The 144,179-nt window shown below is 38.6% G+C and overlaps 4 protein-coding genes and 2 long non-coding RNA genes across 6 annotated transcripts; 3 read left to right on the forward strand and 3 right to left on the reverse strand.

Moving 5' to 3' along the window:
* Window positions 1-28,509: 28,509 nt before the first annotated feature.
* pou4f3 (POU class 4 homeobox 3) lies at window positions 28,510-31,049 on the reverse strand. The gene is made up of 2 exons (XM_026183251.1): window positions 30,804-31,049; window positions 28,510-30,452 (listed from the first exon to the last, which is right to left on the reverse strand). The coding sequence occupies exons 1-2, from the start codon at window positions 30,924-30,926 to the stop codon at window positions 29,520-29,522; spliced, it is 1,056 nt and encodes a 351-aa protein (XP_026039036.1). The 5' UTR covers window positions 30,927-31,049; the 3' UTR covers window positions 28,510-29,519.
* A 4,068-nt stretch (window positions 31,050-35,117) lies between these two features.
* rbm27 (RNA binding motif protein 27) lies at window positions 35,118-58,148 on the reverse strand. The gene is made up of 21 exons (XM_026181419.1): window positions 57,942-58,148; window positions 53,837-53,955; window positions 52,551-52,678; window positions 51,963-52,036; window positions 51,066-51,259; window positions 50,295-50,606; window positions 49,335-49,562; window positions 46,096-46,272; window positions 45,051-45,197; window positions 44,791-44,944; window positions 44,194-44,347; window positions 43,822-44,055; window positions 43,591-43,722; window positions 43,265-43,390; window positions 43,021-43,095; window positions 42,741-42,917; window positions 41,423-41,527; window positions 39,238-39,465; window positions 38,951-39,034; window positions 38,667-38,786; window positions 35,118-37,736 (listed from the first exon to the last, which is right to left on the reverse strand). Exons 1-21 carry the CDS (start codon window positions 57,998-58,000, stop codon window positions 37,632-37,634), a joined length of 3,132 nt encoding a protein of 1,043 aa, XP_026037204.1. The 5' UTR covers window positions 58,001-58,148; the 3' UTR covers window positions 35,118-37,631.
* Window positions 58,149-58,325: 177 nt separating this feature from the next.
* On the forward strand, window positions 58,326-79,936 carry lars1b (leucyl-tRNA synthetase 1b). The gene is made up of 32 exons (XM_026181418.1): window positions 58,326-58,475; window positions 58,711-58,832; window positions 59,175-59,262; window positions 59,375-59,455; window positions 59,701-59,838; window positions 60,098-60,259; window positions 60,496-60,608; window positions 60,794-60,857; window positions 61,417-61,505; window positions 61,660-61,885; window positions 62,053-62,140; window positions 63,607-63,683; window positions 65,098-65,151; window positions 65,253-65,393; window positions 65,738-65,815; window positions 65,903-65,988; window positions 66,201-66,266; window positions 66,470-66,552; window positions 67,378-67,516; window positions 67,777-67,989; window positions 68,926-68,983; window positions 69,773-69,836; window positions 70,978-71,161; window positions 71,351-71,441; window positions 71,654-71,794; window positions 73,054-73,194; window positions 74,179-74,289; window positions 74,542-74,652; window positions 75,835-75,939; window positions 76,691-76,786; window positions 77,034-77,166; window positions 78,976-79,936. The coding sequence occupies exons 1-32, from the start codon at window positions 58,470-58,472 to the stop codon at window positions 79,179-79,181; spliced, it is 3,555 nt and encodes a 1,184-aa protein (XP_026037203.1). The 5' UTR covers window positions 58,326-58,469; the 3' UTR covers window positions 79,182-79,936.
* Window positions 79,937-82,318: 2,382 nt separating this feature from the next.
* On the forward strand, window positions 82,319-87,600 carry plac8l1 (PLAC8 like 1). The gene is made up of 4 exons (XM_026183085.1): window positions 82,319-82,410; window positions 82,784-83,187; window positions 84,706-84,842; window positions 85,251-87,600. The coding sequence occupies exons 1-4, from the start codon at window positions 82,385-82,387 to the stop codon at window positions 85,380-85,382; spliced, it is 699 nt and encodes a 232-aa protein (XP_026038870.1). The 5' UTR covers window positions 82,319-82,384; the 3' UTR covers window positions 85,383-87,600.
* A 5,884-nt stretch (window positions 87,601-93,484) lies between these two features.
* LOC113030964 (uncharacterized) lies at window positions 93,485-96,060 on the forward strand. Its single transcript, XR_003273667.1, has 3 exons — window positions 93,485-93,632; window positions 93,745-93,805; window positions 95,287-96,060. It is a non-coding gene; the product is annotated as an uncharacterized LOC113030964 (long non-coding RNA).
* A 34,871-nt stretch (window positions 96,061-130,931) lies between these two features.
* On the reverse strand, window positions 130,932-131,938 carry LOC113030927 (uncharacterized). The gene is made up of 2 exons (XR_003273666.1): window positions 131,731-131,938; window positions 130,932-131,316 (listed from the first exon to the last, which is right to left on the reverse strand). It is a non-coding gene; the product is annotated as an uncharacterized LOC113030927 (long non-coding RNA).
* Between the last annotated feature and the right edge of the window lie 12,241 nt (window positions 131,939-144,179).

The raw sequence follows: 144,179 nt of genomic DNA on the forward strand, positions 1-144,179 counted from the left end.
TATAAAATAAAATATACAATATACAAAGGTTAGCAGTGGATGCACTGCATTCAGCATGATATGGTGCATTTCCATCAGGATAATGCACCATATTACCTATAAATCTCTCCTTGGGCTGGTTCCCTCTTATTTATGTGTTTATATGTGTAAAAACCACAACCAGTACAGCCTTAATTTTCACAATATCTGTCCCAAAAATCAGAACAGAATTGGGGGAAAGGGCATTTAAATACGCTGCCCCTGCTTCCTGGAATAATCTGCAGAAGGAACTAAAATTATTAGAATTGGTTACCTTGGGGGAGTTTAAGTCCATCTTAAAGGAACGAGGGAATAACTCTTTTACTCAGTGTGATTGTTTTTAATATCGCTCTTAATTTGATCTGTTATTGTATATTTTTCACATGTTCGTACGGGGATATTGTATTTGTTTTAAATGTTATATACTTATGAGGTACATGCATTTTTGACTTTTGTTGCCATGATGCCAGGTCTCTCTTTTTTTTAATCTCAATGAGATTTTTACGTGGATAGATAAAGGACTAATAAAAAAAAAATAGTGATCATAAATCACGAAGCTCAAATCATCTCAGACTTGTTTCTTGGTAAGAAAATTAGGGCAAAACTGCAGATTACAGTTACTGTTTGACCAAACGATTGAGGAAACGGCTAAAACATCAGATGTTCATGAATTAAATAATCAAGTCGAAAAATGTTTACTGCCAAACTCTGTGTAATCTGTACAGTAGAAACGGATGAAATAGTAATCAGTCTAAACAAAAACCAGCACCTGTATGAGGGCGGGATTGAAAACCACATTAGAAATCAAACTTCAGACTAGTCAAGTCTTCTCAACTTTATGAGAATATTTTCAAGTAACCATTGTAAATAGATGTCTGTTGTTGTTTTCTTCTTCTCCTTTTTTGTAATGCAGCCCACCGTATAGACTCATTTCAGAGAAACTGTTCTCCTTTCTCAAGCTGCGTATTGACCACAACTTAATCATGAGTCTTATCTCTCCATCGCTGCAGACTGCATTTGGGGTTTTTTTTGTAATTGACAATTGTGGTGAAGGCGTGGGCAAAGCAAGTATAAATAATCTGTTCATCAGCCAAGACCTCACAGCAACCTGCAAGCTGACAATTGAGCAGAAATACTTTAAAGGCTTTTCAGCTTTTCAGCCAACTAATAACAAGTATGGAGATGATGACGTTTGTGCTGGTGTCTACTGTGGCCCTGCTTATCAGTCCATGTGCTGCAAATCCCATCTACAATATGAACTTAAACAATATCATTGACCTTGTTCAAGAATACAGTAAAACTTTGAATGAGGTAAGACCGTATCTTATACATTTAACTGCCTCTTAGCATTCATAGAGCTTTTTGTTGTTCTTGTTGTTAGTTTACTTTTATTTTTTCTGCTTTGTTCAAGTTTTTAAAACTTGATTGTGACAATTTGTCTCTCCAACGTTGCAGAGTATCTATGTGGAGGATGTGACACACTTGGTTGAATCTGGATGTGGGGTGAGAAGACTACTTTTCATGTCTTTGAAACAGTTTGCAAGCTTTCCATTCAGGTTTCTTTTTTGAGAGACTGCAATAAGAACAGTGATCTCTTTTTAACATTTTAATTGTGTTTATTTGTAACGCTAATACTTGTTTATGTTTCATACAGAATAATTTCATCTGCAAAGTGCACGAGATCCTGGAAAACCATGCCACAAAGCAGCAGAAATATAAAGAGAAGGAGATCGTGAGAAACTTGGAAGTGTTTATTAACGGCACAAATGTAAGATATCTTCTCTGACATATTTCCTATATAAGAATATAAGCACCTTTAGAGACAATGTACTAAATCTACCGGTTGTGTCTTTGGTGAGACAAAGAATCTGCAAAACAATAAAACATATTGTACTGAGCTCAGCTGATTTCTTGTCATTCAGGTGAACTGCACTGAAGTACTGAAGACTGTGCCGAAGGCAAGAACTGAAAAGCCAATACCGGCTTTGCTGGAAAACCTCAAGATATGCATTCAGAAGAGAAACTTCAGTGGAAAATAAAAACACGCCTGGATACCTTCCAGATCTGTGGACTGTCTGCCATAATGCTTCCAAGTCATTTTCTTTGTTCTTTTTTTTTTTTCTTTTTGTAATTTATCACAATTCAAGCATTGGATATTTATTTCATTCTATAGTTTAAGACAGTATTTTTCTTCCTTTTTATGCAGTTGATGTTATTTAATAGTAGCTATATTCGGTACATTAGCAAAGACATATCTGACTGAGCTGTGTTTAATTGCATTTTTAAAAATGTATGTGTAGCTGTCGTCAAACAGCACAACAGATCAACTTGACATGTTATTGTACAACTGCGTATTTATTTTTTATTTAAGTTAAGGATTTTTAATATATTTGTATTACATATTTATTGCAATTGTCTCACATTGCATTGAACCAAGTGTTTACAGAACAATAATAAATCACTTTTATCCACAAGTCCCAGTTTGTATGGAAATGCTTTGGGCTTTATAGCAAGACAATTAACTTTTACACACATTTGGCTGTTAAGATCACATTTTGATGATGGCGTCATTTGTGGCTCAGTATTTTAGTTCTTGGCTTCTGTTAGCATAACTTTGCATGATTCATTTATACTGACCGAGCTGCAGACTCTCAGTCCATCCACTGTCTGAAATTAGCCTTTTGCTTGAAAACTACACTCCCTAAGCTACTTTTCTCATTGGTTGCTCATCCCTAACGGAAGGTTTAACCTGCAGGTGGGTGGAGCTGCTGTACTGACTGACAGAGCTGTGTACCTGAGATAACAATATTAAGGATACCACCACCTCTCAGTCTAACATTGTGTGTATGCATATACACTTACTGGCCACTTTTGTATGTATATCTCTTCTACTGCTCATTAACAAAAATATCTAAGCAGTTAATCACATGGCGGAAAGCAAATATTTATACATGGTAATGATGCCCTGCTAAAGTTTAAACACAGCATCAGAATCAGGACCACAAGTGATTTAAGTGACTTTGAGCGTGACGAGTTTCTTGGTTCCAGATGAGTATTTCATTAACTGCTGATCTACTGGGATTTACCCACACAACAATCTAAGGTTTACAGAGAATGAACCGAAAAAGTAAAACCGAATTATCTGTGTGAAAATACTTTCATGATAGCAGAGATCAGGGGAGAATGGCCAGACTGCTTTAAGCCAGGGGTGGGCAACTCCATGCCTCGAGGGCAGGTGTCCTGCAGGTTTTAGATCTCACCCTGGGTCAACACACCTGAATCAAATGATTAGATCATTACCAGGCCTCTGGAGAACTAAAGGACATGTTGAGGAGGTAATCTAGCCATTTGAATCAGCTATGTTGGATCAAGAACACTTCTAAAATCTGCAGGACACCAGCCCTCGAGGCATGGAGTTGCCCACCCCTGCTTTAAGCTAATAGGAAGAACACTCTAAGTCAAATAGCCAATTGTTAGATTGATCGTATGCAGAAGAGCATCTCTGAATGCACAACACATCTTATACTGTAGCCCAATTGCACTGAACTTCGACGCAGAAAGGGTACATCCTCAGAAGACACATAAGGTGCCACTCCTGTTTGCTAAGAATAACATAGTGAGGCTACAGTTTACAATTCTACAATAGAAACATTTAAATCATCGCCAAGTATGTTGAGTCTCGATTTCTGCTGCAATATTTAGATGGTAGAACCAGAATTTAGTATAACAACATTGAAGTAAGAATCCATCCAAGGGATTAAGGAAACATTTAATTAACGTATCAGATTGTGAATGAAATACTCAAGTCAAAAATCTTCACTACCATTCACTGTAATTTGTACAGTAGGAAATGATGTAACAATTTTCAGTGGAAACCAAAATCATCGGCCCTTTGGCCAGATTTAAAATCGCACCGCAAATCGAAGTTAAGATTGGTTGAGTCTTCCCCCATTTTTTTCAGCAGTATACTTCCAAGAAATCACTTTGCGTGGATCACAGTCTGTAATGAAGTTTCTTTTGAAAGTACCATTTTTTTTTTTATCTTTTCTGTAATGCAACCAAGTCTGGTTATTCTGAGAAAATCGTTTCTTTTCTGCTCATTGACCACAAACTAATCATGGATCTTATCGCCAAGGCGCTGCAGACTGCTTTTTGGTTTTTTTGTAATTGGCAAACGTAATGAAGGCGTAGACAGAGCAGGTATAAATAATCTGCTCTCAGCCAGCACTTCACAACAACTTCAAGGACTTCTGGTTTTCAACAAACGAACAACAAGTATGGAGATGATGATGTTTGTGCTGGTGTCTGCTGTGGCCATGCTGATCAATCCATATGCTGCAAATCCCGTCAGTAACGACAACCTAAACCGTATCATTGACCTGACTGAGAAATACAACAGAGATCTGAATGAGGTAAGGGTTCATCGTATAAGCAAAATTGTTTGAGTGACACTTAGCTTGAAATTGTTGTAACATTTTTTTGGTGCCCTAACTTGTTAAAACCTTTAAAAAGTGTTTGCAATGTTCAGTTACAAATATTTTTTCTATTAAATTTTTTGGTGCCTTATCTGATTCAATATGTTAAAAGTGTTAACTGACAAAGTAATTTTTTCTTGGATCTTACAGAGGTTCTTTGTGGAGGATGTGTCTGACCTGGCTGACAATGGATGTGGGGTGAGGAGACATTTTTTCATGTCTTTGAAACAATGTTCCTTTTAATTCATTCAGTTTTCTTGAATTGTTCTGCTGATTGGAAGTTTGAGTTGTCTTTTTTTTTTTTTTTTTTTACAAACTGCAGAAAAAACACTAGCCAACTTATATAATTGTAAATGCATGTGTTTTTAAAAGCTTATAAATCCGTCCTTGTGTTCCGTACAGAATAACTTCTTCTGCAAAGTGAATGACATCCTACAAAAGCATGCCAAAAATGACAACGAGAAAGAAATTGTGAGAAACCTGGAAATATTCATTAAGAAATCAGATGTAAGTTATCTATTTTGACACATCTCTAACTTAAGAACAACAAATCTGTGTAGTCTGTGAAGGTTCTCAGTCATCCAGGTCATCATAGTCTAAGGAGTTTGGAAAGAAAAGCGTCAGTCTGTGTTGTAAATATTTAGAGACAATGTGCTAATCTCACTTTAGGTAGACAAATACATCTGCAAAACTGAGCATATATACTGAACACAGATTCCTGTCTTTCAGATGGACTGCAAAGAAGTACTAAAGAAAGTACGGCCGTCAGAAAAAGAACAGCCACTACCTGATTTGCTGGGAAACCTCACCAAATGTATTCAGAGAAGAAATTTCATGGGAAACGTAACACAAGCTGCCTGAATACCTTCAAGATCGTTGAACTGGTTAACATGATAATTCTTTTAAGTGTATTTCAAAAGTCATGGGTTTTCATAATTCAAGCATTTTTTTCATATTTTAGTTTTTTTTATATAGTTTGGTAAGTTATTACTGATTTTTCTCTGTCTTTTTTAATGCAGTTTTTATTATTTATTAATACTAAATTCAGTACAGCTCAAAGATTTTGTTTGGTTGAACTATGTTTAAACTGCAAAAGCAGAAATATATCTGTAGCTGTCTTTGATCATTACAAAGTTTAAGAAAGCAACTTAATGTGTTTTTGTACAACTGCAAATTAGCTTCTTTTTTTAAGTAAAAGTAATTCTGGTTGTTGTAATATATTTGTGTGATATTTTTATTGTAACTCTCTAACACCGCATTGTAACAAGTGTTTACAGAACAATAAATCACACTTGCCCAGAAGTGGAATTTGTGTGGAAATGCTTTGTGTCAATCTACTGTAAGAAACATTTCATTTTCTTTATTTTAAACCTGAATTTTTATAAAACTGAACCTTTCGCAGACCATTTCATGTCATTCTGCCCTTTCAACATCTTAATAGGGAGATATTATATTCATTTGCAGCAGTTCTTGGTCTCTGTCAGAGTTCCCCATGCCATCCATGCTCTGGAGTGAACCTTTGGCTTTGATACTGCATGCATTTCAAGTCAGCTTCCTTGTGATTGGCAGTCCAATCAAAACAACCACAAGCTCCACCCAAAGCAGGTGGGTGGAGCTGCTAACTCACAGCCACAGCTGTGACATCCCACAGCTCTGTAAATAGAAAAGAACTCGCAAACTGAGCATTCATAGTGGTTTGAAGCTTTCAGTATCACGTATATATAAACTTTCCTCATAATTTGAAAATATGGCTAGGTTTAATATGTAACAGTATTAATATTAATCAGTATCCATGATACACAACGTTCGATAATGTGTCATGCGCAAAAGCATCAGCTCTAAAAGCCGTGCTTAGAGAGTGCTTTGTAGTGAATCAGAAGAGTCGATTCCCATTGAGTGAGAGCCACCTCCTCACTTAATTTCCTTTCACTGCTCAGCTCTCACACAGTGGCTCAGCTATGCTCCAGTTCCTCCATATTGTGGCCAATCACATGCGAGGATATAGGATAATATCATTATGTGAAAAACAGAGAGGGTGAGATACGCGACAGTCAAGTGGAGCGTGCGTCTGTCCTCTCAGTAAGTGAGTGAGACAGTAGACAGCGGTGAGAAGGGCTGTGCAGGTGCATCGCAAAAACACATAAATATGCCTGACACCCATAAACGAAGCAGCATCTGGCTGCAGTATAAAGACTTTTTTTTTTGTCTCGGTCTCTGTCTTGTCTCGACTTTATCTTTGTCTTGACTCGGTCTGTCTTGGTCTTGTCTTGGTCTCGATGCCCTCTGGTCTTGGTATTGCCCTGGTCTTGGTTTAGGCGGTCTTGACTATAAGTCTAACAAACACACACAAAGAACAAAACAAAAACTCAGTCACAATTAAAAGCTAGTGATTAAAAATGTGTTTTCAGACGGATCAGATCCTAATTTGAAGAGACACTATTACAAAGTTTGGGAGCAGAAATTGCAAAGGCCTGGTCTCCACTGTTTTTTTAGCCTGCTTCAAGGGACAACTAGAAGCAACTTATCAGCTGACCTATTTGGAATAGTTTTAGTTAAAAGAGCAGAGAGGTCTGATGGAGCTAATCCATTTAGAGACTTAAAAACAAACAGTAAAATCTTAAAATCATTTCTACTGTACTGTAAAGTACTGGAAGCCACTGTAAATGAGCCAAGACTGGGGAAATGTGGTCATGTTTACGAGTGCCTGTCAAGTGTCGGGCTGTAGCATTCTGAACAAGCTGAAGACGAGAGAGCAGAGCCTGGCTGATACCAAAATAAAGACTTTTACAGGAGTCAAGCCTGGATGAAATGAATGCATGAATTACTTTCTCGAAGTGGGCAGATGACAAAATGTTCTTAATTTTTGCAAAGGCCCTGAGCTGGAAGAAGCTGGCTTTTACAACAGAATTTATTTGTTTCTCAAATCAAAAATTGCTATTAAAGAACACTACCAGATTTTTTGCAATGGGAGTTCTAGACTTTTCCAGAGGCCCAAGGTCACCCTTATATGGTGGCCCTGAGAACCCAAAACATGGGAGGTGTGTTTTATCATGATTCATATAAAACTGATGACGGATTTTTAGGCTAATAGTTAGGCTAACAAACTTACCTCTCACCTTTTCTTTCCTCACAAAACTGATAGATCCTCCACTTCTTTTAAGAGTCTCCCAACGCAATTCTTAGCATATTTTGGTTCCTGCAACTGGTCCGACGGGTTGTCTCCACAGAAACACTTTCCTTGTGCTTTTGGAAATATGTTTTTTCCTATTTCTGTTTTCGTTTTTCCTAGTTCCGTAGTCATTTTTCCTATTTCTGTTTAGTTTTTTCCTTTTTCCGTTGTCGTTTTTCCTATTTCTGTTGCATTTTGTGTGCTTTTGCAGCGTTTTTCTTATTGCTGGTGTTTTCTTAAATTGCAGTTCGTTTGGTCTTTCAGGGCCACCGTACCCTTAAAAGAAAAACAAGGGTTAGAAAGTCCAAATAGTACAATCTCAGTTTTTTGATCGTTTATATTCAAAAAATTGAAAGCAAACCATGAATTAATGTCATCAAAGAAGTCTAGCAAAACTTTTAGAGAGTCTGTAGAATTCTTTTAAGAGGAAAGTAGATTTGAGGATTATCGGCAGTGAAATGAGATTCCATCTTTCCTGAAAATAGAGCCCAATGGGAGCATGTAAAGAGAAAAGAGGACTAGGCCAAGGATAGATCCTTGAGGGACCCCACATGTAAGGGGTGTAGATGTGGATGAAAAGCCACCGAACCTGACAGAAAAACGTCTATCAGTTATATATATATATATAATCACCAGCATTTTGTCAGGTACACAACTGCAACAAGATGTTGAACCTTGAATCAAATTGAGTACAGTAGCAGAAGACTGCACCAGGTCACACTCCTGACATCTCGGAACACGAAACTGAGGCTGCAGATCATGCAGGCTCACCAAAGTTGGGAAATAGAGGATGTGAACAATGTGGTTTGGTCTGATGATTTAGTTTCTGCTGTGACATTCAGACAGTAGCTTCAGAATTTGGTGTAAATGACATTAAAGCATGGATCCATGCTGCCGTGTATGAACGCTCTAGGCTGCTGGCGGTGGTGATGCAATGTGAGTGATATTTTCTTGGCACACTTTGTACTAGTGGTGGGCGGTTCGATCCAAATATCGATTGTATCGATACCAAGTCGGCATCGATATCGGATCAATACTAGCCTGGTGAGATTGATTCTTTACTTTAAGTTCCGCTCTTGTTAGCAGTGCTGTGGTTTCGGAAAAGACGAAACAGCCAGGTCGCCGGACTCGCCGCTCCTGTGTCAGCACAGAGCAGGCACACTTTACTCCCCCTCCTCCTCTTGTGTTTAGATGTTGCGCCATCATGTGACGTGACTCAGATGCTTTGGGGGTTGTTAAATTGTTTACATATTATTTATATTTTCACCAGTTGTTTTTTTGTTGAGAATTTTAGATGTCATTTTTGTGTTACAGTTTCTCAACAGTACTTGTTTGTTTTAATTTGTTTACTGGTTTGCGTGCACTTTTCATTTTAGGTTTTGTCAAAAAAAATTGATAATATTGGTTTTCTATAAGTATTTTCTATTTAATTATAAATTTTGTCCTAATTATGTCCTAGGTTTTAACTATTTCATACTAAAAAAGGAAACATCATAAAAAAAACTTAAGTTCATGAAAATTAATTGAGATTTAGCAATTCAATGGTGCATCCACCTTATTTATTGAAAAGTATCAGTATCGGCGATACTGGCCTGTATTTACTTGGTATTGAATCGATACCAAAATATGCAATGTCGCACACCACTACTTTGTACTAACTGAGCATCATTAAATCATAAAAGCCTGATTGAGTATTGTTGCTGTTCATGTCCATTTCTCCCTGTAGGATCACAGTGTACCCATCTTCTGATGTCTGCCTCCAGCAGGACAAGGGAACATGTCTCACAGCTCAAATCATCTCAGACTGGTTTCTTGAACATGAAAGTGAGGCAAAATTGCCAGTTACACTCAATATATGCTCACAAAGTTAACAACAAACAAACACTTCAAACATCTGATTTTGCTGAATGAAATATTCTTGTTGGAAATCTTTAGTGCCATATTCTGCGTAATTTGTTGAGTAAAAAATGACGTGACAACAGTCAGTGGAAACCAAAAAAAATCAGCCCATTAATTCAAACATAAGATTGTTCAAGTCTTCCCTTAATTTCTTTGAACAGTACATTTCCAGGTAACCACTTCGAGCGGATGACAATCTGTTAATAAGTTGCTTTTTCATTTTTTTAAATTCAGAGAAACGCTTGCTTTTCTGCTTACTGGCCATAACATCCTCATGTCCCTTATCTGACATTCACCTCAGATTGTATCTAGGCTGTTTTTTGTAACCAACAATTAGGGCGAAGGCATGGGCAAAGCAAGTATAAATAATCTGTTCTCATCTAAGACCTCACAACAACCTGCCAGTTGACATCTGAGCAACAGAAACACTTTAAGGGCTTCTGCTTGAAGACACGTCTTCTAGAGGTTTTCAGCCAACAATCAACAAGTGTGGAGATGACGATGCTCATGCTGGTGTCTGCTGTGGCCATGCTGATCAGTCCATGTGCTGCAAATCCTGTCCGTAATCTTACTCTCAGCGATAGTCTTAACAGTATCATTGACCTTGTTGAACAATACAGTGAAAATCTCACTAAGGTAGGAGCTCATCTTATAAGCACAACTGTTTTCTGGACTCCTAACACTCATAGAGCTTTTTGTTGTTGTTGTTGTTAGTTAACTTGTGTTTTTTCTGCTTTGTTCACGTTTTTGGTGCGTAAAACTTGTTTGTGACAATTTGTCTCACCAATGTTGCAGAGTTTCTATGTGGAGGATGTGACACATTTGGTTGAATCTGGATGTGGGGTGAGAAAACTTCTTGTCTTTGAAACAGTTTGCAAGTTTTCCATTCAGGTTTTTTTTTTTGAGAGACTACAACAAGAACAGTGGTCTCTTTTTTACATTTTATTTATGTTTATTTGTAAAGCTTAGTTTACTTATTTATGCTTCATACAGAATAACTTCTTCTGCAAAGTGCATGACATCCTACAAAAGCATCCCAAAAATGACGAAGAGAAAGATATTTTGAGAAACCTGGAAATATTCATTAAGAAATCACATGTAAGTTTTTTTTGGGTTTTCTCAGATGTAAGTTATCTTTTTTGACACATCTCCAACTTAAGAACAACAAATCTGTGTAGTCTGTGAAGGTTCTCAGTCAACCATGATCATAGTTTAAGGAGCTTGGAAAGAAATGCGTCAATCTGTGTTGTAAATATTTAGAGACAATGTGCTAACCTCACTTTAGGTATACAAATACATCTGCAAAACTGAGCATATATACTGAACACAGATTCTTGTCTTTCAGATAAACTGCAAAGAAGTACTAAAGAAAGTAGGGCCGTCAGAAAAAGAACAGCCACTACCTGATTTGCTGGGAAACCTCACCAAATGTATTCAGAGAAGAAATTTCATGGGAAACGTAACACAAGCTGCCTGAATACCTTCAAGATCATTGAACTGGCTAACGTGATAACTCTTTTAAGTGTATTTCAAAAGTCATGGGTTTTTATAATTTAAGATTTTTTTCATATTCTAGTTGTTTTTTTTATTAGTTTGGTAAGTTATCACTGATTTTTCTCTTTTTTTTATGCAGTTTTTATTATTTATTAATACTAAATTCAGTACAAGACAAAGATTTATTTTGGTTGAACTATGTTTTAACTGCAAAAGCAGAAATATATCTGTAGCTGTCTTTGATCATTACAAAGTTTAAGAAACCAACTTGATGTGTTATTGTACAACTGCAAATTTGCTTCTTTTTTAAGTGAAAGTCATAAATTCTGGTTGTTGTAATATATTTGTGTGATATTTTTATTGTAATTATCTCACGCCGCATTGTAACAAGTGTTTACAGAACAATAAATCACATTTGCTAATTTCTTTGAACAGTATATTTCCAGGTAACCACTTTGAGTGGATGGCAGTCTGTTAATAACTTGCTTTTTTTTTTTTTCATTTTTTGAAATGTGAACGGTCATGTAGACCCTTTCAGAGTCAAAGTCTCAAGTCAAAAATCTTTACTACCATTCACTGTAATTTGTAGAGTAGGAAGTGATGTAACAATTTTCCGTGGAAACCAAAATCATTGGCCCTTTGGCCAGATTTTTTTGTGATTAATATTCTATTGTATTTTTAGAACACTACGGTCCACTGTAGATACAGATTACGTCACATGAAAAAAGCATCAGCAGAACAGTAGAGAATACAAACCCAAAATGAAGGGGGACAAACAAAACAAGAGATAAACAAACAAGCAAAAAAACAAACAAAAACACAGCCATCCTTTGACTACGTGGGTCTTGCTGCATGCCACACTCTGTCATCCCTGAGAGTGCTTCGTCAGAATCCCAATGTCTGTGCCACTCTAAGTTCTAGTCTGATCCTTTTACTCTGAACAGATATGGATCCCACTTCAGGTGGAAGCTTTCCACTTTATTCAGAAGCCTGTATGAGAGTTGTTCTAGTGCAGCAAGTCTCCCTAGTTGAACATGCCATACAGAGACAGGTGGGGTGGAAGGGGCCTTCCACTGGGAGATAATGAGTTTACGCCCCAGCATCAATGCAGTCTGTACCCACTCAGCAGCCTTAGGCAGAGCATGTTTAAGGAGTGATGGGTCCCCCAAAACGAGTAGTCTTGGTGAAAAAGGAATATCCCATCGTATGGTTGATTTGATAAAGTCATGTATCTCAGTCCAAAAGATTTGGGTTTTAGGACAGCTTCAAATCATATGGGTCAATGTGCCCACCCCAGTCTGACATCCCCAGCATTCAGGGGACTGTATGAGGTTTTCCCTGTACAGTCTGTGTGGCGACCAGTAAATCTGGTGTAGTAATTTGAATTGGATTAGTCTCGTTCTAAGTTCCCTGGACACCTTTTTACTATTCTGCAAAATTGTAGTCCATTCCTGATCTGTAAAAACCACACCAAGGTCAGCTTCCCAAGCTAATCGGAGGCCAGGTAGCCCTTTACTCGTGCCCTTAACAAGCATTGAGTAATATTTAGAGACTTCATGACTTCCCCCAAAGATTTTTTTGATGTAGCTGAGATATTCAATAATTGGAGGTGGTGAGGAGGAAGAACCAAAGGTTTTGAGCAATAAGTGCCGGAGCTGCAAGTATCTCCAAAACTGACTCTGTGGCACCTGAAACTGTGCTTTAAGGTCGTTGAAGGACTTGAGAATTCTCCCCTGATACAGGTCTCCAAGAACAAGTATCCCTCTCTGGACCCACAGTCTCCAGAAGAACGGAGACTTATTAATGCAGAGTTTGGGATTGAGCCATATGGAGGCCTTAGTATGAAGGTAGGAGTTAAAATTTAATAGCAAGGCCACCTTCTTCCAGACTGTCTACAGGAACGAAAGAATGGGGTGGGTTTGTATATCTGGTGAGAGCTTGGTGGTTAAAATGTGCATCGGAGGGAGTGGTGACCACAAAGTACTCTCAAGACTAAACCATGGGATTTTTAGCGGGAGTGTTTGTAGTAGGTAATTAGATTTTGGAGCACAATTCATTTTGATGATGTTAACTTTGCCCCAAAGGGTGAGAAACAAAGGGGACCATCTAATTATGTTGGTTCTGAACGTGTTCAATAGAGGTTCAAAATTAACCTGAACTATGTTAGATAACAAAGGGGGGAACGTAATGCCCAAGTATTTAATACCAGTCTGAGGCCAGCTGAAATCCCCTGGCTGGAACAGGGTTTTGGGGCAGAAGGCTGTCACAGGGGGCGCTTCAGACTTTGACCAATTTACTCTATATCCTGATATATTAGAGAACCGGTTAATAATTCTTTAGAGAGCAGGTAGAGAGTGTTCTGGCTACAATATCAGGACCAGAGCATTGTCAGCATAGAGCATCAATTTGTGATTATTATTGTGGACCTGGATACCTGGAAAATTAGGGTCTCTACGTATTGTCGCTGCCAGAGGCTCTAAAGCTAGAACAAAAAGCAGAGGACTCTGTGGGCAGCCCTGTCTTGTACCTCTGTGGAGGTCGAAGGACTGTGATATAATACGGTTCATTAGTAGTAATGCTCTTAGATTGTTGTAGAGAAGTTTGATCCACCTTGTGAATTTTGAGCCATTACACAAAATAGGAAACACCACTCTACCCTGTCAAATGCTTTCTCTGCATCTAGGGAGAGGGCTATAGCTGGAGAAGAGTCCCCCGTAGGGGATTTATTCTGGGTTGCCCACATAATATCAATTAGGCATCTAATGTTATCGGCAGAGCTGCGAGTCCAAATAAAACCGACTTGGTCGGGGTGTATTAGGTAAGTCTTGACCTTATCTAATCTGGTTGCTAGTACCTTGGCCAGAATTTTGCAATCGCAATTGATCAAGCTGATGATCAAGCTGATTGATCAAGAAATCAAACCACGAAGCCCTATAATATTGAAACTAAACAGTTTGTACAAAGTATATCGTGTATAGCGTGTTAATTAACACTAGGGCAAAAAAAAAAAGGTTGTGTTTAAATCCAAGCCCATGACTGTAAATAACTCCCTTAAGGTAAAGACAGAATGTAGTCCTGGGCTTTTTTTGGGTTGGTAAACTCACGTCTGCCCGCCGTCATTTTCAGCACCAGCACTGCTGGGAAAAGTGGGGAGAACTTCATTTTCCTTTCGTGCAGCAACTGTTTACAGGGATTAAATGCTGCTCGTTTGTCCATGACAAGTTTGGAGTAGTCGGGGAAGATCATGATGTGGTGGTTATTCCAGCTCAGCTGCCCCAGCCTCGGCGCAGCTTCCACGATCCGTTCCCTGTCCTGGAACCGTAGAAATCAGGCGATGATGATCTTTGGGGGATGACTGTCAGTTTTGCGTCTCACTAGGCTGCGGTGTGCGCAGTCAATCTCCAGCCCGCCCAGGAAGTTGTAAAGAGTTGTGGAATTGTGTTGTGCACGAGTGTCAGAGCGTCCGAACCCTCACAGCCCTCGGGAAAGCCAGCAAAGTGCAGCATTTTTCTCTATCCTCTGTTTTCAAGATCATCTAATTTCTGTCGTAGAGCGTTTACCTCGTCACTAGTAGCAGGAGGATTTTCCTTTAGCACTCTGCTAGCATCCTCAAGGAAATCCAGGTGAGACTCAGCGTTGCTTATTCGAGTAGCCATATCCTCTAGCTTAGCCTCCACTGCCCTCGTAGCAATTTGGATAGAATTGAGTTTGCTCTCTTGTGTCTCGGTTGCAATGGACTTGCAATGTCCTTGGCCATTTGTTCAGTTGTAGCAGCCTGGATAGTATCCGACATTGAAGGTGAGGGCGGGCGCACATCATTAGCTTTCGCCGAGGTTTCCTTGCTAGCGCCTTCTTGCCGTTGAAGCGTAAGTTTTTGTTAGTGACTCTGCATTATGAGCTTTCACAAAGAGTCTTCAAGCTTCCCACAGCCCTGGGGTGATATTTTGTAAGTGTTGTGTAGCGCAATGTTCTAAGTCTAACGCAAATTAGCTGCCACTGCGACGGAGCTTCCCCATTCAAGCTGCCATCTTGACAGCCTACGTCACCGGACTCCCCCCTTTGGCCAGATTTAAAATCACACCTCAAATCAAAGTTAAGATTGTTTGAGTCTTCCCCCATTTTTCTCAGCAGTATCACTTTGCGTGGATCACAGTCTGTAATGAAGTTTCTTTTGAAAGTACCATTTTTTTTTTTCATCTTTTCTGTAATGCAACCAAGTCTATTGGTTATTCTGAGAAAAATAGTTTCGTTTCTGCTCATTGACCACAAACTAATCATGGATCTTATCGCCAAGGAGCTGCAGACTGTTTTTTGGTTTTTTGTAACTGGCAAATGTGATGAAGGCGTAGACAGACCAGGTATAAATAACCTGCTCTCAGCCAGCACTTCACAACAACTTCAAGGACTTCTGCTTTTCAGCCAACGAACAACAAGTATGGAGATGATGATGTTTATGCTGGTGTCTGCTGTGGCCATGCTGATCAATCCATATGCTGCAAATCCTGTCAGTAACGACAACCTAAACCATATCATTGACCTGACTGAGAAATACAACAGAGATCTGAATGAGGTAAGGGTTCATCGCATAAGCACAATTGTTTGAGTGACACTTAGCTTGAAATTGTTGTAACATTTTTTTGGTGCCCTAACTTGTTAAAACCTTTAAAAAGTGTTTGCAATGTTCAGTTACAAATATTTTTTCTATTAAATTTTTTGGTGCCTTATCTGATTCAATATGTTAAAAGTGTTACCTGACAAAGTAATTTTTTCTTGGATCTTACAGAGGTTCTTTGTGGAGGATGTGTCTGACCTGGCTGACAATGGATGTGGGGTGAGGAGACATTTTTTCATGTCTTTGAAACAATGTTCCTTTTAATTCATTCAGTTTTCTTGAATTGTTCTGCTGATTGGAAGTTTGAGTTGTCTTTTTTTTTTTTTTTTTTACAAACTGCAGAAAAAACACTAGCCAACTTATATAATTGTAAATGCATGTGTTTTTAAAAGCTTATAAATCCGTCCTTGTGTTCCGTACAGAATAACTTCTTCTGCAAAGTGAATGACATCCTACAAAAGCATGCCAAAAATGACAACGAGAAAGAAATTGTGAGAAACCTGGAAATATTCATTAAGAAATCAGATGTAAGTTATCTATTTTGACACATCTCTAACTTAAGAACAACAAATCTGTGTAGTCTGTGAAGGTTCTCAGTCATCCAGGTCATCATAGTCTAAGGAGTTTGGAAAGAAAAGCGTCAGTCTGTGTTGTAAATATTTAGAGACAATGTGCTAATCTCACTTTAGGTAGACAAATACATCTGCAAAACTGAGCATATATACTGAACACAGATTCCTGTCTTTCAGATGGACTGCAAAGATGTACTAAAGAAAGTACGGCCGTCAGAAAAAGAACAGCCACTACCTGATTTGCTGGGAAACCTCAACAAATGTATTATAAGGAGGTATAATCCATTTGAAATGGATTCCACAGACAAGTCTTTTTCAGACTTTTACTTTTGTTTCAAGAAAATACCATGTTAGAGAGATATTTGAACTGTCTGATATGTGATCACTTGAATGTTTTTCATAATTCATAAAGTGTACGGGTTAGCCCATTTGTTTGCCAAGCATAAGTTTCCGATTCAATTCTGGCCAGAAATACAAATTCCTTTTTGGAATACAACAAAAAGAACAATGGTTGTGAAACTGGACATTTGTTTTAGCTTATAGTATAGTTTAGTAAGCTATTAGTATTTTCTTTTCTTTTTTATGCCTTTATCATCCTTTTAGACAAATGACCTGTCCAAGATGTACCCTGCCTCTTGCCCTATGGCAGCTGGGATAGGCTCCAGCCCCCCATGACCCTTAAGCTAAAGAGATGAATGGATATATTGTCATTAAAACGTTGAGCAGTTTAATCATCTATTCAAATTGTTTATTACCCACATACTTAGGTCAATTCTAATACCTATTAAAGTGAAACTTATTTAGAGATCTAATAATGGGTAACTTTGACAGTTTTGTGTTCTATTTTGACAGGTTTGTGACATATGGTGGGTAGAAAATTGGTTATTTTTGAAGTATGGGTCGCTTTGATAGCACAAACAGTCCAAAGTTGTAGAATTCCATAATTGGTGAAATTTATAGCCTATATTTGCCAGTACAAACTGGTTTACAGTTGTAGAAATGCTAACCTGAGCCATATACCTCTCAAACTAACTGTAAAAATGTCTGGGAAGAATTGCCCAGAAGGTAATGCAATACAAGTTTTGAATATCATAGAGAGGTCACAATTGTGTAAACTGACACATTGATTCAAGTAAGACATGAATAAATTAGGGCTGTCAATGTTAACGCATATCAATCCATCATCACAATTAACACGATTAAAGCAATTAACCCATCTGGAGCGCAGAATGACTCAAGTAAAGCTCAAGTAATCTCAAAGTGGTTTATTCAACATGATAATGAGGGGGGAAATGTAATGCAAACAAACATATACGTTCATTTTAGAGAAACAGTTCCTTATTGACCGCAACTTCATCTAAGCCTTATCTCACAGTCACCTCAGATTGCATTTGTAACCGACAAACATGCCAAAGACGTAGGCAAAGCAAGTATAAGTAATCTGATCTGAACCAACATCTCACAACAACCTGCCAACTGAGCAAAACAACCACTTTAAGGGCTTCTGCTTGAAGACATGGTCTGCGTAGTATATTACTACTTTGTGGATTACGTGTCTGTTATCAACTTTCTTCTGAAAGTACCACTTTTTTTCTCTACTGTCTATAGGTTGTTCTTTGGAGAAACATTGATTCTATTCATTGATCACAAATTAATTACACATTTCATCTTACTGTCTGCATTTGGATTTTTTTGTAACTGGTGAATGTGATGAAGGTATGGGCAAAGCAAATACAAATAATCTGCTCTCAGCCAAGACATCGCAACAGCTTACAAGCTGAGCAACACAACAGAAACAAGGTCTTCAAGGCCAGTTTCTTGAAATTGTTTATGAGATGATGATGTTTATGCTGGTGTCTGCTGTGGTCATGGCAATCCATCCTTGTACTGGAAATCCTGTCTATCATGACATTCTAAACATATCTTTGAACAATACAATGAAACTCTCACTAAAGTAAGGGCTCATCTTATAAGCACAAATGTTTTCTTGACTGTTAACTATTAACATTCATACACACAGTTTTTGGGGGGTTTTATATACTTTGTTCAAGCCTTCATTTTCAGTTCATATCTGTACTCCCTTTAAGCCAACATTCTTCTGATTGGCTGCCCATCCCTAAAAGAAGGTTTGAACTGCAGGTGGGTGGAAGTGCAATACTGGCAGTCAGAGCTGTGTACTTGAGATAACCATGACATCACACAGCAGCAAAAGTAAACATAAATAAATAAATAAAAATGGCAAACTGAGCATAATTTATATGTGATTTTTGCTGATAGTAAATGATGCTTAATACTTACCAGAATATAATCAAATATTTTAAAAAATAAGTACATTTAAGTTTAACCAATATAACAAATATGGAAGAAATGCAATGACGTGAGTTTGCAATTTAAGCTTAAATCCTATATTAAATCATGTATGTGGAAAGGTCAGATGGATAGAGAGAGGATGTTGAGGTGTGGCTGGATATTTGGTGATTAGATATTAATAATGTGATTGGATGTCTCTATGGGTGAGAAGAGATATAATTTCAGAAGATGTGTGAAAAGAGAGTATGTTGAGAAGATCTAGTTGCCATTTAAGCACGCTGTGATTATACTGCCTTTAAGCAGAGATTCAAGTAATGGTTAAGAGGACAGCAAGCATATCAGTGAGTTGAAGGACAGGCTGAAAGCGTGATAGTGTCACTGGTTTTTTTCTTTCCTCTTGTCATTTTTTTTCTTCCCTGGTTGATTTTACATTAAAGGCCGTATTTTAAACAGCATTCTGTTCTTTTACTGGGTTTGTCTTTATGTCAACTGGGACAGGTGCAATATTATAGTCTGGCAATGTGCAGTCCCCAAGGCTTAAAATAGGTGACAGGAAGGGAGTTCAGACAAGAAGTTCACTTAAATATAAACTAATTTATTAAACATGATCTAACCAAGACATTATCAGTGGAGGCAGTGAAGACGTCTAGCCTTTGAGGTAGTTACAGCTGGGCATGCCCCCTCACTTCTCAGGCTTCATCAGCTTTGCACTGCCTACTGGGTAAGATCAATAGGATCAGATGTTAACAATTTTTTTAGCAGAAGGCCAATCCAGGCTTCCTGTGTTGGGGTGCTGTTCCCTGCCGATCGACAAGCAGCAGACCACACCAGGTCGCACTGCTGGCACCTAAGGAAAGGAAACTGAGGCTACAAGTCACACAGTGCCACCAAAGTTAGAGACTGGAAAGTTTCAAAAATGTTGTGTGGTCTGATGACTTTATTTCTGCTACAACATTCACACAGGCAGGTTCGGAATTTGACATAAATAACATAAAAGCATGGACCCATCCTACATTGTATCAGCAGTCTAAGCTAGTGGTGGTGGTGGTGATGGCACAATGATAATTGATATCTTCTTGGCACACTTTGGGTTCCTTTGTACCTACTGAGCATCATTAAACTGTAAAAGCCTTAGTACTGTTGCTGATCATGTCTATCCTTCTGATGACCACAGTGTACCCATTTTCTGATGGCTTCTGGTTGTATTTTCATAATGCTGAACTTTTGGCATGCCATCGTTTCTCATTCTGTCCTTTTAAGGGAACATATTAATTTCATTTTCAGCAGTTCTTGGTTATGGTCTAATTCTTGTTCTCTATCAGAGTAACTTTGCAGGATTCCCTCACACCAGAACATGGTGCAGACCCTGAGGTCATCCACTGTCTGAAATGGCTCCCTTTAAGCAGACTTTCTTCTGATTGGCTGCCCCTCCCAAAGCAGCTGGTTGAAGCTGCCGAACTCACAGTCACAGCAGTGTACCTAAAAAGTCTAGAGGTGTTAATTCAAAATAAGACCAAGACAACTTTCAACTGCACTTTAAAATGTGAAACTACATTTTTTAATTATTTACTTTTTTAATAGGAGGAACTATAATGAGTCTACATGTCATTTATTTGTGTGCACTAGCCGTGATGGGTCTTGAAGAAGCGTTGCAGAAGCGTTTAGAAGTTCAAATGATTGCTCAAATATTAATGATTCTGTAAATCATTCAGCCCACAGAACTTCTAAAGAACCCTCTTTTTTTAGTAGAATGCACTCAACTAATCGGGGCACCCCAGAAATACATTTGTGCAAATGCTGGTACCCTCTCTGAAAGAAACACGTTTCACCACTCTTTTCCCTCTTGCCTTACACAATTACCCATCACTCAGTGACTTGATGCAATGTGAGAGCTATGGGGAGGCTTGCCGTTGGTGGTGGTTGGGTCTCTTTGTGGCTTTCAGCTGTGTGTATGTGCGCTACTGAACCATGGCTCCCTCATTACTTAATTATAAAGAGACTCTTCTTTTCCAGTTCTTTTTATAGAACTGTTGAAATATTCCCAAAACTATGTGTAACCCATTTTTTCTTGAAGGACAGATCAGCTCTAATATTCATTTAACATTGTGTAAAGAGAATAAACAGAGGCAATACACTGCGTGATAACTTTCTTATAAGATATAAACTAACCCAACTAACCTTTAGTGGAATAAATACCATTTTTGATTAAGTACAAGACGCATAAGCACAAGTCCAGCAATCGCAGTGTTACATAAATAACAAAAAATGTTTGACAAAGTGCTGTGAGAAACCAGTTAAATTACTGCTTTCCATTATAAAGCAAAAAACAAGAAAAAAAACATTATGGGTGTATTTTAGTATTTTACTAGAAACAGAAAATGCTGCCAAGAATGCAATCCTTTCTACAGTATTTTACCATTTTAATGCGACACAGTATGTTGGGGTCAGAAGTTGACTTTTTTTTTTATCTCTTTCTATTATATACTTAAAATTACTAAATTTTGAAAGCATTATATTATTTAAATATTATTTCATGTTTTTGCAGGTCAAGAGGAGCCCAGTTTAAGTATTTATGTAAAGTAAGAAAAGGCTAAATTCACTCCACTGCATTCTGGACAATTCTGTTGGTGATTTATTCTCTTTTATGTTAAATGTTTTTGTAAAGTAGTGGATTTTTTTATATGGAGACTGCCCCTGGACCAAAAGGTAAAGTTTCAAATCCATGTGAGATGCAGAACTTGAGTAGGAAATTAGTATATTTTATCCACTGTAAACAACAGATCCACATTCAAGAGGTGTTGATTCGTAAGTATTAAATAACCAGGATTTGCTTTATGAGGTATATAATTGTCTTTAAAAATCCATGTATACATTGTTTAATATTAGGGCTATTTTTTGTAAACATGTGTGTATATATGTTAGAGCAAGCTTTAAAAATATTTTTGAATGTGTTTGATTTCATTTGCATTAATTCCCTTCAACAATCATTGTGTAATGTGTTCTATATTTTATGTTAGATTTGGATACTACAAACAAACTAACCAAATAAACTTAAAACATATGTAGCCACAGAGCTGAGGCTTGTATGTGGCCATTAGTTGTATGGTTTGTTTTTTAAGTTTATTTTTTATTTCATATTATCTCATGAAAAATGCCTTAAATTGGAAAAATGAATTAAATGTCTAGATATTTCTCTCTTTTTTTCCAATATATTGCCTTTTTCTAACCAACTCTGGTTATTAGTCTTAAGACTATTCATCTTTATTAATGGCTTATCTATTTACTTACTCTCTCTCCAGATTTATCATGTTTCTGTAGAAGCTTTACATAAATCTTTATTACAATATTTCATACTGTAAAAAAATCACAATAAAAAAGGTTCGGAAATATTGGAAAATCCATATTTTTAAGCAATCTGTGATACTGCTATTATATCGTCATCAAAGAATAAAATACGATTTTTAAGCCTATTGACTATTATTAGTTTGGGTTAAAGAAAACATTATCAGGACTACAAATTAAAAACTCCATGTGGGAATCATTGCAGGCATGCAAATAAGCTTGATTTAGCCTAAGGCAACATAACCTGTTATTCTGCTACGATACAAACCGGCTTTTTTCCTGGCAGATCTGATGGGATGTAGGAGATACCGTGCTGTCATTCAAAGAATCCTCTCTGCTTCATAGCGAACAATAGGACTTCTTTGTTCATTGACCAGGCTCGTGTAAACATAAAACTCTTTAAGTGTGCGACAACCATGCTGATTCTGGATCATTACTTGTCTTTAGAGGGGCTTGATGGATGTCGTTTTATGTTCTTCCCCTTCATCTGTACACACACAGACATACATGCTCAGCACTGCCTGCCTCTGCTGCTTCTTTATTGTGTTCCTGGTCGATTAGCCTCGGGGCTGTCTTCAGGGCCTGGGGCCGGTGGGAGCAGACAGGGGGAGGGCGGGTGGCTGCATCTGCTAGGGGACCTCCTTCAGGGGCCCCGCAGTGGCCTGGCTCAGTTTTCATGTCTGTCTTCAAAGGCACAGCCCTGTGGTGAGAAACAGAGAGAAGACAGTACATCGGCAGTGGCACTGCCATTGTTAGTTTCCCATGTGCCCTCTGTTAATACACAATATGTGGATGATGGAGCATGTCAACTCTGAGCTGCTTTTCACTTCTCTATCTATCTATGGCATGTATACTTTAATTGTGGCATGATTATCATTCATACACTGCAAATGATTCATTTTGGTTTCACAGTTATCAACTTTAAAATACACTTTTGCAGCATTTGAGAGGTTGTACATCTGAGGAATATTAATTAGCTGCATCATTAATCAAATAAATAGATAATGTAGTGCATGCTTCTACTCATTTCTTCTTTTTTATAGCTCTAGGTCAGTCACATACTATAGCTTCCCCCTAGCTTTATTTTTGCATTTACAGTACTCTGCTGGCTGGTATACGCTCCTCATGCCCCGCCTCCCGTCCTCCTGTTCATAGTGGACCCTCTTGGTGCTCCTGCTGTCACAGGTGTTTAGTGTCAAACTGTCCGTGGCCAGCAGGGACGCGCTTACCTTGACGTGATCAACCTTGAAATGAAAAGAACTAAATCCAGACAGTCAGGGTAACAGACATGTCAGCCATTAGGGATTTTTTCCTTCCTTCTCTCATATTTTTGCTCGTTCCTGACTTTTCACTCTTGCTCTTCCTCACTTTCGCTTTACATTATTTCTCTTTACATTCCTTTTTCATTTGCACATTGCCAACCTTCCTTTACTCTCTCTGCTGATTCCATTTTTTTCTTTTTACCTTATTTTCCTCTTACCGTTCATTTTATCCTAATTTCATTTTCTCTGAGTATGTTCTGTCTTTTGTTCCTCCATCTTCTCTTTCCTTAGTCTGTTTCTTAACTTATGCCTCCCACAAGTCCTTTTCTCCCGTTTCCTTTCCTTTGTCTTGCCACACTACAGCCACATGTGAGTGGAGTTATGGAGTTTGATTATGTTCAGAAGACCTTATTGTGATTATGCGTTCTTACACTCTAATCTGGGTTTGTGTGTAGCTCATCTTCTGACCAGCTAAGTGCTTTGTAGAGGAAAAAAAAATCACGCCACAGTGAATTATTTCTGGCTGGGTTAGTTTTATTTCTCTGGGCACTTTGATAATGGAGAGGATTTGAATAATGAATGGGGTATATAATACTGTTCTTCAGACCCGCTGAATGAATTTAGCAAGTGCATATAAGTGAGTTTCTGTGAGTGCCTCTAATATACACCCCTACATTTCTATTTCTATTTTTGGAGCTGGAACATGAATGTGCTCTTCTGTGAAAGAAATGAAATTGCTAGAAATGTTTTTTAATTTTTGCTATTTCTTTTTTTTTTTTTAATTGCTTCTCATCTGTCATCAGGCAGGAAGGATCTCTCGCCTGCAGCCTCCAGTGTTGCCATTTCTACACAGACTATTCAGACATGTTTCCACAACTGAATCGTATCTGCATACGATTGGCCTCAAGCACAGGGTGTTAGAGTCTAAATTTCTTTCTATCCTACATTTCTAATTTTCTCTGTGGAAGCAATGACAGTTTGCTGGTGCTTCAGAATATTTGTATTTTAAAGTCAAATTACTGATTTGAGTTCCTTTGGAACAAGAGACTACTATAATTACAGGAAGTGCTATAAGCAAGTTCATTTTAGTTTCAGCCTACCCTCTATAACTTTGTCTCCATTAATATTATTATTCCGTTATTTTGGAAACCTGTCAGCCATTCTCACAAACTGCCTGACCAGCAGTACAAAACATTCTCAAAAAAGAGAAAATAAAGGCAGCACTCTCACATCAGGCAGTGGAATTAAAAGATTATCCCCATTATTAATGATTTATTTTCTGTTTATTTATCTATTACTTTTATATGAAGTACAGTAAACACACACACACAACATGACTGCCATGTGTCTGTGGATTTACATCACTTCAGTGTCTTGTCTCTTTATGTGATTTCAGACTGACTCCATAATGTTGAGATAAGGTCTCTGTGGAGGACATTACATCTGTTGCAGGACTCTTATTGTTGTTGCTAAAAATACTGCAATGATACATGACTGTCAGTTGTGTCCCTAATGGAATGAATAAGAATCTAAATCTGAAGTGCCAAAAAACCTTTGCACAGTACTGCAGAAATGCAAATACTTTAATTTGCTTTATAACAAAAAATGGACTTTAGTATATTATACTATAAAATCTGTAGATTTTTCTTACCCTGTAAATAAACAATTAATTACAAAAGGACTTCAGAACTGCACTAATGCAATGAGTTATTTGAAAGAATGTAGCATTAGCGAAACAGAAAGAATGTGGATCCAACCATGGAAAAAGCGACAGAAACTGCAGAGAGCATCACCTGCTGTACCTTTAAAAGACATTCATCCATCATCTTGGCTTCAAGTTTCTAGAGAGTAACACAATCTCATTGTGTGCCTGTGAGCATGTGTATCCAGGTCTGTGCTGCACACAGGTGTGTGTATATTTCTGTGTGTGTGTGTGTGTGTGTGTAGCAGCGGTTTGGCTTCTGATGATAATAGAAGGTGACTAATAGAGAGCCCAGAGGTAGCTGTCTTCCCTCGCTCTGGTCACATTCTCATTTGTTGCTACTGGCATGGGATGAATTATTGAGTTTGGGGTGTCTTGGCTTTACCCTCCCTTCACATTCCCTTAGTGTGCTCCCACGGATGACAGCCACCCTGTGAGAGTGCGTATTTTAAAGCAAACTGAGAGACAAAGAGAGAGGGGGTACATATATGTGCACCTATTCTTGAGCAATTAAACAGAGCTTTCATCTTCATTCTGTCAAAAATAGTCAGACAGTTTGTACTTAAGTAGAAGTACATATACTAATGTTAGAAAAGTACTCAGGTAAAAGTTGAAGTTTCTACCACCTGTTTTTGTGCAAAGCTAACTGAACCTATTTATATTATATTAATGTAATAATTAATTTATATTAGTAGATGGAATTACAAACTTTATATGAGTCTAAATTTGGATTCTCGTAAATATATTCACTTAAACAATACAAACAAACAATCCATCCATCCTCATCCGCTTTATCCGAGGCCGGGTCGCCAGGGCAGCAGCCTAGGCTTAGGCAAACAAACAATAAAAACAATTTTTAATATATATATATATATATATATATATATATATATATATATATATATATATATATATATATATATATATATATATATATATATATTCAACCAGATGTCATACAGATGTTTCATGAATTGCCCTGGCTGAGTTCCATCCTCTACACTGACAGTAAACTGTACTATATGCTGTCTTTATATTAGACAGTATACAGTTGGTATGAAGGTGGAATTCAGTCAATGAATCTAATCATCAACTTCAAACTCATCTCTGAGGCACTTAGAGTAACGTTTCTCTGAGCATTAACCCACAGCAGCTGTGCACCAGTCTCACGCTGTTCTTTACTTTAAATTCATCACAGTACAGCAAACTAACCTGTTTACCCTGCACTAACCTGCAGCGGATTTCCATCCAGTCTGCCTCAATTTGTTTTACAGCACGTTTCACAATATGAAAAAACATAACATAAAAACATACATCGGATTTAAAATCATGAGGACTTAATGTACGCTTTAAATGTGCAGCCTTACCTTTGAACCTAACCTCTCTTCCTCTCCTGTCCTGTCTTTCTTATCTTTCTCCATCTCTGAGTGAAGTTAGCTCTTTTTCTTTTCCCTCCCTGTAAAATACAGCAGCTGGACTTTTAGCTAGCAACACACTGTGAGACAAACTACTAATGTTTGTTAAGCTGATGGAAACGTTGGATTTGAAATGACCTGCCGCTTAAAAAATGTTTGTATGTTTATGCTGGCTCCTCTTCCTAGGGCTGAAGTGCTGAAGATGCTGAAGTATCACGATAATGCAACTTATGTACACTTGCAGTTCTTCCGGTGCCAAAAAACAAAACGAAAACAACCTTTAACCCCTTTAACTATGGCACACGCACACGGCCTTGCACCTTTCATTCCGTGGTAACTAACACACAAACGGGACTGCCTGTCATGTGTTACTGTTTAGACTCAGATCAGTTTGATGTTTGAAGACCCACAGTGACGTGAACTAATAACTCCACTCAAATGTGTTAAACCAAAGTAACGAGCCTGTTTTGAATATGTAAGCAGTAGAAAGGACATATATTTGTTTAGAAATGTAGTGAGTAAAAGTAAAGAGCTGTCACAAAAATAAATACACAGGTAAAGTACAAAAACCTGAAAATTTTACTTAAGTACAGCCACCTCTGAAAATAGTCATCCCAGCATGAAAACATCTTCACTATATCTTCACAGAGCTCTGCTCCCTTTATCGCAGTGTTAGCCCTGTTTCTTTTTACCACTGTTATCATCATCATCATCATCATCATTATTATTACTAGTCTCAAGTCCTTCACCCGTCACTATTTTAGCTGTGAGTTTACACACACACACACACACACACACACACGCACACACACACATATATATAGCCTTGCAGATGACGCATGAATTTGCCCCTGATCACGTCTCTGTTATTGCACGAGAAAACGCAATATACCTTTCAGCTGCTGCTGAATAATTGAGGTGCCCTCAGTCGCCACATGTCGCTAACGCACAAGCCTTCAGCTCAACTTACCGCATAGGGACAACGTTATGATATCAATGCAGGTATTCCAAAAATGAATTATTCACACCGCCAAGCTCTTGTTTTATCTTCATTTTTATGCCACAAACGTGCCGGCCGTTAGAGAGAAATTTGGCTCTGGTCTTGAAAAGAGTTTCACGCTAATGGAGTATTTTTAATAACAATTAAAGTGAAATGTTTTCTTACAGGCCAATAAAATAACACTTAATTAAATGAAATTAACGTTTACAGGTCAAAAATCAACTGGGCGAGAATTTGCATTTTATTTTACCGTCTTCTCTCAAGTTCTTTTTGTTCCCCGTAAATTACACTGTGAGTATTCACTTCTCATCAACAAACCCCAAAACGTTTCCGTGTATTTGTAAATTGATCCGAAACTATTAACAAATGTATTTTATTTTAATTTAATTTAATAATACTATTGTTAAAACTAAAACAAACTGGTTGGGCCTATTTTTAAAAGCACTGGGATATTTTCCATATAGAAATATGACAACAACAACAACAACAACAACAACAATAATAATAATAATAATAATAATAATATTAATAATAATAATAATAATAATAATAATAATAATAATAATCGCTGGGTGCGATAGGCTATTCCGCGCTTCCCCCAAATAATTATATCAAAATATTAAAATATTTGTTTTAAACTACACAAAATATGTAAATAGCAAAAAATAAAATTAAATACTTACTTAGATAAACAGAAAAGAAAATCATAAAAACCATTCCCATCTTTCCTGCGTTAAACTGTGGTACAGCCAATGTCTCCCTAGAGTTCCCAGAGTTCCCAGTCAGGCTTCTACTTCCAACTCTTCCACATTACTTCGTTTTATACCAATATATAATTAATATTGCATCGTCATTACTTAATAATTTCAAAGCCCATGCACGGTGACATGAGGGCATCCATAATTAAAACCGTGCTAATTAGAGAAAGGGGCCATAAGTAGCGTGTACACAGTCAGCGCTCTGCGGTGTGAACATCGCTGTAGAAACGGAGGCCCGTCTCTTTCTTTGGTCCTTGTCGGCTATCATATACAACGATACATATTTAATTCCAGCAGAGGTCTGGGGATTTATAAATAACACAGTCTCGCGAGGTCCCATAAAAACAAACTGTTTACAATGAAGTTATGGCCCATTGGTTCGGCCTGCGATTTGTTCGTCACGGTAACGGCTCTCGCGCTGTAACTTCAAGAGTAAATGAATGCAGCTTCATAAGTCACAGAAATAAAGTCGCCCCAGTGGGATTTTAAAAAATAACTGATAATTTATTAAGTTTAAAATTCACACATGTTTTTTCCAAATGAAATCAAGAGTGAGAAAAAATAAATAGTTAGATCAGGTGATGGAGGCCTGTATACTGGATATATCTCACCAATATGATAAATATACAGCTCACCTGTAATGGTCCAAAACACGTTCACATCAAAATATTAAAATATAGCAGCAGCCAAAGCCACACGTCTGTGCCTCATATATATATAAGACGGTGTCATTTTCATTTCTAAATAATTAAAGATAGCCAGACTCACAGTGTCATATACCTTGTGAAAGAGTCACTGTTGCTTGTGCGTAAATTACCTTCACACAGTTCACGAAGAGAGCTGATTAGTTCGCAAAAAAGAAAAATACCGAGAAAAAATAGTGATTTAAAAAGGTGAACACACTGAGGACACATTCCACTGAAGTTTTCAAAAAGAAAAGAGGTGAAAAAGAAAGCGGTGAAAACGACATATAGTTCAGTGTATATGAGCCAGTGATGTGGAGGACAAACTCAGGTCTCAACCAATTATCTTACAAAATCGTATTTTTTCTTTTCTTCTCGAATTCCTGAAGACTCTGTCTGTCTCTTCAGATAACATCAGTTTAACATTTAAACAGCCCATAAATTCAGCCTCCATGAACTCCAAGTAATGGTTTATAAAAAGTGAGTTAATAATCCCTGAATGTGACAAATTGTCAGGGTGAATTTCCTAAAAATCCACATTTAGAGTGTGCAAGATACAAGACAAACAACATCAAAGTCATCCTCCTTACAGATCTATAACACATTTATCAGTCCCGTATTAATAACAAAATCGAAAAAGTGCAACAATGAAGAGTGCGTGACACGAAATGGGGATGAAGTAAAAGTCTTTCTGGGAGCAATCCAAAATGAGACACGTTGCAAAATCCCTGTTAGTTAGGTTACTTAGGCTATTATTAATCACTCGATCAAAAATGTAGTAGGCTATTTTATTCATGATCTGTGTAACTCAGTGCACCGCAGAGTATTTCATTCGTTTCTGTTTTTGCCGCTGGTTGCAAAACCACACTCGAACCACGTTCTTTTTCAGGTCCAGTTTTTCGGCGATCGCCGCAATTTTTTCCGAGGAGGGTCGGGGCTGAATGGCAAAGTACGCTTCCAAAGAGCGCTTCTCCGGCGCGGCGATGGACGTGCGCTTTCTTTTCCTCTCGTTCCCGTTGAAAAGGTCCGGCTTGCTGCTTTTCTCCCGGTAGGCAGCCTCGGCTTCCTCCAGCCAGGCCTGGAGAACCGGCTTGAGCGCGATCATGTTGTTGTGGGACAAGGTGAGGGACTCGAACCTGCAGATGGTGCTCTGGCTCAAAGACCCCACTCCTGGGATCTTGAGGTTGGCCAGAGCTGACCCGACGTCCGCCTGGGTCACCCCGAGTTTGATCCTCCTCTGTTTGAACCGCTCGGCGAAGGCTTCCAGCTCCCTGGGATCCGACTCTACGTCGTTGACACAAGCCATACCGCCGTGAACGGACAGGGAGTGAGGGTGGGCCATAGTGGCCATCGCCTGGTGCAGCTGCCCCATAGTCTGCAGGTGGTGATGAGGGTGCTGGTGGTGGTGCGCCGGCGTGGTCATCCCTGGAGGCTCTGGGGCACCCATCCCGGTCACAGCCAGGCTGGTGGAGAGGTGGTCCAGGAGGTCTCCGGCCTCCAGGGTCTGTCCGAGGTGGTGGTGGTGATGAGAGGCGATGGTGGAAGGAACGTGGGAGATGGGCACGGTAGTAGAGGAAGAAGATGAAGCTGAGGTGCAGGGGACACTGTTCATGGTATGGTAAGTCACGTCTGGTTTGAACGGGTGACTTTTGCCGTGAGAGACAATGCTGTCAGCAGCCGCCAGAGCCTCTGCCCGTGCCAGCAGGCTCTCATCAAAGCCTCCGAATATATTGCCCTGCAGCTGCAAGCAAGAGTGCGCATACTGGAGTCAGTGGGGAATTCTGTCAGGCAGCTCTCAGGATCTAAAAAACATTTTCCAAAGGCAAGCAGCGCCGAGGAGAGAAGAGAACCCTCCTCAAAGCGCAGGTCATAAAAATTAATATGAAAGCAAGAGCATTGCTTGAATAGACATGTGGATGAGATGGGGAGGATGGGGTTGGGAGGGGGAGGGGGGTACAGACAGAAGAGAGAGGGAGAGATAGCGGATAGAACAAAGTCCTGTCAAATCAACTTTACAGACATTTCCAGTGTGATATTTTCCCCTTTCTCTCACCCAGTATACTCCAGTCATTCTCCCCTGACCTGAACGTACCTGTGGGGCGGGCAGACAGACTCTGCGCATGCCCTCCGAGCCTGAGTGCAGGCCGGGATACTTGGGCTCGTGCAGAGCCGGGTGCATGGAGAAGTGCTGCTTGCCGTTCATGGTCATCATCATCCTCCCTGCAAGCACCTCGCTAGCAGTGTGGCCCCTGACATAAAAGTTGGGGCACGGACAGCTACACGGCTCCTTTGCTCTCCTTCACCAGACTGAACAGTTAACATCAGCAGCGCCTCCCGGCATTCCCCTCTCCCGCTTCCTCCCTCTCCCCTCCTCCTCTTTCAGTCTCCCTCCTCCCACCCACCCTCTCTTCTGCTCAACTTACAGGTTGCAGAATCGTGGACTCTGTGCGCAAGCGTCTAAGAATAAGCAAAACCAAAAAGCCCCACAATTCTTTAATTAAAAGGCTATTTATCGACGGCATCCTTGATATTTGGAGTCGTGTAATTTCCTTTCCCCTGAGATATAGATGTGTATTATCACACCGACATTTACAGCCTATGTTATTTCTATAAATCCAGTGTTAAGTTCATGCAGGATACCTCCGAGCTCCCCACCATTGCCAACGATGAGGTCATAGGTGACAAGCAGAGTGAAAGGCTTACAGCAGGCTGCAATGTAGCAATTATTATGCAGCACAAAGACCGTTTCAATCATTTCAGCACCGAGGACAGCGCAGCATTTTGAGTGGTAGTACTGAGTGTGTATTAAACCGTGGATGGATATGTTTGGATGACTTTATGGATGGATTTGGTCCTGCGTGCTCCAAACTGTATCTAAGGCCTGCTGGTTGACCGGTCGACCCAACGGCCTTGGCTTTGTCCCATCCACTGTGAACGCCAGTCCTCGGGCTGTTTCACGGTCTTCTCATGTGGCTGCCTGGATAAAACTCACGAAGCCGGCCTGGACGGTCCGAAAGAGGAGCCAGGTTGGCAGAGGCTCCCGATGACACAGCCTAGTCTATCCGATCCTGCTGCCTCTCTGGTTCCCCAGACTGTGAATAATTTAGCACCACCGTGGCAGGCATCCATTACCACACTGGCAGGTTCTTATACATTACACAGATTAAAACAGCCAAGGACTTCTCGACCCGGGCAAACTTTGACTTTCAGACTTGGTTGCGAAGAGCATGTGGCCTTAACTCATATTTGCGAGTGTTGCGTTCAAATAACTCAACACAGACTCATAGAGATACCTTTAATGATCTTCTCCTGGCGTAATTCAAACGCAGATATACGTCCTTTGAACGATAATTTGTTGTATATTCTAAAATATTAAACTAAATATTTTTTAGTTTCGAAAATTTAACTATAATCTTCTGCATCATTGACAGACTATCCGCACTGTATGTGAATACAGGCTTTCCACATAGCCTCTGGCTGAAGCGTGATGTCACAAAGCACGCCTCTCAGACTTTGAGAAACTTTTCACTTTCAGCAGAAGGAAACGCCCTCAAAGTTTCCTCCTTTTAAATGCATTAAAGAGATTGACCCCTGATTGGCTTTTTTGAGTCTGATCGCTCGTGCGATACTTTTAGTTACCCAACGTGTTATTTAAACTGAGTTGTGAACACGTGAGATCTCACCAGAAGATATCATTTTTCATCAGCGTGAGAATAAAAATCAGATACAAGAACCTGAATCTCCGCATTAGTCTGTAGAAAGCATGAAACCCCTGCTTGCTGTTACACTGCTGGGGTTATTCATAATTTAGTGGTCATTGTACTATGTCATCTTTGCACTCTTCATAGTTTGAAGATGCCCTGGCGTGTTTTATAAAGAGCTTTGTCATATTTGCAGCACCACCTCTCCAACGTGTCCCCACACCACGCCATCAGCACCGCCCATCCATCTGGCCAGGCTACATCTGGAGCTCAGTTCCACCAGACGATCTAAATACTGTCACAGCCTTCATTACACACCGTGATGAATAATTTCAGGAAAGAAACAATAAATAAATAAGCGCGCTACCAATCAGCAGCTTACTTTTGATGATATAATTAAATACACAAGCACAGTCAATTCTCCCAGTGCTTGTTCCTTCACCTCCCAGTAACCAGGTCAGAATGAAATCTGGAATGTTGAACTGTCAAGCCCTTCAAGTCCTTTCCCCTGGGACGAGCTGGAAGTTCTTGCATTAAGCTAAACAGATTCTGAGTGTTTTCACTTGACTTCCTAAAGTAAGAAATGGTCATGCATTATTCAGTGATATTTTAATATGTCGCAGCTGCTCTGTGGTGTCTTCACTCAGATGCGTTGGGATTTGCTTGGGAACGTATCAAAGTGGACGCCCATGACCATAACGGCTTGTCTTATTGGCTAATTATTAAGCCATAAATCAGCTTTGACCCTACTTTTATGTAACTCGATCTCCTTTACAAATGTTCTTTTTAATATTATCCTTCATTGTGTAATATTACAAAAATAAAAATGCAAAAAGTTGTTTTCATGTGTTCTGGAAATTTATGAAAAAAAATCCCATTTACTTATTCACATTATCATTATCACATAGCGACGCTGGGGCGCTGACCCATCTTACTTTAATTAATGTTCTTTAGGATGCTTCTCAAACTTGACTGTTCCTTAAATGAATCACTTTACTCTGAGGTCGCACAGTTAATTATCTGTTAGAATCAAACTACTTTTGCAATTAATAACTTGAAGTAATCGTTTTCCGTATGATTTCAGTTTTTCATGTTATTTTGGAGGAATTTTTTGGCCCGCTCGATTTTACAGTGCTGCTTCAGTTCATTGAGGGTTGTCGTTTGTTTATGCATGACTGTACAATTGAGCTGACATCTGGACTTTGACTGGGCCGTTGCAGAATCTCACTTCTTTTTTTCCTCAGCTGTTGTGCAAAGCTTTATCTGTTGGGCAGATGGCTTCACATTTTACTCTAGAATACTTTGGGATACAGAGAAGTGACTGCAAAGTGCACAGACAGTTGGTATGCTGTTAATATGTTGTGCTTAATTTTTTGCATTATGGGCACACACTCCACTTTTGTTTCCCCTGGTCAGAGGACTTTTTCCCCCCAGAAATCTTGTGGTTCGTTCAGATCCAATTTCTTGCAAACCTAAGCCATGCTGCCATCTTCTTTTCAGAGAGAAGAGGCTTTCCCCTGGCAACCCTTCCAAACAAGCCACACTTGTTCAGTATTATTATTTAACATGCTGACTGAGGCCAGTAGAGTCGGAGATGTAGCTCGTGTTTTTTGCAGCTTCTCTGTGTATTTCAGTCTGACCTTGGGATAAACTTGCTGGGACCTCCACTCCTGAGATTAGCAGCTATCTTGAATATTTTCCACTTGTGAATAATCATGTTGATGGCATGATGGACTTCAAAATACTTGGAAATAACCCCATAACACTTCCCAGACTAGCATGGTGGCACGCACTGTTGCATTACAGGAAGAAGGTCGGGAGTTCGACCCCACAATCTGCCTGGGGCCTCCCTGTTTGTTTGGGTTCTCTTCTGGCTTCCTCCCACAGTCCAAAGACATGCAGTGGAGATAGGTTAACTGATGATTCTAAATAGCTCATCGGTGTGAATTATTGTCCATGTTTCTGTTAGCCCTGTGTCAGGCTGATGACCTGTCCAGGTTGCAGCCTGCCTCTCACCCTATGATAGCCGGGATAGGCTCGAGCTCTCCCACCCCCAATAAAAAAAGCTAAAATTTTGACCCAATAACACTTGGATAAATGTGAATACACACGTAGAGTAGAATTTCAAAGTAGGTTCTACCATAAGTAAATTCAGTGTTATAAGGGGTTTAAGTGTCATTTGTGATATGCTTTTCTGACACTTGTACGTCATCAGTGCCTTCACCCCGAACTTTAAGCATAAATTGCAAAAAATGCCAGATGTAGCAAAACAAAATTGTCAGAAGGTTTGATAAACACACCATTTAAAAAAAGGTTAATGCACTCATGCATCAAAGTACTTAAAGTATAAGGAAAAAATCTAATGGCTTTCAGTAATTCCACTGTTTAGTCATAACATTTGATGTGTTTTAAGCACAGGTATAATCTTTAATGCTATAGCCTAATTATAAGTACTAATACTGCAGTGTGAATTATTTAATTACCGAGCACATGCAAGAAGAATGAGACCACACAAGAGAATAGGTTCATATTTTCTGGAATGCTTTTGCCTGGAAATCCCCCCCCTTGCCAATGCTGACATGTTTTCATTTTCTTTACCTTTTCTTTTCCCTCCCAGATCCAATTTATATTTATGTATGTTTTCTGTTTTCCCCCCCCCCCCCCTCTTTTTTTTCTTTTTTTTTTCTTTTTTTTTTATGGCCTTATAAGCACCCAATTCCTCCATCTTTATTGGCAAAAGCAAACATGCTAGTAAATTAGAAATCCATTTTTACAAACAAAATACATGAAGAAAATACATCCACATCCTGCAAATATAAACAGTAACAAATCCAAAACTATTATCCAATAAACACTTTACATTTTTTACACCATTGTGTGATAGTACAAAAAGTGGGAGACCTTCTCTGAATCCTCACTCACACAAAGCAAGAACCTCGCCAGTATAGGTTTATCCCTTCAACCTGCCAGTGACCTCATTAAATTTAAAAAACAAAACAAAAACATCACATGAGAAAATCATAATGAAGTACAAAGGGAAAAGCAACAGCCTCTCCTCTCACACACACATCATTCTGACGCTAATGCTGGAAGTAAAAACATCAGCTTTGGGACAATGAGGTCGCTGGCAGGAGGCGTCTGAGTATCAGTCAACAGTCAGATATGCAATCCACACAAGAGCACTACCAACATTGTAGGTGGGAGGAAGATCTGCACCCTTTTAGATGTGGTGCCAGCGTGCATTAGGGAGCAAAGAAAACCAATTGTAATCACTGACTGAGAATATGAGAATATATATATATATATATATATATATATATGCGCGCACATTTCTACACGCATGTCTTGTGTAAAGTCTGCACAGTAATAAGTTAAAGTCTTTCTTCTCCTATGGTGCTTCATTCAAACTGGATATGATCAGTTTAGCTGAGTTACAAAAAGCATAAATCAAACAAAACGTCATTAAGCTGCATGTAAATGCATCTGGTGGAAGGGACAGGACTAATTCTTTAACCAAATACATTTGTATGTGAGTTTTAATGGTTTTTGATTCCTCCCACCTTGAGGATTCTAAAATACAGTATATGGGGGGGAAAAAAAAAAAGGCAAAGCAGAAAATAAAAATATTTATCATGAACTCACACACTGTGGTTTTACTCACAGAGTGGCTTCGGAGCACAGTTTGACAATATTCAGATAGAGGCAAAGCTGCACTTAAGCTAAATCAATGTTGTTACGGGCATGACTCAGTGTCTTTCAGAGTGTTTTCCACAGCTCGGAGCAGCTCTTATATTTCGTAAACAGACAAACAAACAAAAACCTACTTAAATGACAAGTTTAGTCAAATAATATGAACTGGTTGAAAACTGAAAATACAAAATTCTTGCAACTAAAGCAGAGATACTAAGCTCTCCTGCTCAACATTTTCTACCTGACACAACCTCATCAGTCGTTAACCCCCCCCCCCAAAAAAGGGGGGGAAAAAACAAAACAAAAAAAAATATTAAACTTAGAAAGAAAAAAAAAAAAAAAAGATCAGTAATTTCTCTTTCAAGCATTTACAAAATTTACAAAAGTAAATCACGTCCTGTAAAAACTCAGCAATCCGCTGACTGTGTAAGGCAAAGAAATTATTTATATATTCTTTTTTTTTTTCTTTTTAAGCATTACATTCAAACACCTGTCTATGGATCTCACATTTTTGAAATGGGTGATCTGATCTTTGTCCCGTCAGGGCCTCTGAATGACCAAGTGACAGAAGAAAACAAGTGAAAATGTTACGCACTCTTAGCAGATGAACATTACAACATGTGTTTGGGTGTGTATTTACACAGAGTGGCACTGGACAACTGAGTGAACAAAATACAAGTGTGTGGGGGCGATTTTTTCCCGAACATGACTACATGACTGTATATGAAGTGCATGGAAGTTTGTAAACATTGATTGTGTTTTTTTTATTGCACTGGTATCCTATTGTACCTGCACTGGCTGTATGGCCACGGTGCAGCATCTCTATGGGTCTGTCTGTTTATTAGGAACACCAACATGCATGTGCACTGGCAAATATTCATACCAGCACACATTTAGGGAAAAAGAAAGATGCAATCCTTTAACACATTGGGCTTTACCACATCAAAACTATGAGCGAAGTGAAAGCTGTACCATACTTTGCCAATATCGGTACGGCACAGTGCATTTATGCAGTGTGGAAAAAGAATAAATAAATTTCTCTGTGGTAGCGGCAGAGAACGTTCTGTTGGTGATGGAATGGCTGTCCCTGAACGGAGGACAAGATTCTACAAAAACTGGTGAGAAAAAGAGCTTAAATACAGTATGTATAAAAATACCTATTCACAGTCGACACAAATGTTGTGCATTACTGATATTGTCCATCTGGTAAGCACACAGAAACTTACATAAGTTTTTCTAGCTATAAGAACAACTAAACATGTATCTTTCTCAGCAAAAGTGAGATGTTTTAAACAACTGTTTAGTTGAGGGATACAAAAAACTGTTGACCATCTACACTTCTTTTCATGTACAATAAAGTAAAGACGTTTTTTTCTTTTACTTTGATTAGAGTCTAAAATTACTTTGAAAATACTGGAAAGGGAAAAAAAAAATGCGAGTTCCTTTACATCAATTTTAATCTGCGTGGGAGTGGGAGTGGGGGACCACTGATTCTGACGGAGAGCAGTTAATGATAATGACGAATGTCATTATCGCCTCCAAGATCGACTCTCGTACTCATCGTCTTCATCGTCATCCTCTTCCTCCTCCTCTTCTTCCTCGTCCTCCCCAGGTAAATACGAGCTAGCTTCCTTCTGTAGAAATAAATACCATGTTAGCATTTATATTTATGCTTTTTCTGGAAACTTTAAGTCAGCTTTCCTCCTGGCAACATGCATGTTTAGAACACAGCAAACAGAAAGTGATTCAAAGTGTAGCAGAGGGAAATTATTTAGTCTGATATTAGCTATTTTTAATAATATTGTAACAAATAAAAAATGTTAGGTAACTGTTTAAAGAAAAAAAAAAAACAATCCAAAAATATACTGGAATATCAGATTTTAAAATCACCAAATATTGGTACTGATCTTAAAAATCCTATAGTGGTCAGACTGCCTGCTTCTGATATTTCTTATGCTTTAGATTTAGACATCCTCCATTCTATTGGTTAGCCATCGGTGAATCCACCATGACAGGTGACCTGCTGATCAGTCTCAGGAAATTAATCCTAATCTCTGCCAGTCAAACTAGTCTGTAGACCTGTCCAGAAATCTGTCTGTTTCAGCTCCTGTGATAAAACGTGATGAGCATGAAGTGGCTATAAGTAGATCTGCAGTCAGAGGAAATCTGACCACAAATCTCTACCTGTGCACAGACACATTTTCAGAATGGCAACCGTACCTTTAAAAACAAAAGTTACATATAAGAAATGGCACAACCTCAAAGGAGGAAACAAACCCCTTAAATAAATACAGCATAAGGATTTCACCTGACAGTAATGCAGTTTTACTCATGGGGCTAAGATGCTCTTAGTACTGAGAGGCTAGCACTCCTTTTCCTTTGGGAGCTGCTGTTAAAAATTAACAAGCAGCAGAAAGAAATAACCAAGTAAAATTTTGTGAATGTAACTAAAACTTCAAAAGTTTCCCCAACTCAGATTTTCAAGTTGTGTCGTACACAACGCCCTTTCCTTAATTTGTTTTAGTTACTGGGAAAACATGAAGCTGTGTGTGTATTTGTCATACCGCACTGTCCTCATCTTTAGCCTCCTCTTCCTCGGGCTCCGTTGTAACAGAGGGCGTCTTGGGCTTGTACCAGGAAATCTGCAGAACACGACCTTTGAACTTAGCTCCCTGGTTTGCTGCCTAGAACACCAAAGAGAGGTACAGCTCTTTTAGATGCTATACTGGAGTATTTTAATTATTTTAATGTATTAATTTATTCTATTATTATTAGAAGAGGATTAGAGGAAAAGCAGCAAGATTAAGAGAACATGTAGCCCATACACATTTGGAGCCATGTGACTTACATTCTCTGCTTCACTCCGTGTCTTAAAGGTCATGACGACACTGTTGGCGTCTTGGTCACGGAGATCCTCGATTTCACCAAATTTCTAGGTTTAAAAATATCAGTTGGCCAATCAGGATATACTTATACACATCAAAACATTTATGACTTATCACAGGGAAAATGATTCACTTAACATATCTAAAAGATATAAGAGGGAATAAAGTGGTATTTATTACTACAGTTTTTATTACTTAGCAATAACATCGTGCTGTATTACTGGAGGGAGAGATCCTGCCATATTCTTACCACAAAGTGCGGCATTAGCTCTTCTTTTTCCTCCTGAGTGACCCCTAAAATAGCCAGGGCTCTGGGTCTGTGATCAACCACCATACGGTTCACAGCCCCGCCGCGCGCCATCATTTCCCGGTTTCGACTCCGGCCACGGCCCACGTGCATCGCACCAGGATCTGGGCCCAGCTTTCCTCGGCCGCGACCTCGACCCGCTGGAGGCCAGATCAAACCCAAACGTGTTGCCTAAAGGAGGACAGAAAGGGCGGTTGACTGGACGCTGTTTGATTTCAGTACACAATTACACACCACTGTGTGTCTAATTTATATATTGAATAACTTTAAAAAAAAAAAAAGAAAAAAAAAAGTTTATGGAAAAATACAAAAACAACAACAAAAAGGAGCAGGCCATCACAACCCTTCAGAGCTGAAACATTTTCTACACACCCTTACTCTCTCACTTTCTGCCCTTTACCACTAGTTGTCACTCCTCCATTTTTAAAAACATCTCCTTCCTTCTCAGACACTCCACAAGCTCACAACCACTCTCCCTTTAATTGTCATCCTGCGATTTTCTTACAAGGACCAGTGTCTCAAACTTTAATGAGGCGCAGCTCCATCAGTGTAGGACGTGTGTCTTATTTGGCTTCGTTAGCAGATGTTCCTCTGGGCTTGCTTAAGTGGCTGCAGTTTAATGTGCAGAAGGCGGGCCGAGTTTAGATGGATGGGGGATGCATATCCATTTTTAAACAACTAGCCAATTTAAGACCCTGGGGTTAAAGGAAAAAAAATGCAAAGCAGGTTGTTGCTAACAAAAGCTATGTTGTTGTTAGCCTGATCTTAAGCCACAGCCGTCTGCGTGCACAGCAAATTTAGAGGATAAAGAAGAAGAAAACACTGTGTGTAACACCAAAAAATACAAATAAATAACTGTATGGGCTGCATGACCTAACCTGAAACCTAATTAATGACTTTTGGCAGAATCACTGGGAAGATGTGTTATTTATGTGTCATTGCTCACTTAACCAGGAAACCACGCTAACTTACAAGAGACCTGATCCAGAATGAATGCAACAAAGATGAGGTTAAATGCAAGTTATAGAACATGAAATATAATGTACAAATACTCCAAACAAAACTGCAATACTAATTACCTCAAGAAAAGCCACCAATTCAGTAGATAAGTGTGTGTAAGTCTACCTCCTTACACTTTGATGGAGTGTAGTAATAAAATGCTGTTTAATCTGATGTGTCAAAACCCCGAGGGGACTACAAAGCAAGCATCTGGAGGAGTGCGTCTGGCAACTACTGGAGCCGACTAAGATAACAGTACAGAGGTAAACTGAAAATTTACCATAAAACTCTTTTTTTTTTCTCATTACTGAATACAATTCAAGTTTATTTATATAAGGCCAGTTCACAAAAACAGTCGCCTCAAGGCAATTATGCTGCAAGGTAAAGACCTTGTGACGATAGTGTGCAAACCACAACAGTCGGTCCCCTATGAGTAGCGATTGGGGTAAGCGGGAAAGAGAAACTCCCTTTTAACAGGAAGGAAGCAATAGGTCATTTACATCTTGTGTAGGTGTCTTGTGGTATCACCAAGACGTTCGCATCAGATTCATTAGGACTCTTACGAAGCTTCGAGCTGAGCGAATAACACTAAACACAGCGGATCTGGAGCTTGTGCAGAAACTGCAGGATCAGGTTCCAGTTATCACAGTCAAATAAAACAAACAGAACATAGATGGTTTTAAAAAAAAAAAAACAAAAAAAAAAACCTTTCTGCCTGACACGTCTGACAGAACACAAATAAACTAATGAATTTAATATATTATTTGATTTATTTTAATCGGTGGACAGATACCATCTCTTTCCACCCCTTGCAGAACAGGTTGCGACTATAATCTCATCTGCACACTTCCTCTAAGGCATTTCTTGGTATCACATCCTCTAATTCAGTTCTCAACGAAAGTGTTGATGATGCAAGATGCTGTCAATGATTAACTTTGTGTCTGTTTCTATCCATGTGTATTTTCTGTGCGTGTGTGTGAGAATGTGTGTGTGAGAGAGAGAGAATGTGTGTGTGTGTGTGTGTGTGTGTGTGTGTGTGTGTGTGTGAGTGAGTGAGTGAGTGAGTGAGTGAGTGAGTGAGTGAGTGAGTGAGTGAGAGAGAGAGAGAGACACACAGACAGAGTATTACCTCCACCTGTAGCTGCCCCAGTTTTCTTTTGAGGTCTGTTGTATCCTCTCCAGAGCTCATCTTCTTGTGAAAGTCCAGCTCAGCATCTAGCAGCTCCTTGTGGGCCTGATCGCATGTCATAGAAAAGAAATTTGTTTACTTAATCCAGAGAAGCAATTAAATACACAAATATCAACTTGTGTTTACAGATAAAGGAGGGGGGGGGGGGGGGGGGGGGAGCGTGCTTGTTGGTCTAACAAGGTCAATCAAGACAAAACTGTGTGAATCGAAATTGTGATTAAAAACCAAACCAAACCCCCCCCCCCCCCCCAAAAAAAAAAACTTTATTCCTATGCACCCAATATTCAAACAGATCCTCTACTTCGGTCCTGTACAGAACCAACATTGACTTTTTGATCTTTTTTTCCAATTTTTGCAAACCTAAGATTAGTGTAAGAACCGTTTCTTTCAATATGGATTAAAAGATAAGCATTCCTTGGAATTTCCAGGAAAAATAACAACCCCCCCCCCCCCCCCCCAAAAGAACCATTTTTTTCATTGCATTCAGACTAAAAAGGACCCAATCCCAGGTATAGGAACTCATACAGCTGAAATTTGAAAAGGGCCTAGGACTAGGACACAACTACATGCAAAGAGGAGAAAACGAATGTGAAAACAGCAAAGATTTGTTGAGGCTGAGCGGTTATTGGTTATTCACTTGGTATATAGGACAGCCTGTGTGCACATATCCTGTATATACGTAAATGTCTATACCTTGTGGCCAAGTAGTTTTAGAGCCTATAGAGAATGTTTTTTGACACATTTTGGTTTAACATCAGTGGAATCCTACGCACTCTCACCCCCCCCCCTTGATGCGGTCAGCACACTCGAGGCAAGCTGTCTAACCCTAAAAAGAAGAAAGAAATGTACTCCCCCTCTCCTTTACCAGTGGCTCAGAGATATTATATAGTTCTTAAACTTAGAAAACACACAGCAAATATTTTTAAGATATTATAAATTGAGATCTGGAGGGTCTTTCTTTCTACTGCTTAATAAAGACCCCATAAATACATTAATCCACCAGCATCTAAGGTTTAGAGTACACAAAATGTATATAAAAAAATTTAAACTCATAAACATCTACCTACTCAATGTATGCAGTTTTATTCTTCATATAAAAAATGTTTTTTATGTGAAGAAACGCCTTTTTAAAAAGGACCTGTGAAGTGTGAAAAAAAGGCAAATAAACAACTCTACCAATGTGTGATATAATTTTCGGCCTAAATTTCCCGCCCCTACTCTCAGTTACGTACAAAGACAAAAAGGAAGCCAAACTTACATCAGTCTTGGTTTTGGGCTGGCTGTGGTTAGTTTTGGCGCTTGAGACCTGGGAGGCAAGGTTCATTTCATTCTGGAGCTGGGTGATCTTTTCCGTTAGTTCTTTCAGCGTTTTCATGATGTTGGCCCTCTCTTCAGGTTTCATGCCTCGGTTTTTCTCCAGCCGACTTATCAGCGCCTGGAAGGGCAGGAAAAATGGTATCAGAAAGAACGTTGACAGTACACTGGAGAAAAAGAGGAAGGATTACAGATAAGAATAGTTTCAATGTTAAATGTCTTACTTTCTGACACTCAATCTGTTTCTCTAACATCTCCTGTTTCTTCTTTCTCATGTCTTGCTGGAGTTTTAGTGCCTCCTAAAGGAGGGGAAAAAGAAAAAGGGAATCAAAAACATTCAAAACCCCCCAAACAGTTTTCTCTCTCAGTGGTAGTAGCCTTCTTAGCTGTGGCTCCTGAGAGAAGGAAATGGCTTAGCTCTGCTATTCTTTTAATGGTCAAAATGCGTAACCAAGTTAAGCAACGTGCCTGCTTTTTCTTGAGAGCTTCATGTGCTTCCAGTGCTTTTCCCGTTTTCCCAAGGCTCTTTGAGGAAGACTTGGCGGCTGTGGAAGTGTAGTGTCCCTTCAGGGTGTTCGTAGTAGCAGGCACCACCTAAGGAGAAAGGTGGAGGGGCAAAAAAAAGGAAAATTAATATATAATTAATTTCTTTACAAATACAATTTTAGCTAACAAACACACATAAATCACTGTGAAAATGTTGTAACACACGTGCCATCATAATATTATACTTTTGTATATTATATAATATCCACTTTGCCTGATATTGTCTGCAAGATAAACTTAAAACATACAGCAGCCGTGTCCGTGTTTGGATTCAGGTTGTCCGACTTGGCATTTGTCGTGGCCCCAGCTGTTGCAGACAGATGATGCTTGGGTACAGTCTTGTTCAACACATAAGCAGCTGGATTGTGCTGCTTGATCCCCTGCAGATAAAACGAGTGAGGGTAAATCAATGGATATTTTAAAAATATATATAAAATTGTCATCAAAGGATTCTCAATGTCTCCGCTGTTAATACCAACTTTATGCATGTTGCTGTGCTGCAGCCCCTGGTTGGGCACTGACCCGGCAACCTGGCTCCCTGAGCTCTGCTCCTGCTGCTGAAGGCCTGTGGCATTAGCACCAAGCTCGCGGTGCCAGTACACGCGGATAAAGCGGTTGTTAAGGACCGCTTCTGTGCTGGATATGGCTCGTCTGGCTTCTTCATTCTTTGTGTACTGGATCAATGCTGCCTCTGGGTCTCCGCCAAACACAACCTGGATTGAGAGTGCACGTGCAAGTCCGTAAATGTTTTGAATTCATTCTCCTGCAGGCCTAATGTCTATGAACTTTGTGGGGAGCACTCGTTAAAAAAAGCAAAACAACAACAACAACCAAAACTGGATGCATTTTACCTGTATATTGACGATGGTTCCAAACTTGCTGAAGTGCTCGTTGAGTTTGGTGATGTTGTTGAGCTCGCGCGGGATCCTGCGCACCTCCAACTTTGTGTTCACATAAAAAGTCCTCTTGGGAAAAGCACCCTTATGCTGGTTGTTGAAGCTTGGCCTAAAAAGAACATTTCAGTGCTAACATCACTAATTTGGTAGTTTTGTTTTCATAAAAAAAAAAATAAATGAAGGAAAAAAGCAGATGAGTTAATCAAAATTTAGCGATGATTGATGATCTGGGATTCAAGTTTTGGCCATATTATGGTTTTATTTAAAGAAGACTACTTCCAACCTACAACCTGTATGACAGTTTAAATGTACTCCAAGTAGAGGTAATGCAAAGAAATCCTCATGACTGGGATGCTTGTATCTACCTGCTTACAACTGAGACAACACTTGCTGCTGACCTCCTGAGCAGTAATAAGTAATGGGGTGAGGCACCAACTTGATTACATTTCAGCTGGCTACCGTACTCCAATTTCTTCACATAAAACAAAACACTGTGCAGAATAAATGACATCCTAAATCAAATATGTAGATTTTTTTTCTTTAATCTCTTACTTTTCCATCCAGGGTTTTTTAGGTGCTGGCCCTTCAGCTGTACTGGGTCCCATGGTCCTCTTCCTGCTGTCCTGCTCTGTGTTGAAACGGGACACGTTACTTCCAGGAGTGCTGGGTGCAGTAGCTGGCTCTGTCTGGATCACTATGTTGGCAGCTAGAAGATACGCAAGAAGTCAAATCAGTCTGAGAAGGTCAATTTCACAGGATCAGGTTGAATTTAAAAAAAAACAACAAAAAAACCCTGTAAATGAGGTTGTTACCTCTGGAGCCTTGACCTTCACTGGAGGTGAGGCCAATGAGGTTGGAGCGTTGAGTCTGCACCCGGGGAATAAACTGACGATATGGGTTACGTCCTGCTACAGTCAGGCCTGGAGATTCTGGGTTGTAGCCTTCTGCATCGTAGTTGTCTAATGTGTAAAAGTGAACAGACGCACATACCGTTAGGGGGGAATATGAAAACATTTAAAAATATGAAAAAGTGAATACAAGCAAACATATTAATAAAAAAAGAATCTTTGACTTTAAATGTAACCACTGAATAGGTAGCAACCTGTGACATGAGTTTAACATGTAGTCCAGGATAAAATTTATAAACAAAACCTACAAAATGCGAGAAATAAAAATTACAGTTATTGTAAGTGCGCAAAATAACCCAGCAAGAAACAAACAAAGATAAAAATTAACAACCAAGATGATGCTTTTCATTCTTATCTACATTTGTGACACACAAGTGCAAAATTATCAGAAAGAGGCCCTTCACGGCAGTTGTGGTAACAGATCACAAACCCAAAGTTTGCAAATACCAAATAGACCAATTTCTTTTTAGTTCTTTAAAGTCTTTTAAAGAGTCTGTAACTGAAACCCTCATGTGCATAATCATAGCAGGAAGCACTCAACTAAATGAGTCATGACAAAATTTCCCAGAGATGCTTGGTTTTTTGTTTTTAGGTTAATACACAGCGCTACCTTCTGGTCCACAACTGTTACTGCAGGCTCAAGAAACACATGCCAATTGTGCACACAAACACACACGGCATACAACAACTACTTTACAGTGACAGGAAACAGAAACAGAACCAAAAAGTGTTTTGTTTTAAATAACCCTTACCATCTTAGTTATTTTAGATATTTAGTAAACTAACCTTTATCATACTGTAACTATTAAAGCACACAGAAATGAGAAGTAAAAAATAACAACTCAACAACATAAACACACTAAAAGGAACACCCAAATAAAAAGCAACACAGCAAAATCTCTTCCAAATGCACAGTCCCAATCTGAAAAGCAAAAGCAGCCCTGCTTACATTCAGACTGGACATATTGGGGACGAAGAGACACAGATGAGGTCGAGGAAGGAGGTGGAGGAGGAGGAGGAAGTGTAGGAGGTCGGCCCACACCAGGCGGTCCGACGGGAGGAGAAGAAGTGATTGCAGATTGGTGGTTGGGGGTATCAATCCCACTGGTTGCTATCAGTGGGGGTCCTGAGGGAGACACAAGCCCAAGCTGATGTCTCAGGTACAAAAGGTCATTATAGTTAACTACAACTAAAAGCTAAAACTAGATGTGAAAGAAAATAAATTAGTCAATTAAATGAAAACTAAAAACTAGATTAAACAAAACAGAAAGTTAAAACCAACTAAAATTATTTTGTGAACTGGGAAAATTAAAATGAAATAAAATGGAGTCAATATAACAACAAAAACTAAATGTGGCGATAAAACTAATAAATGAGAAAAATCAACTCTGGAAACTAAATGAAACTCAACTGAAATCAAAACCAAAAAATCAAAATGAAATAAAAATTACCAAAAAAAAAAAAAAAAAAAAAAAAAAATAGGAAATGACAAAATGCAAATTTGCAATGACTCTATAGTATATTACATGTATAGTATTAAAGAAGTATTTCAGTGAAAATCTGACTGCTTTAATATAAAAGCAGATGCACCAGGAAACTGCGGCGTCTTCTCGATAGATTTGCTTAAACTTTATGACACACTATCCATTTATCAAGTGGAAGATAGAAATCTCATAACTTTAACAGCCTTAAAAAGTAGCTGAAACAATAAAAGCCTATCAGGTCAAATGTTTCAGTCATCACCCCCCATGTTTGAAATATATATTTAAAAAAAAAAAAAAAAAAGGCAAAATATTTTTTTTTATGTACTGTTTATGATCAATGGGCAGCTATCTACTGTGTAGCACGTCTACTCTAAACGTATGTAGATACATAAGATTTTTGCGCTTTGGATTTAAATACATCTTTTTAAATCATCATGATGATTTGCAAAAACAAAACACAGCCAGTGTGAAACTGATCGGCAATAGTGCAACTCAAAGGCAGGAAGATTGCACAGGTTGATTTCTTCCCTTGAGAAATTCAACAAAAACTCTTTACAACTGAGCACGTTGTCAAGTCGGGCAAGTGTTTTCACTCACTCACACATATACATACATATAATATTGAAGACAGCTGCTTTTCTACACACCAGAGTGGTGACATCTCATTCCAATTAGGGCTGGGCCATATTATACCGTTCACGGTAATACCGGTATAATGTTAGGCAACGATAGGAAAATGAAATATCGCGATAGAATATGAGTAAAACGCGCATGCGCAGTGCCTTTGTTTTCATACGCACATGGCCGATTGTTGAGTGAAACAGATGAACCAGAATTGGTTTGTAAAAATGGTGCAACTTCAGTGATGTGGAACTGGTTTGGTGTTTGTCCGTCAGATACACGACAAAGCACATTTTTTTGCAGAACATGCAAGCGGTCGTCGGACTAAGATGCCCTTAAATCTGGGAGTAATCTGGGTCCTAAACTCCGTATACTTCAGGTCAAACGAACACTGCAGCATCACTAAGAGTTAAAAACTGTCTAAATTCTTTCATCTTTAATAAAACGATCAGCATTGCTGCTTTACCAGGTGTAACTATGAAGTTTAACTTCCAGGCATCCATGAAAACAAAAGTTATTACATTTAACGGAGTTAGAAGCTAGCAGGAAGCTAGCGGAAGTTAGCTCGCTAGTTTCGCTAGTTACCTAAGCATGATATTGCATGTTCTGACTGAGAGATTTCTGAAAAAAATCAAACGTACAGCTCTGCTATCACTTCCAACATAAATGAAGACAGGAAACTAAACAGCAGTGACGTTTGTAGGGTTACTGAAGTTGGGCTAGCTGCTGGTATATAATGATGTGCTACGTGATCGCTAGCGACACAGCTATGTTAGCATAACATAAACAGTGAAGCTGGAGGACGAACACTAACACTTTTCCACTTATAAAAGTTAACGTTAAGGTTCCTCATGGTTAGAGACAAATGCAATCGCATGGCAGGATGCTGTAAAAGGACCAATCTTCAGTCAGGAGAACAACTGAGATAATCCATCCACAATACGAGGTTAGTCATTAATATACTGCAACAACATGGGAATAGAGCAGCTGCCAGAGAATTCAACATTAATGAATCAATGGTACAGAAGTGGAGGAAGCAAGAAGAATGAGTTTAATAAAGTTTGATTTATCTGACTGCTTTGTTTCGCTTAATGTGCCTTATAATCCCATGCACCTTATGGTCCGAAAAATACGTACTGCACACTGCAGTTTAATGTTGCAAAGCACCTCTTTTTAACTTCAGTGGATATTATACATGGTTATGCTCAGTATATGTCAGCCCATTTCTACTGGAAATGCCTTTTGGTTAAACTTTCAGCAAGGAATTTGCATTTGCACTGTTACATTTTTATAAAGCTTTAATGTACATAAAAACCAGCTTCTTGTTTAAGTGAAAATAAATGATAGGTTGTCTTTTTGCGCTAGTAATGTTGTGGAGTTGTATTTTGTCTCGCATCAATTATATCGTCAGTTATATCGTTATCGCAAATTTTCAAATATATATCGTGATAAATATTTTTGGCCATATCGCCCTGCTCTAATTCCAATATACCGTTCATTTGAATCTTTACATATTTAAAACCTCTGGTGTCGTCAAATCAGCCATCAGAGTAAGGAGTACAGTGTCACATTACTGAGGCCACGATGTCTTACATGTGACCTGCTACACTTTCAACACATCGCCATCGTGTGTGAATGGGTGGATGACTGGATATGTAAAGCGCTTTGGGGTCCTTAGGAACTAGTAAAGCGCTATATAAATACAGGCCATTTACCATTTATTTACCATATTAGTTAGCTGGATTTTGTTGTGAGTGGGGACAAAATTGTTTCTAAATGAAAACGATTTATGATTTAATCCTACTTCTATTATATTAAAGAGATGTTTGTTAGCTCTCAAACATTGGGGAAACTCATGCAAAAATATCTTCATAAATCAATGATACTACAGGCCAAAGGAAAGGTATGTATATTGTGACCAGACTGAAAAAGGCCAGTGGAAGAACAACGCGTCTCACACAAAACCAAATGTTTGAGAGAGGAACACGGTTCTTCTGGCTTCACTATTTTGTAGATGCAAATTGTAAAACTTCACAATATGATGAAGCACAAACTTATGGATTAGAGGAGCATTAATACTCACCTGTCATAGGGAAAACACCTGGTGGTGGTGGCTGGCCATAGGGTGGCATAGAAGGCATCCTGAGGTTGGGAGGTGGTTCAGTGATGGGGGGCATGGGCAGCCCGGCGGGTGGCAGAATCGGTGGGGGTGGGAATGGAATAATATTTGGTAGATTGACATCGTCGACTATGAGGGGGTCACTGCCGTGATCATAGAGACAATGGTCACCACGGACACAAAATCCTTTTTCTGTGTGAGGGAGAGAAGCGATTATTCATAAATATCGTACACAACATGGAGTTTATATAAACTGCTGCTTTACAGTCACAAAACACACATGCACACACACACACATTAATAAAGCCAAACAAACAAAAAGACACCACACACAATAACATAAAAAATTCATGGGAATTAAACAAAATGAATAAACATCTAAGTTTAAAGCAGCCAAGTCACACAGTTCATGTATTTACACCAAAGCCTCATTAAGGAACTGGGTCCCAAGTGGCTGTGTTTGAGCACGGTGACAGAAAGCAATGTACTTCAGGGACAGTGGGTAAGTTTAAACTCTCCTGAGCCTCAGTGTAGAGGGGAGTGAGAGGGAACCAGGTTGCTTTTCTACCTTTCACTGGGGACAAGAGGATGAGTGCTAAGCAGTGGTCATTAGTGAAGAGACCAAACAAGGCACAGAAGCCTCAGGGGAAGAAAAAGGTAGTGTTTAAACTAGAGACTTGAGCAAACTGTACAACAGCCGTCATAAACTTAACATTTCCTTTAAATCTCATCAAAAAGCTCCAGTGTTATTCTGATCCCCTTTGAAATGCACAGAAAACATCTCCCTAATGCTACTGGGCTGTAGCAGATAAAAGGCTCTCAGATGGAAAAATAAAAAATAAAATAAAAGACACGCAGACACACGAAATGACAGAAAGAAGGAATCAAAGGAATTGAGAACAGGATGATTAACTCTGCTCCTACCATCGTAATCCCTGCAGCGCTGTTTGAGTGAAGCAGCCTTGCTGAAAGGTTTGCAAACACCATCTTGCCTCGTTCCGTAGTAGCTAGACCAGCTGTCTGTAGTGCTGTCGGGCAAGTGAGCCAGTGTTGCTACCGGTACACCCCCAGCTCCTGAAGACGAGGAAGAAGAGGAAAAGGGATGCAGAGGTGTGTGTAAGGGCAGGAGAGGTGGCGGGTGCTGCTGCTGCTGCTGCTGCTGCTGAGAGCCAGATGTAGTGGAAGAGTTGTATCCGTCAGTGTCCTTCCTTTCTGCCTCAAACTTTGACTTGAAGTCTGTTGAAAACAAGTAAATCACATAAATCATTGTGTACTGTATCATAGCTGACTTTTAAAAGCACTACATTAAATGATAGATTACAAAAAGAGGGAAACTTGTAATGACAAAGATGAGCAGATTAACCTTGGTGGTAAGAAGACCAATCCCAACCCATGTTGTTGAACCCCCAGTGATAGGACTGCAAAGCTGTCCACATTCTCCCTTCCTTTCTACCAACTCCCAGCAACACTGTCCAACAATCCGACAGGAATAAAAACGAGAGTCGGCTACATCCGTAATTTCTACAAGTCTTCTCATCTAAAGCGCCTCACACCAGCATGTCTCCAACAGCACGTCACCGTCACTAATGCACTGTTTAGCAGTGCTGACGAGAGATTCAGGAGCTTCTTCGCGCCTCAATCTTTGTTCCCCTGTGCTGTTGTTGTTATTGGTTGTGGGAGGGGGGACTTTCTCACCTCTGCCTCCTCTGTGCTCCCTATCCCTGCTCTTTCCACGACTGCCGCTCCGGCTGCGGCTCCTGCTGTAGCTTCTCCCGCGGGGGCTGCCCCTGCGCCGCTCATGGCGCTCCCGGTGGGAGTCGCTGCCGCTTTTCCCGTGCCGATCAAAGTCACGGCGCTTGCGCTCGTCTCGCCTCCTCTCATCGCGGTTCCTGTGTGGATGATGAGAAGTTAGAGGCGTTGCTGATTTTAAATGTATAAATCACACAGGAATACTTCACAGGTTTTCAGACACGAATGTGGGTCTTCTTATAACAAATGAAGACGCAAGGATCATTTCTTTCTGTGTGTCTTTAACATAACATGAACCCTGAAATAATGATCTTTGTTTGAGAGAAGTACGCTTTTATCTGAAACAAGTTATTAGGGAAAGGCTTAATTACCTTTGTTTTATGTGTGCACAATCCCATTAAGTCCCCAAATGGGCTGTTTGTGTTAAAACTATTGGGAAGTGCTTAGTTTCATTAACAGAAGCTTTTCACAGCAGAAGCTCAAGAAAGTAAAATAAAGTAAAAAAATTAATTAATAACAACTTAATTTCTAAAAATATGCAGAAAATATACCCTACATATTAAAGACGTAACTCTTTTCAAATTACGTTAATTATCGTATATCAGTGAATGAACTCTCCCATCTGCACCCAACACTAGATATGCCACAGCCAAGGGACACATTAGTGGACACGAGGGCCTAATCAAGCCAAAAGCAGGACTTGGAGGGCTGGAAATATAGCTGCTTGGTAAGATCGCTATACAACTACACAACATCAATATGTACTAAACAGTTCAACAAGTGTGTCCTACCTGCAAATGTTTTAGCTGCTTATAAAGACAAAGTTAAATGCAAGCCATATACCTGGATTCATTGAAGTCAGAGCGATTTCTCAGAGGACTTCTCCTTCGCCTGTTCTCTTCCTCGGGTGTTTCAGCCTTGAGGGAGAAAAAACAAAATAAACAAAACAAAAAACATCAGCTATAATATAACTTTAAAACTTAGGCTACGTCCACAAATACATGGGTATTTTTAAAAACGTAGCTTTTTCAATGCGTTTGGGCCTTTCTTTCACACGCGTTTCTTCCAGAAGAATGGCGAGATAATTTTCACAGGTCGAGGATTTCACTTTGGCTCTTTGTGAGCTACTTCTGCATTTACATGTGGACGGAGATAATTTTAGAAAACTGCACGTGTGGACGAGATATTTTTTAATTTTTTTTAAATGAAAATGAGAAATCTCAGTTTACAAAACTACCCATGTACGTGTGGACGTAGCCTTAATAAACAAAAAAGCATTCAAAATAAGTGATTTTATCAAAAGCTTTGATTTCAAATTGAAATGCCCATTCCAACAAAACCACTCAACCAGTTTAAAAAAAAAAAAAATTGTGTGTGTGTGTGTGCGCGCACTCATTTTCAAAAGGCGAGCTATTCAATTTCAGGGTGTACCTCAACAACTTCAGCCTTGATTGCAGGCAGTTTAATCTCCTCTTTGGGAGTTTCCTTGGCAGCAGGATTTCCCAGGTAGTTCTTGGTCGTCAAACATTCAAAAAGCTTATCAACAAATCCCACCGTCTCTGCAAGGACAAAATTAATCACGAGAACACATTAAAAACTGCATGCAGTTTTCAGTCTTGTGAAAAAGGGCCAAAAGTCTAAAAGCATAACACACACATAAAAAATAACACATATGAACACTGCATCCATGACATGTGGGAAAGCTACCTGATTAAAAAAATGTAACATTAAAAAATTCTAAAGTGATCCAGGAGACATATGTAATAACCATCAACATGTTTTCCAACTAAATTAAACCCCTAAACTAATTTTAATAGTGTAGAGCTAAAAATAAAGAGACTGAATCAGGACACATCACACTGGATACAGAGTCACTATCAAACGATGCAACACTCCCTCTGGTGGCCACATGTGGGGTCCACAAATGGCATCCACGAGGAAGATAGCATTGCTGATGTTCCACTTCAAATTTAAGACTCTATACATTTCATTGTATTCTGCCTGCCTCACTATATTTATACAGGTGATATTTTCATTAACATGGCCTGTTACAGAATGCAGGCTACATCAGTGTGACTGTTAATGTTAACATATGAGTTCTGGGGGCTGAAAAGCAGTTTGTGTTGCAGGTAATGGCTAACATTATCAGTTTAATTGAAGCCAAGACGACACATCAATTGGATCAAATGCTTCTGATCAACTTATTTCCATATTGGTCATTTTCTAGCCTCAATCAAGTTTTTTAACATTGTTAAGACAAAGAGCCTGTTTTACTATATCAAACAAGTTGCATAATTTCAATATTATTTATGATAACCACATGTATTCCATGTTTGAGCTACTTAAACTATATAGTACAGTCTTGGTGGCATATGAGGGGAAAAAAGAAAACTAAATCCCCTCTGCAGGGGTACTGCATTTTTTGTATGCAGGGAAAAAACTTCTGATCTGTCTAAACTTAGCAACTAATTTTTAATAATCAGTTTAGTCACTGACCTCGACAATGCCACCAGGTCTGATTCCCAAAGGATTTGTGACCTAACTGCAAAGCCTCTATTGTCTGACATGTGCAAGGGGAGTACGAATAAATCCCTTGTTAGCTTAATGATGGAGCAAAAGTTTTTCCTCCACCTTAACCAGGAAGAGCTACAAAATGTCAAAATTGCCTGCTGACACATTAGCAGAAAAGCTTTATATAAATAAAATAAAATGTATACCTTTTTGTAGGAAGACATCAAGCTGATCAGCACAAAGTGCTTTCAGTTCCTTCTCTGGTTTGTCCTTCTTCACAAGAGCAACTACATAGTTGGCTAATGCAGAGGGGTCAGCATCACATCTGCAGATTAAAATGTATATATTAAAACATATCTATCTATCTATACACACACTCATTCATATATCTAATAAGAAAAAACTGTTAAAACTGAGAGAAATGTTTTAGTTGAACCAACTGAAATATAATGCATATCAAATTCATTTACATATCTATGTATGCAAAGCGTAAAATTCAAAGGGGGACAGATCATTGCCACAAAACTTAAACAATCCACCAAATGCATAAAGTAAAAGAAAGGTTATTCTTCTTATAGGAAGGAAAGGAGTACAGGTTTCCATGGTAGCATTTCTTAACATTGGTAATATAGCTTAAAATTTAATTATGATTAGGGCTGCCACAAACGATTATTTTGATAGTCAACTAGTCACTGAGTATTTTTGCGATTAGTCGACTAATCAGATCATCATCCATTGGAGGTAAAACGTACAGCTTATTGCACCAGCAGCATCTGCTCTTATATAACTATCATTAGCTTACAGCTTTAACTGTTTAAGGTATGTGCTAACTAAAAATAAAGACAAGATGATAGTTTATTAAATTTTAATGAAATTTGCAGATTGTTTCGGTGAAGTTTAATAAACTCCTTGCTATCTAAAATATAACAGGACACCGGAGTAAATTCTCGAGCATCTCACACTTCTGATGATCAGCTGTCTGCTTGACGTTTATTCAGCTGTGTAAAAACTATAACTTTAATCTCAGCCAAACCGATTTACTCAGGAACAAATGAAATACTAAAAAAAGCCAAACAATTACATTTTTAAGTTATCTAAGTGACTCATATATCATGTTTAACCTGAGTAGCGAAAGACAGCGGTGGGTTTGAAAAAGATTTGCCGGGAGTCCGGTGTTCTCACGGCTCTAGTTAGCCTATCCCCCGGCTAGCTATCGAGCTAGTGGGTAACAGACGTCTCCGAAAACGTCGGAGCGCTTTTGAAAATATGCGGTGTCTTGATAAACTGAGCAGATATTTGAGGTTTACACAGCTACATTCTCGCCTGAAAATATGTTAAATGTTTATTTTGTGACCCAGAAAGAATAATAAGAGCAATATTAAAACTAACTAGCTGCCACCATTGTTGGAAGCTGCGCTATGAATTCTGGGACGCTGCTTCTTCTTCTTCGGGGTTTAACGGCAGCTGGTATCCTTGTACATGCAGTGCTGCCATCTTCTGTTTCAGTCCGTTATTACACTCTTAAATCCTGCTACTTATTCCTGCGTTTTTCAGGATCTTACAAAGCTTCAAACGACGCGTCGACTATTAAATCAGTCGTCGACGATTTTGATAGTCGACGTAATCGTGACTAGTCGACTAATCGTGGCAGCCCTAATTATGATTACAACTAAGTTTGATGACCATTCTTTGAAAACTCTGCACATTCTTTGAAAACTCTGATGTGCTACAATGCATGCAATGTAGGGGGGTTTTGAGCATGTGAAAGAAATGACATAGGGCAGTGACTATGTCTGAAGTGTCGTTGTGGTTTGGCTTTTTACACAAGCGTTGCAATTCACTGTGTTACAGCTGGTCACTCTGGTCACCCTTTCTGTGGGCATAAAAAATGCTCAGATGTTCCTGCAAAGTAAGCTAAATGTCAAGACAAAATGAGGGACATGTCAAGGTGTGTCTGTCTAACTTACTGCTAGCTTTTCAAATAAAATAAAATAAAAAAAAAGCTCAGTGTTATCTACACTGTTTTTAACCTTTGCTTACCCAGGAAAATGTGACTCTTGAGATTAAAAATATCTTTTACAAGAGTGTCCTGGCCAAGACAGACAGCTGCAAAATCAACTAAGTTCCATAAACTAGTAACACACAAATGAATGCAGAAAATAATACATAAATTAAGTACAGGAAAACAAAAGTGATACAAAATAAAATACAAAAACAACAAAATATGTAAGCTTCAGAGCCCATAAAGCGTAAAACACGATCATTATCGTCTTATGCTCACTGGTATACAGTTTTGCTGCAGTTTGCATCATGTGCTCACAATAGTTATTAGCCATCAAACCTATTTTATTCTTTTAAACTGAGCCAATGGTTGAGTTTGTTTGACATGTTTGAAACATTACAGTCTCCTAGGGAAAAGATGTATGCATCTTAACTAGATGGCTTCTTCTGCAGTTACGACCGCTGTCTTCTTAAGAGTAATTTGTATTTATGCAAACTGACAGGATGAATTTGTTATACTTCACTGCAAAATGCAAGTAAAAGTCTGTGGCTGGTTTTCAGTATCAAAGTTATCAGACATATAGCACTGGACCAATGCATTATGAAGCTCAATAAATCAATTAACAGCAGAGTAATCTTTGCAGTTTGAGCACGAATGCCTTTTTTAAATTTAATATAAAGCCTGGTAAAACGATTTCAGTGCGTTTACCTGCACTTTTTCAAAATAATTTATGAGTTTAAAAGTTCCACTTGCACAACATTTGCTTTTTTAAACTTAAAAAATAGAAATCAAGCTAAAAGATCTCCGAGACTGTCAGCTATGGAACTACTGGAACCTGGACTTGCGTGAAGTGTTTCCAGCTGCGCGTCATGTAGCTGGAGTCGAGTGTTTTAACCGATGCATGAAACTATACATTTTTAGACATAAGTTGTAACGGCCACCGTTTTCTTTGTGAGGATTTATTACACAGCGTGCTGCGGGGAAAAGCCTGTTCTAACGTTTGAGTCTAAAGGTTTATTTTTTAAACACCTGGCGGCTCTTTTTTTTACTTCCCATCCTTAAATAATCTGCTCTTTCATGTGATTCAGTTTATTTTGAAAAGTCTCAACAGGATCTTGAGCTTTATTGTGAAAGGTTTATGTGGAACATAAACAACCACAACGCATAAAAACAGGCGCTTGTCCATCCATAGTGTGGTTATATAAAATATAAGAGAAAAAGAGAACTTTAAGAAATTAATATAGCCACTACAGTGACCATCAAAACGATGAAAATATATTGCCGTAAACAATTTATTTTGCGACACCACGAAACAAAGGATAGCGTAAAATGAAACGATAGACGTTTTTATAACATCATCCGATATATATCGTTATATCGAACAGCCCTAAGTTCAAGCAACAAGCTGCTAGTAGTTAATTAACTGCTGACTCACTAAAGCTACAGTCAAATTTGACCCTTAACTACAGGATCATTGACCATGGAAATTCCCAATGATTAATAATTACCAACAATATAAATGTAATAACAATGTGAATGAAACTATGCCTACTTGAACTCCAGCCTTTAGTTAAAGCAGCTTAAATACGCCTCACTTTGGCTCTGCAAGGACTTTTTCTCCCCTATGCAAAAAACTCCTTATTTTTAGAGGATGAACCTCGGACACACAACGATAATATTGTGGAGTTACTCCATTAGTTGATTAAACAGTGACTGTGTGTTGTCCCAACAGCACAAAAAAGAGAGGGAGGGGGTAACTTAAATCCTTTAATGCACTCCATTACCCATTTGAGCTCGTCAACATATTTAAAAGAATTTTAGGATCTCGCGTTAGCAAAACAGACAAAGCGTAACGCTTACAAAGCATGTGTTACTATGGAAACTCCAAAGGCAAAGTATTTGTGTGCATTTAACTATGAAATATGTCGAGCTAATAGCTACAGTTTTAATTAGTAACTTTTCCCAGAGATACAACAGCTGTTTTAGGCAAGAGGGGCTACACGTTGAAGGCTAGGAGCTTGCTACAGAACTGTGATAAAGTTACACTACCGTGCGCCAACTGCGTTCTTAACTACCATAGTGTCAGAATCAAGAATTCGCAGTGCATCAAACGCAAGCAAACTCACTAAATCATGCACAATCATTACTAATGAAAAGTAAAAGTGCCTCTCTGTGCTTCGAAAGGCTAACAAGCGATGGTTAGCTACTCGTGCAAGAATCTGCCATTGATGCCAGGCTAACCCAGCGGCTAGCAGGCTAAAGCAGCTACGTAGCATGCACGCTAAATGTCATTTCATTTCAATACTCACATCGGCTCCAGGAGCTTTGCCAGCCACGATTTCAAGGCTTCAACATTTTCTATGATCATTGTGAGAAGGACTACAATACTGTCTACAAAAAGAAAGAGCGTTTTGACAACCCTACTTTCATCGTCTATAAATTTATAAGCTTTAAGGCCTTCTGTCTCTCTTCACAGGCAGGTCGTACAAAATATTTTACGGCATGGCAACATGGTCAAATTGTCGTAACGCAAGCACGACGGCGGATGTTTATTATGCATTTAAACAAACAAACAAACAAAAAAAAGCCGCACATATGAGGGCTTGTATTTGTTTATCAAAGTAATTAAGATTAATAAATCTTAGCTATTCTAATTAATGTGCAAATACAACAGATAGGTTAAGATACGTCTGAAAAGTCAGATGGACTACATTTCCCAGAAAACCAAGCGAACGGTGTCATCAGCCAGGCACCGGTGGCGTGGGTTTCTCTTGTCAAACTAGACACTATTTCTTCTTTTTGAACAGTATAACTAATTACTTGCAGTTTTAGACAAAATGACGGTAGGTCCAATCTTTTAATTACTCGCAGTATGAAATGGTTGATGCTAGTTTTTTGTAAAAAAGAAAATTTCTGCCATAGAGCATTAATTCAATGTGGCTGTTAGCAAAGTTAGCTAACATGAGCTGTTGAGACAATTACAGAAATAAAAAAAGTCTGACTCTGTTAAGCTGGATATTGCGGCTGTTATTGTTATGACATTCAGTTTGTGATTATTTGCTCGACGGTACATTTCAGGAGCGGAAAGGAACAGCAAAGCTGGACTTCCTGAGAAAGATTGAATTGGAAATCCAGGAGAAATGGGAGAGGGAGCGAACATTTGAGCAAGATGCACCGACAACAGTCGGGGAAAGTACAAAGTGAGTATCTTTTCAGTTTTCAAGAACAACTACGTGATCAGTTTTCTGAACAGTTTTACAGTATTTCTCAAATTGTTCCAGATAGAGAATATGCAACTGTAAGCCCATATATAAAGAAAGATTTCCAAAGATTTGCAGCACACTGGAATGTGAAAGTAGTTTCTGTAGAACTTCCTTGTAGAACTAAATATATTGTAATAGGTATGTAGTACATTTTTGTTGCTGAATCATGTTGTCTGATGTTGTTTCATAGTTCACACTACAATATTGGGAAAACCTGTTGGGTTGCAGCTAAATTGTTTGTTTGTTTTTTACCTTACCTTTTTTTTTTTTACCTTCTAGTAAAAACAAGTACCTGGTCACCTTTCCCTATCCTTACATGAATGGCCGTTTGCACCTTGGCCATACATTCAGTTTTTCAAAATGTGAGGTAAGTTTAAAGGCAGACATCGACCTGAGTCACCACCTGTTGCAAATAAGTTAAGATTGAGAAATTTGATATGTGGTCTCTTACCGATTGTTGTTCATTTGTCTTCCTGCAGTTTGCTGTTGGTTACCAGTCTCTTAAGGGAAAGAAATGCCTCTTTCCATTCGGGTTGCACTGTACAGGAATGCCGATCAAAGTAAGTAATGTTGGGTTTGGTTTTTTTATTCAGAAACTTTTCATAAGATTTCTAGGTGTCTATAATCTGACATAATCTTATCACTTTTCATCATATAAACATGCAATTACAGTTTGTTCTTATTGTCCCAAAATCAACTTTTAACATAACTGTTTTATGCTACTATCTATCTGTCATAATCCATCTCTCTTAAACAGATCTTTGTGTTTTTTCTGATATTTTTAATCAATAATTGTATCCATCAGGCCTGTGCAGACAAGCTGAAGAGAGAGATGGAGTTGTATGGAAACCCCCCACAGTTTCCAGAGGAGGAGGAAGAAGAGAAACAACAGCAAACAACATCTGATGAAATCATTATCAAGGACAAAGCAAAGGGCAAAAAGGTTAGGATCACAGGGCAGAAATGCTATTTTCAAAATGAATTTATTATACTTATGCTATTATGACAAAAGCTTGAGCTGTTTTTTTAAGGCCTTTATTACCCAGGACAGAATTTGCAGAGTTAAGATGAAAGCAGTACCATAAAATTTGGTTTGAAGGTGTAAAAAATTAGTCTGTTATCTAAGTAGTGTATGGCTTCATTTTTTCAGATAAAAGAAAGTTTGTTAACATTCTGCAATCTCTTTCTTGTTTCTTTGCCAGAGTAAAGCAATGGCCAAATCTGGATCCACCGCTTTCCAGTGGGACATCATGAGGTCTCTGGGCTTAACTGACCAGGAGATTGTCAAGTTTGCTGATGCTGAACACTGGCTGGATTACTTCCCTCCTTTGGCTGTCAAAGATCTCAAAGGGATGGGAGTCAAGGTGGCTTTCTCTGTTTGTTTGTTTTATCTGTCTGTGGTTTGATTAAAATTATTTTTAAGACTAAACTGCACATACCTTTTAAACATTCATGCAGTTTCATGTGGCAAAACATTGTAATTTTTAAATAAGAGACACAAAAAGTACAGTGACATTGATGCATCCATGTTTTCATGGCTAAAGGAAGGCACTGAATTTATTCAGTTGTGCTGACATGCTGTTATGTCATTACCTCATAGGTGGACTGGAGGCGTTCATTCATCACCACAGACGTGAACCCCTTCTACGACTCCTTTGTCAGGTGGCAGTTTGTTACTCTAAAAGAGAGGAAAAAGATCAAATTTGGTAAAAGGTGAGATGCTTTCAGGTTTTCTTGTCGTCTACCACAAGGTTTGGTTTTTTTTTTCAAGTGGCTTTCTTTCCCAATTCTGTTTAATTTGATGTCTTCCTTTTAGTCTTCTTTGAGTCTATTCTGAGTCTGTATATTCTGTTTATATTATTGAGTCTATATCGTGACTATTCTGAACTCCCCTGCAGGTATACTATCTACTGTCCCAAGGATGGACAGCCATGCATGGACCATGACAGACAGACAGGAGAGGTAGACGTCCTCAGCTTGACAGAAAAAATTATTTATTCTGAAACTGTAGTATTGTTTAAGATTAGGTACACCTCACTAGTGTCAGGGTTGGCCCCATCCATATTGACATGATAGCATCACATAGTTGCTGCAGATTTGTCAGAACAAGAACTAGCAGGAGTGGGGCCCCATGTGGTCTTCTGCTTCGTAGTTTCGATATGTTGTGCATCCAGAGATGTCCTTCTGTCTGTAACAAGGGCTTATTTCAGTTGTTGTTGCTTTCCTATCAGGTCGAAGCAGTTTTCTACTTTTTGGATCATTCTGTCTTTAGAGATGGTTGTGTCATAAAAACCAAGTAGACTAATAACAGCAGCAACAACAATGCCACATTCAAAGTGACTTAATACCTAATAAAGTGACAATGTTGAGGTGTATTTAACCACAGATTTACTGCAGGAAATGCTTAAAAATGTTTGTTTTACTTATTTTACCACAAAACTTTCTTACAATTTAAATTGTAGTGATTGAGGAACTTTTATTTATCAAATTTTCTTCCTTAACATTTGTGCTTCACTTATAGGGAGTTGGACCTCAGGAATACACCCTGATCAAGATGAAGGTCGTTGAACCCTACACAGCAAAATTCAAATCCAAGGTCTTTTATAGCAGGTAACAAATACTTAATGCTGTACTTCCACAAAAAAGAAAACAAAACTTTCTTGGAGATGACAGGTTTACAAAGAGACTGATTTAATCCCCTTGAATATAACTGTCATCCTTTTTAAATCCTGTCACTAAGCCTTAGTTTCGGTACTTCCCACAGCGGTATGAAAGGCAAAAACATCTTCCTGGTGGCTGCTACACTTAGACCAGAGACCATGTTTGGTCAGACCAACTGCTGGGTGAGACCTGACATGAAGTATGTTGCTTTTGAGACAACCAGTGGGGACGTCTTCATCTCCACCAGAAGGGCTGCCAGGAATATGTCTTTCCAGGGCTTCACCAAGGAAAATGGAGTGGTGCCAGTAATAATGGAAGTACTGGGACAGGTACTACTTTTTTCATGTGCTGCTTCCAGCTACAGCAAATAAGTTCAGATCATTTAGATGGATTTATTTAATTTCAGTGGAATAAAAAATAAAATGCTATCTAATATTAAACCAGCAGTTCGTGTATCTAATTCAGTGGCCTTTTTTCTTTTTTTTGGTCTTTGTAGGATATCCTCGGCTGTGCCCTGAGTGCTCCTCTGACCTCCTATAACATCATCTATGCTCTCCCTATGCTCACCATCAAGGAGGATAAAGGTATGAGCCAAAACGCTAGGATTAGATTTGTAGCTTAAATTTCAGTACATTTTTGTTTTTGAGAAATTGTGCCTTTTCTTTTGAGGCAGAAATTTCTCACATTTAAGCATCATAGTTGTAGATGGACGCTGTTGCTGATTGCACTCAAAACAGCAGGAATATTCCTGAGGAGTGGCACCCTCCTCTCTTATGTACTTGGCAATCACAAGTAGGGCTGTTCGATATAACAATATATATCGGATGATGTTATAAAAACGTCTATGTTTCATTTTACGCTATCGTTTGTTTCGTGGTGTCGCAAAATAAACTGTTTACTGTAATATTTTTTCATCGTTTTGATGGTCACTGTAGTGACTATATTAATTTCTTAAAGTTCTCTCTTTCTCTTATATTTAATATAAACACACTACAGACGGACAAGCGCCTCTTTTTATGCGTTGTGGTTAGCAACAAGGATGGTAACACCATCGCGTGTCCGCTTGTTTATGTTCCACATAAACCTTTCACAATAAAGCTCAAGATCCTGTTGAGACTTTTCAAAATAAACTGAATCACGTGAAAGAGCAGATTATTTAAGGATGAGAAGTAAAAAAGAGCCGCCAGGTGCTAAAAAAAATAAACCTTTAGACTCAAACGTTAGAACAGGCTTTTCCCCGCAGCACGCTGTGTAATAAATGCTCACAAAGAAAACGGCGGCTGTTACAACTTATGTCTAAAAATGTATCGTTTCATGCATCGGTTAAAACACTCGACTCCAGCTACATGACGCGCAGCTGGAAACACTTCACGCAAGTCGAGCTGCCCGAGATTCACAGAATTTACAGAAAATGTTACATTTTTGTGATTTATATCGTTATCGACGATAGAATTCTTATATCGGGATATGAGATTTTGGTCATATCGCACAGCCCTAATCACAAGTAGTTCTAAATAGTTCAGTTTTTCCACCTCTTGCTGTCTTCTGCACAGAATCTGACTGAAATTTGATTTATCCTCATTTATAACACTGTCTTATTTTGCTTGAGCTATATAGAAAAATTCTTGGGACTCAAAATAGCAGGACAAGGTCAAGGTAGAATTCAGAAGCATTGTTTGCAATGTCAAAGGATGGATGCTATAAGTTCTTGTTTCCCTCCAGCGCATAACATTTGCAATCATTTAAAATCGACTTATTGCAGAGTGTTTCTATTCTGTTAGAAGTCAGACTTCTCTATTTTTCTTGTCTGTGTTGCTCCAGGGTAGTAGTTTGTCTCTTTGTACTCATGTGTCCTATTGATGAATCTCTGTAGAGTTAGTAATAATTGGAATTTCTCAATGACTAAGTTGATATGTCACAATTTTAATAATAAATGCCCCCTGTGTCATCATGTTTCTGAGGGTTATGAAGGGTAAGGGAAAAGAATAAAAAAACTGCATTATCATTTTATAGATTTTATGCATTGTTGTGTCTTTCCTGTCTGTCTTAGGTACTGGGGTTGTTACCAGTGTACCATCTGATGCTCCTGATGACATTGCTGCTCTCAGGGACATCAAGAAAAAACAGGTGACGATATAAACCTACGAAAAGGTCTTGAGCCATCCTGCATTTCTTTGTATTTTTCAAAGTTTTTCTTTGGATATTGACTTCTTTTGCACTCATTTTTTAATCCAGTCTTTTTGTCTGATCTGATCAAAGCGGAAAAAGGCACCTAACTCGAGGGATGAATAGTTTTGTGTCTACACATGACAGTCAACATATCGAAGAACTTTGTTACTTCAGGCATTTTTGATACTAGCAGCTTGTCAAAAAAACGAGTTTCTCGTGTTCTGAAAACACAAAAAATGCTAATGATTGAACAGTTTCACAGTCATAAAATATTATTTTTGTACCAACAAGGTGATTTACAATAAGCTTTTAGAGGAAAACATATCTGGACATGATGTGCAGTATGTTCTGAAATTAGCTTTTTGAGGAATCTGGACAAGTGGAGAACACAACAAGGAGTGGCAGTCCTAAAAATTATCTATAGCAGTTGAACATGATTTAAAAGTCATTTCTTTAAGAAATGTGAAAAACTACAGCAAAAACCTGACACAGGAAAGGTGGCTTTCAAGATTTTTAAAGAAAACAGGGAGAAAAGGCTGAGGTATGCCAAATTACACCACATGATGGAATCAGTGGCAGCAGGTCTTAGGAAGTGATTCATCCAAATTGGAATTTTGGTGTCAGGAGACAAATACAACAGAGAGTGTGAATAGCTGTAAATCTGTAAAACACGGTGGAGGCTCTGTCATGCGTTCCAGCCAGTGATGTTGGTGATCTTGTTAAAACTGATGGAATGATGAATACAAAAAGTATCATGACATTTTAATCCACCAAAAAAACAAACAAACAAACAAAAAAACCCAGAAAGGTTTTTTTCTGTGGTAATGTCGTCATGTTTTAGGATGACCATGATCCCAGACACATTTCAGTAAATTAATCATGAATAAAACCAAGTGGAACGCCATCAGTCAAGTGATGGACTCCCCAGAGCCCGGAGCTCAACATTATTGAAACTGTGGGATCCTACTAACGGAGAACAAAACAAAAGACAGGCAGCATCCAAAGAAGAGCTTTGAATGTCCTCCAAGAAGCCTGGAGAACTATTTGCAAAGGCTACTTAAAGAAACGACAAGAAAATTTGCCTAAGAGAGTTCAAGTTGCATTGAATAGCTCATTAGAATTGTGCAGACTCTGTTTTTGCCTTATCTGCTGTATTTCCATTTATGTGTACAGATGTATCAATAAATCACTACACTTATTTACCATTTCCATATCAGAATCAAAAGAAATATAAAGGTTCTGATACCATCCAGCAATAAGTTCAAGTGCGTAATATTTTAATTTGATGTTAGTTTTGTGGGCAAAATGTAGTCATTTCTTCTCACATCCTTTTTGTTGATGTCACTGTTCTTTCTTGGACTTGGAATAAAAGGCGCTGCGGGAGAAGTATGGAATTGAGGACAAGATGGTTCTGCCTTTTGAGCCGGTAAGCTGAACTAGTAAAGTCCATTCATTTTACTTATGCTGCACAAAATTCATGCATTCAGTGTCACCATGCAAAGTCATTGTGCTTTTATTTGTGTGCAGATCCCTATCATTGAGATTCCAGGATATGGCAACCTGTCTGCTCCTCTGGTGTGTGATGAGCTGAAGATTCAGAGCCAGAATGACAAGGAGAAACTGGCTGAAGCCAAGGAGAAGGTTTATCTGAAGGGATTTTATGAAGGGGTGAGTGCCATTAGCATTCAAAGCATCTATGTTAGTGAACAAAATGCGGTCTGTCTGCAAAAGCCCTGCAGGTATACGTTTTAGGTTTGAAGCTTGTATTGTTTATCTCCCAGGCACAAATCAAGTAGTTCGAAGCTTAAGGCTAGCCTAAATCATTCATCAACTGTCTGTGGATTTTTAGGTACCCTCAGGTAGTTTTCTTCTGTTTACCATCGTTAAACACTGAAGCAAGAAGAAGTTCTGTAACCATTTGTGAGGCATAGCTCATTTGCTGGTAAATCTTGTAAATAGTTCAAACAGTGCATCAGTGTGTTTGACTTTCTGCTAATAATCTTCTGTCCTAGATCATGCTTGTGGAAGGCTACAAGGGCCAGAAGGTCCAGGATGTCAAGAAGCCCATCCAGAAGATGATGGTTGAAAGGGTAAAAAAAATATTTGCAGAGTCACAAAAAGTTGTTTATTTATTTCTGTATTATTATTATTATTGACTCTATTTTCATGTATTCCAGGGAGAAGCCATGATCTACATGGAGCCAGAAAAGCAGGTCATGTCACGTTCAGCTGACGAGTGTGTGGTGGCTCTTTGTGACCAGTGGTGAGTGCTGCTGGAACTGTAAAATAAAGTTATAATTGTTGGTGTTTGATACTTTGAATTACAAAGTGACAAAAAGTTAACAGCTGGTTAAGTTTAAACTAGTTTCAGTCATTCTGGTCATGAAACTCTTGTAATTTTAACTTTTTAAAAACATTTTTAGTGTTTATTGTCTTCAATAAGCCTTATGCAAATATTATTTGTTTATCCCACAGGTATTTGGATTATGGGGATGCTGAGTGGAAGCAGCAGGCCAACGAAGCCCTGAAGTCATTGGAAACGTAAGATCTCTGATGCAATTGATTTGCATTATATATCAAATTTGTCTTTTCTAGTGTTTTTGTGGGGGATCTTGTAAAGGTTCAGAACACCAATTTATTATTTGCCTATAAGCTTTATGCTGGAAATAAAATGTTTCAGTCCAAAGTCTTGTCTAATTCATGTTTTGTTTTGTTTTTATGTTTCATTTTGCAACACCATACAGATTTTGTGAGGAGACCAGAAGAAACTTTGAGGCAACATTGGACTGGCTGCAGGAGCATGCCTGCTCACGTACCTATGGTCTTGGTAGGTGGTTTCTGTGTGTGTGTGTGTGTGTGTTCAGTAAATATTTATACGGTAACTAACCATCACTCTTATTTATCTTTAGCTTTTCTGGCACTTTTAAGATCATGATTGTCTAATTGGAAACAGTTTTTTTTATATAAAGATTTGAACTTGTATTTGAGCGATGCTCTTGGTCTATAGATGGAGACAAAGGACTAATGATTGGACACCTAGCAACACTCCATCTCTGATGGTTTTTATAAGAATAGATGCAGACTGAAGGCCAGCTGGCATTCAGCGCAGGACACTGCAGTACAGTCTAGGCTAGCTGTAAACTGTTCCTCACTGTATAAATCTCTCCACATGTTTTAAGAATAAAAAACACAAAGTCTATCCAGTCATTTTACCAGACAATTAGCCTGTAAGACGTTTAACATTGTCACCAACCTGAGTTTAGCTGATCTCAGGCTGCTTAAATAGTTGATCTTTTGTAAATTCTTCTAAACAGGGATTCCAAAATCCTAAAAATCTAATCTGTGGAAAAAAGTGTCAAACTATTTGTGTGAAAGCACAAGTTACTTTGGTGTCTGGTTTGATTTGGTTTATTTGACAACAGAGTTACATTTCGGCTTGTGTACAGAAGATCACACAGTAAAGCCAAGACTTTGTTCTACATTTCCTCAATATTTGGCACCAGTGTGTACAGTTTGACAAGAAAACATTGTTTTAAAACAGATGAGATGTCGGTTGTCATAAAATGAATAATTTTGGTTTTCTTTCTCCTTCGTGTGTGTGTGTGTGTGTGTGTGTGTGTGTGTGTGTGTGTACATCCCCTGGTTACCATAGGAACGCGGCTGCCTTGGGACGAGCAGTGGCTGATTGAGTCCCTGTCAGACTCCACCATCTACATGGCTTACTACACCGTAGCCCACCTTCTGCAGGGAGGTGTGCTTAACGGCCAAGGAGAGTCACCACTGGGAATCAAGTATGGATGCATCACATGCATGTGCACACAAATATGCAGAAATCAGTAATTCCAAATCATTGTTCATTTAAGTCTCGTCCCTTCTTTTGCACTAAAATAAATGTCAAATTAAAATGAAGCATGTACAGTCAGCTATTGAATTATATAAAATGCACACAGTCACACCAAGCATTCAATTTCTTCTTTTCACCTCACTTGAACACAATAAGTCTCTGTTTCTAGCCTCATTTATGTCTTTTCTCTTTTTTTCTCTACCACAGGCCAGAGCAGATGACTAGAGAGGTGTGGGACTTCATCTTCTTTAAGACTTCTCCGTTCCCTAAGACCAACATCCCTAAAGAGCATCTGCAGAGGCTTAGAAGGGAGTTTGAGTACTGGTACCCCGTGGATGTCCGTGTATCTGGCAAAGATCTGGTGCCCAACCATTTGTCATATTATCTGTACAACCATGTGGCCATGTGGCCCAAAGACAAGTAAGTTTGCCCACTGGACTGACCAGAACAAAAAAAGAGGACAGGAATGAGGGGCGACAAACAAAATTTCGAACCTCCAGCTATCAGCTTTGAATGACACTCTTATCATGCTACAAAAATGATGTTCTCTAGTCTAATTGTGACATTTTTTTCACATCCACTTAGCTGATATTCCATAAAAATGTGATTGACAGTTAAATGAATATTTTTGGCAAGTGTGCCCAACACAACAAGCATCTCTAAAGAGCTCTAATTAACACATTATATCCCATTAGTTTAATACATGCAAAAGTAAGTGTGTAAAAACATTTCAGCAGTTCACGACTGGTACACTGGTCTAATTCTTGGCTTAGATGAGTAACTTTTTGGAGTTTCTAGTGGTTGCCATGGAAACAGTCCTTTTGAGTCTGTTTTATACCCTTATTTGATGTCACTCTTGGCTCGGACTCACTGGATTTGATCTTATTTTGCCGTAGTTTCCGTAACTCTTTCTGTATTTATGTACATAAGTTAAAATAAGTTTTGGGGGTTTTTTTTTTTACATTATGTTACGGTGACACTACAGTAAGGTGAGATGACAATAATTCAGATTCAGTAATAGAATATTTATAATTATGTCAGGTACTATATGCCTTTTTTAAGGTTTTGGTAATGTTGCATTATCAGAATGTGATAATACTGTGCTTTTTACCATTTAAGATGTAAATCAATAATCACAATACAGTGTAATGTTATCAGTGTCATAATGATGTTTTTTAACATACTGCCAATCTTCCTTTTGTTTTGCTGAATTTTTTTTATTTTTATTTTTAATAAACTGAGCTCAGCTTTGCATTTGGGTAAACTTCCCTATGATAATGGCAGTAATGATGAAAATAACAAGATAACACTAAAAAAAATAATTTTTTTTCTCTCTCTTTTTTTTCTTTTTTACAGCGGGAAGTGGCCACAAGCAGTGCGAGCTAATGGACATCTGCTCCTCAACTCTGAAAAGGTATGTGAAGTATTAAGCTGTATGTATTACTTTAAAATCATTTAATTTGCTATTAGGTTATAACCCTGTAAGTTTAGGACCCTGTACCATGCCCCAAGTCTAACATACCCCATATATAAACAAACAAGGATATTTTGTTGCCATGATACCAGGTCTCTCTTGGAAATGAGATTTTTAATCTCAATGAGATTTTTTTTTTACCTGGATAAATGAAGGACTAATAAAAAAATATCTTTCTGTTATTGCAGTTTAGTCAGTTTAGTCAAGCAGGTCACATGAAGCAGTTTATCATCTCACTAAAATAACACAGGGTTTCCCAATCTAGCTAAGTGCTTGTTGTCATGAAAGGATTGGCCTTGAGAGCCTCTGACCACTCTACCTTGACCACTAATGCTCATCATAGAAATACAAAGATATTAGATACAATAGAAAAATTTTAGACTCTGCTACTCTCTACGCACAGAGGTCCCCCCCGTTAGAACTGCCTTCACAGTCCAGGAAAGCTAGGGCTAAAGTTACCTGGTTAACATGAAATCTCGCTTTCTTTCTGGTTTCATTTGATGGGATCTTTTGTGTTCCTTGACTGACCGACAGATTTTAAACATAACAGCCAAACATTTCTCAAATAAGCTTTAAGTTCTGAATGGTTTTAGGAATGCCATTTTCTGTTTTTGCTGCTGATTGTATTTTGTAGTTGGGTTCTTTTGTGGTTTTAAACACAGAAAGACTGTGTGGGTGGGCAGACCTGAAAGATTGCGACTGCTAACATCTGTTTCTTTTATCGACCAGATGTCCAAATCAACTGGAAATTTCCTCACTCTCAGCCAAGCCATTGACAAGTTTTCAGCAGACGGTATAATCAGTTTCTTCTTGATTTATCTCTCCTTCTGTCTTTTTTATTTCTTTCCCTCTTCATAGTTTTCTTCTCAATGGCGCTTTCATCTTACCATGAAACCTGGGAGAAAACACTTCAGGTGTACATTTGGAACAGATTTCAACTGTGTTTTCCCAGTGCATGGGCTGTTATGGATGATTATATTGTTAACATCTCTTATCCCCTGGTGATGGTGTTTAGAAAATGAACCCATTTTGATAAGATAGATGAGGTTTTGATGTTGAGTATTATGAGTTGTTGTATTTGTCAGGTCAGTCAGTGGACTGTAAGTAAGACATTTCTGTATAATTATGTAATATGCACACTTTAAAATAGAGAATGCATGATGTTCTCAATATCAATGTGTGTTCTAAGATGAGAAGCTTTTAATTAGTGTTCAACATTTTGTTTTGTTGTTGCAAAAGAATTGCCTCTATCATTCATGTATTATGTATTTACAGATGTATTATATTCAAGGAATGCGGTTTCAAAAGATAAAAAGCAAATAAAATATTTAGAAGAATATAAGAGGAAGATAAATTGTGCTTTTAGAAATGGCTGGAAAGTGAGAACATTACAACTTATATGTTTGGTATAATGTTGATTATCCACAGGGAATTGAAGACTTGTGTTTTTCCTCTCTATATGTTTACTTTTTTCCTTTATGTTAGCGATGGATAGATGGATAATTTCCACCTTCTTTTTTTTTTTAATATATCTTCAGTGAGCTGAAGAATAGATGGATAGTTCATGCTTCTATAGAAGATATCCTGCTGTGGGAGGAAACAGCTTCATGGTCTGCCAGCAGATAGACACATAAAGTTGTTCCTGTCTTAAAGCTAGGAGGGATGTCTGCTGAATAACTGACGTTTTCTCAAGCTTTGGAATTTTCCACAGAGCCTCTGTACTTCACCTTTTGTTGAACTATTTTGCAGAATAGAAAAAAAGTGCTGTGTTCATTGTATATCCTGAATAGAGGATTCAGATAATTGGATATTAAACTGGAGCAAATTACAAAGGCAGTTGCGTTTGTGAGAGTGACCGTATATCAGTTTTACATCTATTATATTGTACCTGTACATTCTGCTGTTTTAACACATGTTCTCATTTCCATTCTCAGGTATGCGTCTGGCTCTAGCGGATGCTGGAGACACAGTGGAGGATGCTAACTTTGTAGAGACCATGGCTGATGCTGGCATCCTGCGCCTCTACACCTGGGTGGAATGGGTGAAGGAGATGATTGCCAACCAGAACAACCTGAGGACGGGACCTGCAGACACCTTTAATGATCGGGTTTTTTCCAGGTAGTCTGAGGATTTAAAAGTGTCTGGAATGAAAAGGATTTACAAGTTCTGAAATTTATTGAATTTCAGCCTTGATAAAGCAAAAGAATCCACAGCTATGTCTGCATTAATAAATGTAAGGCGAAAGCCTGATTGTGGTTAAATGTTTTGAAAGTACATTTTTAAAAAATAATTTTCTTTCCTGTTTAGTGAGATGAATTCAGGCATCCTGAAGACAGAGCAGCACTATGAGAGGATGATGTACAAGGAGGCTTTGAAAAGTGGCTTTTTCGAATTTCAGGTAAATTAAATTGATAAAATTCCACCTCTGAGAGTCCTTAATAATTTGATGAGATCATATAAGAGACAATGTAGCATGATTTCAAGTACCCATAATCTACAACAGTAGTAGAGCATTTAGATTCCAGATACTGCGGTCATCGTTAAATCAGTAGAAGAGACTGACTCGAGTTTCGCTGATGAACCTTGTGTTGTTTTATTGTGTGTATTTAGGCAGCCAAAGATAAGTATCGGGAGCTGGCCATCGAAGGCATGCACAGAGACCTTGTCTTCCAGTTCATAGAAAGGCAAACTCTGCTGCTGGCCCCCATCTGCCCGCACCTTTGTGAATACACTTGGGGTCTGCTTGGCAAGGTAAGAAACACATGGATTTAGCGTCGTATTCCTGTTTTCAGGCTCTGAGTTGGCTCTGTGCTCTGACTTGACTCATATCTAACTTCTCCTTTCTGTCCTTAGTTCTTATCTGTCTTGTATATTTTAGAGTAAAACAGGAATACAGTCAAAAGAAACATTTTAACATCCAGTGTTTGTTTGTATTCATGAGTAGAATTGGGATCAAGGAGCTGAAAGCTACAGCTTTAGGTAGACCTCTGGGTAGCTCTGGGCCCGCTGCTTATTACCTGTGTGAAATGGTTACTGACTTTCTCACTGTTGATGTACATATCCACCGGGAGCATATCTTCGCACTATGGATCTTTTTCTCACTGCAGCATGAAGCAAATGCACACACAGGTGCACACTTCAAATAGCACAGGGAGACAAATATATTTTTAACACTCAAATTTATGAATATGAAGGAGTGCAGCTGTGATGGAAATGGGTTTTTGGCTGTCGCTAGGCAACAAAAAAAGCCCCAACACCAGTATGTTCTCCAGTCATGTGTTCACTACCACTAACTAAAGAGCTAAGAGGCACTCGGTACACAGAGAACTTACACATGCCACTGTTATGATACCATTGTGACCTCTGGTTGTGTAGTTATGATAACACTAAAGTTTGTGTAGCAGTCACCAAAACCAATGCTACCCAAATGCTTCACAGAAACACAGAGTAAGAGAACAAACTAGGAGAAAATTTAAAAAGAAATTACTAATCAATTTAGCATAGGCCGTGCAAGATTTAACTGCAATTTCAAAATTGGAATAAGATACAGTGTGATTCCAATTGTAATGAATAACTTCAAATTAACATACAAATCTAAAAGTAAAAAGAAAACGATGGAGTTAAAAATGTCAAAAGAAATCAAATCTATACTAAAATGTATATTTTATAGAAAGCCTTACATATGAGCTTTTTTTTTTTTTTCTTTTTCCAGAAAGCTTTTTTTTTTTTTTTTTTTTTTTTTAAATAAATGATTAATAAGAAAACACTAATGAGGCAAGCCAGATTTCCTGGGCAGGGCTAACAGCAAACACTTGATTGCCTTTTTGTCTTTAAACTTGAGGAGGGAACAATTAACAGGTTTCTACTTGAGGATCTGAGGCTGTGTACTACTTGGTATGAGAACAGCAGTCCCAGCAGATATTCTGGAGCTGGGCCCAGCCATGAAAGTTTTTAAAAGTTTACACTGCTCACTAAGTGACTGTTTTTTCTTCTCTATTTCTGCTTGACAGACTGGCTCTCTGATGAAGGCATCATGGCCTGTGGCTGGGCCCGTGGACGAGGTTCTGATTCGTTCCTCTCAATATTTGATGGAAACTGCTCACGACCTTCGTCTTCGCCTCAAAGCCTACATGCTTCCGCCTAAAAGCAAGGTAAGATATGAAGTTGTCTGTACACTTTGCCTTCGTGGATATGCTGTAACTTTTGAGTTTCAACATAAAACAGACTGATGTAACTCTACAGCAGCATCCTATATCCTTTCTGATACACTTGCGAGCTTATGTCTGTGTTCACAGCAGGAAAGCCAGTCTATTGTTTGTTAACAGTTCCGCACTTCAATAAGTGGCTGTAGGCAGCTTAGAGAAAAGCAAAACAAGTATTGACAACATCTAAGACAGGCAATATCTCAGGTTTCCAGGCCCCCGTTATTGATTTACTGGAAATGCTTTGTTGCCATTGAGGTAGGATTGGAAAGATGATGGGAAAAGAGAAGAAAAAGGAGAAAGGAAAAGGTTTTTTTTTTTCTTTTTCTTTTTTAAATATAGTTATTTTTTCATACCATAAGCGTTCTCAGCAGCAACATCTATGTTGTTAGCATGTGAGTTCTAAATCTGCCCAGAAAAGGGGATTTGTGAGTATGTACAAAAAATTAAAAATATAATAAAACCAAAAAGTAATAAAACCAAAAAAAATAAATAAATTTGGTAACCTGGCCAGGGTATACTCCACCTCTCACCTTATGATGGCTGGGATAGGCTCCAGGCCCCCTAAACCCCACCCCCACGTAGAAAATATGGAATATTTTATCAAGTAACATACAGTAAAATCATTTCCCACAGCCGCATATATCCAGTATTTTCCCATTATAGAATAATACCTGTGCAACTTTTTACATACTGTGACAATATAATATGAAGGTACATTTGTGAAAACAAACATACAGTGCAATTGTCAGCTGTCATGTAATACAAGTTCACAGATCATTTGTTTGTTTGGCTTTTTTCCTTGAATAATCCAAACCCTGTTGGAATCTGATTGAGGCCACCTTGTTTTGTGGACCTGATGTATGAATAAACAAGATGAATGTGAAAGGCTTCTTATAAACACAAACATTAATCCTGTTTTCCTTCCAACAGAAAGGTGACTCCAAGCCTCCAGCCAAGCCCTCCCACTGCACCATCTACGTGGCCAAAAGCTACCCTCCATGGCAGCACAGTGCCTTATCCCTGCTCGGCAAGCACTACAAGGTAGGGAACGAACACACAAAGCCCAACATTATTCACAGCATTAGGTTTGAAGATTTATTGTTTGCTGAAGAACTGCAGGTCTGCCTAGTGGTGCAATAATATGCTTATTTCTGTAAATCAGTAATTTCAGAATTAAATGATTATGTAATTGAATTCTTTCAGTTTCTCTGTGTCTTCCTATCGATGCTCCTGTTTGTTTAAGTTTATTAATTGTTTCTTTTTTTCTTTTTCTGTTCCTGTTTGTATGTCTAGACCAACAACGGGGTCCTTCCGGACAACAAAGTGATAGCGAGTGAACTAGGCGCTCTGCCAGAACTGAAGAAATACATGAAGAGAGTCATGCCTTTTGTAGCCATGATCAAGGTAAAAATATTGAAAGGCCAACATTAATGTTTCACTATGAAGACGTACACAGCCCACTCTCCACCAATGATCATAAACCATTTTGTCATCTTTACACATAGATGGAATTTTCCAGAGATGTTTTTTCACTTGTGATTTCCTTTTTAATAAGTCTCTTACACAACAGCCAACCCATAAGTTGACTGTTTTTTCACACTGATCAACTTCTGATTGGTGGAAAGTCTTCCCTGATAATTTGTTGGGAAGATTGGAGTTGAAAAGCTATTTTCTTTTTTTTTTCTTTTCTTTTTTTTTTAGTGCTTTGTGTTAAACAATAACAAAACTGTAGACAATACAATGAAAAATTTGAACAAGTGTTACACTGACATTACAGAGAAATTTCAGGAATACTTGTTCTGCACAGTTTAACGTGTTTATTGATTGAAAAGAACACAAAACACTTTTGATGGGCTGTGTCAACCACTTTCCATTTATTTGCAGCATCCACAAAAATTCTGTTCACTGTCTCGGCCGCAGGTCTGCATGTCTTAATTTACAATTTTCATCCCCACCTTTCATGTTACAAAAACATTTCTAAAAGCAGTAGCCACCAGATGATACAAATATCACAAATAACATTATGCCTGCAGTTGCTGTTTCTGTTATATAAAGCTACATATTCACTCAAGATCAAGTGGTGCTAATAAATGATCAGAAGCATTGTTGCTTATTAAAATTTTAGAAGCCACATCTCTTGTGCTCTGGGCTTTGTTCAGGTTTCGCTCTTTCACTGCAGTGATCAAAAAGAATGAAGCTAATAAATAGTCATGATGAGCTTTGTATTCATCCACGGTCTGTCTCTCAAGCTGGTCTTGTATCTTTCATGTTGATTTATCTCCCTGCGTTATTTGTTTGTTTTTAACTTTTTTTGGCTCATAAACATTTGTTTCTTGATAATCTTGTGGTGGTGGCATCAACATAGCAATGAACTTTGTGTGCGCGCTGTATTATAAACGAAAGCACGATTGCCTCAGTAATGAGATGAATTTTTATATTTCCAAATATCTCAGCTTCTGTGTAAAATTATACCAAGGAAATCCTCTGCACTTCCTCAATGGAGTTATTATTCATTGCCTTGTTGATCATTCGCGATGATAGCTCTGATTCTTATCATGTACGATGGGATCTTCTTTTTTTCTTTAGGAGAACCTGGAGAAGAATGGACCCAGAGTTTTGGATTTGGAGCTGGAATTTGATGAGCGAGCAGTTCTCATGGAGAACCTGGTCTACTTGACTAATTCTTTGGAGGTAAGCTTTATGATCCAACCTTTACCCCACGTTGTTGGTGTCTAAAATTTGTTGGACAACAACTGTGCAGCAAAGTGTGCAGAACTTTGGTTCAGTGTGTCTTCACATAAATGTCAAACTCGCACAGAGATGCTTTAAAGCTGAGTTTTACTCCCTTTGCAGAAGTAAGTTGAGGAAATCCTGAGCTCAGTTCTCTGCAGAAAATCCCCTTAATACCACTGTCTGCACAAAAGCTTAGCCTAGGCGGGGAAAAAGGGGGGGGAAAAAAAGCCCAAAGTCCCCAGGATACTTCTGCAAAACCAGCAGATTTAACCACAGAAAAGGAAAATTGCACTTAATGTACATCAAAGCAAAAGCTCGGCTTAAATTCTCATGTTTCTGATAGATCATAGCTAAAGATAAGTTGATGACAAGGAAGACATAATGAAATGAAATACGCTGTATCATGTAGGACTAAAAAAGCGTGATACATTACCTTACTCACAAACCAACTCTAAGAAGTGGGTTAACTGGTGTGGCTTGAAATAGGCTTGTAGATCATAGGACAGATGAGGAGAGAAGCACTTTGTCTGTTGCCATTTGTGGTCTTCTTTAAAGACCCAAGTACAAACTAGTCTCCCATTACTGTAGCATGGTTAGTATGCCCAGCATTTGCCAGTGTGCATACCAAACGCACCTGTAAACATACTCCCTGTGGACTACACTGCTGAGCTGATTATCTTTTTTCCCCTCCATCGTTTCTCTTTGACAGTTGGAGCAGATTGACATCTTGTTTGCTTCTGAGGCTGATGACAAAGTGAAGGAGGACTGTTGCCCAGGGAAACCGTTCAGTGTTTTCAGATCAGAGGTAAATACTTTTCAATGCTTATTAGCTTTGGCCAGACTTGCGTGTTAGAGGATCACTTTTAGCTTTTTTTCCTCACTAACACGTTTGTCCACAGTTTTCATATGTTCTTTATGGCTGTGCTCATTTTACTGACCTATTTCATTTTGTGCAGCAGCCAGTGATGAACAAAGAAATTTATTTTATTTATACTCATATCAAAAAGCCAGTTTTGCATTTTTCTTTTCTCCTCGTTTTTTAATCCCCGTAGCCTGGAGTTTCTGTGTCCTTGGTCAACCCTCAGCCGTGCAATGGCATGTTTTCTACAAAGGTTGACATCCGACAGGGGGACAGCAGAGACAGCATCGTCCGCAGGCTAGCCAAGGTCAACAGACTCATTAAAGGTTAGTAAGACAAAAATAAATAAAGCCAAAATGACTTTTAGTGACTAAATCAAGAGGATAAAAGTATTTGCTCAGTTTAGTTGAAAGCATTTGGGTTCAGTTAACCAACATCATGCGATGTTCAACACACATTTGTCTTATATCTTTCTTCTATCTTTCTGACCCATCTTTTCTACTCTTCCCCAGCCTGTTGTAATCATATAGGAGTGGGGAAGGTTTGAGTGACAGAGTGAATTGACTGGGCCAGTGTGATGGGTATGAAACCATACCTCAGGTTTTAAATGTCCCCAGGTACACAGTGGCCTTAACATTTGTGAAAAGTTTAGAGTAACATGACTGAATAACTGAGCTAGAAGGGCCTTTATCACAGGGGGTTAAATAAACAGTGGGGAAAATAATTTCTTGGTCCCCTGCTGAATTTGTAAGTTTACTCACTTACAAAGAAATAAACAATCTCTAATTTTATGAAAATTTCATTTTAATAAAGAGAGACAATACCAACCCAAGCTTTACATAAATTACATAAAAGTGATAAATTGATTTGCATGTCATTGTGTGAAATAAGTATTTGATCTCCAAGCCAAACATGATTTAGTACTTAGTGGAGAAACCCTTGTTTGTAAGCACAGCGGTAAGATGTTTCTTGTAGTTGGTCACGAGGTTTGCACACATCTCAGGAGGGAGTTTGGCCCACTCCTCTTTACAGAAAGTCTCTAAATCATTTAGGTTTCTTGGATGGTGCTTGGTAACTTGAATTTTCAGCAGCTCACTCCATAGATTTACTATAGGACTGAGATCTGAAGGCTGGTTAGGTCACATGACCTTAATGTGCTTCTTCATTAGCCACTCCTTAGTTGCCTTGGTGGTATGTTTTGGGTCACTGTCATGCTGGAAGACCCAGCGTGGGGGAAGGAGGTTTGCATCCAAGATTTTACAGTTCATGACCTCATGTGCCTTCTGGAGCACGGGGACTTTGCAGGCGCAGCAAGATTTCAATCCATTACGGCGTAGTGTGTTGCCAATGGTATTCTTGGTGACTGTGGTCCCAACTTCCTTCATGTCATTAACAACTTTGCTGAGCAAAGTAGCATTGGGATGATCCACCACCTCGCTCTCTTTCTTTCACTCTCTTTCAGCTATTTAGACAGCCTCAGTGTCTCTGCACAAAGACACTTACTGTAGAGCGTTCATTTACCTTCGCTTCAGTCATCTTTAATTCCAAGCTAATTTATGTGAGCTCTCTGATGACAGCTGACAGCCATATCATGCCGTTAAAACTGTGGCAAATATCTCTGCCAGTGTGTTGCTAACACAACAACCACCAGCCATCCTTCATCAAATTTGTGCGAACCGCTTGAGAAAGCTTTCCGCTGTGATTGCACCACCAGGCACTCTGCCTTTTGAGAGGTTCTGCTTCTGCTGTTTCCATATTGTCTTTTATGTTTGGCTTTAGTTTTGTGTTATGCTTTCAGATTTGAAAAGAAAAACTGAATAATGTTGGCTTAGAACAGTTCAATATATGACCCAATTTTCTTTGTAGCCTGTTTTCTTTCACTTCTCTGTTCTCTGCCTGTAATGTCTCATCTCAATTTTTTTTTTCTGTGTATCTCAGTGAAGTCTCTCTTTCTTTTCATTTTTCCATCCTGCTTCTTCTTTTATATTCTCCAATTTCCCCAATCTCAAGCATAGCTTTCTGTACTGGTTTATCTATCCCACCTCCAGTACTTCTGCATTTCTCAGTTGTTTTGTTTCCCATGTTTCTTGTCTGTTTTGCCTCACCTCTGTCTCCTTCCACTTTCACTCCACCAGATCTGTCCAGAGTCAAGTTGATGAGGTATGAGGACCCTTTGCTCGGCCCTCGCCGGCTGCCTGTCCTGGGACAGGAGGAACAAGGCAAACTGCTCATCTCCAACAAATCTGTGTTCAACATCAATCTGGAGGAGAAGAAGGTCACTCTGGCTGACAACGGCCTAACTGTAGACATTGGCGACACTCTGGTTTATCTGGTTCATTAGAATAACATTGAACACACACACACACACACACACACACACACACAGAGGTGAGGGGGCATGTTCAGTAGTTGTTGAGCTTTGTTGAAGATTCAAATGCATCAAGAAATGTTACAGCAAAACAACTCATTTTGATTTAAAGCATCAGGGCAGCAACTCAAAGCTGTATCTGTTTTATAATTGATATTTCTGTTTGTAAACTGATGAGTGTGACATCAGGAAATTCTGAAACTTGCTGGACCTAAAATGATGGCTTCTGTCTTCTTTTCTTTAAAACAAATTCTATATTTGTAGTACATCCACATCTGCCTCTGGGCTATCCCTCTGGTACAGTTTTCTCCTTAAGAAGTCAGTATTGCAAAACAGTTATAACAAAATACTGCAAACTTATCCTAAAAGTTTTGACCTTTTTTGTCATGGTTGCAATCAAGGACAGCACTAGAATTTGTCATCTGTTTTGCAGGACTCAGGAACTCAGTCAGCGGTGTCCATATTAAAATCGTCTGTAGAGTTTATTCTCGTCACAGAAAACCACTGTTTTGATGTATGTTTATGTTGTGAGACTGCTCCTGCATCCTCCAGAATGCCTGATGGTTTCATACAGAGGGTAACGTGCCTTGTGTTGTTTTATACATCCAAGGTGAGGCGCATCGTTCCCTTATGTTTGTCAGCCTGTCAGACAGCATTCCTGTTTTCTAGCTGTGGATGGTGCTTGTCTGGCTTTTCCAGATGAATAATAAAACCTATGAAACATTAAACCTCTGTGGTGTTTGTCTCCCTCTAACCCCTATGCTGGCAGTTGCGCAATAAAACAAAATATGTTTACTTAAGATTTATACTTATGGGCATGTTTGAGATCTCTGTGCTTTTCACACCTCTGTTAGCTTCTACTCCATCACATCTCACAGGGAGCTAAAGTGTTAGTGTTAGTCAAGTGTTAAAATTAAGATTCATGAGTTAAATCTAGATGTCTATAGTGAAAGGTTAGAGGTCATTTGAGGAGTAAAGCAGCCTGGATCCAACTACTGTACAGCCAATATCTCTTCTGTTAATTCACCAAATCTTTGTTCTAAAACAAAATATAAACACACTGTGCATGAGGTTACTCTACCTCTTTATCAGAATCAACCAACAATCTTGCAGCTGAAAAATTGAGTCTGAGAGTCTCATGTTAAAATGTCAAACATGCAATATTTGGGGAAAAAAAATCTTTTTTACAGCCTGATGGAAATAGATTTGATTGACAGGTCTCCCAGCACACCATCCAAGGTGTTTGTCAGGCCTGAAAACTGCTCTCACTGCATTTGTGCTTTTGGTCCCTTTTGGAACATTTTTAATGGAATTAACCTCCACAGGCTGCTCATATTTAATGCTTTCACAATATAGTCCAGAGCTTTTTAAAGTGAAAATGGTGAGAAAATTCAATTGGAATTCAATATTTATCACCATTATAATAATTTAACTCTATGCTCGCTGATTGCAAAAATCCTCACAACTATCAATAATGAACAAAAATTGCTTATTGCGAGTAAATCTGTGCACTCAACGCAGTAACAGGACATCTTGCATGTGTGGAACTTGTAAATACATTTCCCACTCTAATATTATGACCTCCCTCAACCACTCTGAGTTCTGCTCTCAGTAAGCTCAGAAGAAAATGACTGTAATTTGTTTCCTTTTAGATTATTCTGTAATGCTTCTGGTGTTTGTTGATGCAAAGGTAATATAATATAATCACATTTATTTTCTAGTCTTCCAGACCACTCAAAGAGCTTTTAACTACAAGTCACACTTTAACTATACATTCATGCAGCACTTTATTCTTTACACTTAAAAAAATGTGTCCACCTTACATCCATGGCCTTTTTAGATACACCAGTTATTTTAGCCATGTTTTTGAACTGTGGGAGAAACCAACACAGGAACAGAGAGAACATGTAAACTCCACAGAGAAACAAGTTCTGCCCCCCATCTAAGAAGTTTTGGTTTAGGTAAGTGGAATCAATCGTTTTGTGATGCAGAACTAATTGGCAGATATGTGTGTTTGTGCATGGTGCTAGCCAAGCCTGCCAGTCTTACCTTCTTGCCCAAGGATGGTAACTTCTTGTTCCAAAAAACTAAGCTGGCGTTATAGACTGACATGGAATTTGATTTAAAAAAAGATCCAAGCTGAGACCACTGTTCAGGTAAACTTAAAACATTCCAGTGTGGACAGAAAAGCACAAGCTTCAGGCCTTTATCTCTTAGAAAGGCTTTTACAGAATGACTTAAGCACGGATGACAGTGAAAATAATCATGAGAAAATGATGCATTGCTTTAATCCTGTGGACTTCAAATTAAACAGTATAATGTTTTAGTAATTTACTATGTTCCCCTTCACTTTTCTCTTCGGGTGTACTTCTGTGTGAACCGTCTTGGCGTCCAAACCATCATTAGTTTCACTACATGTCTCTCCACCACGTACAAAGTGCTGCTTGCTTCCCTCTTTCGCTTTTCGTTACCTGCTGTCAGACGTGAAATATGTCAGTCTAAATATAAAGGTCAATAAGAGAACACAGGAAATGAACACATTGCCTCTAAACATAAACCACAAGTAATTCATTGTATCTCTCACTTCCCAGCACTCCACTCTATAGACTTGTATTTCTACCTTAAGGGTAAGCGTAACATTTACTGTAAGTGGTTTTAAATTCATCAGTCACAGGTCAAACAAAAGAATAGGTTTGCTCTCTTGTTTGAGCTTATTCTTAACTTCCACCATTTATCAAACAATAAAATAATTCCTGCTTACTGCATTTCCCTCATTTTCTCAGTTTGTTTTTGGTAGGTTTCAGTTCTTTCTGCAAGATTTGAGGTCTTCTGACCTGCTGGCGTGTTCGTATTAAGTGCGCGCTTGCATCCACATTATTTTATTCCAGACATTCATGTTCATGCACCCTGATGTGTATCTGCCAAGTCTGCATTTGCTGTATTAGCAGGGTGCACGGCAAAGTCTCAGACGGAAGAAAACTACAAGACTTATCTCTGTCACACAGCTTTTGGCCGAGCCATCTGACTGCTGGTTTATCTGCTCTGATGCACACCCTCTCACTGGGAAAGTGCCACTCCGCCCCCTCCTCCACCTCCTCATTCCTGCTGACTCCCTGCTCGCTGTCCTCTCTCGCCTCGTCGTCTTACCCCTGTCTGGATGCCAGTAGCTGCTAGTCATGGAGGATGCAACAGTCACACACGAGTAAGTGTTTGTTTTTGTTTTTTTGTCCCCACCACTACACATTGTTGTCAGCGCTGAACACAATAGAATTACAGCCAACAGCTCTTTTATCTTACCCAACTTAATAATGCTGCTGTGTTTATTCTCTTCTGCCTCTATGATAAATCATAATAAAAAAAGAAACAGAAGCTTTTGAATCTGTTGTTACTGCAGCTCCTGCATTTGCACTTCTTGGATTAAAATGCCAAGCTCAATGTGATGTTTGCTTTTAATGCAGAAAAACACGAGGCCAGGTTGCTGATTTGAAATTGTTTCTCTTGCACTTGAGTAACAGTTGACATTTAGATGATGGTGAACCCATCTAACAATATATTTATTCAAAATTTAATTTCAGTGCAGAACCGTTAGTAAACATACCTTTAACATCAGCATTACAAGACGAAGAAGGGGAAAAGGTGGGGGTGTTCACCGCACCTTCAACATCTGTATTACAAGAGGAAGAAGGGGAAAAGGTGGGGGTGTTCACTGCACCTTCAACATCTGTATTACAAGAGGAAGAAGGGGAAGAAGTGGGGGTGCTCACCACAGACTCAGCAATAGCATTTCAAGAGAAGGAAGTGGGGCGGGTCACCACAGGAAGTGAAGATAATTGGGGGTCAAACAAAGCCCCTGCTGCGTTGGAACCAGTAGTGACGCAGCCCGGCCTTGGCATCACCAAAACCACCATCACCACCATCACTCAGACTGGAGGGGACTGGAGCACTGGCCTGCTTGATGTCTGCAGAGACAAGACAACATGTAATGTAGACACACAGCCAGATACTGTATTCCTATGTAAGCCCAGGCCTCTCATCCACAAGACAGTAAGCAAATGTGACATTTCCTTTTAACCCTAAATAATTTAGATTACTTTATAAACACAATAATATTAAAAAAAAAAACATAAATATTGATTATTCTAAATAATAATGCCGAATGAAGGCCATAACAGGTTCAACTCATATTAGATTTTTGTCTAGCTTTTGGTAAAAAAAAAAAACCTGATACACAAAAACAGCAACTCAGCTCATAAAAATATGGAGCAATCTAAAAGTAATGGCCATGCTGTCCAAAGAGACCATTAAAAGGGAGACGCTATAAGGTCACAGAACTTGATGGTCACACCTCATATAAGAGCTCTTCTTTAACAGCAGCTCCTCCACCTTTTGAACTTTAACTTCTTGAACTGTAAGACCATCCTTGGGTTGCTATGGTAATATAAGCTAAAAATAAAGGCCTGATCGACATAATTCCCAGCCCTCTGCCCCACTGCAATAAACTTACACTTTCTGCATTAACTCATTTGAGGAGGCTCTCCAGAGGTATGCTGTTGCCCTTCTACATAGACCTCCCTTAATGACATGCTTTCAGTTGGACAGAGGGCTGGGAATTATGGTGACCAAGCCTTTATTTTCTGTTTTTATTCCCATAGCAACAGACGTTTAATGCAGTATAGGGTGGTACATTGCCCTGCATGAAAATATATATATATATTTTTAATATCGTGGCTGTAAATGGTCTGTAATACATAAAATATTTCACAGAGGTCACTTTGACACCCTCAGAGATCCTAAGGGGCTTTATTGTTTCACGTTGCATTATTCCAGCTCAGATCATCACTCAGCCTCTGCTGCTGATGGTGCAGTCTCGTTGGAACTAGGTGACCATTCACCAGCTATCCAGAACTCCATTCAGCTAAACCATCAGATGTACCATAGCATACAATTCATATATGAAAAAAAAAGGTTTGAAACTTAGTCTTAGTTTAGAGCCAAGTGCAAATAATTTCAAATAGCAGCAGTTTCAGATATCCATTTACTACCTTTTTCTTCTTCCAGCGGTGCTTTGCATTCTGCGTTATGTCAATATATTGAGATATAGTTAATACTATAATTATAATATTAATATTAATGAATATTACCCATTTATTTTATAGTTCAGTTGCATCATTTCAGTTTTAACAAACTTTTAATAACTCATCTCTTGCAAAAACAATTTAGTATTTAAGCATTTTTTATCACAAGATTATTTATTTTCAGCACAACTGCTTTAAGTAGCTTTTCTTTTAATTAAGATTGCGTAGATTTTTCTAAACTGAAAATGATTGGGAATATTTTGCTTTTCACTTAACTTGTTTCTACAAAATGAAGAGCCAATACATCATCATTGTCTCTTTCTAAATGTACTTTTGGATCTGACAGAGACATATACGAAGGATTTTGTCTGGCGTAAACAAACACTCATGTACCCACATGATGTGCTGCGTTGTGCTCGCAGGTATTCTCGGGGCTCTCGTGCCGTGCTGTTTAGACCTGAGTTTAGCTCACCAATACGGGGAGTGTCTGTGCATGCCTCTACTACCAGGATCCACTTTTGCCATTCGAGTTGGGATCAGAGAGCGCTACAAGATACGGGTGAGTGTGTGTCTATGTGTGTGCAGGTATACAGTATGCTGTACTGTTGTGAGAGCGTCCTTGAAGACAGAGGAAGGCAAATTTGTCAAAATGGACCCTGTTCATAACACCATAAAGTTTTCAATGAAACAGAAACTGCACCACCGCACTCAGTTTTTAGTGCTGTGACGTTTCAGCCATTTTTAAAACTCCAACTCTAGTAAATGGAAAATCGACCCTTGTGCTGCTTCTTTCTAAGTGGTTATCAGTAAAATATTCATGTTATTTGTGTAAATGAAGTTCTGTGTTTGCATTTTTCATCTTATCGTGTACCCATCCTGCTCCCACTACATTGTTGTTGTGTGTGTGTGCTTCTGTATGTGTTTGCATGTAGACATGCACTCATCTGTCCTGCATGCTTATCCACAGGGAAGTGTGTGTGAGGACTGGACTACAGTGTATTGCTGTTACCCTCTGGCTGTATGTCAGATGATAAGAGAAATGAAGTGGAGGATGAAGACTCAGACATATCATGTGTCTACTACACTCGAATGCTCCTAAAGAAACAGCAAATGAGATCTTTTTTTTTTCTTCTTTTTTTCAATTTATCATAAATGTGTGAAGAGCAGCAGAGATTACTGGTATGAACAATAGGATGAATCATTACTCTGAGGTTTGAACTTGCCCCTGAGGGCTTCTTGAATAATAAAAAACAAGCCTGTGATACAAATTCTTAAAAGTGATAGAAAAGGGAAAACTTAAAGTAATGGCATACACTGTGTTAAAGGTACATCTGTAAGACGTGAACCAACACAGATGAGTTTCTTGCCTTTGTTCAATTGCAGATATTTTTAAATGTAGTTAGTTCAAAGATCGTTAAAAGCCATTAAATCTGGATTAATGCATATAGAATAATGCAGAGCAGTTTTTTTATGAAGGTATTGATCCGATTAATTATATTTGAAAGATCAGCTTAACCAACTTTTTACTGCAGCATTAAATTCCGGCACTTATAATTCTTAAATCATCTATAATTTTGGTTTTAGAAACAGCCTGGGTTAACTTCTGTGACTGAGGTAACTGCGCGCCATTTTACATAATGAAAATTTAGAAAGACTCAAGTAAGTTTAGCTTTTTACAATGCCTGTTACCTACACCACTGAAGCCGCTATCACACAGACACTTTTAACACATCAATAACTAGAACACACACAGAAACAAGATGAGCTCCTTACAGTTAAAAAAAAGGATGTGTGATTGCATTAGGAATTTGTACTTAATATTGGGAAACTTTAATAATGGAGAACAACAAAACACATCAAAACAAACTAAAACACACATTCATTTAAAAAAAAAAACTAAATATATTCTTTCTGTTTTCGTAATCTCTTGTCAAAATATGCAGTTTTACTTTTTAATTTTTTTTATATATGTAAGGGAATTTTACTGTTTACTGGTGTTGGTGCTAAGTACCAGCCCTGCACAGGTTGGCACATAACAGGCTGATTTTTTTTTTTTTTTTTTGATAATGTAATGTTTCCTCATGCGGCCATTCTGTTAGTGCATAATCATGCCTGTCTAAACTGAAAGATGATTTTATCCAAGATTAATATAATGTTTGTAATCAATACATTCATTGACTATAGTAATATATTCTTACATGTAACCAGTCTAGACTTTTAAACATTGTTCCAGTGGTTGTTCTACTCACAACAAAGCTTAACACTGTCTGCTATGTTTTGTACCTTTTGCAATTTCTTGATGTTTTAAACCTTATTGCTGGGCAATAATGAGATGAAAGCACAGACTCCATATAAAAGATATGTTTGAACATGAAGTCACCCCCTGGTGAGTGCAGAAAAATTGTGAAGCTTCAAACTGAGTGGTTTTTTTTTTATGCTTTTACTGTCTGGGTGTTTTGAAACCAGATATGACTGATGGTTGATGTAAGTATGTAAAATGCAATTTTACTGCATTTTTTAAAGAAGAAAAGTCACAGTATAACTTAAAAAAAGATGAAAGGGTGTTATATATAGATCAATAGAATGACAAAAAGCAGACTTGCTGGTTATCAGTAGTGTCCACTGATCCAGTGGGAGTGAGTGGTACAACCAGGATGTAAAAGCTCACTAATCTGAACATAAGGAGTTGTGAAAGTATTCACCAAAGTCTCGCAGGAACACTGGACCATTGCTCGGACAAAGAAATAATTACTTTCAATAACAGAGGTGTGATGGAATTAAAGCATGATCATTTCCACATCAGATGAAACACAATGCAATAAAGCTGGGCAATGCTCTGCAGATGATAAAAACAGTATCATACAAGACAACCATCATGTTTTATCAAACCTGAACACCTAATCAAATGTAACACCCAGACCTCTGAGGGAGGGGAAACCTCAGGATCAGATGGGTCAAGGATTGTCATTCACTATGGGAACCTAACTGTTTGTCTGTTTGTTTGCATATTTAGTGGCATAGAGTTAGGTGGCTCTGACTAAGAACCTTAAGAATACTGCAAGCTTACTGACCAGCAACTTGCCATTTAAAAAGTAAAGCTCGCCTTGCTTTGTCCTCCTTTTTGAAATGTTTATTTGCATTTCAGAGCAAAACCCCCATCAGCAACCCATCAGGAGTTGCCCCCTGCTTCATTCATAGTTTTCACATGACATCAAAGCTACTGGGACACCACGACATTAATGTGACAAATTAATACTACTGGAATTTTCTGGCCCTACAGTGTAAGTGTCAAAATAAACAAAACATTAGATCTTGTTCTTTACCTCCCACATGGAGCCTTTATTTACCCATCCAGATCGAAAAAACATGTAGCTGTCTGTACTTTGAAAGCTTTCTTTGTCGCAGCAGTGTAAGGTGAGTGATTCTTTTCAAGATACACTTAGATGTCACTGAACTGGAGCTCTGAGAGAGACATCCCACTTTCAGGGATTTAAATAAAGCTGCCGGGCAAAATATGGATCACAAGCGCCAAAATTCCTAGTTTCTCTTGATATCTTAATATTTCCTCCATGGATAGATGGTACAAGTATTCTTGGCTTGATACAGGCAAAAAAAGCCCCCAAAAACACTTTTGTCCCGCAGTACTACCAACTGTCCACTATTGGCCAGCATGATGGAGTAATGTTTTGCCCTCCAGGGTAGCGAGCACTACATTGGCTTTAATTTTTTACCATATCCATTTTTCATATACAGTCTATGTAGGAGAGCAGTCTAATTCTCACTCAATACATTTATAGACATATATTTAATATATGAATATATTTAAAGTTCAATTCTTTGTAATATAATGCTTTGAAGTCATGTGTTTCAAGCTTCTTGTTTTTAAACACATTCCGAACCAATTTATTATTCTGTATTACTTCAACTGCTTGATTGCACCTCTAAATTTAAAGCCAAATTCAAATCACTGACACTGAGCCACATATATATTAAATACTGGCTGCAGTCGGGTTGTCATTTATAAAAATAGGATACAACAGGAGGCACGATGTCTTTCCAAAAGCAATGTCCCTCGTGTTTTGGATATTAGATGTAGCTCACTGATAACAGTTCATTATTTTTTAGCTTGAAGGTTGTTATAAATTAAGTAACTGTGAAATCTCGTATGTGATATGTGTGACTCACCCGGTTAATTGTGTCTAGAATGCCAAAGGTCACCAGACCCATTAATGTGATCAGTCCCCCTGAGATGTGAAGGAAAGATGAAGTGAGGAAACATAATGCTTCCCAGACCTTGAGGCACAAACTGTGCAATGAGCAGAGGACCCTATCTGCAAATCTCATTTTAATGTCCCATTTAAAACTAAATCCAAGTAAAGCCAGGGAAGAACAGAAAGCTGTAAGCCAATTAAGTCTGACCCAAGGAGTCATTTGGTTACTTAAGTAAACATAATTGCTTTGAAGAGTTTGAAAAATATATTTCCGTGTACAGGATGAAACAAGTGTGTGAGTCCAATTGATAAACACAGCCAACTGCCTCATTAACTGACATACTGACTACTGACTACTGACTGAATAATACCACTGAGTAGTCCTGCTTACAGTCAGTTTTTGAAGTATATCATGAATATCTTGGTCCTCATGTGTAACGCAATGTAAAGCGAAACCAAAGACACGAACTCAAACAGACATTTCAAAAAACACATTTCACTTTAGAGAACAAGTCTAGACAAAATGTCTCTTTTGTGATCATTTGTGTTTGGACTATCCTATTTGACAGTTTAAAATAATATCCTGCTTCTAAACTGCTTTATGCAGCGTCCTGGAGTGAAATTTAAAAGAAAAAGAGTTTTCAGAAGTCATAATTCTTTGAAACTTGCTTCTGCAGTATGAACATATACCAAGAATTACATCACAGTATTAATAAATGTCGTTTGTTGAAATATTCCTTTATGATTCTAGTATTTCATTGGGTTGCATTTTAAAAGTTCTTTTAGCTCAGCCAGGTTTCAAACTGAGTAAAATCACCTGGAAGTATCTAAAGTTATTGAAAACTGGTCAAATTATTTAAAAGAACGGATTCAAATGCTTTGTTTCTTAACCTCCCTGAGCTTGGTTTTGCTTAAGGTTTCTTCCTGTTATAAAGGAGTTTTTCTGTCCCACTGTTGCAAAGTGCTTGCTCATAGGGGGTTTTCTCTGTATTATTGTACCGTCTTTACCTTGCAATATAAAACACCTTGAGGTGACTGTTGTTGTGATTTGGCGCTATAAAAATGAAACTGAACTGAACTGAATTAAATTGCTCAAAATAAATAATGCCATTCATACACATACACAATGTTCTTTTAATTCTCAACATCAACTTCAGGTTCTGTCCAGTCACAAAGAGGAAAAGTGCAATGTTGTTGCTTTTGTGGTTTTCTTGTATCCTTTTCCTTATAGTTGGGCTCCGTCTGGGGATGTTGTGTTTTCTGTTCCGTAGTTGTGAAATGTTGATATTTTTCGCACCTCTGGGCCGCTAATGGAATGTGATTTCCATATTGTTGTTATTCTTTTATCCATGTATTCCTCGATTCCTCCTCTGGCATTCAATCATATTATTAATCTAGTCTGATTGCAGTGGCTCCCTGAACCTGAAATGCCAACCAGAAAGAAGGGATATGAAAATTTATTTATCCACCACACAGATGGGTCCTCAAAGGGCAAATTTGTTAAGGCTTTCCGATGTGGTCTCCCACCTGGCAGCAGCCTCGAAGGAAATAGGAGAATAGAGAAACTGATTTGCTTTCTAAAGGGAGCGATGTGAATATTAAAATGTAATCATATATTACACAAAGTCCAATTCCCATTTCAATAAGTTAATTTGCTGAATGTAAATACATTTTCTTATATCACTGCTATTCTTAAGCAGCCACGTCTTTCTTTTTGGATTGTATTTTGTGCATTTTTAATGTTTTCCCAATCCTTCTCCTTAACCAACACTTAATTAATCACTATTAGACTAAGAGTGGAATAGTGCCTGTTACATAGAAGATTTGCACATTCATTTTAAAGCAGGAACAAATAGATTAAACACAATGATGTGCAAGCATTTTCTGCCAATAATTGCTGCATATAAAACAAAACAAAACATTGCTTTGCATTTTGCTGGGGTTACCTGCCAGTGTGCATCCTACTGTGGACACTGTGATTTCACATTCTACACAGACGACCATAAAAACAGCTTGAACCTTGCTTCTGTGTACCCAAGCACATCAAAGAAACAAAAGAAAACAGATGAACGCTGGCAACAAAGCTTACAAAGTCCCATTTGAAAATAATAAAATAAATAAAACCATTTCAGCCTAAAATATATCATTCTGCTGCAGACGCAGACTCTGGTGCCATCCCTGTTTCTAAACAATACCAAGTCTGTACTATAATTGATAACACCCACATTGTTAGTAGCTCTGTTGTTTTTTTGTTTTGTTTTTTATTACAACTGCACCATAAAATCGTTGCCACCTTAGTACAGTCTTACTTGCTTTATGTCTGGATTACATTCAGAGATTGATAAATCCTCCCACGGATTCGCTGCTCAGTACCTATTGGTGAACTGGAACTGCCTCGAGCCAACTTGCAATGAAGCACTACTGTAATTTCCTTACATACTTGTGTAGTAGCAGTGCTGCTAATATTTCTTCTGTTGTGCCAGATTTACTCAGCTGAGCTAGTGCATTTTCTTAGAGTCCTTTAAATGTAATAAACTTTTGATAAACTTTATTATTTTGTCAGCCCCATTTGTATCAGTGAAAGGATAAATGGGGCTCACTATACTTTCATTTGAAATAACCATAAAGGACAATCAGCACCTGAGTAAAACAATTGCAAGAGAAATTGAACAAAATGACCTTCACAAAATGAAAGGTTTACTGCCGGACTGTATGATCTGACTGCATTCTTTTCAGTTAGGTGCACATAATAAAATGGCAACTCACCGTATAATGAATTACTTAGTGTTGTTTTATGGAGCAGGCCACAAAATGTCAAGTGGTATCAATTAAACGTTACAGGCTTACAGTTAAACCTCAAATACATCTTTAACCCATGACTAGATCAACGAGCACAGCCTTGCCTTACGTCATCTCTACCAGATACACCTCCAGGTCTGAGCCATTAGGGGACAGTGTTGCCCCAGATCACGGTGCATCTGTCTGCTTGTGATTCCTGCAGCTTCTCAGTGGGGTGAAATCAGTCTTTAGTGCTGATTTGGGGTCACAGTTGGGATTTCCAGAGCAGTAGTAGAGGTCAAGATTTGGAACAGTGGAGCTCTATCTAAGTCAGCAGTCAGACAGGAACCATAAAATATATCTCTGCTGATGCTCTTTCCTGCTGTTTCAGCATGAAGACGACTATCCCTACAGATGCATCAGGTGCAGAGCACAGGCTGTTATTGACAACAGCCCCTCAGGGAGTTGTGTTTGTGTGCGTGTGTGGGTGGATGTGGAAATGTCTGTGTGATATATGCAGGTGTATCATTAATGTGCTCTTAATGAACTGTTACAGAAACGCCACCATTATACTGACACATAAAATACAAAATGTGCTCCCAAAAACAAGAAGCTAAGGGTGGCGTGTTTGGGCTTTCATAAACCACATATCTGACATACATTACCATACACTTCACCTCCCCTTTTGCTTCTTCTTTTCTCAAATGATCAAGCTTTTCTCTTCCATCTCGCACATTTTTACGTTACCATTTTCACACCAGCTAAATCCAGTGCCCCTTTCTGTCAGTAAGCTCAGTCTTCTTCCCTTCATCCTATAATTTCTCCCTTATTGTTAATGTTTTTTCTGTTTCTTACTCCTACTGGTGTGTATCCGGGAAAAAAAGAGAAAGAAAGAGGTGTGGTGAGACCTGCTTAGCAGGAGCAGCCATCCCCCTGGTGATGCTTCTATCCAGGACAACAAATACTACCTGGGGTTTACATAACACACACATACACGCACTTCCTCATACCCTGTCTTTATATCACTTTCTCTGTGATACCCTTTTGCTCATCTTTGTCCTTCATCTGTCTCCCTGTGTTTTTCATTCTTTCTCTCGCACGTTACCATTGTGGAAACGGGAGGCACGGGGAGGTGGAGGGCATTCAGCTGCTGTTCAGCCTAAAGCTAAAAGCTTTGGCATGTTTTGGGTTGTATATTTTTTATGTATTGACTCAGAATTTAGGTTTAAAAATGCCAATGAAAATTTTTTATTTTCAATTGTATCAAATGTGTTTCATTTGACTTAATAAAACAGCAACAAAACATTACAATACTGAAGATTTTCTTGCTTTTTCAATATTTGTCCCTCAGCAGGAAATTGTGACAAAAAGCCAAAAGTTTCTGGACAAAGATAATCTGTCTGTGAAGGTTCTCAGTCATCCGGGTCATCTTTGTCTAAAGAGCTTGGAAAGAAAAGCGTCTGGACTTCTTGCTTGAAGATGTTTCGCTTCTCATCCAAGAAGTTTCTTCAGTTCTAAGGTCACATGGTGGAGAGTCCCAAATTTAACCCCCTTGGGAGTAACCCCCCAAAAAGGGACAAAAGGACCCCCTGATGATCCTCTACCTAATAACATGAGCCAAGGTGTGAAAGCGGGTGTGGGTCACAATCAGCCAGGGTTTCGGGTGTGTTCATTGTGAAACCTGGCCCCACCCTATCATGTGATTTCCTGAGGTCAGATGGCCCAGGATGTGAGTGGGCGTTAAGGCGTCTGGGAAGGGATCTCAAAACTGGATTATAGATGGCAGACAGTTGGTGTTGTAAACCCCCGCCTCTGTTCAAAGATGGTCGCTCACAGTGGACCTTGCTCAAATGGCTTCTTTCACTCCTCTTTCAAACCATCTGTCCTCTCTGTCCAAAATGTGGACATTGGCATCCTCGAAGGAGTGACCTTTGTCCTTTAGATGCAGATAGACCGCCGAGTCTTGTCCCTTGGAGGTGGCTCTTCTATGTTGTGCCATGCGCTTGTGAAGTGGATGTTTGATCTCTCCAACTTAACAATGTGGTGTATGCTGTACAGTGTAGCGAGGAATGCCCAGACCTTTGCATTAGAGAGACCAAACAGCCACTCCAACACAGCTGATTCAAATGGTTAAATTACCTCCTCACCAAGTTCTCCAGAGGCCTGGTAATGAACTAATCATGTGATTCAGGTGTGTTGACCCCAGGTGATATCTAAGACCTACAGGACCCTTGAGGCCTGGAGGTTTTAGATATCACCCACCCCTGATCTAACAGGTAAACTGGATTATGCAACAAAGCAGTGATGCCACGCACAGCAGCAAATTTACAACAGAATGGCTGAAAAAGAAAACAATCAAGGTTTTGCAATGACCCAGGAAATGCCATGGTTCTTGGTCAGTGTTTTGTGTTTTTTGGACTTTTTCAACATTATAAGGTCATTGTTTTGTTTTTTTGTTTTTTTTATCGCAAGGAGTGATTTATGTTTCCTAGCCTCTGCTGGTATATGTCTTGATGCATGCTCAACCATCCAGGTAAGGAAATCACCAAAAAGCTGATTCTTTACGTAACGTTTTCAGTGGGAGAAATGTTATGTTACTCATCCAAGCGACTCCTTCAGTCTGACTGAAGAATCAACTTTTTTGGGACTCTGTTGGTATAATTTAGTCTCCTTGTGCTTATGAGTTTTCTGTTATATTATGTATCTCTAGGGTAATGTAAATTAATTTAGGTAGAAAAGACTACAGTACTCCCTCACTGTAAAAAATGTCTGTAAAAATTACAGTAAATAACTGTGAAATGGAAATGGTAAATGACCATTAAATCAAAACTAGTAAATTACTGTAATATGTATGTTAAATTTCTGTTAATAGACAAATGGTAAATTGATTTTATTTTTACACTGCTAATATATTGAAAAAACAAATTTTGAGTGATACGGCACATTGTCTTTCAAAACAACAGGAGAAATCTGTAACATTATTTATAATTAATCACCCTACAATTTACATAATTCTGTATGAATGACAATGTTTCCTGCTTTTTTTCATTTGAATTTACAACTGTATATTAGCCCTTTAAGACCTACTATAGAACCAAGTCTGCCAGAGCTATTATATTTTTACATGCTGTAGTGCCATTTTTGGGAGCATATCAAGTTGCTATACATCAATGCAACCATTATAGCCCAAATTTTAATAATATGTATGCATTAAGTGCATAGTAATTACATAAATTGCAAAAAAGTGCAATAAACTACAAAAATAAATCGTTTTTGTTTTTTTTAACATATATTTCTAGTTAGAGAAATTTAAGGGGCTTATCCCTCAAAACTGTAAATACAAAAAAGTTGCACAAAATAGTTTCCCACCACAGGAAATTTATTTTGAGTGTCTTCATAGTTTTATTTTTGAAATACACCAATTTTTATATACTGCAGGAAAAACGAAGATAAATATTATAGTGCAAATTTGCAAAAAAACAGCATATGCATCGAAACAAACTATTTCCAGCAGTGCAATTTGAGTTCTAAGCATCCCAGAAACGACAAAGAAAGTCATAAAGTCAAACATAACTTTTAAAAACACCAGTATAGGCTTATGAGGCCCTGATGGTAAAAAAAAAACTACATTTCCGTGAAAATGACGTCACAGTTTTTGCAAAGCTATATGTGGAAGGAAACCAGGACCTAGGACAAGCTGATGGCATAAGATGTAAGTAAAACTCCTCCGGTTTCATATGCAAAAAAATTTATTGCGCTAGCTTACACGGTTGCAGTTCTACAGGGATTTACGGAAAACGGAGTGTGCCTGCTCCGACCGGTTTTAAAGGGTTAATCACTCAAAACATATCGTACTTTAACTTTAACAAAATGTCAAAACAGTGTTAGAATTATTGAGAAAATTATGATGAAAATAAATGTGAATATTAACAAGCTCAGATTGTCTGATAAAACACTATAGCTTAATAGTAAATACAATCAGTTACTAAAATTAGTATTTGTATTTGCTTTCAGGCTAAAAGAAAAGAAAGCTAATCTACACTGTGCATCTGAATAACAAATGCAAGTCCTCAAACACGTTTGATCCAAAACCTGTTCCAGTTCCTACGACACCATCAGAGACTTGAAAGCTCTCTACTGTCAAGTCTGGTTAAAAAGAAACTTTGTGAAACCACTGGAAGTATCAATTGTTTCAAATTTGATTTGACTGTTTATTATGTACATTTTTGTTTTTGGTTGTATTAAGTTTAATATTAAATCAATGTTTCTATTGTTTTTTTTATTATTGTTTCTAGCAAATTATAACAAAAAGTCAATGAATGTAAATTTTATGCCAATCAGCCGTATTATGTTTCAGTGCAGCTGCCAGTAATTGAATACAAATAAGAACTTTTGAATGAAAAAAATCATGTATCATATTATACAGCTCTTCTTTGCTTTTTCAATAGGAGACGATAATCAAGCTTATTAAAAAATTTATTTTGACAAGTTTTAACAGGTTTTTTTATTGTGCAAAAAACAACAGTTCACTGTGAATGTTACATTTATTAGCAAAGTATACCATTATGTATTCTGCATTATTACTATATTTTCCAGAGTAAAATTCTGGCAACCACAGCTGCCAGTAATTTACAGTAATACTGAACTTTTTTTTTTTAATATAATAGCATATTATTTTTATATAGTTTCACTGTATTTAACGATGCAAGTCCATAATCAGGTTAATGGAGTATGTGTTGTTTTCATTAATTCATTAATTTTGTGTTTTGAGTCTGGGTCTATGTTTCTGTGTTTATTATGTTTCCTGTTTTATTTTGATAGTCCTTGTATTATGTCTTTTTTGTTCACGTTTGCTTCCCCTGTCTCGTTATATTGATTTGTTCCAACTGTATTCCCCTGCTGTCTCCACTCACTCACCAATCACTTGTCTGTGTATTTATTGTTTCAGTTTCATCAGCTCATTTGTTCAGTGTTTCCTAGCTCCTTGAGTCTCCTAATGTTTGCTTAATTCAATTCCGGTGATTTGACATTGTTAGTTTCCTTTGTATGTCATGATCTGTTTGTGTACCTGGACATTCAGCCAAATAAACATCTCACCTTTTGCTAAGATCCTGTCTCCATGCATCTGTATTTGAGTCCTCTTTTGCTAAACCCAAGGAAAAGTCCAGATTTCATGCAAATACTGTGGTAGGAGAGCATTGCAAAATCGAGTTCCTTGCAAGGCATAATGAACTGAAGAAATATTGAAGAAAGAAGGAAAAAGAAAAAAGAAAGGAGCCAAAATTCCTCCATAATGATATGAGAGACTGATAAAGTCAGAAAAGGATTACTTCAAATTATTGCTTCTACTTTTATTAGGTCCTGATATATAAAACCTTAGAACTCAAAGAGGATATATTTTCTTCTATGACTGAATATGTACTGCTGATGCATTTATCAATTTATCATTTGCTTGGCAAGAAAAGGGAGGATCCTTTTTTTTTTTCTTTTCATGAAATAAGCTATGCATCATTCGAGGTCATTAAACAGTGATGGTTGCCAGAACTTCATCCAGCATTAATTAAAATAAACAAATATGGCCATGTTTACAGTTTTACCATGGATCATACTGAATTACATGGCTGAATTTGTTTTAAAAAAAAAAAGGCTTCGAAAGCATTAAAACATGTGATAATGAATCTAGCAACAACAAAATACGTTGTGTACTGTGGTGAATGTATTGGTCATATGGCACGTCACCTAGAAGCTAGAAGAAATGTGGACATAAATCATTTTTATATAACTAAGCTAGGGCAGAAAAATCTAACTTCAAAGTTAAATTTCAATTAGATGTACAGTATGTGTCAACTTCAAACACGGTCTGATGTGACCACATCTTGTGTGTGAGCTGAAGCAACATGAGGCAAGGGATTGAACTCAAAGGAGTTCAAAAAGATTGTGAGGTTTCTTGCAGGGGAAAAAAGTTTTCTAACTATGGAATAAGTTCCTCTTTCCAAAAAACAAACAGACAAGAAAAAAGGAAATAAAACATGATATTAAACAGGATCATGGCAAAAAAATAGTCAAAAATAGTATAAAAAGCTATCACCGGAATCGTACACCAATCAAAACTGGAACTGTCACGTTTAAAGATTTGAATGTACAAAAATAGCAGAGTGGCAAATGGCAGGAATATCTATGGCCTCCTAGCACATCTGTGGGAACTGAATGCCTGTGTTTTTAGTCAGAAAGGCATCTCTGATGAATGTCAAGAATGTCATCTATTCTCATTTGAGCACCCTGGAGAAGGAGCTCTTGCATGAATCTATCTATTGTGTCAGGGTGGTGATTTACATACGGCACTTATGTCTCTTTCTCTCTCTCTCTTTTCGTCAAAGTGTTTCCAGTGTTTTCATATCCACTGTGGAGCTACAATATATAAACTGAAGTGCTCACAATGCACTGCTCCCTCCACAGTTCCTTTGGTAAAAGCATTTTTTTTTTTTATGTGAACATCGATTATAAAGTGCTTTCTTTTACTGCTACTGGTCACCTTCTGAATTCCTCCCTGCTGATTTAGACGGTCCATACTGTGTTGGGAGCACTATTTCCCCCCCCCCCCTTTTTTTTAACAGCTAACAGAAAACCGTAGGGGATAACCCTTCCATTTGAAAGTGTCATGATGGCTCCTTTCTTGTGCCAACTTCAAAGTAAATGTTTAGGTCATTCCTTCAGTTTGCCAGAAGGACATTTTGCCATTTCACTTGACAGCTACAAGTTACAGACTTTCAACAGAGGCCCTTGCATGCAGGTGTTACTTCACCCTTGGTTGACCTGTAACCTGTGAATTAAACTTGCTTCCAGCCTTTATGCTAAGCTGAGGTAATTCGGGGCACCAGTATAAATACGCTATGCACAGATGTTAGATTCATGTAAAAATCAGAGTTAAGAAAATATACTTTTTTTTTCAACTAGTCTTTTAAACAAACCAAGATTTTGTGTATTATAGTAAGATATGTAGTTAATTACTTTTTAATTCCATCGTAGCAGTGCATCAACATAATTCACCAGCCTCTTCACATGTCAGTAATATTACACAGAAATAATTTCTTCTTATAAAATAAAAATGGCAAATAGGAATTTTAAGGAAAGTGATTTAGCAAGTTTAGCAAATATTTTTGGTGCTTAAAAATATAATTTTTAATATAGTGGGAGAGATTATAAGTAATGAAGAATTAATTGGGAAATTTGAAATTTATGGGACAACTTCTACCTTATTATTAACATATGTTTTGTGTTAGTCTTAAAAAGGAAAAAAAAACTATTGCATTAATACTGCACTATATAGTGATATATAGCATCATTTCCTAACATTACTGTATAAGTATTCTGAAGTATAGCTATTTATATGGAACAGTACTTCTTATTGATACATAAGTGTATGTACAGTGAGATGAGGAGGAAAAATGCCTTTAAAAAACAATTTTATTTTTTTTTTGTGTGTCCCGTTTGGATCTTTAGCCATCAGAATTGTTGTCTTAAGGCCAAGAAAGATGCCAAGCGGATTTATTTTACCAAGTGGATCATCATGGCCTTGCCATATTGGTCCATTTGATTGACCTTTATTATAATTATGAATTTATTTTATTTTCAGTTGCTACAAACGGGACAGGACAGGGAGAAAGAATGAAAGAAAGAGAGGGAGAGAAAGAAAACCAAAGGGGAGAAGAGACGGTGAGAAGGGGGGGAAGAAAGAAAACAAAACAAAAAAAAACAAAAAAAACCATCTGGGTCACCTGTATGGAGAAAAAAAACAGAAGAGAAAGCAAACAACAAAGAGCAACATAGTAAAAAAAAACAAAAAACGGCACCATCACAATAAACTAGCTAGCAGTAGATATCAGTAGATACTAAATAATAAACGATATTGTGCAGCACGCAAGATAGACAGCGCACAATGTGCTTTGAGGCAGCAGCCAAGAAAGCTGTAGTCCGCGTCTGTGAATACCCGTGTGTACACCTGTGTGCATAACTGTGTGGATCAGCATGCTTGCATTCCAAAGGTTTCTCCTTGTAACGATCTGCTAGGGAGTGTGGGGAGCCACAGCCCCGTCCTCCAGGGTATGAAGCAGGTATGGAGGAGATCAAAACTCCAGACATCCAGAGGCCCCCAGAACACAAGAGACCAAGGAAGACCAACCAAAAAACAAATTTTAAAAGAAAAGAGGAAGAGAAAAAATCTGGATACCCATGAGGTATTTCAGAGAAAGGAAAAGAAATGAATGAATACTGCATCTGTAACCAAGAACAGCTTAAAATGACACCCACCGGTAGCACTTTAACAATAATTTTATGTATTAATTTTTTATGTAGTACACTAAGTGCAAAAATTCCTTTTGACCAGATAGCTGTCACAGTTTGTTTTTACAGATGTATGAAGTAAGCTTTTTTTATTCCCTTATACTTGCCTGCTGTACACTAAATGCTGGTAAATGTGACACAGGAGGGTAGAAAGCAAGCAGCTTCAACAGACTGATGCATCAAATAAACTCTTGGACCTGTGTCCATAGTAACTATTGTCAGTGTACAATGGTAGAAGACCACTTGTTGGAAAAGGTCAAGTGTGCTGCATTCAATTTGATAAACGAAGGTGTTTCAATAGCAATGCCATTGTGTACGTATGCTACGTCCTACGCTATGTAAGGGGGCATCTTACTTACTAGCATGGTGCTTATGGGATTCGGTGTGTTAAACTTCTACGCTGTGTGTTCTATTTGAAAAGCCCATGAATCCCTGAAATTCTTGTGAGTTTTTCTATCATTGATTTCTCTGATAAAACACTAATGATTCATAATGTGAATATGTGTGGGTTTCATGCTTAACTCTGTTTCACTCTGGGCTACGCTATGTATTTATATACCCTCGGCCTGGGTAATATTTAATCCATTAACTACCTCATGATGTAGTCTTTTGAAGTTTCCTGATGTTTTTCTCTTGTCTATAATTCACTTGCATGAAACACATAGATGAGTCTCCACTCTGCCGTTTTGTCTTTTGTCTTGCCATACAAATGGACCTTATACTATGTGATCTATAAATGCTCACTCGATAATATATGTAGCTGTGCCTAATAGCTGACATAACAGGCTTGTGGCTTGTGTTGCATAATGTTTTTATCTCTATTACACACACACTTCCACAGTCCTGCCATTGATGTGGGTGTTCTTTCATCTACTGGCACCTCAGAAGTGTGTGTGTGTGTGTCTGTGTGTCTGTGTGTGATTACTACATGTCAAAAGGCTGCAGTGCAGAAAATGTGTAGGTGTGTGCTGTGAAGCCAGTTGCAGTGGTCCAGAGAGGAAAAAAGAGTGAGTGTGAATGAAGTCTTGGGGATTCTTCTCTATCCTGCAACCTTTATGCACTTCTTTCCTGCATCTTCCCCCCCTTATTCCTCCTATGCTTGTGATCACAGGGGATCTTGACCCATTTCTCATCGTAACTTCCCCAGCTGCAGATCATTAATGATTTAACTATAAACCCTCTGATTCATATTTGCAACTTTTGACATAATAATTATCAGGAAGAGAAGGAATTTATATACAGCCAACAACACATGTTGTGTTTTAGCTAATACGCACATAAGCACTGGGTTTATCATTTCTATTGTTATGGATCAGGGCTTACACTAGCAATTTAACACTGAGAGCATCTGGTGTTGCGTTCTAACTGTAATGTTTCACCGTGTGTTTTGTGAAGTGGCTCTCGATTTTATTTTTACCAAAGTCCTGTTAAGCAGCGCAAAGCAAATCAGGAAGGGAGGAAGTCAGACAGAGAGAGAATCCAGTCTTTGCAATAAAAGACCCTGTGCAGAGTGAATGAATCAGTTTCTCAAACCCCCCTGGTGTAATTTGAAGCCATGCAATAGCAGAACAAAGTGCAGTTGGACATGAAATGTCAAAGACTCACACCCAGTATATTCCCAGAGTTAGAGTTTTGGTCTACCATTGGTGGTAATTTGCCTGGGTTGGCATAAGAAACAATGAGTAGCAACCAGACTGGATAAGAAGCCTACTCACACTTTTATAATTCTCTCATTAAAGTATCAGAAGACACAAGATATTTTTTTTTAATTTAAACTGAGCCCGACTAATTATTTTACTTTGTTTTTATTATGGTTTCTATCAGAAATCAGTCGGAGGGTTGAATATGTGAACCAGAAAAATTCCATACCAGATCATAAGGTCCTGGATGGAAGCTGATGATACACTGCGGTGACCTATTCTAATGAAGAAAAGTAGCTGTGGTAGTTTCTGTTTATGGCTCACTTAAGTTGAAGCCAATTTTCTATTAGTCACTTAAAGAACAGTAAAATTAATGAGGTGAAGTCAAACTTGACAAAGGCTGTGTTTATATGCACACGATAATAGGATTATTAGAGCAAGGTACAACTCCAATTACGTTGTTTATCCGGACTGACTGATTAATATTCCCTTTTCCATGCTACAGCCTGCACTTAATGTTTGAATGTGGTTTCTTCCTGCAACACTAAAATGTCAGTGTCATTCCTTTATTCAACCCAACAACCTAATGTTTCACTCACTGTGCCACACTCTCCCCTCGTCACAACATCCATGAACAATGGTGTATTTAACTGTAGTTTATGTACTGTGGAATATAAACAGAGATGTCTTTCAGAAAAGACTTCCCCATAGCAACTCTTACAGAATGTTGGTTTGTAGCCCTGAGAGTATTAATAAAAGATGAAACATAGTAAAGGACAGAGTGAATGCTGCAGGCCCTGATAGTATCATCCCCAAAGTTCTGAGGACCTGTGCTTGCCAGCTGTCTGTGATCCTGAGTCACAATTACAGCCTGAAGTAATCTGAAGCAGAGAAGGCACTGGCACTGTGGAAATATCCGTTTTAGTTTCCATAGCGAAGAAGCTGACAACATTAGAGCTTAATCAGTATCGACCGGTTGCTCTCATATTGGATGTGATGAAGGTACTGAAGTGACGGCATGTAGAAACATCTCTAAACACCTTCTATATTGCACATAGACCAAATCGGGGAGTGGATGATGCAATCTTCATTGTACAGAGAGTGTAGCCACAGCTAGATGCTAATGGCTACAGAGTGCCCTTCTTAGAGGGCATTTAATACTTTCGAGATGTTGCTATGGGAAATGTCAGTGAACACAACCATCTTGTGGATTACTGACTATCTGATAGAGAGGCTGCAAGATATGAGACTGGGCGGTGCTCTGTCACGTGAGACTGCAGCTAATGCCACCTGCAGGAATACTCTGATAATCCTGCAATGGATGTATGTTGGAGTGATGGGCAAGTGAGGAGCACTAGTGGTCTGCTGGGGGAGCAGCATTGGAGCTGGTGACACCAACAGACTGAATAAACTGATCAGAAACACTGGCTCTGGGATTGGCTACCCTTGGCTACACACTTTTAAACCTGTGGTGAAGACTTCAAGCACCCTGAGGCAGCTGTTCAATTTAACACAGAAAATTCTGTTTTGCTTTGCTAATTTAGAACTATCTTATATTATTATTATTATTATTATTATTATTATTATTATTATTATTATTATTATTAATAATAATAATAATAATAATAATAATCCTATTATTATTATTATTATTATTAATAATAATAATCCTATTATTATTATTATTATTATTATTAATAATTATTATTATTATAGCAGCAAATAAAATGCCTATGCGCGTTTATCTATACACAAAGTACATAGATAATTGACAAATGCGCTAGATTTCAGTAACACTGGAAGTTTAAAAAGACATCAAAACAACATCTAGCTCTCTGGAGCTCATTAAGACACACACTCAGACTTCCTAATATCAGAAGTTCTTTTGTGACAGGTGTGTGTGCAAACAGCATACATACTTTTGGGTGTGTGTGTGTATTTGCGTATCAGATTGCAGTACCTAATTGATTTTCTTCTTCTTTCCTTTCAAAGATGTTCTTTTTCCAAACACCAGAGGTAGAGACTGTTTTACTGCACAAGCATTAATCTGCACCACTTTGAAATGTCCTTCAGTAACATTAAACCTCTGTCTAATATTTGAACAGGGGAGAAGTCTGACGTGTCGATAGAATCACAATGTACAAAACTTTGTCAAAGAAAGGATCTCTCAAACACAAACCGAATACAGAATATGTGAATGAATTACACCTGCCTAGCGGCTCAAGTAAAAACATGCTGATCTGTGTAGGGTTACGTTTTTCTCCTCACCACCTACATATACCCCTAAGCTGATTAATCCTTGGAAAGATAAGGTATGTGTCTCGGTTTGAGTGAGCTACAGCAAGGAAGAGAGGGAAAGAGCTGAATGATGAAAGCATGGTTTTCATCATTCAGCATTATAGCAGGATAGTAGCATGTACCGGTGAATGGATTACCTTATCACAGACCTTGGGATGAGTATGTGTTTGCTTGTCGCAGTTGTCACTTGAGATATGACCTTAAAACTTCCTTTCCAGGTTGTTGGGTTTGTATAAGCTTCTCTTATTTACCTGTCCACATCTTCCACTTGTAACCCTCCCTCAACCAAAATACCTTTAAATATATTGAAAATATATACGGTGTTCTGTGATAGTCTTATTTAACAAAATCAGAGTGATTTTATTAAATAAGACTTATGGGGATTTGGGTGTTCCCATAGACACAAGAGGGTAGTTCCAAGTGGAAGCTGTTCACGGTGAGGCCTGTCTTTTTATCCAGAGACTCTGGTTGGACATTATGCTTTAAAGTACTACACCAACATCACTGAAAGAAATTCTGCCATGGTTTGGAGGTCTAGGACCCAGAGTTTTGAATTTTGGGGATGTTTAGGGTTTTTCTAGTTTTATATTTTTGATTATCTTTTTTTGTTTTCTTTCTCTTTTATGGGTCTTTTTGGCTCTGGTTTTGTACTTGGAGCTTCATACCTGTTTTTCCAAATCTAGCCTGTCTGTGATTGTATCCTCAGTTGTGTCCCTGTGTCTGTCTGGTCTCACTGTGCTGTCTCTCCATGGTCCCTTTTTCATTCTGTCAATTTAGTAATATCTGGTCCTGGTCCCAGTGCTGGTTACTTCCTGTCTTATTTTGATAGTCTTTGATAGTCTTTTTAGTCCAGTTCTTTGATAATCTGGCATACCTCAGCCTTTTTGTCTCCATTTCCCTTCTGTGAGAATGACTTCTTGACAGCCACCCTTCCACTGAGACCGGTTCTGATGAGCCTTCAGTGAACAGTTAGATCAACTGCAGATCCAGGTGCGTCGCCCAGGTCCTGTGTCAGATCTTTGGTGGAATCTTTCCTAATTCTTAAGGACATGACTTTCAGAAACTGTTTATCTGTTGTTAAGACCCTTCAATTTCTTTCTTTTTGTCATCCACTTGCTCGGTTTTCCCCAATTCTTTAAACACTTAGAGCCCCCGAGAGCAGCCAGTTGGCTTTTCTACCTTTAAAACCTACCTTTAAAACCCGCCTACCAGCCAAATGGCTTTTAGCTAGGCTTTAGCTTCAGCCAAGTGGAAGGTAAATTGGCTAGTCATTCATATGTAAATTAGGTTGTTACCTGAGAATTCTGGAGGGGAGTGGGTGTGTGTGAATGATTGCTAATTTCTAACTGCCAACTGCCTCTTTGTTTGTCGGGGGAGGGGGGGGGCTGCTAAAAGCTGTGAACTTCCTTTTGTGTTCGTCTTGATGCATTCTCAATCATCCAGGGAAATAAATCTCCAAAAGTCACCAACTTGGAGTGTTTCAGTTTGCCATCTTAGGGAGAAATCAACAGACATGGGTGTATGTCCTTTGTTGCTGAGATTTATTGATAAAAACAGTACAAAAAACCAACCATTTGTACACATATTTACAAATAATAATAAAAAGTGAGTGAGTACATTTCAACATTTTCAGCAATCACTCACAATCCTGGCACTGCCATGGTATCTGTCGTCTGCATTTCCAGTGTGTGGGGATCATTTGTCACCAACTGCATCACGTGCTACAACTCTGGTCTACATATCACCGTTGATGAACAGCTTTTCCCATCAAAGACTCGGTGCTGTTTCCTGCAGTATATTGCAAGTAAACCTGACAAGTTTGGGATCAAGTTTTGGGTGGCTTGCGACCTAAAATCCAAGTACATTTGCAATGTCTTCCCATATCTTGGCAAGGACCCCAATCGTCCCAGTGGGGAGAGACTTTCTGAAAATGTAGTAATGAGGCTGATGGAACCATTCCTAGACAAGGGCAGAAATGTTACCACGGACGGAGATGCTGCACACCATGCCAATATCTAACAAGTTTTCAGCTAATAGCTCTCTGGGTATCACCTTGTTGATGAAAAAAAAGCAAACCAAAATACCCAACTATTTTGCACCTGTTAAACTCTGTTGACTTTGGCAATATTCGTAGATTCAATTAAAGAAATTAAATTAACTATAAATTGTTAATTTTAAATTAACAATTTAAAATTGGTTCCTCGCTAAATTGTCTGTTTTGTGCAGACACAACACTGGTTCATTCCTTGAGTTTGGTGTCCTTTTTAAAAAATGTTTGAACTATTCAAAAACGAAAATAAAACAAAACAAAAATCCTTCCTTTAAAAGTGGTCAAGTACATGGACTGGTACAAAGTGAGTGAAAAAGCAGCCAATGTCCAAAGGAAAACTTTGAAGGACCATCAGAAGGCCTCTTCAAGGTCAAATGACAAGAAAAAATTAAAGAAAGTCTGGCCCCTTGGAAGCAAAATATAAAGATATGTAGATTATGTTTAGGTTCAGTTCTGTAATCGCTCATCTGGCTGCTTCACTTGGTGTTCGGTTGTCAGGGCGTTCTTTACATTTCTTTCACTTTCCCACACTCTCAAACTCAATTCTGACATCATTGCTTTAATCCAATCATCATCTCCGATCATCACCTTCTTCAGGCCAATCATCCTCCATTCTGCTTACTTTAAATATCAATACTCTTCTCCCAGTCTCCATTTTAGACTCTCATTCATACAACCATCCTCTGTCCATCTCTGCCTCAACCTGGTCTCTCAAAGTCCCGCCCAAGCCTCCATTTTTATCTTCACCACCTCCAGCTGTGAAATGGAGATATGTGAGCTAAACACAAAGTACAGGAAGCAGCAGTAAACCCAAACTGAGAATTTAATTATGATTAGTCTAAAAATGCAGAAACAAATGGGGACCTGAATAACAGTATTGAAATGCCAGGAAATACTGAAACACAGGGGAACTCAGAACAGGGATACACAGAACCAGGGCTCAAAGTCATGAGGGACGAGACAGCCAGAGACAATATTCAGGGTAAGAAGAGGAGAGACGCAGGGGCGGTGCAAAGCTAGAAACTCTAGGCATAATGAAGTCAGGGAAATAAAATGTAACACAAGACACAGAATAACAGTTACCAGAATAAAACGGGATGATACAAGCAATCGGGGAACAAGGGTTAACTTGACAAAGGGGAGGACAGAATTACTAGACAGATGAAAATAGAAAGGCAAAGGACAAAAACACAGTTGAGACTGAAGCAAAAAAGAACACAAAAGGGAACCAACTAAAGCAAATATCATTAGTAATTAAAACTAACAAGAAAAGCCTCAACAAACGATGTAAAAAAGAAAGATCAGGGCAAACAGTGTAGATCCAACCATCTGTCATGTGGCACTGCAACTTAAACATGTACGTCCATTTCACATCTGGAGAGGCCATGCGTGACATCCACATGTTGGACCAGTGGGTCTATAACACGCTTCGAGTTGATATCAGGTTGGACCCAAATAACTAGGCTATTAAATAAAACAGAAGAAATTATACAAAATGTGAAATAAACAAAACTTGAAAATGAAAGACATAACAATCGAAATAATTAAATAATAACTAAATACAGGCTAACCAAGGAATACAGAAACTCAAGCCCAAGGATAACTTAAAATGCAGGACTTCAATAAACAGGCAAAATACAAACAGGCTACAGGAACGGTAACAATAAATAATAAAGAAGCTGACAACCCTATTCACCAGAGAGACAAGGAATAAAAGTAAAACATAAACCATTCTCACAATCTAAAAAGAAACATCAACTCACAGCATCTCAAAACGCAGAAACTGTGAAACCAGCATCCAGACCTCAGAAATTCCTATAATTTCTGCTCTACTATGTTGGGTCATCAGAGTCTAATCACCAAATAGCACAGCTGAATTCTGTATCATAATAAATCAGTCTCAGTTCTTCCAAATTATCTCTCCTTTTTGAAATGTGGGTGACACAAAACATTTTGATTGGGTACTTTTGTACCTCTATCAGATAATCTATTGGAAAGTTCAGAGCTACAGTACATGCATGAAAATAACTAGTTTATAAAAACATTTCGTAGCTGGCACAGTTTACCACAGCAAAGTAAAAAAAGTGGAATTTTGACCTGATGGGAATAGCAATCATAATGTGATGATAGTCCATATTGTGGAGATGTCCCTGGGAAACATTTCATCGTAATCTATCAAGATTATTATTTTTTCCTTCTTGACCAGAGGGGTGGACTTTCTAACCAATCACCATCCACAGCAAAATGCTGCAGGGATGATCTACAAAAAAATAAAAAAGACTACAAACCTGGCAGTAATTTCCTGGGAGTTCAGTTAAATTTCAGCAAATATTCTTTAATGAGGCTCAGTACTATCTTTCAGCATCTTGGGACTGACCTGGATTAATCTCCCTTGACACTTCATATTCTGAAGTGAAGTGAATGAGGATGTTGAAAATTCAGGCCCCGTCTACCGTCTATATGTCCGTGGCCTACTTGCAATGTTTTTTTTAATTTATTTATTCTTTTTATAGCTCTATATAGTTCCTAACTGCAATGACGTATTTCATTTTGCGTGGTTTGTCCCATTGCAATATGGCATGCACTGGAGTTATGTTTGTTGTGCTTTAGTGCTTTTTGTCAATAAGGAAAAACTTCTGAAGAAATTATATGACTTGTCCTGATTTGCTACACCTCAGCAATCTTGGAACACTGCAACAAATATTACAGATAATGTGAGACAACTGAGGCCCTGATCTCCCCATGTGAGGCGTCTAATCAAAACATAGTCTGCAGAGTGTGAACAAGTATGGGAGACTATAAATAAACCAGAACCAAACTGCCTGTCTTTCTTCAAACGCAGCTCCGGCTGGGATCGCGCAAGCGTGTCCAATCTAGAGTGCCTAGACGATGCGAACATCTTTTGAGGATGACATGTCAGTCAAACGTACAGGAAAACAATGAAAAGCGATGAGGCATGGAGGAGATCGACTGGTTGAGGTGTCAGTCAGTGCACAAAGGATACACAGGGAGAGGATACAAGCATGCAAACAAACATATGACAATTTGTATATTTGTATATTGTACTCAGAAATTGCATAATATAAAGGATCACAATGATTTAAATACAGTTACCCAACCAAGACGCTGAACTCCTCTGTGTTCTATCCTTTGGAATCTATGAAAAGCATGCACAGGAAGAACACTACTTTTTAAGGAAAAGGAGAAGAGTGGGTTGGAAAGGGGACAGGTAGAGAGGAGCATGTAAAAAGGTGATTTAGACAGAAAATCAAAGACATGCAAGAAGCAAACACTCTTCAAGAGAGATTGACTGTATGTAAGAGATTGTTGCCACAATGAGGAAGAGGGAGGAAGGTACACAGTGGCAACGGGGATTCAATTACAGAGTATTGTTCTGACTCCCACTCCCTGAGACACCGGCAAACATCAGTCTGTCAGTGTCAACAGCAGGATGGGAGGAGTGTGCGCGTGTGTGTGTAGTCAGTATGTGCATATGTATGAATACATTGTACCTTAGTTACATCTATGTGCCATCTCAGCATGAACGAAACGCTCTGGCGGTAACAGCCTTTGTGGTCGAGGTGAGCCTGGCCCGAGGCAAGCCCTCCAGATAACTGGCAAAGATATGACAGGCTCCATCTCCAAGCTAACACCCACATCACTCATTCTTTCATTAGTACACTGAGAGCTCTGCAAGGATTGAGAGAAACAAAGAAAAGGACAGAAAAGTGACAAGGGAGACCAATAGAAAAGAGTGAAATTTAAAAAAAAAAGCTGCAATAAAAATAGCAAGGAAGGAAGCAGGCAGAAGCAAAACCAGACAAATACTTATGTAAAGAAAGAAACTGCTAATGCACCAAACTCTCAGGGTTACTCTGACTGTCTGAAGAGGAGAATAATTTGACCCTGTCATTCAGTGGAACAATTTGCAAAAAAATAAAAGTCGGGTGAAGAACAGAAAGTCAAAGGAAACTTTATTGTCAATGCTACAAGATGTACATTACATACGCTAGATCGAAATGCCACTTCCCCCTGATGTAGAACAAGAATGAATCAAAAATAAAACTAAGCAAAATAGAGAGCTATAAAATTATGTGATACCAATATGGAAATAAGAGTACAGTACACAAGCTCAAAAGATTTATTTAACTATTATATACAATTATTGTTATTGATATATACAGCCAATATTATAAAATATTAAATCCCTAAAAACTGGTTGCAGTGTCCGTACAGCCGATGCAGTAATATTCTTTATGTAAAGTGAAGTGGCTGTTGTGAGTGTGTGCGTGTGAGTCTTCTTGAGAATGGGGAGCTGGTAGAGAGGAAAGGGAGTTCAATATCCTGACAGCCTGTTGGATAAAGCTGTTTCTCAGTCTGCTGGAGGAGTCATGGAGGCTCCAGGACCTTCTCCCTGAAGGCAGGGGACTGGAAAAGTTGTATGAAAGGTGGGTGGACTGGCACACAATACTGATAGCTTGGCAGGCTTGGTGCGTGTTATAAAGGTCCAGGAGGGAGGAGAGCGAGGCACCAGTGATTTCTCTTGCTGTATTTACTATGCGCTGCAGGGTTCTGTGGTTGGCGGCAAAGGAGTTTCCAAATCACCCAGTGAGGCAGCTGGTCAGTATGCTTTCAGCAGTGCCTCGGTTGAAGGAGCACATGATGGGTAACTGGGGCCCTCGCTCTTCTCAGTTTGCAGGAGTAGTAGAAGCATGCTTTGCATTCTTGGCCAGTGATGCAGTGCTGTGTGTCCAGGAGAGGAGTGTGATGTGCACACCCAAAGATTTGGTGCTCTCCACAGCAGAACCACCGATCGTGAGCGAGGGAATGCTGGGTGCACTCTGAAATCACTGATAATCTCCACATTTAAGGAGAAATTGTTGTCACTGTACCGCATGGCCAGTTGATTCACCTTGCTTCTATATGTGTCTCACTATTGCTCTTAAGTTGACCACAAAAGTTGTCTAATCTGCAAATTTATTAAAGATATTATTGTTGTAGTGTGGAGTGCAATCATGGGTCAGCAGAGTGAAGACCAGGGGACGAAGCACACATACTTGAGTGCTTAGTCCCCTTAGTCAAGTCAAGTCAACTTTATTTGTCAATTCTGCCACATGTACAGGACATACACAGAATAGAAATTGCGTTACTCTCAAACCCTAGTGATTAGAAAAATGCAAATAAAATAATTAAAAAGTAAAAATTTAAATAAATACAATACAATTTTACGTATAACAAAAAAAAGCTATGCAACAGTACTCAGCATAATGGTGCTTGATGTTGTTGCTGACCAGAACTTCTTGTGGTGTCTCACTGAGGAAGTCTAGCAGCCAGTTAAAGAGAGAGGTGTACAGGTCCAGCTGGTCCAGTTTGTGTATAAGCTTCATCGGGATCAGTGTATTAAATGCTGAGCTAAAATCTATGAACAGCAGTCCAACATAGGATGTTTCATGTCTAGGGCAAGGGATGAGGAGGACAGAAGAAGAGTATTGACCAGTTAGCCTGATATGAAAACTAAAATGGTCCGGGGACAGAGGAAGGAGGGCTCATATGTGTGGCATGACCAGGACTTCATGATGATGAGAGTCAGTGTTTGCCTAAGCAGTCTTTAAGATGTGATCAGGTATTGTTGCCGGACCAGCTTTTCTGTACATGTCTATATACTGTATATTTATAGCCAGTCCACATGTATAAACTGTATATAAAATAACAAGTAATCGATCTCTTATTTATTCCATGATTTATTCAAACGTCTTTGAAGTCTGCACCTTATATATAAACATGCTATATGTGCTGTTCTTGTCTGTGCCATGTTACTATTGTCAGTAAAGCCTGTTGTCTATTTTGTTACCTACATTGAGAACAAATAAAGAGCTGGAACCCAATTACTTAATAAGCTCGTCAACAAAGCTGATTCTGCGATTGTACTCTCCAGTTTCCTCTGTTTCCCACGCACCATCACAACTTGAAGTTATCTCATAATTATGATAAAAACAAGAGTCTTGACTTGTGAGAATCCACTTCTTTAATTCCAATACTATAAGGTAGCCGAAGTCTAACTTACACCAGTATTTCTTACATGGCAATAGTAGATCTTTGATGTTGTGTATGGTTATGATGCAGTGTTGCATGGGTCAAGACTGAAACACTGATAATAAACCAGATAAAATGTAATTACTCACATTTTGTGATTAGCCACATGGTGACTGCATGAAACGATTCCGCAATATTGCCGTTGTCAGCTGCTCAAACATGCTGCACCAAGTACAGAGCACCGTGAAATTCAATTAGATATACGATTAAGGTAAAGAAATCTGTTGGGAGACAGCTGGCATGGAATAGGTTTGTTCTCTTTTTTTATGTTGTACCGCTTTCTCCAGGTGTTGCATAAAATATCCAATCAGCCCTTTCCACCCACACTTGGGCTAAAATCAGCCACATTTGACTCCAGATGTACAACTGCAAACACACTCACTGATATGGCCGGCCTTGCAAGACTGCACTGCTGCACTTTCCATGACAAATGTAGCTGAACTGAGAGAATGTGGCACCAAAGGGTTTCAGGTCTATTTTCCATTGGAGACAACCATGTCAGAAATATGGATTTTGCTCTGCTGCTGCAAGATATGTTAGACTAATGCTTCTATGGCTTGCCCTATTCTGTTATATATTACAATGAAATCACCTTTCCCCTCAATGTGGCAAAGTAATGGTGAACTGAGAGAGATATACACAAAAGGTGGGCAAAGAATAAGAAATTTATTTGATGAGAGGTCAGTTAAATAAACAAAGTGGAGAAAGATGTTGATATTAAAATGTCAGAGGGTGTGCTGGCTGACAAAAAAAAAATTGCTGAGATGAATCATTTAATTAAATTTGTTATACTTAACATACATGGGGATCTGCATCCTGTGATGACCACTTCCTTCTTGGATGCGACGGCACAACAAGGTCATTCAAACAGGCAGTTAAAATCAATAACTTCAAATAGTACCTTTCAAACAGTCTGTCCTTGAGCACTCTTATCTTCTCTCTTCCTCCTTGAACATGATCTTTCATCCCTGTAGCAGTTACCCTGATTAGCCCTTTAGAAAGAAATTATTATAACTGCATCTTTCTGTAAGGGTAAAGTATGGTTATATCTTTTCTTGAGTGTTTGTTAAATAAAGTATTATACTTACTTGTGCTTGTTCACTTATTGACTGTTATTTTTTATAAATGTTGACAGAAAATAGAGACATGAAATTGCAAATCTCAGTTCATAAAGCTGCCAAAACATCGTACAGAGTAAATAAAAACAATATATAAAGTGAGTTTTAAAAAATGAAGTGAAACAACTGCCTCTAAAACAAATTAAAAAAAAAAACATCTCTTGACTTAACTTTGGCTTCCTCAAAGTTGTATCTTTGTGCACCCCTTGACAGTTTCCAGCCAGTCTGTTATTTTTAGATTGTTCCCCAGGAGACACGTCTGCACGACTTACAGTTGCACAACTATGAGAGCCAACATCAACTTCTGTCAGACTGATCTGACTTTGTGTTGAAGATCATCACCGGTGATGAGAGCTAGGTCTCAGGCTATGATTCAGAGACCAAAGAGAAATTTTCAGTTAAAGAGTCCACAGTTACCAGGTCTGACTGCGATGCCTCAGGTCAGGACTAAAACCAGATTAACTGCTCAGGGATTGAAACAGTAACTCAGGCTGGGAATTTGACTCCATTCACAGCCACTTATGTGTTGTGATATTACAGATGTCTATTATTAAAAAAAAAAACTAAAAAAAAACAGTCCTATGGGATGTTGATTTTGTCTATTTTGGGAAAATGAATGACACACAATATATGAGTGGTGGGTGGTAAAGACAGACAATTGTGCTTTAGGTAGTTTTTATTGTTTTCCTTGACTGGCCTGGTCTCTGACTGACATTTCAGCATTTAGCTCCATCATTCTCTTTTAAAAATAAATGATTTTCTCTCTCTCACTTCCAACATTTCTTTGAGCACTCATTACACCAGGGACTTGTCCAACACTATGTGTTGAGAAGAGAGAGATAAGCTTTGTGTACACATGCATGTGCGTCTCTGGGGTGTGATGGAGTTGAGCCTGATCGGTGCATTCTGAGGCACCCGTCTACTCTTTCCTGCTTTTATATTATCTGCTTAAGTGCTCGGCAGGCCAAAATGACCCTCAGGCCCCTGGGCAATGTCCATGTGCTCCTGATGTCCTATCACCTGCACTGAAAACAAATTTCATGCTTTCTTTGATTAAAACCCACCCTCATTGCCACATTTGGCACTGGCCAAAAAGTCAAGTCTTAAAGTCACTTAAGGAGTTTTAGTGTTCATTGCACGAGTGTAAGTGGTCAGGGAAATGGATTTTTCTGGGTTATCCCTGTATTTGTTGAGATTTCAATATCCAGTGAGAAACTGAATATGGTCAGATATGATGGAACCTTTTGGAGCTCGTCTTAGGTGTGGCAATATTTGTTTTGTCTACTTTTAGGGTCTTGAGGAGAGTCGAGCTGCTTTTTGAAAGTTGACATGCGCATTGTGTTTTGTTATCTGGAGAGTAGACTTCAGATGGGGTGTGGGAAATTGTGTGAGATTATGACTTCTCAATGGGGATGTTGATATCTGGTGTAACACAAATAATAGTGTAAGTCCCTTGATATGAAGTAATTTCCATAATGTATGTATTTGTATGAATTTATATGCTGTTCACCTTTCTGAAGAAAACCTGCTCTTGCCATAATTTTTATGCTGCCATGTCCTTGTTCAGAGGGGGTTTTGTTATATTGTCTCTGCCTGGCAAAATAAACCATGTTCAGGTGACTGCTGTTCTGATTTTGCACAGTATAAATAAGGTGGAATTGACAATTGAATTGAATTGAAAATCTAAATATAAGCTATGAGTACATATTCAATTTCATTAGGAACTGCTTTTGTGAAGACATAAACACATTTAATACCTTTGGGTTTCATTCTGCATGCACTATTCTGCATGCAGTGCTTTAAATGCAGTTGTTTCATTGATGGGATTATCATTCTCAGGGTTTGTATCAGAGCTGTACAGTACATAAAATCTGGTGGCATGGCAAGGTGATACAAGGGAACTATTTGTTTCAGCAAGTAAGGTCATGAACATGACAATTATAGTGCAGGAAGCTCTTTGTGAATAATGACATCCATCACCTTTGGTCTCACTCTCATATATGGAAACATATCTTTGAAAACATCGGAATAGTTTGGCTGAAATAAACATCAAAGAAGAGTTTTCCCCAATGCAGATGACAAATTTGCCTAACACACGATCATCGGTGTGATTCTGGGAGAAGAAACAAATCCCTTTGATGTTCTGTCATGAAGGGCATCTGGTGTAGTCTGGTGACCTCTTATAAACAAGGGAGCAACTAAAACTAGCAAACTAGCTTAATCAAACTGACCAGTGATATATCTATATGTGTGTGAATTTGCATTACTGGCTACAATATGCTAATGAAATGATTGATAATCACATAGATGTATCAGATTATTGACTGATAAATGTTTATACAAAGTTGTGTAAGCATCATGATAGTGTATTTGTGCCAAACCTTTCAGTCAGTGAAGACGAGTAAAATGAAATATGACACATAGCTTGGTGAGCTAGCTTCTGACAAACAGAAAAGAGAAAAGTGTGTGGAGTACATGTTGTTGTCTTCCGCTTCACATATAATTATAAAATTAAGGTGCTGTTTACTTACTACAATCAGGTAGATGCATCTTTGTAAACAAAAGGAAAAAAATCACAAATCACAGTGGAAAACTTCACAAATAACTGGAAAGTAGAGTTCCTGAAAAAGCGCATTTGGTGTTCAGCAATCAAAGCAGCAGTGTTAGCAAGGCCATCTGACATCTGAAGACATTTGGCTGTCTGTCCCCTGCCATCGCCACAAATTAGTGCAATGTCTCACAGACAGTAAAGAACTAAGGAAATTTAAAAATAAAGAGAAAAAAGACTGCTCATCACTTGAAATCATGTGTAGTCTGTAGTTATTAGATAATTACTCTCTGTGCCAAGTGCCATTAATTAAAAGATACTAGAAGCAAAAAGATGAGAAAGTGTTATTTGTCATGCAGGATGTTGACTGTTTTCTGCCTCCCTGACTGGAGGTCTGTACCTCCTGGGCTTGTTTTGGCAGGAATAACAAAGTATGTCCATTAGAACTGCGCTGATGCAGATTTCTCTTGCTGTGTGTGTCATGTGAGAAACAACAGCTTTGACCAAGGTCCTGACCAGATTTTTACCCATTTTTCTTTAGAAATGTATGTGAGAAGAGCCTGAAGAACTTATCTTTTAGCTGAGTCAGATACTTAAAGAAAGACTGGAGAAAAACAGCAGTCACAGCACAGGTACAAGATTTTACACAAGATATTTCTTTGTCAAGGGCAGACTTGGGAAAAACCCAGGAAAAACCATCAGAAGATGGGTATGCTGTGGTCATAGGTGTGGACATGTCACCAACAAGGTTGCAACAATGTTGCCGACATGTCCATGACATGGGGTTTAAACAATGCTCACTTGGTACTGTGTCATGGGATTCCCCATGTTATTACCCAACAACCAGCAGGCTGAACCACTGATACAAGGCAGGCTTAATACTGCAAAGATCATGCTTTCATATTGTTTATGCCAAATTCTGACCCTGCCGTCTTAATGTAGTAGCAGATTTAAACTATTTAGAGCAGGCAACATTTTTCTAGTCCTCCACTGTCTAATTTTGTTGAAGCTTTTGTTAGCTGATAGCAGTGGTACCCAGTGTGGTCTTCTGCTATTGTAGGCTGCATTTGATTCAAGCTCACTGGATAGTTTCTCTTTTTTCCGATCATTCTTTGTAACCCTAGAGATTGTCGTGTCGGCAAATCCCAGTAGATCAACAACTTTTCGCTAACCCATCTGGCACCAACAATCATGCCATGTTCAGAGTCATTAAAATCACCTTTCTTCCAAATTCTGATGCTCAGTTTGAACCCCAGCAGGCCATTTTGATCATGTTTACATGCCTAAATGCATTGAGTTGCTTGAATGTGATTGGCTAATTAGATATTTGCAGTTTGACAGGTGTACTCAATAAAGTGTACAGTGAGTGCACATAGGTGTGTGGTGTATAGGAACCCCATTTCAAATGTTGTCAACTCACTAAATGGGTGTTCTTAGTTATCAGTCTCATGCATATTGTCTTTAAGCCGCTTCCACTGCCTTCTAGCGCATAGTTGTCACTTGACTGGTGCTGCCAGTATGTAATAGTAGCTTCATGTGTCTTTCATGGCTCATCTGTTTCAGCTACTTTTTTAAAGCACTGCTTACTTTTTCTTTAATGGGCTGTTTGATTAGTTTTAGCCACCCTAATTACTCGGTCAGGTTAGGTGCTTTTTAAGGGTATGAGGTCGGAGTTAACTGCTAACATCTAAGTTCAGCGACACAGACTCTTACAAACTGTACTCTGCTGATTCTGTAGGGTAACATCATCCACGAACATGTACAAATATGGAAAGGAGAAGGACTAGAGGTATTGACACAAGCCCCAATGATTTGTTCAGCATTATGCTGCAGAGGATTGGCACAGCTACACAGCAGAGAACCTGGAACCTCGACAGACTGTTTCTGTACAGCTACTATATTATTTATTACTTTTAGGTTTAGATACTCATCTTTTTTTCTTTAGCAGTGTATCACAGAATTCTGTTGAGCTCCATAAATATGAATACTGCCTTCCCAGTCCTGCTCCTGAGGGACAGGATGTTGGCAGAGATGCTAAAGGCACACTAATGGTATGATCTGTCAACGTAAAAGAAAAAAAGAGAGGATGTGAGGACGAATAAATCAAAACGTGCACAAAAACGGATCAAAACCCAAGAAGAAGTTTTAAGAACAGCAGCAATTTGTTGTCATGCAGGGATATTTTGTGGACTTGCTGGAAAAAATAATATACATGTGTAAATATGCACAATAATATAAAGATAATGTCGAGAGAATCAGGATGGGACATTATTAAATCATTTTTCTTTCACATGTAGCACACAGCAAGCGGTAGTCGAATTCAGACATGCTCTCGCTGCTGGAATTGAACATGTGGGAGGCAGGATTCTCACATTTGCACAAACTAACATCATTGAACAACATTGTTTGTACTAGGCAGCTGACAGGCTAAATACCATTTAGTGTTAAATCTGTCTGATGTGCACATTAGCCATCTCTCCTGCAGTTCCATCAGATGATCAGGGGTGGGTCTAGAGAAATTTTCTTAGGGTGGCGTGAGGGTGGCAAAGAAATCAAATGGGGTGGCAAAATCAAAGCCTTTCCCCCCCCCAAACACATATGCAGGTGGTTACATATGATTAAAATGATTCAAATGCAGTAAGTATACACGTTTTTCATATAAATATAGTCTATAACTTAATTATTGTCTGTACTCCACATAATTACACACTTTAGTTACATAAAACATGTGAGTTGTGATGTTATGTACTGTATAGCCTGTATAATAAATAAATATGTAGCCCAATAAGTATAAAATCCAGAAACCTACACAACATGGGGTGGTTTATTTACAACGACAAGTCTAACTTAAGTTTCACACTGTTTTTTGTTAGAAAATAATCACATTGTTACATGCTTAAATTACACAAAATGTCAGAAATCTGCACTGTCATGAACAAAAATTTAAACCTAATTTTCCATGATTTGTTGGATTAACCCACTGAGGTCTGAAATACAACCGTTTGCATTTCACCCTCAGATTGTTTCATTTTATTTTTTCCTCCTTGGCTTGTTTGGTATCATTTTTTTCAGCTCAACTGAATTCAGTTGTTTTTTTCACTGACATACTGCATTAGTACTACTATTACTATTAATAGTACTATTACTGATCTGAAATCACACAAAGAACTTAAAATCCTTTTTACTGTAAAAAACAAAACAGACATGTTGAGTAAATTTTTATAACTTGAAATGCAAATATAAATTGTACATTTTGTAAACATATACAACTATTTATCTAAAAATGCAGCCAATACACCTGCCGTTTTTTTTTTTCATTTTGTACAACCATTTAAAAATATTACTGAAACTAAAATGAGAGAACAATCCGGTGTTGCAATAAGATGCCCCACAAATGACGTGTGGCAGTTAAAAAAAAAAAAGTTTGTCCACCAAAAGACAGAGGAGAACAGCACAGGGATAAACCTGCAGGCCTGACAAGAGGAGGTGTATCACTCCGCTGGTTTTCTACGCAGTGACAGTGTTTACATTGCAATGTGCCTCTGTGACATTCATTAGTGCCCTCACTGACACACAAAACAAAACGACTACACAACAGAACAGCTACACAAGACAACACAACACACTAAGTATACACTCCACAGTAAACGTCACAAATCTCCCACACTTAAAAACTCTCTCTCTCTCTCACACACACACACACTCGCTCGCTCTGTCTCGTCACTCCCAAAACTTTTCCCTCTTCCTGAACAACCAAATCCCACATGTTTACTTTTTTTTTAATTGGTCGACATGGTGCATTTTTCCACTGATACACTGTAATCCCTAACAGTTGTTCTAGCTCATAACTAATAAGCTCATAACACTCAAATGTCGTTTTGTAGTTGAGCAAACTATAAAGTATTGAGCTCTGTTGGCTTTTATGCAGCTTTAATTGAATAGGGCTCAATATTTTTTAGCTAATTTTTTTGGAACGCTCAAAAAGTTTAAGAAGCATATATTAGTGACGTTCAGGTGGGTGGAGTCTTGTCGCTCCTTCAGGAAAGCTGAGTCAGCCATCTTGAATTTACCTTGATGCGGGGAAGATTTGGCCAGACCGTGTGGATTAAGAGTCCCCAACTTCAACCCACCACGACCACCACCTTATTTTTTTTCATCAATTGCCCTAAATTGGGTAAGTCTAACGTGTTTTTGTTTTGTTTAAATTTAATTTCGATAAACATTCTTTTTTTATTTTTTACTGGAAATATATTCGTACTTTGTGCACAGTGAATGTTTGTTATAAATGAATTCGAATCCAAGTAATTGTAATTTTAGAAGTTTTCGAATGTGACAAATACGTAATGTTATTTCAAATTAGAATGGTGTAACGTTTTGGCGGTTTTCCGTGGGGGACAACATTTCCCATAATGCATTGTATTCTTGCCCGGGAGGTTGACGGTGGCAGTTCTAGCTCCATGCATTTGAACTTTCTACTGTCCGTTTCTACCGGTTGTCGTATTCGCCAGTAATGCACGTGCGTACTCTGAGTATACTCATTTCAATAAGTGTCCGTGTTACACAGTCAGTAGTTCACGCTGTTTAGCTGTGTGTGCTAGCATGAAGCGAACAATAATAAACAACATGAGTGTGTTATCATGATGGTAATTAGACACATGTTTGTATTTTTTCGTAGTCTCAAATGTGTGGTTGTGAGATAATCTCGAAATCCTTTTAACAGTTTAGAGGGGTATTCCACTAAGCGAGCTCTACAAGTCAAGGCTTGCGGAAAAACGCATCGCCTGATTCAGCCTAACATTACACACTGGTCGAACTCGGTGCTATGAACGAAGTTCAGCTAAATTGTTCGCGCTAATTCGACAAGGCTCAACCAGCCAGACTGAGGCGCCTCCTTGACACCTTTAAGCCAGACCCTATCGATCTTTGCTAGATAAATTGAAATGAAATGAAAATAAAGAGCCGTGTTCTGCTCCCAGGCTAAGAAAGAATCATTGATGCAGACTGTGCGGATCACAAATACTCCCTAACCTGTAAGGCTGGGGTGTCCAAACTTTTTTCACTGAGGACCACTTACTAGAAATTGGGTAAATAACCTTAACTTTAGTGTATTAAAGATCACAAAATCACTTAAAAGTGGTCGAATATGTTATATTGTTGAATATAATTAAAGACAAAACTGCTTTCATCACAGCTTTCCATAAATGGATCTTTATTGATTCATTCAGAAAAAGCTTTGGTAGCTCGTTCTCAGAACAGCCTCAGATTTCTTCTTAGACAGAAGATTTACAGCACAGAGAAAAAACAATAAAGGGGAAAATAGGACGGGTAAATTTCAAGTTTGTTATTTAAGTTATTAAGCTTAGCAACACACCTATCAACATTAGTTTGAAATGGTTAACATTAACAGACTGAACTGGACTTAATAACAGGAGTGCATATAATCTTAGTAAATTATTGTGGTGAGTATCAGCTGCGCTGGGTATGTAAATCGGGCCATCCAGCTGCGGTGCTGATTCGACGTCACTCGTGCCAAAAATCCGGACAAATGTCACTTGATCAAGGAGCAGATCTGCATCAGATGAGATCAGCTGACTACGTGTGTGTGCTGTGCAAAAAATGTTTTTGAACATTAATAAGTCGTCTTTGTGCACATATTGTTTACAGATATCAGACTGCAAAGAGCGCTACAGAGAGTCAACATTTCACCAGCTGTCAGTGGGTGAATTTTTGTGTCCTAATTTAAATAAAAAATAAATACAAAGAAACTAGAGAATTTTGCCCGGAATTATTCAAAATTTTTAGATTTTTTTGGGTTACCCTTCTAGATTGACAAGTTTAGCCCGTTACACAAAAAGTTTGGACACCCCTGATCTATAACAATGACAATCAGAACATGGCTATCCAACACTTTGTTTTTAGTGTTACTTACTATTCTAATAGATATTGTATGTTCATCTAGGAACAGCATGATGTAAATACAAGACGGGCCCTCGTCCTTCGTGCACTTCCTGTGTACCTGCGTGAAGATGCCTCCACATTATTCAGGACTTGTGATGTAAGTATACTGGCCTCAGCATCAACCATATGACATCACTCAGAACTCAAGGAGAACCAGGGTGTATATCAGGAAGGATGTTCAACACAGTCCTCATCTGACTTGTTTTCTCCCATATATCAACTATTGTTGAATAAGATTGCAAGAAGATTGTTACGCATAAACCAGAAAACATGAAAATAGTTGAAAGTTTTTATCTGCAGATTTTTTTTGTATAATAATCCATCTCCCTTTTTAAAATTCAAGTGTTCTATTTTTTTGGAGGTGCCATGTTGTGGTCAGAGAAATGTTTGGTAAATAACAAAAACGAATATCTTGGCATATATTTATTATTGAAAACATTTATTTACACACATGTTTTGAAACCAAACCCAAATTAAGATTATTGTAATGCATCATGATGTATCGCAATATCAAATTAAATCGTTGACATTATAATCCTAAAAGAAACGTGCGACTTATGAAGATTCACACCTCTAATCAATAGCATGATTTGTGTCCTTGTGGGGCTGAACTCATTCTTGTATTATTTTTGTTTTGCAGTCAGCAGATGGTCCAGACCTCACTGACACTCCTGTGGCTCTGCTGACAGTTGTCACAGATGACACTACTGATTCGGCCCTCTTCAGTCCCGAAAGCATCTGCATTGTCGTTGAGGATGAAATACTTGTGAATGGTCCCACAAATCTGGCTGACTCATTTCTCCTGCTCTTTGGGTACATCTATGCACTAGACCTACAATACCTAAAGAAACTTGAGCTTACATTCACATTTATCCAGAAGGTTGTGATGTGCCTTGAGGACAACAAACCACTGAAAGGGCGTCTACTGACGCTGAAGAATGATTTGTTCAATGAGTGAATCACTCAGAATGGACTACTTGTTAAGCTGAGTATTGAGGAAGCTTTTTTTTGTTTGTTTTTTTCCTAATCATTTGCCTCTCCTACCTCACATTTAAGATGAATGACTGTTCAGTTCATGCACTATTCATGTTTAATGTTCTATTGCCTAATACGTAAATGCACTGCCTTGATGTTTGTTCCCTATAAGTACAGCAGTGGAAAACAGTACTGTTTTTTTTTTTTAATGTATTTTTAAAAAAGAAAGTGAGCTGCAGCTGTCAAGGTACAGTAAGTGTTAAATGCCTCAATGTTCTAATAGCTGCAATTGCTGTTAATACTGAAAATGTTATTGAATTTTAGAATTGAGATGGAGACCCTTGGAGTCTTTTTCTCTTGTTTTATTTATGAAGCACTTTTTTATGAGTGAGCTCTGTTGTTTGTGCCTTTTTAAAAGCACATTGTGTTTAATAAAAAGTTGTTAAATTGTTAGTGTTGTTACTTTCATGTTTTCTAACACTTTTAGCTGATTATAATTTACTGGGCAAACAGTTTAGAATTATTTGTAAGTGTATTTCCCACAGTATTTTAAAAATATTGAAGATTATAAGTGTTATTTCCCATATTATAAGTTAGAAAATATGAAAAAGTTTGAGTTTATTTCCCACATCGTATGAGTTGCAATATGTAAAATATTTTGAGTGTATTTCCCACCTTAATTAAGTTGAAACATATTGAACATTTTGAGTTTATTACTCCCTAATTATAAGTTGAGGAATATCAACATTTATGAGTTAACATTGACGTAATTTAAGGCAACTGCAACTATAATTTTTATTTTAGTTAAACTTAAAACTTTTAAAAACATCACTAAAAAATTGTTGTGTAATCTGTTACACAACAATTTTTGAGTTCTGTGAGCTTATTAGGTTTTACAGTGTAGGAAAGAGGTGGCTTTTTTTGCTTTCTTTACTGTTTTCGCGCTGTCCTTAGAAAAAGCTTAAAACAGGACAGTATTTAGAAAAAAGCGGGGCTTATTTATATTATCATAACTCTGGATTTACTGGCCTGTAATTAAAATTTAAAAACTTTGAAGTCCGAACTTTCAGTGTGGGTTGAAATAGAGACTCAGCGTGGCTGCAGCTTGTTGCTATGTCAAATTCAAATTCAAATTCAAATTTTATTTGTCATGTACACAGTCATACACAGTACGATATGTAGTGAAATGCTTGGACAACTGCTCGTGACCTAAAGAGAACAAAAAAGGAAAAGGCTATGAATAAGATAGGAAATAAATATGAAAAATTAAAAAGGGTAAATTTAACTAGGAAGGAATAAAATATAAATTAAGGTTAAAAATGAAATAACTGTACAACACAAATTAGAATGAAGGGTAAATTTAACTGGGAAGAATAAGATAAAGATAAATATATAAATTGAAGTTGAAAATAAAATAACTGTACAACAAAATAGAGATGGCACGATACCACTTTTTTATGTCCGATACCGATACCGATATCATAAATTTGGATATCTGCCGATACCGATATGAATCCGATATAGTGTTTTTTAATCAACAAAACTGTTTTTTAAATATCTTGCTGCAGTTTGTATAAGTTCATACTCAAGTTTAAAACAACAACTACACTAAAGCTATTCTGTTATACCTGTATGCAAAAAAAAAAATATTTCATAGTTCAGCAATACTGATCAATCTAATAAACTTAAACCTACACCATCCTCCCTATTCTGGTATTTTAAAGAGTACTTAGCGTAAATATTAAGCAACCTAACTAATAGGGTTCCAACTCCCAGCAACAACAAAAATAAATAAATAAAAATTGGGGAACCACCCCTCACGCGCCACCTCATGATGCTTAATCGACGTAATCAACCTTAATTTGATGCAGTGTGAAAAAAAATGCACAGAAATCAATTATTTTTCAAGAAATATTAAATAGATTCAACATCTTTCTTCAACAAAATTGCAGACTGCACAGATGGTACCTTCCCAAAGGAAAAAGTACTATAGCTTACTAGGGTATATATATTAGACTTAATAGTCACTATATACAGTAATTGACTTCTATTCATTTTACATCAAATTAAAACTTTGTGTGTCAGATAATTATTTATTAAAAGCTAGACATTTTAAATGAGAATAAGAAAGAAAAGTATGTCTTTGTGCCCCCTTTTCCCAGTTAATGCCCTATCGGCCCCCCTGGCTAAACTTTGCTAGATCCGCCCCTGCACAGTTACCAGCGTCAGCTACGTAGAAAAAGATCCTCGAGTAGAAAGTAATATTAAATAAATTCTAACAACAGCTGATCAAGCTTAAACGTGCTGCTGTTGTTCAGCCGCTGGTTTTCTCTTTCTGGTGCAAAGTGGACCAAAAACAAAGACGGACTCGCGACAGAAAAGCCGATCAGCTGATCATTTAAGCAGTTTCACAATTGAAGTAGCAGCCGGAGAGCGAGAGGCAGTCGCTCGTTAAGCTTAACGCAGGAATGCTTTACAAACATTCAGAGATGGACTTACACACTTGCTTTACTTCTCTCGGGGATAACTTTGTCGGAGATGAAATGCCAGGTTGCTAGCGAAGCTCCAAATGCTATCCAGACCACAGGTCCCGCATGCCACAGCCGCTCTATCACGTGATGCATACTGCTCCGACATGCTAACGTTCTGAGGTGAGTTATGGCGTGTTGCAAGTTTTGTGAGGTGCTTTCGTGATATTTAATGGATCGGATTACATTTTTTATTTTTCTCCGATATCCGATCCAGTCATTTAGGTCAGTATCGGACCGATACCGATACGTAATATCGGATCGGTCCATCTCTACAACAAAATACACAATACACAATATAGAACTATATAAGAATGTATGAAGAAATCTAAATATAAATAAATATATACACAATAACAGCAGCTGTACAAGTATTAACCGGAAATGAAGAATATAGTGACCAGTGTTGTGCAAAACCAAAGTCCAGAAAGTCCAGTGTGTGTGTAAGAACCATATGTGTGGGTCAGTACTGTGTGGTGGTGTGATTGAGAGACCGTATCACCTGCGGGAAGAAGCTCCTCCTCAGTCTCTCTGTGTTGGTCTTCAGGGAGCGGAATCGCTTTCCTGACCTCAACAGAGAGAACAGTCTGTTGTTGGGATGGCTGAGGTCCTTCACGATCTTCCTGGCCTTGGTCCAGCACCGCCTGCTGTAGATTGAGTGCAGGTCAGGGAGCTCGGAGCGGATGGTGCGCTCAGCTGACCGCACAACCCTCTGTAGAGCTCGTCTGTCCTGCATGGTGCTGTTCCCGAACCAGGTTAAGATGTTTCCCGCCAGGATGCTCTCTATGGTGCACGAGTAAAAGTTCCTGAGCACCTTGGAGGGCAGTTGGAAGTCTCTCAAGCGTCTGAGGTGGTAGAGACGCTGTCGGGCCTTTTTCACCACGGTGTTGATGTGACAGGACCATGACAGGTCCTGCGTGATGTGAACTCCGAGGTATTTGAAGCTGTCCACTCTCTCCACTGGGCACTCGTTGATGACGGGGGTCTGGTAGTTCCTCTCCTGCTTAGTGCTGAAGTCCACTATCAGCTCCTTTGTCTTACTGACGTTTAGAAGGAGGTTGTTCCTCTGGCACCAGTTCTCCAGATTCCTAATCTCCTTCAGGTAGGCCGTCTCGTTGTTATCAGAGATCAGGCCCACCACGACGGTGTCGTCAGCAAACTTGATGATGGTGGTGGAGCTGGTAGTGGCCACACAGTCATATGTGTACAAAGAGTACAGCAGGGGGCTCAGAACACACCCCTGGGGGGCTCCAGTGCTGAGAGTGGTGGAGGCTGAGACATGTCCGCCCATCCTTACTGCCTGTGGTCTGCCAGTTAGGAAGTTGGAGATCCACTGACACATAGATGAGCTGAGTCCCAGATGCTCCAGCTTGGTGGTGAGTGTGGAGGGAATTATGGTGTTAAATGCAGAGCTGTAGTCTATGAAGAGCATTTTAACATAATTCCCCCTTCTAGTGTCCAAGTGAGTGAGTGATGTGTGGAGGAGATGAGAGATGGCATCGTCTGTGGAACGATTTGGACGGTAAGCGAACTGTAGTGGGTCCAGTGTGTCTGGTAGTGAAGAAATGATGAAGTCTCTGACCAGGCGTTCAAAGCACTTCATCACTACTGAGGTGAGGGCTACAGGGCGATAGTCATTGAGAGAAGCAGGGTGGGGTTTCTTCGGGACAGGAACAATGATGGACTCTTTGAAGCATGTGGGGATCACCGACTGAGATAAAGAGATGTTGAATATCTCAGTGAACACAGGAGCTAGCTGGTATGCGCAGTCTCTTAGGATACGACCTGGGATGCCGTCTGGTCCTGCTGCTTTCCTGGTGTTCACTCTCTTGAAGGCTCTCCTTACTTCATGCTCGGAGATGACGAGCAGGTTTCCGGTGCTGGCAGTATCTTCCTGTCTGCAGCCGTTAGCGCCGCTAACACTAGCATTGTTGGAGACCTTAGCTCAGGCATGGGCGAACTACGGCCCGGGGGCCACGTGCGGCCCGTTAAACGTTTTGATCCGGCCCGCCAAACTTGAAAAAAAAATGTAATAAATTAACCTTGTTAATGTTTTATTTCCCCTGCAATTCTGATGTTTCCTCACTAGATGGCGCACTCTAGATATATTGGCTTTGTTGAGGTGAAGCGGCGTAGGCCTATTACTCCACGTTTGCACTTTACCCTGTGACCTACCGCCCCTCTATGAAGATGAGCGGACCCAAGAAAAGGAAAGTGGACAGAGAATGTCGAGTGTTCAAAAAGGAGTGGACAACTAAATATTTTTTCACTGTACACCGATCATCTGCTGTTTGCCTGATATGCCAAGAAACTGTGGCGGTTTTTAAAGAGTATAATATTAGCCGTCACTTTGCCACAAAGCACACAAATTATGCTAGCAAGCTCTCAACAAAAGAACGGGAAGCTGCTGCTGAGAAGTTGGCAGCTAATTTGAAGGCTCAGCAAAGTTTTTTTCACCGTCAAACTGCCATTCAAGAATCAAGTACCAAGGCCAGTTTTATGCTTTCATTCAAAATAGCAAAGGCCAGCAAACCACTGTCAGAGGGCGAGTTTTTAAAAGAATGTATGGTAGAGACAGCAGGTATTTTGTGCCCGGAGACCAAAGACAAATTTGAGAAAATCAGTTTATCACGGCGGACAGTGACTCGCCGTGTAGAACTAATAGATGAAGATATCACCAGCATATTAAACAAAAAGGCGAAGTCATTCACCTTTTATTCTGTAGCACTGGATGAAAGCAATGATGTCAAAGACACTGCTCAGCTCCTCATTTTTATCCGAGGAATCAACGAAACCTTTGAAATAACGGAGGAGTTTTTGACAATGGAGTCTCTGAAAGGACAAACACGGGGAGAGGACTTGTTTGAACGGGTGTCTGCTGCCATCGAAAACATGAAGCTTCCCTGGAGTAAGCTTGTTAACGTCACCACAGATGGATCTCCAAATTTAGCGGGAAAAAACGTTGGCCTGCTGAGGAGAATCCAGAATAAAGTGAAAGATGAAAACCCTGACCAGGATGTGATTTTCCTCCACTGCATCCTCCACCAGGAATCTCTATGTAAATCGGTGTTACAGCTGAATCATGTTGTGAATCCTGTGGTGAAACTTGTCAATTTCACACGCGCACGGGGACTTCAGCACCGTCAGTTCATTGCGTTCCTGGAGGAAACTGATGCGGATCACCAGGACCTGCTTTATCACTCCCGTGTCCGCTGGTTGAGTTTGGGCAAAGTGTTTCAACGAGTGTGGGAGCTCAAAGAGGAGATTGGCATGTTTTTGGAGCGGCAGGGGAAGACTGATGAATTTCCTGAGCTGAGCAACAAGAGCTGGATGTGTGACTTCGCGTTTGCTACGGACATATTTTCACACTTGAATGAGCTCAACGTGAAACTGCAGGGGAAGGAGCAGTTTGTGCATGACATGCACACAAACGTGAAAGCCTTCAAATCCAAGCTGGCTTTATTCTCCAGGCAGATTTTGAACAAGTCATTCACTCATTTTCCTACACTAGCCACGCTGAAAGAGGCCGGAGCAAAAGTAAAGAAATACAGTGAGTCACTGGATGCACTGCACGGAGAATTCTGCCGTCGGTTTTTGGATTTCGATAAAATTGACAAGTCACTTCAATTGGTGGCCTTTCCTCTGTCACAAGACCCCGAAACAGCTCCAGAGGAGCTTCAGCTCGAACTCATCGACCTTCAGTCCGACCCTGCCTTAAAAGAGAAATTCAGCTCTCTGAAACTAAATGACTTCTATGCTTCACTCAATGATGCCGCGTTTCCAAATCTAAGGCGAAAAGCGCAGATGATGTTGGCTTTGTTCGGCTCTACCTTCGTGTGTGAACAGACATTCAGCATCATGAACATCAACAAAGCCAGCCACAGATCCAAGTTAACAGACCTACACCTCAGATCAATCCTGAGAATCGCCACAACAAAACTAACTCCAGACTTTGATGCGCTGGCTAAAAAAGGAGAACAACAACACTGCTCCCATTAAAATGTGTGTCTCCGTGATACGCACGTTGTTAAAATGAACAGTGCGCGCAGATAAAATATAACGCTTCACAGACTGACTTGCTGCAACTGTTTCGAACTTGCACTGGTCGTTGTTGACTTTTGGCACCGGGGAAACAAATTGAATAAAAGGAACAGGACAAGTACATCTGCATCTCCTACCGTTTTTGGAAAGAAAAAAAAAAAAAGTTAGGAGGAGAGTGATGTGATATCCTGAAGGATAACATAACTTTCAGTGCTTTAAAATAAAATGTTCATTTATTTGATTTTCAGTGTTTAAAGGCTCATTTCGAAGTCAGAGATTTTATTGTAATGCTTTTCTTCATTTAAAAAAAATGAAATTAAAGCACATGTTTTCTCCATATCCCAAGATGTGTATTTTTCCCCCAATGAGGTGATGTTTTCAAAGCATGCCATCTATCTACTCCTGTTCCGGCCCATTTGTCAAATGTTAGAACTCAATGTGGCCCACGAATCAAAAAGTTTGCCCACCCCTGCCTTAGCTGCAGCCTCGAAGCGAGCATAGAAAGTGTTCAGCTCGTCTGCCAGAGTCACGGCCGCGTTCGTCATACCGGTTGTTGGTGCTTTATAGTCCGTTATTGTCCTTAGTCCCCGCCACAGGCTCCTAGAGTCACTCTGTTGGAGTTGTGACTCTAGTTTCCTCCCGTAGCGCTGCTTCGCCTCTTTCACCGCCCTCCGCACGTTATATGACGCGGCTTTGTACGGGTCCATGTCCCCCGTCTTGAGTCCCGTGTTGTAGGCAGCGGTGCGGGATCTCAGAGCGTCGCGGATGGTTTTATCCACCCACGGCTTCTGGTTGGGAAACGTTGTGATAGTCTTTGTCTCCACGGTATCATCCGCTAGTTTCCCGATGAATCCCACAACCGCTTCCGTAAACACGTTGACGTCATCGTCGGAGCTGTTTCTGAACATGCCCCAGTCTGCGTCATCGAGTCAGCTGAAAATAGTCATGTGACTTGGAGGTGCAGCCTGTCGGTGGACCACAGAGGGTTAATAACACTCACCTTCCTTCCATTTCCAGAGTGTAACATCCAACCACCTGTGTAAAAAGCAAAATTCCCAAGGTGTTGTTCAAAATGTGCTCTGACACAGTCATAAGCATGGCTTGCTACTGAAAACAAGAAAAAAGACGGTCATGCTATGGGCTGAACCATTTGTTAATGGTGCAGGGGGAACACTATCCAATATATTCAGTTTTAGCATTTATATTCACTGTTGCAAAGATCATGAAGTCTTTGTCACAATCCATACTGTCACCAGTGTTGGTGAAAAAAGTGATCAGTTACTAATTACTGATTACTTCCGCAAAAAAGTAATACTTATTTTCAAAAGTAATTAATTACTTAGTTACTTAGTTACTTTTTAAAAACACGATTTACAACCTGAATAGGTGATAAAGCAATAGATCTTTCAGCCCAATTCTACTTTTTCTGCATAATCCATCATACAAAATGTAATCAAATGGAAAAGTCTCTTTTTAAAACTTGTTTTATTAGTTTTAATCTTTTAACTTTATGCATCAAGCAAACATTAAATTATATGCAACATTCACTCACCAGAAGAAATTTGTTTAACATTTAAACCTATTTTCTGCACATTCCAGCACATAAAATAAAATATTTTTTTGTGTTTACACTCAGTCTTTCAAATAAATGCAAGTAAAACACAGTAGAAAATAAATAAAGTCAAAGACTAGCAGTCCTGTTGCTCTATTTTCAACTGTAAAGCAGGAGTGGGGCAGGCGGAGGTTTGCCCTGGTGCAGGTGTGCCGCAGCTGTCAGTTGAAGAATCTGCGAGTTTGTCTGTGAATTTCCCATTACGTCGTAGCGTACTGTCGGTACTTGCTTGGAAGCTAAGGGGTTCTAAACTTAGACTAAAGAAGTTTTTTCCCACGCACAACGGACGCTAATGTTTTTGTCACTTTTTATGGAATCAAACTTAAAGTAAGGTCAGTTGTAACCACTGACTCATTTTAAATAGTTTAGGACAGCCAAACTACAGACCAGTTGCTAGGTTCGGCAGGGCTACAATAGAAAGCGAGGCGAATGCAGAATGAAATGGCTGGAGACAGGAATTTGAGCAGCAACAGTTATTATTTTGCACAAAAATGAAATAAACAAGACACAAATTCCACATTGACAGTAGTAGTGATAATAACCATAACAATAATAAGAAGAAGCCGGCAAAACAAAAATAACCCCAAAAATAGTCGTTTGAGCTCAATATTCAATTGTCTTTTTGTCTTTGGTCATTTGTCAAGTCAAAAATTCTTAGTCTAGTTCTTGTTCTCTTTCGTTTGTGGTTTGTGTGTTACCACTTGGGAGTCTCCGTCGAGGAAGAAGAGTAGGTTCCTCTGCAAAGTTCAGTCTGGGCTCAGGCTCGCCATCTCCATCCGGAGAGAATCCATTGGAATCCAAAATCTTAGTTCCTTCCACACGGACAAGGGAAAAAAACCTAGCCTGCACAACAATATTAACATTATTGTACACAGCCAGCTCCGTTTCTTCTCTTGTATCACAGCTATAGCTTTAGTTCTTTATCTCTTTTCACATTTCTTTCACATTACCACAGTAATACATTACATGCATGCTTTGAATATATCTCTCGTTATACATGAAATTATTTTAACCATGTAAACAACAAATGAATTTCTTGTTCTCTTTTTAACCATGAAATTATGATTAATAGGTATAACCAGCAAGATAATACATTTTTCCAATCATCCTTCAAGTATGCTAAACAAATCCTACCACAACAGCATTTCAACCGTTTTTAAACAGCAAATTACCACTCGCGAATCGGTATGAACAGAAGAAACAACTTTTAGCAACAGACTAACACATTAACTTTTCAAACCCATGGGCTAAACTCACCAAAATGTTAGAAAATTCCGCACGAGCTATCCGTGACCTGTCTCATCTATTTCCACGTGCGAAAAGATCTAGCTCATGTGAAATGATGGTCTGGTGTTTCGGAAGACGGGGCTAAAACCACCTTCAACCAATGAAAAAGGCATTTATCCCTTGTGATCCAGCAACAGAAAATAAAGTTTGCTAGAGGATCACACTTCCTTTTTTCAAAATAAATGTTTCTTTTCAAAATAAAATAATGAAAATACATTTATACAATCAAAACGAAAACAAGAAAAAAATAACAAAAGGTAGTTTTCTCTACTGGGTTACACAGTACTTCCACGCTTTAAACGCTGCACGCTCATACTCTCTCCCGCATTCGATATATGATCCATTCTTGATCTGCACACAGCTGTTGTCACGAACGTGGCACTCGCTTACATCATTGTCATGAGACACTCTCGCAAAAAAATCATGGTTTTAGTAACGCAGTAATGCAGCGTGCTTACGGGAAAGTAACAGTAATCTAATTACCGTTTTTGCAATAGTAATAAAGTTTTACTTACTTACTTAGTAATCCCTTACTTTACTCCTTACTTGAAAAAAGTAATCGGATTACAGTAATGCGTTACTGCCCATCTCTGACTGTCACACACAGGAAGTAAAACACAAACACAGTGAAAATTATGTTTAATATGAAGGTTTCCATAAAAGTATGTCTTCTGCTACTTTTTCCTGCCAAAAGAAAAGCAGAGCAAAGCAAAACAACAAAGTAAATGCAGCTGTTTCCTGCTACAATAGACAAATGCTGTGTTTTCCTTTTTATTTCCAGACACCAGTCTACCTGCTCCGCCATGATGTGCTAAAAATTGAATGCCAGTAATTGACAGAATCAATATATTCTCATTAATTCAAATAACTTTATCTGGTTAGAGTGATATTAATGTCTGCCATGATTAGAGCATTGTCTCAGTCTGCTGAGAGTGGCTGTCAATGCAGTTTTAGAGACATAAATATCCTCAACTGCTGAGCAGGTGTGCCAAACCCTGTATATTGTTTTGTGAAAATTGAAGTGATCCAAGATTACCTGATATTTCCATGTTGTTCCATCAGCCATCCTTTACTGCTTCTTTATTAGCTGTTCCCTTCCTCATTTCTCCCTCACCCTTCCCTCCTCCCGTCCTTATATATTCTGTCATTGTGGCTTTGTGTCCTATATGCACTCGGTCGTCGTGCAGACAGCCGTGTGCAATTAAAGCTGCTTGTGCAGGAGAGTTGTATGTGTAATGCTTAGCCTTGGTTCAGGAAGACTCTGCTTTGTAAAAGAATACTCATGGTATCAAATAAATCTGTTAGCTAAGTCAGAGGAAGGCAGAGTGGCTGTGTGTTACCGAGAGTTAAAAAGAGGTGGAATACGTTGGGGGAGGAAGGGAGGAAAGAGAGAGACCGGGGGGACGTGACAGTGTGACAGACAAATCAGGCTTAGAGGGAGGAGAAGAGAGGAAGATCAGGGACTGAAGGGAGAGGGGGAGCAGAGATGGAGGTCAATGCGGGGGAGGAAGTGTGGAGCGGAAAAGAGTTAGGAGACGATGTCATCCGCCAGGGTGCTACATGAGTGTGTTCAGCTCAGCGCTGTCAAAATTCATCAGTGGCCTGGAAAGATGATAAACAGCAGCATTTTGTAATCAGCTTCAAGAAATGTAAGCAGACAGGTGTCAATTTTAACATATATTCTTAGTAGTATAAGCATTTGTTTTTAAATCTTAAGAAATTTTGACTCTTTTGGCTCTTGGTAGGCTTGTCATTACTTACTATTTAATATTGGCTATTTAACCTAGCGGTGTGGAGGGGGTGGAGCCTATTATAGCTGATATGAGGGTATACTCTCCCTGGGTCAAAGCTCCACGGGGTCAAAGAGAATTATGTATAATAATTACATCATAATTACTTATAACGGAGCTTGAAGGATTTTAGAATGCATACTCTGCATTATGTTTTTCATATATTATTAACTGGAAATAACATTACAATACAACTTAATCTAAAAAAGAAGAAGTTAATAACTGAACGCCAGCCCACCCTTTCATTGACAGAGTTTAAGAGGCTTGGAGTTTTGTTGGGAGTGAGTAGGATTGACATGATGAGGAGAGGAACAGGCCGACTGCTTTGGAAAAAAATAAAGTTAGAGTGGTAAGTTGGAGATGTTTTGGTTATGTGCCCAGAAGGGATCGTGAATATAGAGGACAAAGGATGTTGAATATGAAGAGAGGGAGACCCCAGAGAAGATTCATGGATGCAGTTAGAGAGGTTATGCAGCAAGTGAATATACTAGGGTCAGATAATATGCTATGATGACCCCTAAGGAGATGAAGAAGAAATAGAAGGAGAAGAAGGATTTTCACAAAGTTTTCCAGAAGGAAAGAAGCCAGGATTTTGATTTTAGAAGCAGGATCCAATCAAGACTTACTGAATTACTGAATGTCTATTAAAACTGAGTTTGAGCTTTATATAAGTTATTTGACAGAATTCATTTTTTTCAGTGTAAGTGACATTAATATGCAAGTGAAATAAATGCCGTACATATATTTTGTGAATTCGAGACTGTTAAAGACTGCTTTGATGCCAAAGTCGCTGACAGAATTGCAATATGATGCCTGAAGCATAAACATTTGCTCAAAGGCCATTGGTGACTAAATCAATTCATTTGTCGTGGAAAAATGACCAAATGCACACAAGCACGTGCAAATGGATACGCACGAGGTAAAAACTGCATCATGGCTGTTCTCAAACTCCCTTGTTAGCATGTCTTAGCATGTTTTGTCAGTTTTCTACAAAACGAAGATCACGACTCCTCTGATATGTGTTTATTTCTTTCACATTCATATTGACTGTTTTCAAATTTACACTGCACTGTCTTCAGGTTTCATTGCTTGGTGTTCTAGTCTCTGAGGTCCTTGTACATTTTCTTGTTACTATTAGAAGCAGAACTACTACATGTATGTCAGCAGCAGCATTGTTTGCTCTGTTAAGCAGTAGCTTTTGATTGCAGATGCACCAATTTGTTTTTGGCATGTCAAAATTGTTATTTTCCAGTGGTTGTATTGTTGTGGGACTCTGAATTATTTCATTCAAATGTTCTTTTGTGCATGTGTATTTGCGTTTGTTTGGCAATGTTTCTCTTGTTTTGTGCTTATCATACAGGATTCAGGAGGAGATGGACAGGCTAAGTAGACCAGACTGTGCAGGCAGACAACAGAGCCAGCCATGATGTTAAGCTGCTTTTTGTTATGCAGAAAAAAAAGATAGATAGCAGAACACACATACGGGAACACACACACAGATTGAGAGAGAGAGCACAAGTGAGAGAGACACAGAGTACAAAAAGCAGTAAACTGCTTGCCTCACTGCTCGCTCTGCAAACCAGTCAAGCATCCTGGTTCAGGGCTTCAGCAGCGCTTCTCTATTGCTGCCTCTCTGCTGTACCGATCAAGCATAGAATTTTATGCTATATATCATACATAATATAACATTAGACAATGCATGGCCGTCTATCCTGCTCCATTAAGTAACTGAGTTTACCTTGGTGTACTTTTTTATTGTTGGCTATTTTGCAGTGGGCTTTGGAAAAGTTTTTGTGGAGGTTTTAATTTCTAACATCTGTAGCTATAATATTCAACAGTGACAGCTATAATAAATATGAGGAGAGGAATATTTTGACATTTCTCTGGCCTTATCCTATGTGCCTATTTTATAAATGTACAGTGATATCCCTCTAAAGGTCACCATTAGATTTGCTGCGTCATACAGGAGTCACCAGAATCTAGGTGCTCGTGTGGCATAGAAGAGTATTCAGATTACATTTTCTTCTCAGTCGCTGTGAGATCCATGATCACATTTTGCCTTTTTTTCCTCAGAAGAAAACTAATCCAAAATTTTACCACTCACCAATATTTTCAAGGAGTAGAAGAAGAGAGTGAATTTCATGAGTTTTATGTCAGTGAACTCACACAGAGAGAAGTAATATCTGAACAAAGGGGCATGCACAGAGAGCACTATGAGTTCTGCCTATAGGAATATGGAAATCTATGACAGGTTGAAGCACCGAGTTAGAGTGAATACACCGAGTGCAGAGTCACAGCCACAGGCTGTCTACGCCATTATTAGTCCAATTATCATGCTGGATGGGAAAGGGGGAAGAGAGATTGGGGAAGACAGCAAAGATGAAAAACAAATGTGACACCTCGGGGAATTCATTTGCAAAAATTGCATAATCATAACTACATTTCCAGAACTTTGCAGACTTGTTATGGTACATTATGCACAACAATAGGAAGAGAAATGTAAAAAGGTATGAGGAGTTCATGACTAAGTTAATTATTTTCTGACATTTAATTTCCCATTCATTGTGCAACGCTTCCTTGTACATGGATCTCTTCATCAGGAGCCAGTTGCACCATGTGCTCACTTAACTTAACCTACTGCACCTACTCTGGAGGCATGGTAACAGGTTTTGTAATGAAAACATGGTACATTTGATGGGTTCTTATTTAATTAAACTAACACAGAAAACATCAAATTCCTATAAGCATTAATTAAAAACTGAACAGCATTTTCTTTTTAAAGATGTGAGGAGTTGCAGTTGCGTTTATGTCTATATATGAGCATTTGAGACTTAAAAATGTAAGCCTGAAAAAAGAGTCTCTTTCAGTCATGAATCTGATTTTAGAAATCATTTTACACACAGCTTTAGTGATGGGTTAATAAACAGTGGATGCAGCCAATCCGTGTGTGTCACTTGTCTAAAAATATCTCAAAAATACACTTCAACACATGGGTGTGAGCTTATTCACCACCTGCCATGCCTGCCGTGATGGAAACTGGAAACTGATGAGACATACTAAAAAAAAGTTATTTTAGAATTTGCACAACACATTTTTTTTTAAAGTTTCCTGATAATGTATAACACGGTTCTGGTTTTTCAAAGCCTCCATTTGGTGGTGCACAGCCTTGTTTTAATTCTTAGCTTTTTGTGAAGCCATTGTGTTTATATTGGATTAATAATTGTCTGTTTACTTGATTTCACTCCAAAGTAAATTCCCTCTACTCAAGTGACATCTGCCATGGCCATCTCTCTCTTTGCTGTACAGCCAGATCCTCTTGAAATGAAGGGCTGTAGTGACAAGTATTAGATGGAGCCTGATGCAGTCACATGCTGCCTCAATTTCCTTTGCTCCTTTAGTTATTTTTGGAACCAAGGGAATAAACAACAAAACTCTTGTATCTCTGCACAGCATCTATCTATCTATCTATCTATCTATCTATCTATCTATCTATCTATCTATCTATCTATCTATCTATCTATCTATCTATCTATCTATCTATCTATCTATCTATCTATCTATCTATCTATCTATCTATCTATCTATCTATCTATCTATCTATCTATCTATCTATCTATCTATCTATCTATCAATCAATCATGGGGGGAAAAAGGGGGAATGAAAGTGTATTGCAGTTTTTCTCAGTTGCTTTGGTGATTTTCTCACATAACTATTAACATTTCCACAGCAGTTAGTGTATTTCGCAAAACAATTGGTGCAAACTGCAAAACCTACTGGATAACCTGCAAAAGCAGGTCACTTGCTCAAAATCGATAATCCATTCTTCAAAAGCAAGTATTTATGTCAATGAAACTGCCATTGTCATCAAAATGAGAAGTCTTGACATCATCTTGATGAACAAGATAGTCAAATAGCTTTGTCATGTTTCCATTATGACAGTTCACAGTATTCTCTCAGTGTTTTCCAACGCAAAAAAAGGTCAGAATTCGGTGACACTACCTGAAAATGCTCAAGACAGCACTATACACTTTTTGTACAGCCGTGTATAGTAAAATTACAGTAATGTACACTAAACATGAGATATTATGAGATGTTGGATTACTGTCCAATACTATGCATACCTGTTCTCCCTACGAAATGTTTGAATGATTGAATTCACAGTGATTCTTCCAAGATTTGGTTGCACCCTCTGACCAGCATCATCCATTGTGAGGCCGTGATTGACAACATGGTCAACAAGTGTTGCCCTAATTTCATTATGGATCTGCCTATGTATTTGACGTCTTCTCTCCTCCCCCCCCCCCCCCCCCCCCCGCGCATCCTCACCCCTCTTCCACGATGCTGACCTACACACTATGTCCTGCTCGATTCATATATGCTTTCCAATTAAGGGTTCATGGGATTGATCGATGAGTGACTGTGAACAAGTGGCTTGTCATTGGTTACAACTAATACTTCACACACCTCCTTGTCAGTGAAAGCTGAAGTTGAAGAAATTGTTCAATTTCGGCGTCATTTCCAGGAAAAAATAATGATAAAAAAAGTTATAACATTTGCTAGACAGCATTTGAAAACGAATTCACCAATTTTGTATGTGATGCCTCAAGCAATGAAATAAAGACTATTAGTTTTATTGGGAATGACTATTCAGCATCCAAAAGTATAGTTCATTTTGACTGACATGACATAAGCAAATGATAATGCTGTCGACGCCAGATAATTGTATGAAAGCAAGTGATACATGTCCAAGAGCATTTGCAATTTGTTCAGAGGAAGGAGACATTGCTACTATGATGTGCAAAAACGACTAAATGTTTGGAGGTTGCACTAATGGTTTTGAGAATTTTCATTCTGATCTGAGAAAAGCACCAAGATGACTGAGAAAAACTGTATTTACTATGTAGATGGTTTAAAATCAAGTGATCTCAGTCAGTTTGAATTCATTCAGTCTCCGGTGTCCTTGTCATATTCTGCAGATTATATACAACTTCAACTTCAATCACAATGTCTGCCTTTCTATGGGATGTACCAACAACATTATGTCCAGGTTGTCTTGTGGGCTTTGGTATGAGGTCATTCTATATGACTTTACCAGATAAGTTTGTCTATTCTGTCTCATCATGATTTGGAAAAAGTCACCTATGCCAAAGTCACCTATTACAGTTTCTTAGACCTTGGTCTCCCCCGCAAATGGTGCAGAATACAAGCAAAAGACTACTCATTGGTACTAGAAAATAGAAGCACATCACTCGTATCCTGGCTTCTCTGCACTCAACTCAATATTCTCAATATTTTACTAATTGTTTTTAAGGCTCTTAACAGGCAGGTTCTAATATATACCACCAACCCCATTTGTTTACATTCTGCCTCCAGTCTCTCAGCTCCACTGGGAAAGTTACATGCCCCAAGGTCACGCATCAAATCAAAAGTTCCCTCCATGTTCCCTCAGTGCTGCCTCCATCTCTGCTTTTAAGTCTAGGCTCAACACTCACCGTTATTCCCTGTCCTTTCCAGCCCACTAATCTCCCATTTGTTGTTATGTCTGTAACTCTGCTTCTCCTTCGCTGTTCTCTGGTTGTTGCTGTCAGTATACTGGTGAAGGTCTCTTAATCTGTGTCTTATGTATTTATCTATAATATTTTCATATTTTTATGGATATCTGTCTGTCTGTCTGTCTGTCTGTCTGTCTGGTCTGTCTTATCAGTCAATGTAAGGTTTCTGTCACAGCTGCACTAAATCAACAGTGTTGCTAATAACCAAAATAATTTTGTTCATGTTTCTGTAATGTTAACTATATTAGCATTTGCAGTCACTTTAATCAAAATGATATTTTTAATACTGACATGTAATTATTGTCATTCATTAATTTTCAAATTTACTGCTTTACAAGCTGAAAAAAGCAGTAAAGCACATTAACATTTTTGATCAAGATGCCAAATTACAGTTATTTATTTGTATTCCTGAACAGAATAATTAGTTGGTTTTTTGTGGTTGAGTGTGATGCTTGAATAATTTCTCATTTCTCAGAGAAGTCCAGTGTGCCAAAACATTAATTTAATTATTAAGTTTTTGACAGATTTGTAAAATATTTGTGTTTTCTGTAAATGAGTTATTCCTAAGCACCGTATTTCCTACTACTATGTACCACATTTTGTTCAGTAAAAAGGTGTCTTGAATCGTGCTTTATGATAAATTTTGCTTACATACTTAACTTAGTTACTTAGGACTTTAGCTAGACAACCTGAAAAGGTCCCACTGGGCTGGTTCTGTCAGCCAAGGCTGATTTATCAGTGACACATAATTCTATTGGTGGATTCTTAGCCTTCACATCAATAGGTTTGCTTAAGAAAAACAACTTGTAACAATTACTCAAAATACTTCTGTATTTTTAGCCATGCTAGCGACAGTGTTCTGTCAGATGGATTGCTTGCTGTTACGTTGTTGCATCATTTGAGTGAGTTCATGCAGGTTAAGTAAAAAAGCCAGTATTTTATATTAATATTAAAAATAAAATAAAATAAAAAGTGCAAAATTAATCACAGCCCCATCTGTGCTTTTAACATTAACACACTAAACTGAGATGGTGACAAATAAATAGTGATGATTTATAATAAATCTTTGTTCGCAGCACTTCTCTCTATAAGTATAGTGTAAAAGGCGTCTAAATATATTTGAACTTTTGTACTTTAATTCTTTCCCTCTTCCACTTGAACTAACTTGTCTTGCGAGACTAACTTGTCTTGCTTGTGGGCACCACCTCAAGCCACCTTCAATTATTTTCTGGACAATGTAATCAAATAGGCCTTGCAGCAAAATACAAAGCATAGTACGAGTGGAATGCTTATTCTTGGCCATGATTTCCCTGCCGCTGTCCTGAATCTCATTGTGGCTGGGATTGCAGTTGGCAGAGACAGCCATGCATCATTTCTGAGACTTTTTTTTTTCTTCCTGAAGATGAAATTAGAGTGGGGTGGAGAGGTCACAGAAGGAGGCCTTTGAAACATCCCAGACATGCGTTTCTGCATGTGCATAAGCTTTTATGAAAGCTGCACACACCATCATCACCAGCGAACAGCTAATTAGAACGAGATAGAAAATCAGTCCCAGTGAAATATTAAATATTAATTTCAGTGTTACTTGCCACATTTATCATTTGATAGACACTGTAATTAAGATAATGAAGTTTAAATGCATAAGTAGTTCTATTTAAAGCATTGCTGCTGTGGAAGAGATTTTTTTTTAAATAGCATCTTAATTAAATTAAGTGTTAAAGGTTTATGCGTTGTCATCAAGTCTTTTTGTAACCTTGGACCACTAGCTCTCATGTGTTTTAAAAAAAATGTGATTCTTATAATATACACTTGCCTTTATTACTGTTAGGCTAAAAATTGTGGTGTGAAGTTATTAACCAGGGTTTTTTCCTGATGTACTCAATGACATTCATCAAAAAAAAATGAAGAAAACAAGAAGTTGCTCACACAGTAATTTTGTCATGGTCCTGCGGCCATGACTCAGTGACTTTGTGTTTGTGTTCCTTATTGTTATTATTCTCTTTATTATTCTTGGGCTGTTTTGGGATGGTTTGTGTTTTGGGATTTTAGATACTGGGTTTTGGGTTTGTGCTCCCTCTGTTGGTCCCTGGTGTTAGTGTTCCCCTGTCTCGTCAGGTTAATCAGGTCCAGCTGTGTCTCCCACCTGTGTGTGATTTCCCAGTGTCTCTCTGTGTACTTATAGTGTGTGTTTGCCTCTGTTCCTCGTCGCGTCGTCTGTGTTCATACCCGGTGAATTTCCCTGCGTGCTCTCCCTGCTGTTCTCCCTTCATGTTCAGGTTTGCCACTCCTTTGTGTAGTTTCTCCCAGTTTAGTTCGTCCTTAGTTCTGTTTGCCATCTCCACTTTATGTTCAGTATTGTCAATAAATCACCCTTCACATCTGAAATTGTGCTGCGTTTGAGTCCTCCTTCCACTCTTCACACGGCTGCTGCCCCGAGCCGTGACAAATTTTAGTTATACTATTTCATGTGTCTAGACAACATGTTATATCATCTGCAAATCGTAAATGTGATCTCTTTCTACAGTGAACATATGATAATTGTATTCCATTCAGTTAACACAGAAGAAACTGTCCCAGTCTATTGTCTGGGGTCCATTTTTTCTTTCTTTTTGTCTGTAACCTTCAGGAAAGATGTGACATTAGTGTGTTGGGAAATGTCTGAAGATAAATACAGTCTTTCAAATTCATCTGTAGCTTCATCACTCCTCCTTTATCTCTTCTTGGGTACCACCCTCATAGTCCCATCCATCTCTAATTTCAGCCTTTCAATTCTTTTAATTTCTGTCTTTTTCTCTTCCTCCTCCAATGCTCCTGCCTGTTAGTCTGCTAAGGGCAGAGCAGTAGAGTTAAAATGTGAGGTTGGTACTGAAACGGGTAGATAAAGAGAGCGAGGCTGTAGAATATAAGTGGTTTCATTAAAAATGGCAAAGCGCCTGTCCTTTTTTTTCATAGTTATATACTCCTTAAATGTCACTAATTCCACCTTGCCCTAACCATTTGCCTTCACGATCACGACCAGGGTGGAGAAATTCTATTGTTGCTTGAAAATAGGCAGCTCGTGTGAGAGTCAGTCAATAACATCCCCCTTGGGAGGGTGTCAGAAAAAGAAAAAATAATGAGTATGTCTCCTGTGAGTGAGTTTTTCACCTCTCTCTCTCTCTCTTTTTTTTTTTTTTTCCATTTTATTGTTGCACTTACATCTGGAGAGACAAAGATGAGGAAACTTTGAGGGTATACAAAAAAGGGTTGCAAGGACATATGCTGCCCTCAGGCCCTGAAAGTGAGACTTGTCTAGTAAAACACACCAAGTTCCTTTGAGTGCGCTTGGATTCTTTGGGTTTGGGGGTGTGGATAATCGAACTTAGCCCACACACGATAACTTAAATACAAAGTGTCTATGATTGATGTAGCATAAGGTAAGATGTGGTATAGCTGCGCAGGGTTTGAGGCATAAACAACTGAGACGAGGCCATTAAATGTACACGGGGTGTAACAGACCAGAATTAGATTAAAAGATCTGCAGAGGAACAACATGCATTCATCTTAATAATTACTGATTTGTTGGTGCAATACAAGTTATAGTTGTAGTTCTAATTTACAAATCCAAATTTAGTACATAGATGTTGCATCAGGCCATCTGGGTGGCTGGTCCTCTATTTGGATTTCAATTGAAGCTTCTTTTATTCACCTGAGTCAAAGGACATTATCACCAGTACAGTAAAAACAAAACTGTTATTTCCCAGTTTTGATCACTGTCTTTAGAGCACTAAAATGAATTAGGTGATTTATAGATAGACACCATGCATTGCACCTGAGTGATGAAGCTCATACTGAATATTGTATTGGGGGAGCTTTAATGGGGATAATAGAATATACATGAACTGTTAATGTGGAGACACAGAGATACGCATTTACAGTGGCAATCATTTAAAACGAAAGCAGCAAGAATCCTGGCACATTAAATGATTCCTTCATTGCGATGCACCCAAAACAATTTCTCGCCTGAGTAGGCATACTTGCTTGTTCTGCAGTCTGATTAAGCTGACTCTCGGTCACGGAAGAGACAAGGGAGGCTCTCTGTGTGATCTGAATGCTCTCACCCCCTACTTTAAGACCATCCATTCCCTCTCGATTTAATAACAGTCATCTGTAAGGATAATTGTGAGATTGATCTCGACATGCATGGAGTAAATGAGATCCATTTGTTAGATTAGTGTTTGTTCTGTAAAATCGCTTCTTGAAGATGCAGGGAAAAAGTTGTCACTGCCGTCAGCAGTTTCAAACTTTGAATAAGAAAACTGTGTAAACAGAGCAATTCAAATAGCTATCGGTATATTCCAGATCCATTGTTTACATAGGATTTACACAGGTTTTTGGAAAATAGATGCACATACTCACTGACACACAGATACACACAAGGTCCCACAGAGGGGATGCAGAATTTTCTTTTAGTACATCCCCATTAAAAATTGTGGCTGAAATCTTAAATTACTCTTTATATTTGTGGATAAAGCTTAAATGAATGCTGATCACACTCAGTTAGTCCTAATAATAGTCTGATGGGCCAATTCTGGAAAAGATGAAGAACACAATTAGAGATATGAGTGACCCCTTTATATGATGGGATCATTTGAAAAACAGAAAAACATTGCTTATCAAAGGCATTAGAGAGGCATCAAATATCAGTCTTGTACATAGTGTAAAATTCAGTTTCTCCTGGAAAGCAGTGTATTCCTTTGCTCATATCAAAGATCCTCTTAGAAAGGCTTAAACTTGAGAAAGTGTGTGGCTCCGTTTGGTGGACAGTGTAACATAATGTACTGTTTTGGATTTGATATAATATCTATTAAAAGGAAAACTTCCACAGCACTGCTTAATTGGGCAAGTTGTGAACATTTTTTAGGGCTCTGTGCTGTTCTGTGAAAAACTAACTCAACCCATGGTTCAGTAGCTTGTAGAACAATCTTTAGTGGCAATAACCTGAAGCAATCTTTTTCTGTATGACCTCATCACTCTGCCACATCGTTGTAGAGGAATTCTGGCCCTCTATTCTTTACAATGTTGTTTGAATTCACTG

The sequence above is a fragment of the Astatotilapia calliptera genome, chromosome 10 (genome assembly GCF_900246225.1).
Source record: "Astatotilapia calliptera chromosome 10, fAstCal1.2, whole genome shotgun sequence".
Taxonomy (NCBI): domain Eukaryota; kingdom Metazoa; phylum Chordata; class Actinopteri; order Cichliformes; family Cichlidae; genus Astatotilapia; species Astatotilapia calliptera.

Excerpts from the sequence above, each read along its gene's own strand:
- rbm27 (XM_026181419.1), bottom strand. The coding sequence starts at position 58,000 with ATGATCATAGAAAATGTTGAAGCCTTGAAATCGTGGCTGGCAAAGCTC. Across the intron at positions 44,945-45,050 it reads TGAAGGTCAAGGCTCCAGAG|CTGCCAACATAGTGATCCAG; the intron begins GTAACAACCTCA and ends CGTATCTTCTAG. Across the intron at positions 43,096-43,264 it reads AAGCTCTCAAGAAAAAGCAG|GAGGCACTAAAACTCCAGCA; the intron begins GCACGTTGCTTA and ends CCCCTCCTTTAG.
- lars1b (XM_026181418.1), top strand. Across the intron at positions 66,553-67,377 it reads CTCACGTACCTATGGTCTTG|GAACGCGGCTGCCTTGGGAC; the intron begins GTAGGTGGTTTC and ends TGGTTACCATAG. Across the intron at positions 74,653-75,834 it reads CTTTTGTAGCCATGATCAAG|GAGAACCTGGAGAAGAATGG; the intron begins GTAAAAATATTG and ends TTTTTTCTTTAG.
- pou4f3 (XM_026183251.1), bottom strand. The coding sequence starts at position 30,926 with ATGATGATGACCATGAACGGCAAGCAGCACTTCTCCATGCACCCGGCT. Across the intron at positions 30,453-30,803 it reads TCTGTCTGCCCGCCCCACAG|CTGCAGGGCAATATATTCGG; the intron begins GTACGTTCAGGT and ends TCTTGCTTGCAG.
- plac8l1 (XM_026183085.1), top strand. The coding sequence starts at position 82,385 with ATGGAGGATGCAACAGTCACACACGA. Across the intron at positions 82,411-82,783 it reads GATGCAACAGTCACACACGA|TGCAGAACCGTTAGTAAACA; the intron begins GTAAGTGTTTGT and ends ATTTAATTTCAG. Across the intron at positions 83,188-84,705 it reads CTGCAGAGACAAGACAACAT|GTATTCTCGGGGCTCTCGTG; the intron begins GTAATGTAGACA and ends TTGTGCTCGCAG.